The sequence below is a fragment of the Vairimorpha necatrix genome, chromosome 2 (genome assembly GCF_036630325.1).
Source record: "Vairimorpha necatrix chromosome 2, complete sequence".
NCBI classification, from domain to species: domain Eukaryota; kingdom Fungi; phylum Microsporidia; family Nosematidae; genus Vairimorpha; species Vairimorpha necatrix.
The window spans coordinates 512,579-656,757 of NC_088817.1; the positions used below are offsets into that span (position 1 = coordinate 512,579).

The 144,179-nt window shown below is 27.8% G+C and overlaps 35 protein-coding genes and 2 non-coding genes across 39 annotated transcripts; 20 read left to right on the forward strand and 17 right to left on the reverse strand.

Moving 5' to 3' along the window:
* Window positions 1-3,562: 3,562 nt before the first annotated feature.
* Window positions 3,563-4,018, forward strand: VNE69_02133 (uncharacterized protein; the record flags this gene model as incomplete). The annotated part of the gene is made up of 1 exon (XM_065472682.1): window positions 3,563-4,018. One exon carries the CDS (start codon window positions 3,563-3,565, stop codon window positions 4,016-4,018), a length of 456 nt encoding a protein of 151 aa, XP_065328754.1.
* Window positions 4,019-14,470: 10,452 nt separating this feature from the next.
* VNE69_02134 (ring finger membrane protein) lies at window positions 14,471-16,804 on the forward strand (the record flags this gene model as incomplete). Its single annotated transcript, XM_065472683.1, has 1 exon — window positions 14,471-16,804. One exon carries the CDS (start codon window positions 14,471-14,473, stop codon window positions 16,802-16,804), a length of 2,334 nt encoding a protein of 777 aa, XP_065328755.1.
* A 111-nt stretch (window positions 16,805-16,915) lies between these two features.
* VNE69_02135 (SNF2/RAD54 helicase family protein) lies at window positions 16,916-17,698 on the forward strand (the record flags this gene model as incomplete). Its single annotated transcript, XM_065472684.1, has 1 exon — window positions 16,916-17,698. One exon carries the CDS (start codon window positions 16,916-16,918, stop codon window positions 17,696-17,698), a length of 783 nt encoding a protein of 260 aa, XP_065328756.1.
* An 81-nt stretch (window positions 17,699-17,779) lies between these two features.
* Window positions 17,780-18,676, forward strand: VNE69_02136 (chromatin-remodeling complex ATPase-like protein; the record flags this gene model as incomplete). The annotated part of the gene is made up of 1 exon (XM_065472685.1): window positions 17,780-18,676. One exon carries the CDS (start codon window positions 17,780-17,782, stop codon window positions 18,674-18,676), a length of 897 nt encoding a protein of 298 aa, XP_065328757.1.
* A 787-nt stretch (window positions 18,677-19,463) lies between these two features.
* Window positions 19,464-20,285, reverse strand: VNE69_02137 (uncharacterized protein; the record flags this gene model as incomplete). The annotated part of the gene is made up of 1 exon (XM_065472686.1): window positions 19,464-20,285. The coding sequence occupies one exon, from the start codon at window positions 20,283-20,285 to the stop codon at window positions 19,464-19,466; it is 822 nt and encodes a 273-aa protein (XP_065328758.1).
* A 1,900-nt stretch (window positions 20,286-22,185) lies between these two features.
* On the reverse strand, window positions 22,186-23,817 carry VNE69_02138 (uncharacterized protein; the record flags this gene model as incomplete). The annotated part of the gene is made up of 2 exons (XM_065472687.1): window positions 22,186-22,497; window positions 23,374-23,817. The coding sequence occupies 2 exons, from the start codon at window positions 23,815-23,817 to the stop codon at window positions 22,186-22,188; spliced, it is 756 nt and encodes a 251-aa protein (XP_065328759.1).
* A 9,912-nt stretch (window positions 23,818-33,729) lies between these two features.
* On the forward strand, window positions 33,730-34,494 carry VNE69_02139 (putative SP-containing protein; the record flags this gene model as incomplete). The annotated part of the gene is made up of 1 exon (XM_065472688.1): window positions 33,730-34,494. The coding sequence occupies one exon, from the start codon at window positions 33,730-33,732 to the stop codon at window positions 34,492-34,494; it is 765 nt and encodes a 254-aa protein (XP_065328760.1).
* Window positions 34,495-39,634: 5,140 nt separating this feature from the next.
* On the forward strand, window positions 39,635-40,093 carry VNE69_02140 (putative SP-containing protein; the record flags this gene model as incomplete). Its single annotated transcript, XM_065472689.1, has 1 exon — window positions 39,635-40,093. The coding sequence occupies one exon, from the start codon at window positions 39,635-39,637 to the stop codon at window positions 40,091-40,093; it is 459 nt and encodes a 152-aa protein (XP_065328761.1).
* A 2,210-nt stretch (window positions 40,094-42,303) lies between these two features.
* VNE69_02141 (uncharacterized protein) lies at window positions 42,304-43,221 on the forward strand (the record flags this gene model as incomplete). Its single annotated transcript, XM_065472690.1, has 1 exon — window positions 42,304-43,221. The coding sequence occupies one exon, from the start codon at window positions 42,304-42,306 to the stop codon at window positions 43,219-43,221; it is 918 nt and encodes a 305-aa protein (XP_065328762.1).
* A 3,405-nt stretch (window positions 43,222-46,626) lies between these two features.
* VNE69_02142 (ubiquitin-like modifier-activating enzyme) lies at window positions 46,627-47,136 on the forward strand (the record flags this gene model as incomplete). Its single annotated transcript, XM_065472691.1, has 1 exon — window positions 46,627-47,136. The coding sequence occupies one exon, from the start codon at window positions 46,627-46,629 to the stop codon at window positions 47,134-47,136; it is 510 nt and encodes a 169-aa protein (XP_065328763.1).
* An 88-nt stretch (window positions 47,137-47,224) lies between these two features.
* Window positions 47,225-48,412, reverse strand: VNE69_02143 (multiple RNA-binding domain-containing protein; the record flags this gene model as incomplete). Its single annotated transcript, XM_065472692.1, has 1 exon — window positions 47,225-48,412. One exon carries the CDS (start codon window positions 48,410-48,412, stop codon window positions 47,225-47,227), a length of 1,188 nt encoding a protein of 395 aa, XP_065328764.1.
* Window positions 48,413-49,092: 680 nt separating this feature from the next.
* On the reverse strand, window positions 49,093-49,635 carry VNE69_02144 (uncharacterized protein; the record flags this gene model as incomplete). Its single annotated transcript, XM_065472693.1, has 1 exon — window positions 49,093-49,635. One exon carries the CDS (start codon window positions 49,633-49,635, stop codon window positions 49,093-49,095), a length of 543 nt encoding a protein of 180 aa, XP_065328765.1.
* A 511-nt stretch (window positions 49,636-50,146) lies between these two features.
* On the reverse strand, window positions 50,147-50,407 carry VNE69_02145 (small nuclear ribonucleoprotein Sm D2; the record flags this gene model as incomplete). The annotated part of the gene is made up of 1 exon (XM_065472694.1): window positions 50,147-50,407. The coding sequence occupies one exon, from the start codon at window positions 50,405-50,407 to the stop codon at window positions 50,147-50,149; it is 261 nt and encodes an 86-aa protein (XP_065328766.1).
* Window positions 50,408-50,424: 17 nt separating this feature from the next.
* Window positions 50,425-50,742, reverse strand: VNE69_02146 (DNA-directed RNA polymerase III subunit RPC10; the record flags this gene model as incomplete). The annotated part of the gene is made up of 1 exon (XM_065472695.1): window positions 50,425-50,742. The coding sequence occupies one exon, from the start codon at window positions 50,740-50,742 to the stop codon at window positions 50,425-50,427; it is 318 nt and encodes a 105-aa protein (XP_065328767.1).
* Window positions 50,743-50,809: 67 nt separating this feature from the next.
* On the forward strand, window positions 50,810-50,892 carry VNE69_02904. Its single transcript has one exon. It is a non-coding gene; the product is annotated as a tRNA-Tyr (tRNA).
* Window positions 50,893-51,303: 411 nt separating this feature from the next.
* Window positions 51,304-53,325, reverse strand: VNE69_02147 (AP complex subunit beta; the record flags this gene model as incomplete). Its single annotated transcript, XM_065472696.1, has 1 exon — window positions 51,304-53,325. The coding sequence occupies one exon, from the start codon at window positions 53,323-53,325 to the stop codon at window positions 51,304-51,306; it is 2,022 nt and encodes a 673-aa protein (XP_065328768.1).
* A 102-nt stretch (window positions 53,326-53,427) lies between these two features.
* Window positions 53,428-54,738, forward strand: VNE69_02148 (glutathione synthetase; the record flags this gene model as incomplete). Its single annotated transcript, XM_065472697.1, has 1 exon — window positions 53,428-54,738. One exon carries the CDS (start codon window positions 53,428-53,430, stop codon window positions 54,736-54,738), a length of 1,311 nt encoding a protein of 436 aa, XP_065328769.1.
* A 1,846-nt stretch (window positions 54,739-56,584) lies between these two features.
* On the forward strand, window positions 56,585-57,487 carry VNE69_02149 (uncharacterized protein; the record flags this gene model as incomplete). Its single annotated transcript, XM_065472698.1, has 1 exon — window positions 56,585-57,487. The coding sequence occupies one exon, from the start codon at window positions 56,585-56,587 to the stop codon at window positions 57,485-57,487; it is 903 nt and encodes a 300-aa protein (XP_065328770.1).
* A 1,549-nt stretch (window positions 57,488-59,036) lies between these two features.
* On the forward strand, window positions 59,037-59,805 carry VNE69_02150 (uncharacterized protein; the record flags this gene model as incomplete). Its single annotated transcript, XM_065472699.1, has 3 exons — window positions 59,037-59,085; window positions 59,272-59,723; window positions 59,797-59,805. The coding sequence occupies 3 exons, from the start codon at window positions 59,037-59,039 to the stop codon at window positions 59,803-59,805; spliced, it is 510 nt and encodes a 169-aa protein (XP_065328771.1).
* A 3,555-nt stretch (window positions 59,806-63,360) lies between these two features.
* On the forward strand, window positions 63,361-64,287 carry VNE69_02151 (uncharacterized protein; the record flags this gene model as incomplete). Its single annotated transcript, XM_065472700.1, has 1 exon — window positions 63,361-64,287. The coding sequence occupies one exon, from the start codon at window positions 63,361-63,363 to the stop codon at window positions 64,285-64,287; it is 927 nt and encodes a 308-aa protein (XP_065328772.1).
* Window positions 64,288-75,561: 11,274 nt separating this feature from the next.
* VNE69_02152 (putative SP-containing protein) lies at window positions 75,562-76,464 on the reverse strand (the record flags this gene model as incomplete). Its single annotated transcript, XM_065472701.1, has 1 exon — window positions 75,562-76,464. The coding sequence occupies one exon, from the start codon at window positions 76,462-76,464 to the stop codon at window positions 75,562-75,564; it is 903 nt and encodes a 300-aa protein (XP_065328773.1).
* A 9,680-nt stretch (window positions 76,465-86,144) lies between these two features.
* Window positions 86,145-86,867, forward strand: VNE69_02153 (uncharacterized protein; the record flags this gene model as incomplete). The annotated part of the gene is made up of 1 exon (XM_065472702.1): window positions 86,145-86,867. One exon carries the CDS (start codon window positions 86,145-86,147, stop codon window positions 86,865-86,867), a length of 723 nt encoding a protein of 240 aa, XP_065328774.1.
* A 3,538-nt stretch (window positions 86,868-90,405) lies between these two features.
* Window positions 90,406-91,359, reverse strand: VNE69_02154 (uncharacterized protein; the record flags this gene model as incomplete). The annotated part of the gene is made up of 1 exon (XM_065472703.1): window positions 90,406-91,359. One exon carries the CDS (start codon window positions 91,357-91,359, stop codon window positions 90,406-90,408), a length of 954 nt encoding a protein of 317 aa, XP_065328775.1.
* An 8,916-nt stretch (window positions 91,360-100,275) lies between these two features.
* On the reverse strand, window positions 100,276-101,463 carry VNE69_02155 (exopolyphosphatase (PRUNE); the record flags this gene model as incomplete). The annotated part of the gene is made up of 1 exon (XM_065472704.1): window positions 100,276-101,463. The coding sequence occupies one exon, from the start codon at window positions 101,461-101,463 to the stop codon at window positions 100,276-100,278; it is 1,188 nt and encodes a 395-aa protein (XP_065328776.1).
* A 4,333-nt stretch (window positions 101,464-105,796) lies between these two features.
* Window positions 105,797-106,942, reverse strand: VNE69_02156 (serpin-type proteinase inhibitor 1; the record flags this gene model as incomplete). The annotated part of the gene is made up of 1 exon (XM_065472705.1): window positions 105,797-106,942. One exon carries the CDS (start codon window positions 106,940-106,942, stop codon window positions 105,797-105,799), a length of 1,146 nt encoding a protein of 381 aa, XP_065328777.1.
* Window positions 106,943-113,585: 6,643 nt separating this feature from the next.
* Window positions 113,586-115,130, forward strand: VNE69_02157 (putative sulfate transporter; the record flags this gene model as incomplete). Its single annotated transcript, XM_065472706.1, has 1 exon — window positions 113,586-115,130. One exon carries the CDS (start codon window positions 113,586-113,588, stop codon window positions 115,128-115,130), a length of 1,545 nt encoding a protein of 514 aa, XP_065328778.1.
* A 179-nt stretch (window positions 115,131-115,309) lies between these two features.
* On the reverse strand, window positions 115,310-116,071 carry VNE69_02158 (alpha-soluble NSF attachment protein; the record flags this gene model as incomplete). Its single annotated transcript, XM_065472707.1, has 1 exon — window positions 115,310-116,071. The coding sequence occupies one exon, from the start codon at window positions 116,069-116,071 to the stop codon at window positions 115,310-115,312; it is 762 nt and encodes a 253-aa protein (XP_065328779.1).
* A 695-nt stretch (window positions 116,072-116,766) lies between these two features.
* On the reverse strand, window positions 116,767-118,323 carry VNE69_02159 (ATP-dependent RNA helicase; the record flags this gene model as incomplete). The annotated part of the gene is made up of 1 exon (XM_065472708.1): window positions 116,767-118,323. The coding sequence occupies one exon, from the start codon at window positions 118,321-118,323 to the stop codon at window positions 116,767-116,769; it is 1,557 nt and encodes a 518-aa protein (XP_065328780.1).
* Window positions 118,324-118,511: 188 nt separating this feature from the next.
* On the reverse strand, window positions 118,512-120,539 carry VNE69_02160 (uncharacterized protein; the record flags this gene model as incomplete). 3 transcript variants are annotated; one of them, XM_065472711.1, is made up of 2 exons in its annotated part: window positions 119,156-119,178; window positions 119,216-120,539. In XM_065472711.1, the coding sequence occupies 2 exons, from the start codon at window positions 120,537-120,539 to the stop codon at window positions 119,156-119,158; spliced, it is 1,347 nt and encodes a 448-aa protein (XP_065328783.1). The 3 variants fall into 3 exon arrangements, with proteins under 3 accessions (XP_065328781.1, XP_065328782.1, XP_065328783.1); XM_065472709.1 differs by having other exon boundaries at window positions 118,512-120,539; XM_065472710.1 differs by having other exon boundaries at window positions 118,512-119,996.
* Window positions 120,540-120,839: 300 nt separating this feature from the next.
* On the reverse strand, window positions 120,840-121,286 carry VNE69_02161 (uncharacterized protein; the record flags this gene model as incomplete). The annotated part of the gene is made up of 1 exon (XM_065472712.1): window positions 120,840-121,286. The coding sequence occupies one exon, from the start codon at window positions 121,284-121,286 to the stop codon at window positions 120,840-120,842; it is 447 nt and encodes a 148-aa protein (XP_065328784.1).
* Window positions 121,287-123,713: 2,427 nt separating this feature from the next.
* VNE69_02162 (ribosomal protein eL14) lies at window positions 123,714-124,031 on the forward strand (the record flags this gene model as incomplete). Its single annotated transcript, XM_065472713.1, has 1 exon — window positions 123,714-124,031. One exon carries the CDS (start codon window positions 123,714-123,716, stop codon window positions 124,029-124,031), a length of 318 nt encoding a protein of 105 aa, XP_065328785.1.
* Window positions 124,032-124,424: 393 nt separating this feature from the next.
* On the forward strand, window positions 124,425-124,829 carry VNE69_02163 (uncharacterized protein; the record flags this gene model as incomplete). The annotated part of the gene is made up of 1 exon (XM_065472714.1): window positions 124,425-124,829. The coding sequence occupies one exon, from the start codon at window positions 124,425-124,427 to the stop codon at window positions 124,827-124,829; it is 405 nt and encodes a 134-aa protein (XP_065328786.1).
* Window positions 124,830-124,929: 100 nt separating this feature from the next.
* Window positions 124,930-126,351, forward strand: VNE69_02164 (uncharacterized protein; the record flags this gene model as incomplete). Its single annotated transcript, XM_065472715.1, has 1 exon — window positions 124,930-126,351. The coding sequence occupies one exon, from the start codon at window positions 124,930-124,932 to the stop codon at window positions 126,349-126,351; it is 1,422 nt and encodes a 473-aa protein (XP_065328787.1).
* Window positions 126,352-126,517: 166 nt separating this feature from the next.
* On the forward strand, window positions 126,518-129,349 carry VNE69_02165 (DNA mismatch repair protein MSH6; the record flags this gene model as incomplete). Its single annotated transcript, XM_065472716.1, has 1 exon — window positions 126,518-129,349. One exon carries the CDS (start codon window positions 126,518-126,520, stop codon window positions 129,347-129,349), a length of 2,832 nt encoding a protein of 943 aa, XP_065328788.1.
* Window positions 129,350-129,531: 182 nt separating this feature from the next.
* Window positions 129,532-129,603, forward strand: VNE69_02905. The gene has a single exon. It is a non-coding gene; the product is annotated as a tRNA-Thr (tRNA).
* A 3,945-nt stretch (window positions 129,604-133,548) lies between these two features.
* Window positions 133,549-133,884, reverse strand: VNE69_02166 (homeobox domain-containing protein 5; the record flags this gene model as incomplete). Its single annotated transcript, XM_065472717.1, has 1 exon — window positions 133,549-133,884. The coding sequence occupies one exon, from the start codon at window positions 133,882-133,884 to the stop codon at window positions 133,549-133,551; it is 336 nt and encodes a 111-aa protein (XP_065328789.1).
* A 9,332-nt stretch (window positions 133,885-143,216) lies between these two features.
* On the reverse strand, window positions 143,217-143,569 carry VNE69_02167 (DDE-TNP-IS1595 domain-containing protein; the record flags this gene model as incomplete). The annotated part of the gene is made up of 2 exons (XM_065472718.1): window positions 143,217-143,351; window positions 143,402-143,569. The coding sequence occupies 2 exons, from the start codon at window positions 143,567-143,569 to the stop codon at window positions 143,217-143,219; spliced, it is 303 nt and encodes a 100-aa protein (XP_065328790.1).
* Window positions 143,570-144,179: the final 610 nt, after the last annotated feature.

The window sequence follows — 144,179 nt, forward strand, 5'->3', positions numbered from 1 at the left end:
TCAAATCCAATTCATACAATATACGCTCTAACTCCTGTAACATCTTTCTGACCACTTGGCCACAGTCCTCTCTTGTGAACTCTTCTTTAGGTATCGCCCCCATATAAGTGCTTAACATAATTGGGGTTTAATATTATTACTGATTATAACATATTATAAAAATAAGAAGGAGGGAAAATAATTAAAAATTGTAATTTCATCCTATAGGAAATTTAGATGTTGTGTGGTCATAATACCACAATACTCAAAATCGGTTTTTATTATACTTGGGTTGAGCTCTGGAAACCTTTTCTTTAACATTTGAAACAAAAAACAATAGGTTTTAAAACTTTTATCTTTCAAAATTGCAAATATTATCGGGAATACGTGCACATCACGGATAAAACTACCGTGTGAAGTTGATAATATGGAATTGGAACCACCGTAAGGTCCCATCCATCGCCCACACGTCATATAGAGCCAAATTTTCCATAGCCGAATCTGTATAAAAAATTATTATACTGTCATTGGGTTCGTCACTCCCGTAATTTTCAGGCTCATATCGATGCCATTGTTCGCCTGTATGACTGAAAAAAAATCAACACATAAACCCAATTTTTGGTTGGCGTATGGTTTTGGATTAAAGGAATTCATCCGAGCATTCCTTAATATCCTTGCAATAGGCTCAATAGGACCAACTGCGGCGATTGTTTCGTTTCCAGCTCCTCTTAAGGCAGAAAGTATTTTTCTAGGAGAATCTTTGGAGATGATTTCCCGTTTCATTTTATCTATTTTATTCTTCTTACAGACCAGTTCAGGATTTGGTTCATGATTATGAGCAGAAGAAATAATAAAGGATTCGAGATTATTGACGTAAACAATATTACTGGTGGCTTTGGCATTACAGCTTCGTACAATGCATCGCCACTTTATAGTAGTTTTGTTGATTCTTTTTTTCTCGTAAATATATAGATTTTCATCTATTATTTGATTCATATTCCTGTTGCTTTTAATGATACTTTTTGGCCAGGTCATAGGGGTAAAAAATAAAAAAATAAAAAAGTTCGTTTTTTTTATTTTTTTATTTTTTTAACCCCTAAAACCGGGACGAAAAAACCGGGTACCATTTGGATCCATAATAAGAATAATAGACTACAGTGTTAGAACATACTTTCTAATCTTTAAAAATATATATTGCTTCAGATATACAAGATTATAAATCTTATCGACCATAAAGAACACATTATGTTTCCATACTATTGGGCGGTTTGTTCATATAACTTTTCATTAAATTCACTTCATAATAGTTTTTGTTTGGAACTAGCAACTAACATTAAAGTTGTTCTATTAATTTGGTTTTGAATATTTGTAATTAATGAAAAATAAAATAAATCTGCATTTTAAACTCAAATTTTTTGCATGTTCGATGGAATAATAACATGCATTCTAATGATTGCTACTTTACAGTAACATTATCAGTCTTTGAATAAATACATAAAAGACATATCTAAATTTATTTCCTTGTAGTTTTTTTTAATGTTTGTAGATAATTAATGCTTTATCAGCATCTGAAAAAAATAAAAATCAAGAATGCAAAGTTTAACGTAATCTCGAATTAGTACAAGATATTATTTTGTTTGTATTAAATGGAAATATTTTGTCTTGTGCTCAAAAAAATTTTCTATTTTTCGTATTTGTCTTTTGGCATATACTTATTTACACTTAACGGCTAAAATCAGCTTTAGTGTAAAAAAAATGGGGGTCAAAATTTTTAAAAAATTGCCCCTTTTTTTAAAAAACGAAGGGAATGCTAAGTAAAGAAGAAATTGAAGATTTTTATGAACATCTGCTAAGAAAGAAATATAAACAGAAATGTTCAATTTGTGGCTGGGATACATCTAGAGTATCTAACGAAACATTTTATTTGAGATGTAAATTTCCCAAATGCGGCCAAAGATTTTCAATTTGGAATAATACTCTATTTTCAAATAGTAAGATAGATCATATTCTTATGCTGAAAATTGTAAATCTATGGACAATGGAACTTAAAATAGCGCATATTTCTAAATTTTTGGACTGTAATATGCAAAATGTAAGTGCTACACTTGAGAAATTATATAAATTAAAAATTTATGAAAAATCATATATATAAAAGAATTTTATTTAATTTTTTACCCCTCTTTTTTATGGTTTTGTAAAATCTAAACTTCTTATTATAGCTTATTGTGATATTAAAATATCAAATATAAACTCAATGAAGGATTTTGACTATCATATGTGCGTGTACTGTATGTTAATACATTTTGATTTTAATTCTTTGTTTTGTAAAACTCAGTTCCAAAATATCGTCAGAATCGTTTTTTAGAATTTATTTGACCCTTCCACGAAAAATTGCAAAAACAATTAACTAATAAAGATTTTGAATATAAGTGTCAAAACTTGAGCTTAGAATTTCCCAAACTTATCTTATTATAATTATTAAATGTTTTTAGATCAAATTTACTCCTTATATGTTACTAAAAAGTATTTTTCAAAATCATGTTTTCTCCTTTTCAAATTCCTTCTTCCCAAAATGGAAATTCACAAAAAGATAAAGGAGGTACATATTATAAAACAAAACTATAAATCCCGTTTTCAAAACGGGAAAGCATACGCTAGTATATAAATAAAACAAAACAAATAGGAGGCGAAAATATCATAGTGGAGATCGACGAAAGTAAAATAGGTAAGAATAAATACCACAGGGGAAAATTAGTTAAAGGATTTTGGTGTTTTGGGATGGTAGAAAGAACAACAGAAAAGAAGATAATATTTGTCATAATAAATAAAAGAAACAAGGATACATTGCTGCCGATCTTATTTAAGCATGTAAATTTGAAATCTATCATTCATTCCGATATGTGGAAGGCCTATATAACGTTAAAAAGCCATTACACGGACCATAGAACTGTAAATCACAGTCAAACATTTAGAGACAGAGAGACAGGTGTGCATACAAACACCATCGAAGGAAATTGGAGGTCTTTAAAAGCCTTTATACCCAATAGGTGTAGAACATATGAATCTGCTGAAATATATTTAGTTCTATATATGATTGAAAGAAATGAGAGCGAAGACATCTTCAAAGCATTATTAAAATTATGTTTTTGATATATTTTATTTATTTTAAAGTTAATTTTCATGCATTTTTATATCTTAATTATATTTTATTTTTTTTCTTTACTTAGCATTCCCTTCGTTTTTTAAAAAAAGGGGCAATTTTTTAAAAATTTTGACCCCCCCCCCCATTTTTTTTACACTAAAGCTGATTTTAGCCCACTTAGCATTAAGGCTCTTGGATCTGCCTTAGTATATAATTTTATGTCATGATTTTTTTTTGTCAAACATTTTTTCTCTTTTTCTTTCAGATTTGATGCAAATCTTTGATGTTTCTCCATACTCTGAATTTTAAATGATCTCTACAAGAAGCTTGGATTGATGTAACGTCATATAATTCTTTCAATAGCTTTTATACACGCAATTTAGTCAAATTATGTATTACCGTTTTTGATTTTTTTTTTATTTAAAAATTGATGCCCTTTATATGTTTTGCTTGATTTTTAACAATGTACTCACAAGTAGAGAAATAACAAAAGAAGGATTTGATAGTACTGTATTACTTACACAGGACTGGCAAACACATTCAATAGAAACGAAAAAATGTTTACAAGAAAATGCCAATGAATATTTTATGCCAAAGTACCATGATATGCACGATAAGTCTCAAGAAAATACTGAAATTACCTCATTATTAAATCATCAAAAAATATCAGAAACAAAAAAAAAGAAGGATGGATGGGCAAAAGTATTTGTAATATTATTTCTAGTATTTATTTATATTTTATCAATTATAAGTGTAGGTGTGATTATATATTATTGTAGAAATGATATTATTGAATTTAGTAGAAAAATTTTCACATATGTTTATCAGATGTTAACTACTAACTCTTATAATAGTTCAACTCCTTTCACAAACGAAACAACTATTAATGATTTTTAGCATTAAAATTAATTGTTTTTTTTAATGCGACAAAAAGTTTTTTGAGACGGTCTTTATTTTTTTTTATTATGCTATTGTTCATATTAAGCATAGATTATTATTTTTTTCATCATAAAATAGATGATTAATTAACACACTCGATAAATTTACAACTACTTCATATGTAACAATCGAGAAGTATAATGAATGGAAAAATAAACAAGATTTATACGACGGGTGTTCTTCAAATTTAATTTCAATAATATAACTCGTAAAAAAATTTCTACGCAGAAGTAGCAAATACCGAACTTATAAAATTCAAATGGGGAAACCTCAAACATTTAAGAAAGAACGGTAAAAGAAAGATGGTAAGTCATGTTTAAATACGACAGAGTTTTCTGGCACAAAATATAACCCATTGTTTCGAAAAAACCGAAGTCTTTCTTGTAACGCTTAGTGTTTATTAAGTAGTTAAATTTTAGAATTTTTATGTGTGAGCTGTGATACTCATGTTTGTACAGTTGACCAGTCATTGATGTATCTGTTGGTTTGTTTTTTATTTATGTTTTTTGATTTTACAAAATTTTTATGGTGGTTTTGTCATATTGTAAATCATTAACGATATAATTTACTTTTACAAGCAGAATAAATTGTTTTTTGTTTTGATTTGTTTTTATGATTGCAAAAATAGAAAATTTATCTTGCATTAAATCATGTTAATTATCTGAATTTACATAAAAAACTATTGATTATTCGATTGTCGACTAAAGAATGTAGTTTACTTTTAATTTCAGTTTTAAGAGTTATATATGTAAGTTTTTATATGTAATGTTAATCATTTATTTATTAAGGGTTCTAAACCCTACATCCCCCCTCCAGACGGGTAGTCTCTCCATCTTCTAAACAACTCTTCCTTATCTCTTTCAAATCATAATGCCTCTTTTTAACAATTTTACCATCCAGTAGTCTCACAATATATGAATCATTTTCACTTATAGCTACGATCCTTCCGCGACCCGTGAATCTTCCCTTGTCTGTTTTCGCACGTGTACCTAAATTTTCTCTCCTAGCGATTCTTACCTCTTGGCCTACTGTAAATGTCTCTCTGTGTCTTCTCTTGAACCGACCAGCATATTTTCCATTTTCATCATTTTCAATTATAACTTCAGCAGTTTGATCTCTCCACGCTTCCATCGGCGTACATTTTATTGCTGTATGTAGTGTATTATTATATCCTTTGATTGCTCTTTCTATCTTTTCAGAAATATTCCCATAATTTTGCTTTATCAATGTCTCTCTTATAGTTCTGATGCATCTCTCGATTCTACCATTACTCCTATGAGCTTCTAAGCCCACTTTCCTATGTTTAATATCATTAATACTACACCATTCTTTAAATCTATTACTTACAAACTCTTTTCCGTTGTCTGTCACATATTCCTCTGGAAATCCATCTTCCCTTATCCACTTTTGTAATACCTCTATAACTTCACTACTCTCTTTACATCTCAAATTCGAACCCCACAACCTTCTAGTAAAGTAATCAATACCCAGTAACACATACCTATTCTCTCCACCTATGTCCATTAAATCCAACGCCACTTTCTCCAATTTCTTTCTAGTTACTACGAAATCACATCCTCCTGTGTTTTTCCTATTGTTAATCCCACATATTTCACAATTCTTAATTACCTTATTAATATGATCTTTCATACCAGGCCAATACCATCTTTGTTTAATGTTATAATAAGTGCCTTTGACACCTCTATGGTTTAACTCCTCATGTACTCTTGTTATTTCATGTTCTCTACTATCTAGGCTCAATATCTCTTTCACCTCACCTGTGGAAAATTCCCAATACTGTTTACCGTCCTTTTCTTTAATATGTTTCTGCTTTTTTCCCAAAATTTGTTTTTCGATCACTTCTTTTCTCTTGTTGTCCTTTTCTTTTTGTTCATCCGAAACTTCTACCTGATCATACTGCCTGCTTAACGCATCTGCATCTGTCATCAACTCCCCTTTCACATACTCTATTGTAAAGTCAAACTCTTGTATCTGTTCTACCCATCTGTTTATTCTGTTATTATTGAAGTATGGCTTATTTCTGATCTCTGCTAATGCTTTATGATCCGTCATCAAATGAAATTTCCTTCCTCTCAAATCACTTTCAAACTTCTTTATTCCAAAAAACACCGCCAACATCTCCTTCTCACTTATCGTATATCTTCGCTCGGTAGGAGTCAACATTTTCGATGCCCATTGTATCGGAATCCACTCACCCTCTTTATTTTCTTGTAATAGAATTGCTCCGATCCCCGTATCACACGCATCAGTTCTTACTCTAAATAGCTTTTTTCCGTCCGGAATCTTCAACTTTTTCATATCTCTCAAGCCTTGCTTCATATCCTCAAAAGCTCTTTCCATATCCTCCGTCCAATTCCACTTAACATCTTTCTTTAAAGCCTTAGTAAGCCTTACTGTTCTATACGCATAGTTGGGAATAAAGTCTCTAAACCAACCAGTTAGTCCTAAAAATCTTCTTAACTCTCTAACATTCTCAGGTTTTCTATATTCCAATGTCTCCTGCTTTTTAATCTCATTCGGTCCCATGACCTCCCCATTAATTGTTACTCCCAGCAACATCACCTCATCTTTTTTGTATTGTATCTTTGTTTGGTTTATTCTCAACCCACACTCTTTAAACTTTTTAATTACCCTCTCTAGTAACTCGTCATGCACTCTTACGTCTTTACCATGAATAACTATATCATCCATATATACTTCCACGCCTTTACCTCTAAATTCATCTAAAACTCTGTTCATTACTCTCTGCATTATATGAGGCGAATTCTTAAACCCCATAACCATACTATTCCATTCGTATACTCGACCATTCACTTCAAATGCTGTTTTGTGCTTATGGTGCTCCTCAATCTCAATATGATAAAACCCTTCTTTTAAGTCGATAACCGTAAATACTTTTGACCCCTGTGTGGCTCTCATAATATCCTTAATTAACGGTAGTGAGTACGGGTCCTTGTCAACCAAATCGTTTAACGCCATCAAATTGCTTACCAATCTTACGTCCCCATTTGGTTTTTCAAGTGCTCTTATTGGACTCCTCCACTCACTTTTGGAACGTCTTATAACCCCTCTATTTTCCAACTTATTCAAGTACTCCTCAAATTTCACCCTAAGGTAGTATGGCACATTCTGCCCTCTTTTCACAACCTTTTCACCTTGCTTAGTATTTATTGGACACTTCTCTCCTGTGAGATATTTTATCTTTTCTTCTGATTCTTTAAAAACTTCCGGATACTTTTCAATTAAATTTTCTAACTTATTTACTGTTTTACATCTTTTCCCTTCATTGTTGATAATTGGTTCTTTCTGTAAAACTTGTTCCTTTTTAATTTTATATTTTTCCCTACCAGCTACACTTTCATGACATTCTCTAGCGTAATGCCCTTCTTTCTTACATATAAAACATTTTGTAGTTTCTCTGATTTCTCTTCTTTTCCTATACATCCTAAGATTTTCTTTTCTTTCTTCCCTAAACTCTTTCAACACTTTATCCATAATCTCTTTAATCATTTCTTGTCTTTCTTCTGACTCTCTCTCAAATTCTGCTCCTTTTTGTAAGCCTTTATAAATTTCCTCCCAACTGCTCCTTCCGTCACAAAAATTTTCAAAAATATAATCCTGCAAGTTCGCAGATGCCAAATCCATAACATCTTTCCACTCAACTTTCTCAACTTTCAATATTAACTTTAGTCTCTTATCTATCCTAATTGCCTCTTTCTCTAATGTTCTATCCTCTTGACTAAGGGACTCTCTTGTTTCCCTGTTCATCCTTGTGTTCGCCATGTTAATCATTTATTTATTAAGGGTTCTAAACCCTACATGTAATATAAATAAAGTTTTTTTAGATGAAAAAAGAAACTTACTAGCTGGTAAAAAAAAACATTGTTTGGCCTTGCACATAAGAAAATTTTAATGATAATTAGACCTCGTTGATTGTTGTACTCTGCGATATTGAGGTCATATTATAAACCAGATCGGCATGTTGTGATTGTTATAAATATTCAAAAGTATTTTATTGAAATTGATAGTGTTATATCTGCAATACTATATGTTTGCTGCTACAAAAACATTTATAACAATATAGAAAATAATTAATATTAGCTTCGTTATTATTGTTAGCCATTTAGACTTGTCTTTTTTAACTATTGTGGTTTTTTTTGATATAAAAACGGAGTTAGTTTGATATTTCATTAGAATCCTCATCTGTATCAGAAATATCAATTACAAGAAAATTGTACCTAACTTCTCGTAAATTGTTATTGTTTGTTATTTGAGAATTTTTTTTTGTATTAATGTTACTAGCTTATCAATTTCTTCGTGTATTCTGGTAGTAAAAACTTTTATAAAGTATATAACAAACATTTATGGGTAAAAAATTATCAAGTATTTTTATTATACCCTACATCAATATTCCAAGACATTATATTATTATAGTTCAGGTATGATACGGGACCCTTTATGCGGACAGAAATAGTTTTTGTGGCCTATACTTATATGCAAAGTTACATAGTTATCTTCTCTAAGAATATATCAGCAAATTAAGAGAACTTTATAAACTAGTAGTTACAGAAAAGTTTAAGTGTTTATTCTTTAGTTTTTGTAAGAACAAATTTTATACTTGAAACATATTTTGATAACGTTTTAAAAATTGGTTCTCGTAACATTTTTTTATATTATTGATGTTTTTGTGTTATGACTTCATTTTAGTACTAATTTGTCTCTCGTTGCACATACTTATGATTAAGCACTATGTATGCAACTCGCTTACATTTATTGACTATAAAGATCTCATATATATATAAATATATTTTACTTTAAGGAGTCGCATCTGAAACTTAGATTGAATGCATGCCTTTAAAAATAGGTATTACAATATTTGTACCGACATAACATGGTACTTAGTATTCACACTTTTTTTGCAAGCTACAAATTTTTTTGCAATACATGCCATAACTATATTTATAGCTAAGAATAGCAAACTTATAGTATTTTTACCTCAAAATTATATTTGCTGAGAAAAAGTTATAATTTATTAGTCGTAATTTAATTTTATGTAAAAGACCAACAAGATTCTACTTGATCTATATGTTCATTTCATGATATATATCAACGTAACACTATTATTAGTACGGCCGCTTCATAGAAAAGTAATTTTTGCAAACTTAAATTTCCATTCAATGCGATGTAAATGATATTATATTAACAATTCTTTGTGTATTCATTCTGTAATGCAGAAAATAATCATATTACATTTTCTAAAAGGTGGTATGTCCTCTTTATAGCCTTGCTACAGTACAAACCTTGTAACTTTAACTATAAAAAATGAGTATTCGTTTTACCATTTATATGTCTGTCTTATTGTTTTGTATTGATTTCTGTGCACCTAATCCAAATATTTATTCTATAATAGAAGATACTGCGATTTTAATCAACGTAAACCTCAAATGTAAATACTTGTTTTATTTCGTTTTGCATTAAATTTATTTTAAACAACTTATATTTTAAATTATATTGATCTATGGTTATATTATATCTGCATTATTAAACTCATAAAATATTTACAAACAATAAATACCATTTTTAAGTACTTAAATATGTTTACTGTTTTTCAATTATTATAAATTATTCTGTTTTAAATCCTCTTTTAAAGTCAAAAAACATCGATTTATTGGATTTATGTATAGCATCTGTACTCATAGAAGTAGCTGCGATTTTTTTCCTATAAGAATATAAGTGGTGACGTTTTTTTACTATTATCAATCTTTTTATTATATTTTTTCTGTAAATTTATAGCTCAAAGTTAGATTAATAATTATAAATTATGACAGTAAGTTGCATTAGGTATTTCATTATAAAAATCAATCTGTAAATTTTTTCCAATAAATCCTAAATTTATTACTACTTATTTTTTTCAAAGTATACTGTAACTATTTTCGGTCAATCTAAGATGCTTATCAATTTTTTTTAAAAAAATAACTATTTGTATTTTATTTAAGCCGTTTTCGGGAATTTTTACGTTTGATTATAATTTTCTTTTTTATGAATATAAAAATTACATTATGAATACTTTAAAGAAAATTTAGCGTTTGTCAAAAGTATTAAGTAATTGTTATGTATAGTCTATCTCATATATATATTCTGTTATTTTTGTTGTACATGGGCCATGATCAATCTAAAGAAGAGCAAACCTATTTTATTGCTAAAAAAAGTATTATTAAAATTTAAAATTGTTTTATTAAAGGCAAAACAGCAAAAAATTAGGATTTAATGTCCAACCAATATAATTAATGCGGTTTTAGGCTAGAAAATATTTTCCTCATTATTTATGGATAAAATGAAAATAATAACGTTCATAAGGCAACTCTAAACTATTTTTTATGAACAATATTTACTAGGTCCAAACTTTTATTGACTAGATAAAAACATAACAAACAATACAATTCTCTATAAACTTTTTAGTTCATTGCGATAAAAGGATTATTTGTAGAATTTTGAAGTTTTAAAGCAAAACAAAATTTAAATAAGCTATGAATTGCTAAAACATTTTAATAAATTCAATACTCATACAAACAAAGCTATTGTCATTTAAATGTAAATAGAAAAAAACAATCTTTCGTGTTTTTACGAAATCATCATATATATAAAAGAATTTTATTTAATTTTTTACCCCTATTTTTTGTGGTTTTGAAAAATCTACACTACAAATTTTAGACTTATTGTGTATTAAAAATATCAAATTTACATCTAATGTTTCGATGTGATTATTGTAAGTGTGTATATTATGTGTTAATGCATTTTTATTCTAATTATTATTTTTGTTAAACTCAGTTCCAAAATATTGTCAGAATCGTTTTTTAGAATTTATTTAACCCTTCTAGAAAAACTTTAAAAACAATTGACAAAAGAAGAAATTGAATGTAAGTATCAAAAACTGAGCTTAAGAACTTCCCAAAATTATCTCATTGAGATTATTAAATGTTTTAAAACAACATTTTTCCTTATATGTTACTAAAAAGTATTTTTGAAGATGATGTCCAAACTCTGTCAAATTCAATCATCCAAAATGGAAACTCAACAAAATTAAAAGAGGGAATACATATTAAAAAACTAAACATTTAGATCCCGTTTTCAAAACGGGAACGCATACGCTAGTCATATATATAAAAGAATTTTATTTAATTTTTTACCCCTCTTTTTTGTGGTTTTAAAAATTCTAAACGATACATTTTGAGCCTTTTACGTTAATATAATATCATATATAGATTTAATGTTTTAATTTGATAATCATCATATATATAAAAGAATTTTATTTAATTTTTTACCCCTCTTTTTTATGGTTTTGTAAAATCCAAACTTCTTATTACAGCTTATTATGTTATTGTATTGTCAAATTTAAACTCAATGCTTAAATTTGATAATTGTAAGTGCGTATACTATATATTAATGCATTTTTATTCTATTTATTATTTTTGTAAAACTCAGTTCCAAAATATCGTCAGAATCGTTTTTTAGAATTTATTTAACCCTTCTAGAAAAAATTCAAAAAAACATATACCAAAAATAAGTTGAATATAAGTGTTAACAATTTAGCTTATAAGTTCCCAAAATTATCTCATTATAATTATAAAATGTTTTTAGCTCAACTTTACTCCTTATATGTTACTAAAAAGTATTTTTCAAAATCATGTTTTCTCCTTTTTAAATTCAGTTATCCCAAAAATGGAAACTCAACAAAATTCAAGGATCAAAGACATATTATCAAACTAAACATTTAGATCCCGTTTTCAAAACGGGAAAGCATACGCTAGTCATATATGTAAAAGAATTTTATTTAATTTTTTACCCCTCTTTTTTGTGACTTTGAAATTTCTAAACGATATGTTTTGGGTCTTTTATGTTAATATAATATCAAATATAGATTTATTGCTTTAATTTGACTATTCTAAGTGTGTATGTTATCAGTTAATACTTTTTAATTCTATTTATTATTTTTGTAAAACTCAGTTCCAAAATATCGTCAGAATCGTTTTTTAGAATTTATTTAACCCTTCTAGAAAAATTCACAAAAATATTAACCAAAGAAAAAGTTGAATATAAGTGTCAAAAATTGAGCTTAGAAGTATTCAAAATTATCTAATTATGATTTATAAGTGATTTTAGCTCAACTTTACTCCTTATATGTTACTAAAAAGTATTTTCAAAAATCATGTCTAAACTATGTCAAATTCAATCATCCCAAAATGGAAACTTAACAAAATTTAAGGATGAAAGACATAATATAAAACTTAAAATGTAAATCCCGTTTTTTAAAACGGGAAAGCATACGCTAGTCATCATATATATAAAAGAATTTTATTTAATTTTTTACCCATCTTTTTTGTCAATTTTAAATTTCCACACTATATATTTTAAGCTTTCTATGTTATTTAAATATCATATATAGATTTATAGCGATAATTTGACTATTCCAAGTGTGTATGTTATTAGTTAATACTTTTTAATTTTGATTATTATTTTTGTTAAACTCAGTTCCAAAATATCGTCAGAATCGTTTTTTAGAATTTATTTAACCCTTCTAGAAAAAATTCACAAAAACATGTACCAAAAAAAAACAGCATAAAAGTGTTAAAATTGAGTTTAGAAGTTCCCGAAATTATTTCAATATGACTCAAAAGTGTTTTTAACTCAACTTTACTCCTAATATGTTACTAAAAAGTATTTTTGAAAAAGATGATTTCATCCTATCAAATTCAATCATCCCAAAATGTAAACTCAAAAAAATTCAAGGATCAAAGACATATTAAAAAACTAAACATTTCGATCCCGTTTTCAAAACGGGAAAGCATACGCTAGTTATTAATATAATATTATTTTTTTTTCAAATTCTCAAAATACTATTATCATTTTACTTTCAAAATAAAAAATTTAAAATAAACTCGGAGGGGAGGTACCACAGTACCCTCCTCTGAGGGTGTTTACTTTATTTTGTCGAACCCCAAAATCGAAGTTCAAAAAAAAGAGAAAGAAGAAGACAAAAATTACTAGAACTTACTGATAGTAAAAATACATAATAAAATGATAAAATGACTTAAAATTGAATTTCAAGATTTAAAAATGTTTCTAAATATATGATACAAAAAAAATTGAAATTTATACAAATTTATTTACTTTATTCTAGTTTTTATTTAATAGTCCTTAAAAATGATAGATCTCTATAAGAATGGCGAGAAAATAATGGAAAAAATGATTATAAGTACATTAGAAAGCAGATTTTGTCCTTTATACCTTGGAAATGTACATCGACGTTTGGAAATACTTAATCAAATGCGTTGTACCACAAAAAGCTGTCGAAAAGAATATACAATAACGAAAGAGAAGCCTATTTAATGCTAAATTATCTTGGTTAAAAATATGCCAGGTTCTATATCTATTGTTTGAAAACAACTTTCAGAATGATTTAAAACCCACTTAATATCCACAAAAAACAATCTATAGAATTATCAGAAAAAGTAGTAAACATATAACTGGTAATATCATTATTGGAGGACCAGGTATTGTTGTAGAAATCGACGAATCTAAATTCGGAAAGAGAAAAAACAACAAAGGCCACAAAGTTGACGGTGTGTAGGTAATTAGGATGGTTGAAAGAACAGCCGAAAGAGGTCTAGTGCTTCTAAAAGTAAAAAACAGAAAAGCCGAAACTCTTGAAAAATTAATAAAAAAATATGTAAGTCCCGGAAGTTTTATATTTATCGACTGTTAGGAAGGTTTTTTAAATTTAAATCAATTGGGGTTGTACGAACACTACACTGTTAACATTCTCTTGGTTTTATAAATCCAGAGAATGGTGTTCGTACTAACACGATCGAAGGGACATGGGTTGGTGTTAAAAGAGTGATTCCTGCCAGACATAGGACTGAGAAGGATATAAATCGTTATTCTAATTTATTTACTTTTGAAGAAATAATCCAACAAATACGATCGAAATATTAATAAAAAAGACATTTTACAAATAAATCTAATTTTAAAATCAATTTTTGTATTTAAATTTATATTTAATTATTTTTTTTTACTATCATAAAGTTCTAGTAATTTTTGTCCCCTTCCTGCTCCTCCTTTTTTTGCATTTCGATTTTGGAGATCGAAAAAATAAAGTAAACGGCCTCAGAGAGGGGGGGGGGTACAGTGGTATCTTTCACCCATCAATATAAATTTCTACATTGTATAATAAAATTTATTTTCATTTATGAATAATTTAAATCAATTTGTTTGTTTTTACCAACAAATTACAAAATAAAACTATTTAAGGAGAAATTTCAGCATAAATCAAAAAGTGAAATTACAGTGTCAAAATATTAAAATATAAAATTTTAATATTTTAACCCTTCAATGTCAAAGGAGGAGATCTCATGCAAGATATGCCATGCAGTAGAAACAGAAATGGAGAATTTTTGTTGTCCTTGTAAATGTACAGGAAGTATAAAATTTATTCATAGATTTTGTCTATTGAAATTTATAGAGAGTAGTGGTAAAGAGTTTTGTACGATCTGCAAGTACAAATATAAATTTAGAAGTATTTACAAAAAGAACACGCCTTCAAGATTGCCTATAAATTTGATAATTAGAGAAATATTTCAGAGAGTTTTAAAATGCATAAAATACATATTTAATACATTGATGATATTGTCAATAATATGTCTAGTGGTTTATATTAATGGAAGTTTGTTTCTTCGATTTATTTGCAATAATATTGCAGATACCCATTTAAATATATGCGGGGTGGGAATTCCTATTACTTGCATTTCATTTTCGTTTTATTGTTTGTATTATAATGTTACCAGAGTAACAAGAAGTTTAACTGTAAGAAGGAACATTAGAGTTGATTCGTTGAGTGTTATTAGTTCAATGGCCAGCGAGGCCATATCTTATGATGAAGCACCAAGGACAATATTGTCAAATATAGCGAATGAGAGAGATATTTCATTTTTGAGTACGACAGACGACACAATGCCGCCAAGGAACGACTCAAGTGATGAAAACTCAGAAGATACACAAAACCAAGTTGATGATTTTATTTTCCATGTTTCTATTGATTTTAAACTTATTCCAAAGTGTTGCAGTCTCGTACTTTTCTTGGGTTTGTTTTTAAAAATCGCTAATTATGTCCTTTATGATCTGCCGAATTGTCAATTTTCTGATTTTTTACGACAAGTTTGTTTGTACGATCTTACAAAAACAGTCTTTGTTGTTTACACTCTTTTTTTAAGTTTGCTTTTGATAACTTGGAATTTTAAAAAAATTTACGATTTTCTTAAACTTCTTAATTTAATATTTGTCTGTTTTGCGATCATTGTTTTCGTTGATGGGGTGTGTGTTCATTTTTTATTTGCTAAGATTTGCAATAATGGCGTATTGGTTGATTTGGCCACTACATATTCCAGTGTTTTTAGTAGTTTTATATTTCATATGATTATAGGATATGAATTTAATTCATTTTTTAAGAATTGTATTTTAAGCTACGCCGATAAATTTAGACCTGGCATGTTATGGAGTGTGGCCGAACCAACTGAAGGATCTTTTGATTTCTTGTACAAATTATCACAAAGGCCTTTACACGTCTTATTTTATAAAGCAATCAGGAATTCTCTCTTTCATCTTTTCACTTACTTGGTTATATTGACTACAGTAAAATCGGAAATCAATAGAACTTTCCAAATTTCTGATATTTACAAGTTCGTGATATTTTTTAGACTCAAAAATCTTATCAATTCGGCATTGAGGCCTTTCTTGGAAGGAATGTCTTTTCTTAATTCTAAGATTCTGAAATATCTGTCAAGATATTTTAAAATGGAAAATTTATTATTTGGTGAAAAAATTTTATATGGTAGAAATATGGAAGGAAATATCAAGTGGTGTCCCAACAAGCATAAATATTATGACAGTAATAAAGTAAACAGAAAGCGCAATAAAAAAGCGACACCTCTTCAAATAGAAAAATATTTTAAAATGAGTCACAACAATAACTTTGGTTTATTTTATATTCCGAAATTTAACAAATTATATCTTGGAATATTTTCCCTGTTGATTATTGTTTCCACTTCTCTGGGCTTTAAACTTGTTCTGCGTCTCACTAAGATATCTTATAATTTTGTCTTGTCTCGGTCTCCCATCTTTTCACACATAGCAGATTATCTTTACATTCTCTTAGCAGGCTTGGTTTTCTTTATTTTCACTATTCCTTTAAATATTAAGAAATTTAAAAATATTCACAAGAAGATTTTGCTTCTTCTTTATGTGAATGTCTTCTGGCCTCTTTGGATTTCTGGCCTTACTATTTTTTATTATGGGGATGAATCTTTTAATTTACTCCCGTCTAGATGTTTCATGATGTTCTTTGCTACATCTGACACTTTGAAATATTTATTTAACAATTTGATCTTTTCTGCTTCTATTCAGTATTATTCTTTATTTGAGATCTTTAAGAAGTTATATACTTTTACTTGGTCTACTACATTCTGTATTTCCACAGCAGTGCAGTTTAAATCGTGGATATCAATGATATTTAGATTTGGTTTGAATATTCCACTGTTTTATTTGATACCATTTGCCTTCATATTAATTTTCCATAATAATAGAATCGTAGAATTTTATAAAAGATTTTTAGAAAATATAAAACAAGAGAATTACCTTGTAGATCGAGAAATAGTAAATTATAATGAGTGACAAAAAAAGAAATAAATTTTTTAATGTCTAATTGAAACAAGAAATTCATATTTTTACATTTTAAAAAAATCAATTTGTTCATTTAGTTAAATACATTTTCTATTTACCCCTATGGATCAGAAAAACAAAGCCACTTGGCAGAAAATTATAGAAAAAAAATTAGTAAAAAATTTATCATCAGAAAAAACTAAAAAAAATGACACAGAAGTTAATAATCTACAAAGTCGTATGAAAAAAAGCGAAGAAATTATTGTCTCTGACTCTAAAAAAGAACCAGAAAAAGAACAAAGTTATAAACTCAAAGTCTATGTCAATGAGCAAGGAACAGTCACTTTGAAACCTTCTAATAAAAAATTGGCAAGTATTCTGTTTAATTTAGAAGATACAATTTACGATATAAAAAACAATGAATGGAAAATTACACATTTGAATTATAACAAAATAAAAAAAAATTTAAAACTGGGCAAATTCGTCTTTAAGGACATTCCTAAAGGAACTTTAAATCTTTTAAATAAAACAATACCAAATAAAAAATTTGAACTTCTTGGAGAAATTTATGAAAAAATGTTTAATTTTCAAAGAGAAGCTGTCATTTTTGCTCTGAATAGAGGCGGGAGAGTCATATTGGGAGATGATATGGGATTAGGTAAAACAATCCAAGCTTTAGGAATAGCCTTTTATTATAAATTAGAATGGCCTTTACTTGTCATAGCTCCTGCTTCTCTGCTTGATAATTGGGCAGCTGCTATCAAACAATTTTTAAGCCTCGATTCTAGAGTAATTAGATGCCGAACAGATTTCGGCGACAAAATTTCAATAATAAGTTTTGATATGTGCAGTAAATTTATAGAAATAGTAAAAACTTTTGATTATGGCGTGATAATTGTCGACTAATGCCATTATATTAAAACTGCTACAAGTAAACGCACTAAAAATATACTTCCTGTTTTACAAAATGCGGGTAGACTCGTTCTTATGTCCGGGACTCCTGCCGTCAGTCGACCTTTGGAATTGTACACAATTTTCTGCGCAATGGAAAAAACTCTTTTCCCAAATTTCTCTGAATACGGGATGAGATATTGCAACGGGCGTAAGATAAAACATTGGTACGATTATAAAGGATGTTCACACGCAGAAGAATTAAATTTCATACTTAATAAGTATTTTATGATAAGACGACTCAAAGATCAAGTCTTGTCGCAGCTACCTGATAAATTTAGAAGACAAATTATTATTAATTGTGGACGTACAACAGAATGTAAAAATATTTCTCTGGTTGGTGATGTAGTCGAACAAACTGTCATGGGAATGTACAGAGAAGCCGCCAGTCAGAAATTAGAGCCTGTAAAAATGTATATTGACACTATTTTAGAAAAAGATATAAAATTTATAATATTTGCTCATCATTCTGTAATGATGGAAGGATTGACAGAATATCTCAAAGGAAAAAATGTCAAATTTATCAAAATGGATGGATCTGTTCTAACAAGTCAAAGACAGAAACTTGTAGACGATTTTCAAAATAATGACACTATTAGAGTGGCTTTGTTGAGTGTAACTGCCTGTAATACGGGACTTACTCTGACCAGTGGTAAGCTTGTAGTTTTCGCCGAATTATATTGGAACCCGGGCACTTTATTGCAGGCTGAAGATCGTATACACAGAATAGGCCAAAGCAGCAATGTGGATATTCATTATTTAGTCTGTAAAGGAACAGTAGACGAATATGTTTGGCCTATTTTATTAAAGAAACTGAATGTGTTACAAAGTATAGGAATGGGAAAAAATAATCTAAAAAACGCAGAATTACAACAAATGGAAATTGATCAGATGGTACTCGACGACTTTATAGATAAACATACAGAAATATGAAGATATTTTATTTATAATTGAATGATTAAAATATCTTAATTAATTAAACTTATATTAATATAGTAAATAATTTTTACGAATAATATTTTACAGCTTTCGCAGAGTCCTTCTTCACTGTAGAATTTTATCTTTACTCAATTTTTTTTGAATAAAATTTTTTTCAGTAATCCGAAATCTAGCTCTCAAGAATCATCTTGCACTCTTTGTTTAATTTTATATTCTCATGAACTTTTTTCATGATGATAATTGATCTAAAATTTTATAAAAGTTTTCTAAACGCAAAAAAAAATCATTCTGTTCAATCTTTCATGTAATACATTCGATCTAGTGTTATTAGCTTTATGTAGATATTCTTTTTGGTATATATATGATTCTAAGCGTTAATCAATTAAAATAGTGTATAATATCTTAGCTACTGATTACTTTAACAAGATACACTTACAATCTCTTCTGGCAGTTCCAGGAATTCCTGTATTCATGTAAATTAACATTTTTTTATAAAAATTTTATTCAAAAACCATTTAAGTAAACAGTCAAAAAAAATTGACATTACTTTTTCTAATTGTAAGTTTCACTTTCAGATCCCAAAGGGTCATATTATTTAAATATAGATTTAATCGTTTTTTTACGCTTAAAATCTGATTAAATGATTTTTTAACAAGCATATAATGTAAATATGTATTTATATTTAAGAAAATTAATTGAGGTAAGTACATTAAAACATTATACTTATGTATCAAATATGTTATACAGATTGATTCTAAAGGTAGATTTTTTGTAAGGTATACTAATTTAATGAAATTGGAACTCCTGCGTATATGTTTTTTACATAATTATAATTTTCCTGATTTATTACATCATAATCTTCTATACCACTATTATTAAAGAAGTTTTTAATCTTATTATCACTCCTCAATTGTAAACGTAAATTTCTAGCTCTTACTTTGTCTAACTTCTCATTTATTTTATTAAACTTTTTGTAATTAAAAATTCTCATATCTTCACAATAACACCCAAACTTAAACGATATTGAAATCTTTCCATCTATCAATTCTTTTAGCTCTTCAAAATCCGACTTATTAAATTTATACAATCCAACTTCATAAATCAGATGTATTAAATTAGCTGAATTATAAGCTAGAACTTCTAGAAATAATGACGAGTTATCAACATTATAAATAAAAGTGTCGTCATTTGTAAAGTTATTTACGTATTCATAAAATTTAAAGAAATTGAATAACTTTTTTTGTTTTCGTTCATTTTCTGTTAGATATAGTTTTTTAATTATATTTTTTATTTTTTTATTATGTACGAGTATTTTATATACAAACCTTGATATAATTTCAAAATCGGAATATTGAAAAGGAAATTGAAAGTTAAACTTGGTTCGAGGCTTTTCTCTTGGTTCACAATAAAATAAATTTAAGAATAAAGGTTCTAAAAAATAAATTTTTTTGTCTTGTTTATTATAAATATATAATTTTCCACCTACTGATGACTGTAAAATTGTTTGACTATCATAGGTATTTGTTTCTGCAAGAATAGATTGTAAATTTGGAAAGGATTCATTCGTAAATATTGTGATTAAGAACATCAATATTATACTCATAAGGGCCTGCTGTGATTAAAATTAATATTATAAACATATTTGTTACTCTTTATTCGATAACTTTAAAGGTGATAATTTGTTATATGGTTGTTAAATATCATTAGTATTTATTTATGATATGTTATTAAAAATCCAATTGTTTAATCTATGTTGGGTAATAAGACTTTATTTTTTATATGTGGTTAAAAATAAATATTTTCCGCAGTTTATAAAATTCCCCAATATGTGTTCATGACGCAATCAATACTCAATGATTCTAATTAACATATGCCTCATAATTATTATAGTTACTTCTTGGCATATTTTCGTTTAAATAATATAAAATTGCAATTTATTAATTTTTACACAATTTTTTATATAAAATTTTAATTTTCTATACGCGTTGTACATAATATTTTTAATATAAACGAAACATTACATAAATAATGTAAATCACAAATGTAAACATCATAGTCCACATTATATATTGAATGAAGTTTTAGTCTAATGGCTTATATACATAATTTAATTCATATGATTGTTTCGAAATCGCCTTTGGTCTCAATAAATAAACCATTACAGACATTATAACAAAAGTAAGCAAGATTACTCAGCAATAAAAAAATTTAGATAAAGGATATTACATTAATATAAACACAATGGATGAATTTTTAAAGACAAGATATTCACTTAGTATTGCAGCAGGAATACGCCTTTTGGTTTTCAGACTTGAAAGTCTCAATCTAATACGAAAAAAAAGTTGCTGACAGAAGAGTCTACTTTTGTGATTTTGATAAGTCATCAAATTAAATACAGAAACGTAATTTATATAAATTTTTTATACCAACCTACAGTAAATGAAGCTCAAATCTAGTGTATTTAAAACGAAATCTTCTAAATAAATTAAAAATCGCAACTATGAAGTTTACATTTTACGATACGTATAGCTTAGGGCTAGGTCAATTTCAAACATCAACAATACGTGAAAAAAACATATAATACAACCTAATTGCATATTATCATATATAAAACGTGACGTAGATAATGTATATAAAAAATTATTTATTTTGGACTCAAACTTTTTGCACTACAAAACAGAAATATACACGTAAGACAGACTTTATTCCTGTACTTTATTGGAGCTGCATAGCTTGTAGATCATATTGAATTCGATGTGGTATTTGCATACAACATGATTATTTGGGACGACTTAAGATGCACTGCGCAGCATCCCACTACAGTTGTATAAAACGTTTAAACTTTCAATTTAAAATAATTTGATTCCTTTTAATCAAGAATTGTATTTCTAATGATTAATCTGAGATAAATTCTTAAGTAGGATGCAAATAAGTTAAAAAATGCAAAATAATTGCCCGACTAACCAATCCAAAAATTGGGGAAAAAATATTATAGAATGGCAATTATAAGATTGATATTTCTCTTTCGGTAAAAAATAGAAATAAATTAAAATACGTTTTGTTAGGTAAATTTTTTACTTATTTCTGACAGAATTTTACAAATATTTTCTTATGTGATGATTTGTAACCATTTTAAAATATGTAAACTGAGGAGTTTCCTTTACAACCCACGAGAAAGCAATTATACAGACAAAAATAGTTAAAAACAGGGATAAGCAATACGGGTCCGAGCAGGCTTGGGCTCGATACTGATTTTAAAAGAACTTTTAAGACATAATGAGAGGATATATGAAGAGACTTTAGAGAAGATCCGCAGAAAATGTTTCTTTTTATAAAAATTTTTAAAATGAAGAATTCATATTTAAATAAAATTAATTTTTATTATTAGATACTTTTAATATAATACAATTTTTTTATACAAAGATTGGGAGTTTACTGAAGTTTAAATATATTAGTCACATTACACTTTTCGTATAACTTTATCATATTGAAGAATTCGCTAGTCAAACAATCTTGTTTTCTTGAGTTATTAGTTCACGGGTACTTGTGATATTATTTTTTATACCATCTTTTATGATATTAGTTTGATTAATTCTGTTGATATTTTCGTAACTATATCTTGTTTGAACTTGTAAATCCTTTGTTTTTACTTTAACTAGTTCTTCGTTTATTTTAATTAATTTTCCACTATCAAAAATCATCAAATACTTCCATGGACAACTTTTTTTTAGTAATACTGATATACTTTCTCCTAGTGATTTTTCAAGTTTATTAAAATCACGTTTTGAAAATCTTGAGAAACCGGCTAAAGAGAACTTACAGCCCCCGCATTTGAGGCGCTACGATTTTTTTTTCCGAACCCCAAAAATGAAGTGTAAAAAAAGGAGGAGCAAAGAAGAGACGAAAATTACTAAGCACTTATGATTTTAAATTAACAAATAAATATATATTTATGTACACAATTATATTTTAATACAAGTTTTTACAATAATATAAACCAATAAGCATTTTTTGCCCTTCTGATTTTTTAGAATTGGAGACAAAACCGCTCTCTCTGAGGGTGTTCACTTTATTATTTTGAACCCCAAAAACGAAGTGCAAAATAAAGGAGAAGCAATCATTAGTACTCAAATTACTTGCATCTTTAAACAGTAAAAATACCAAATAAATATATATTTGTATACGAAATTTAATTTAAAAAAAGAATATATTTATAAAACTATATAATTCTAAATAACTTAACATATTTAAATTAAATTTTTTGATTTAACAATCTGTATAGATCGTTGAACATTTATCTAAATTTTCTTATATAAATAATATTTATAATTTTAATTGTTGATTTATTATTAAAGTAGATTTTCTTCAAAAATCAACTTTCATAATAAACCAACAATTAAAAAAAATTGAAAAAATAAGAAGGGCGAAAAAGACACAATACTTCAAATGATTATTATAACTAAATTTAAAATTAATTTTTGTATGAAATCAATAATTTATTTGCTATTTTTAATGTAATAAGTGCTTAGTAATTTTTGTCTCTTCTTTGCTCCTCCTTTTTTTACACTTCATTTTTGGGGTTCGAAAAAAAAATCGTAGCGCCTCAAATGCGGGGGCTGTAAGTATCCCAGCTCCGAGAAACCTAAGCTAAAAATCATATAAATTATATCATAGGAATTGTAGGCAAGAACTTCTATAAACAATAAAGATTTTTCAATATAGTGTAAAAAAGGTTCATTATTGGCAAATCTTACTACAAATTCGATATATTTATCAAATCTCAATATTTTCTTATGTTTACGTTCATCATCTGTTAAATGTATTTTACTCATTAAATATTTGATTTCTTTGTTTTGTTTGAGTATCCTAAACATAAAATGTGAGATATTTATGAGGTCTGTGTAATTGGGCAAACTATGAATGTCAATTTTATTATCTACCTTGTCTAGAAATTTGCATTCTATCTCATTGTCTTTAACCTCAATTTCTTGTAAAAACATATTGAAAGTATAAAATTTTCTTTCTTCATGTGTATTTTTCGACACATTGATGTTTCTATTGTTTATTGTTTGTGTATTAATACAATTGGAACAACTTCTACAAGATAATATTTTGACTATGAGTATTACCCACATTTTAATTAGGGTAATTTATAAAAAGATTCTTTTTTAAAATATTAAATTTATTTATATGACAAATTTTCTTATAAGTTAAGCATAACAATTATTTCTTTTGATAATATTTACAAAAATATGTCAATATGTAAAATGTCGGACTATATTTATTTAAAAATTTATATAAGTGCTTAACATAATTGGGGTTTAATATTATTACTGATTATAACATCCCCCCTCCAGACGGTTAGTCTCCTTCAACATACTTTAAATCCCCTACACCCTTAAGATCATAATGCCTTTTTTCACCAACCTTCCATTCTCTAATCTCACTATATATGAATCCCCTGGACATAGCTCAATCACTCTTCCCATGTCTAAAAATCGACCCTTACTATACTTACTACATCCCTTTAAATTCTCATTCTTGGCAACCCTAACTATCTGGTTCCTTTTGAACTTTTCTCTAAACCAACTTTTGAACTGTTGCGCATACTTTCCCTGTGGACTATTCTCCATACTAACATTTCCTGTATTATCGGTTAAAGCTTCTACTGGCGTGCACTTAATACCAGCATGAAAACTTAAATTATATTTCTCAATAGCTTCATAAACCTTGTTCTCGAATTTCTCTTTTTGGCTCTTTAAAATACTATCTCTTACAGTTCTAATAACTCTTTCTACTCTTCCATTACTTCTGTGCGACTCAACGCTGACCTTTCTATGACTAATATCCAAATTTCTACATAGCTCGGTAACTTTTTCGTTGCAAAACTCTTTACCATTATCCGTAATGATTTCCTCTGGTTTTCTACCCTGTTTACACAAATCCTTGATAAATTCGGCAATTCCAGATGCGTGCTTGCTCTTCAATACTCTGCCCCATAATCTCCTTGTAAAGTAATCAACTGCCAAAACAATAAACGCTTTCTCATCCCTAAATTCTATTAAATCTAAGCCAACCTTCTCTAAATATCTTGTCGTGTTCACTAAATCAGTACCGCCACTCGTTTTTCTATTAAAAATCTGACAAGTCTCGCAATTCTTAAGGACCTTTTCGATCTGATCCTTAATTCCTGGCCAATAATACTGTTTCCTCAACTCATAATATACCGTTGTTCTGCTTCTGTGGCTCAAATTTACATGACAATCCATTATTAATCTCTCTCTGTCTTGTTCCAAAGGCATCTCGCCTTCTCTACCACTATCAAATACCCAGTATTCTTTACCTTCTACAATTTTTACATGCTTATTTCTTTTCCCTTCTTTTTGTCTATCACGGCGTGTTTCATTTCTCTTTTTCTTTGCATCTTTTTCTTTTGTATATACCCTACTTAGCGCATCGGCTACGACCATATTTTCTGGAGTTCTATATTCTATCACGAAATCAAATTCCTGAATCTTCTCGACCCATCTATTAATTCTAGCATTCTTAAAGTCGGGCTTGTTTCTTATTTCGCCCAACGCTTTATGATCAGTTTCTATTCTAAATTTCCTACCTCTTAATTCATATTCAAACTTTTTAACGCCCCAAAAAACTGCGTACATTTCTTTTTCTGATATACCATAATTAACTTCCGTAACGGTAAACTTCTTAGACGCCCACTGTACTGGCACCCATTCTCCTTGATTATTTTTCTGTAACAGTACTGCGCCCATGCCTACATTACTAGCGTCAGTCCTCAACAAAAATTCTTTATCATAGTCTGCTATTTGCAGCTTTCCTAGGCCTTTCAATACTTCTTTTAAATTATTAAACTCGTTTTTCATATCATCCGTCCACTTCCAATTATCATTCTTCCCTTTTAAACTATCTGTCAACCTAACTGTCAATCCAGCGTAATTCTTAATAAAATCTCTGAACCAACCCGTCATTCCTAAAAATCTTCTTACATCTGACACGCATGTTGGTATCGGAAACTCTAGGGCTTCATTTTTCTTTATCTCTGACGGTATTATATCTTCTCCATTTAAAGTGACTCCCAATAATTTAACTTCCCGTTGACAAAACTGAACTTTATTTGCATTCAGCTTCAAATTGTTTTCCTTCAGTCTATTTAATACCCTTTTCACTAATTGCTCGTGTTCTCCTATCGTTCGGCTGTACAACACAATATCGTCCATATACACCTCTACTCCTTTGCCTTTCATATCTCTAAAAATCCTATCCATAATTCTCTGCAATATCTGCGGGCTATTCTTATATCCCATAACCATAGAGTTCCATTCATAAACCTTGCCATTAAAATCAAACGCCGTCTTATGTTTATCCTCCTCCTCTATCTCAATACTATAGAAGGCCTCTTTTAAGTCGAAAACCGTCATATATTTTGCACCTTGTGTAGCTCTTACAACATCTCTTATGTTAGACAATCTATACTCGTCCTTTTGTACAATATCGTTCAATGCCATCAAATTACTAACCAGTCTTATCTCACCATTTGGCTTTCTGATTGACCTTATAGGATTCCTCCAACTTGAATTTGACTCTCTTATCACTTTCCTTTTTAATAAATCTTCTAGATGTAGCTCTGTATCTTTTATCAACGCCTGCGGAACCATTTGTCCCTTTTTAAATACCTTCATACCCGCTTCAGTATTAATTTTACATTTTTCCAGTTTACAATATTTTATCTCCTCTTTTCCTAACTTAAAAACCTCTCCAAAACTCTTAGCATACTTATCTAAATTTAATCTGATTCTCTTACTCTCCTCTTTAACGGCATATTCTTTTTGATTTTTCTCAAATTTGACTCTAAGTCCTCTTTTTGATCTTCTAAAATCTCGCTCCTGACTTGACTCTGATTCACTACCTACTTCCATTTTGCAACTGTTATCCTTGTTATTCTTTTTATAATAATTATCTCTATTAATCTTCAGTCTGCATTCAAACACCCTATGCCCTTGTCTATCACAATAGAAGCATCTCGGTACTCTCGATTTTTGTCTTGGTTGTTCTCTACTAATTTCTTCATTTATAGTCCTAGAAATAATTTTTCTCATTTCCTCATATATCTTTTCTTTTTCCTCTACTTCCTTAATCCTTAACAATAGCTTCTTCCTTATTCCTTCAATATTTTCTTCCTTTTTGATATTTCTCACAATAAAATCTTTTAAATCCATCGAAGCCAACTTGAACAGCTCACTCTTCCATTTCACTCTATCTACATCTCTCAAATCCAATTCATACAATATACGCTCTAACTCCTGTAACATCTTTCTGACCACTTGGCCACAGTCCTCTCTTGTAAACTCTTCTTTAGGTATCGCCCCCATATAAGTGCTTAACATAATTGGGGTTTAATATTATTACTGATTATAACAATTTATGTTAAACACGAAAATTTTTATTTTTACTGAACTAAAATATTAAATTTTATTCAAGATTGACATTTTAATACTTTAGTGTCACTAATAACTTAACAAAAGAGAAATAATTTATTCGAATGTAACTCTACAATGCTACGCTCCGATATTCTCTACCTTCTTTCGTTAGTACTCTAGATATTCTCAAGAGTCTTCTCGGGTTGCCTATTTAAAAAACGCCTTCTTCGGCTATTAATTACAAGCTCCTTCTAGTTTTTCATTTTCTTGGTGAATATGCAGCCAGGTAAGAACATTTGGACTATTTGGGGTATTCACTTAAACTAAATCAAGTTCTTTTTGCGATATGTTGTAACGAATAATTATCTGACGGATTTTGCCTAAGTTTTAGCCGACGTTACGCCCATTTCTATTATCGAAATATTTATCGTGTTTGACTACTTTTACATATATAATTTCCTATATTTTATATTTATACCTGATTAAAAATAATTCAATTTCTCCCCTACGAATATATGTGCGGAAATTTACTGAATCGTGTGTGTTCAAAATTTTTATTTACATTTTCAGAAAGAATTCTTTGCATAAAAAGGGTATCGACTTTTTCTTATTTCTTTGTATTATACCATGAGGTTAGAGTTATTTTTTTGCACTTTGTCAAAGATTCAAAATCTTCATTAGTTGTGGGATTTATAACACCTAACAAATAAATGGTTTACAAGGCGAATACAAGCGAAAACAGGGCAACAAGCGAGGCCCTTGTTCAAGAGAACAGAAAATTATTCAAAGAAGCTAAGAGAGTAGAAGCGATTATCAGAATGCAAAAAGAAGTAAAAGGATTGACACTGAAGCAGGCGATAAAACAATTAAGTATTGAACTTCAGGATTTTAGGGTGAAGGATACTTTAGACCCCCCCTTTGAAGCGCTTCAATTTTTTTTTCGAACCCCAAAATTGAAGTGCAAAAAAAAAGAGGAGCAAGAAAGGGACAAAAATTTCTTATCACTTTAAACATTAAAAATAACAAATAAATATATGCTTTTATACAAAAATTAATTTTAGATTTAGTTATAATAATCATTTGAAGTATTGTGTCTTTTTTCGCCCTTCTTATTTTTTCAATTTTTTTTAATTGTTGGTTTATTATTAAAGTAGATTTTCTTCAAAAATCTACTTTAATAATAAACTAACAATTAAAATTATAAATATTATTTATAAAAGAAAATTTAAATAAATGTTCAACGATCTAAACATATTGTTAAATCAAAAAATTTAATTTAAATATGTTAAGTTATAAAGAATTATATAGTTTTATGGTTATAATCTTTTTTTAAATTAAATTTCGTATACAAATATATATTTATTTGGTATTTTTACTGTTTGAAGATGCAAGTAATTTGAGTACTAATGATTGCTTCTCCTTTATTTTGCACTTCGTTTTTGGGGTTCAAAATTATAAAGTGAACACTCTCAGAGGGGAGCGTTTTTGTCCCCAATTCTAAAAAATCAGAAGGGCAAAATTAGCTTATTGGTTTATATTATTGTAAAAACTTGTATTAAAATATAATTGTGTACATAAATATATATTTATTTTGTATTTTTAATGTTTAAAGTGATAAGAAATTTTTGTCCCTTTCTTGCTCCTCTTTTTTTTTGCACTTCAATTTTGGGGTTCGAAAAAAAAATTGAAGCGCTTCAAAGGGGGGGGGTCTAAAGTACCCCACCTCCAGGATTTTATCATTAAAAAAAATTTAATCAGTATGATAAATTTGACTGATATTATTGATAAAATTGGAAAATTAGTTGTTGAAGAGGAAGAGAATTAGAACAAGGAAAAGATAAGGAGGAGAGAACTGGAAGATATGGTAGAGGTTATGAAAGAAAAATTAAGAAGAGAGATTAAAGGGAATTGGCCAGGAAGACATTTTCAATATAAAGACGAGAAGAAAAACATTGTTTTGTATGTGGTAAAATTGGAAACAGAGCTAGGAAGTGTTCCCAACGTAAAGGAAATGAAAAAGATCAAGTTAATAAAGAAAATAAAAGTTTGGACTATTTGCATGCTAAAAGTGGAAATCAATGTAAAAAAGTAAAAGTAATTTGACCATAAAAGAATTGGAAAATAGATATCCCGAGGTATTTAAAATAAGACCAGATGAAAAGATAAAATACTTAACAGGAGAAAAATGTTTAATAAAGACAAAACAAGGGGAGAAAATAGTAGGAAAAGGGCAAGTTGTTCCCGGAGTATTAAATCAAAGTTTGTTATGTATTTAAAAGATTTGAGAACAAGAGGGATTATTAGGAAGTCGAAATCTATGTGGCGAAACCCTATTAGGGCCATTAAGAAACCTAATGGAGATGTAAGAATTGTTATTAATTTAATGGGATTGAATGATTTGGTTGAAAGAGACCCATGTGAGCTGCCAAGAATCAGGAATATTATAAGAGCAACACAAGGCTCTAGAAGTTTTATAGTGCTTGATATTAAAGAAGCATTTATTCAAGTAGAAATTGAAGAAACGCATAAATTTTAATCTGCGTCTAAATAAAAGGAATGTATACGAGCGGAATAGCATGGTCATGGGATATAAAAATGCACCTCAGATTATGCAGAGGACAATGAATAACTTTTTAAACAATTTGAGAGGAAAAGGAGTAGAAGTTTATATGGATGACATTGTTGACATTCGAAGACGTATAAAGAGCATGATGAGATATCAAAGGAAGTTCTGGGAAATTTAAAATCCATGGGTTAAAAGTAAATAGTAGTAAAGTAAAATATAGGCTGGATGAAGTTAAATTATTAGGAGTTAGTGTGAATGGTGATTGCAGAAAACCATCTGAAATTAAGCGTAATGAAGCATTAATATATAAAAGACCGACGAATGTTAGTGAGTTACGTAGATTTTTAGGATTGACAGAATGGTTTAGAGAATTTATAGGGAATTATGCTATGATGACAATGTACTTACGGACGCGTTAAAGAAAGATAAAGAATGGGATTGGACCGATGAAATGAAATGTGAATTTAACGCATTGAAAGATGAATTGAGGAATAAAAAAGAGTTTAAAATTTCAGATTATACAAAAAATATTTCGAATGAGAACTGATGCTTTAGACACAGGAATTTGAGCTATATTGTTACAATAAATTAATAAGGTTACTGGGTTCATATTCAGTGGGCTTCTAAAAAGCTGACACCTGCAAAAAAAAATATGGTATTTCAGAAAAAGAATTGTTAGCAGTGTTTTGGGGTATATAAAAGTTTGAATATGATTTAAGAGGTAGAAATTTGAATTACAGACAGACCATAAAGCTAAAGAGGTAATGAGATCTAAAGATTGCTTTAATAATATTAGAATAAATCGGTGGATCGAGAAAATTCAAGAGTTCGACCGCACAGTTAAATATAATAGAGGTGAAACAATGACAGATGTAGATGCTTTAAGCAGACCTTTCGGGATGACGCAAATAAAGAAAATAGAAAAGAGATTATAAGAAAACAAATTTTGGGAAAAGAAGTGAAACATAGTAAAGAAAAAAAAAAGAAAAGATATGGGATTTTCCATCTAGACAAACGGCGATAGTTCCAGATACGGAAATAAGAGATAAGCTAACTAAGGAAAAACATTTGAAGATAAATCACAGAGGATTAAAAGGTACTTATTATGAGTTGAAAAAGAAATGGTATTGGTTAGGTATGAATAAAACACAAGTAACATATTGAAAGAATGCGAAACGTTCAGAAGTTTTACAGAAAGAACAGAGGTGAGAAGGAATTAATGCCACCATGAGAACAGGAGAAAAGTTTGGTCTTGATATCGTGGAAATAGGAGATCCAAAATGCAATGTTCTTGTAGGAATTGACTTTTATACGAGATATGCGTATAGTGTAGTATTGGATAGAAGAACTAGTAGTAATGTTATAAAGACATTGGAAAACTGGTTGAAGGAAGAGCGTGTACCAGAAGAGATAATTAGTGACAATGCAAAAGAATTTGTTAAAAGAATTTGGACGATGGTGTTGTGATAATGAGATACTACCTCATAAGGTAAGTGTTTAAAGTTATGGTAGTAGTGGAAGGATAGAAAGATTAATTAAAACTTTGAGAGAAGCTGTACTTAATCAAAGTGAAGATAATTTAGAAGAAAGTGAAGAACGCAATCGATGTATATAACAGAAGGTATCACAGTGGAATAAAATGTAGCCCAATCGAAGCAAAAGGTGAAATGTCTAGTTGCGGGAAGTTAAGAACGCTAAATGAGAAAGATGGTGAGTATTCAAAGAAGTTTAATAAGAGATGAAGAGAACAATTTAAACTGGGAGATAAGGTTCTTGTAGCTAAGAGAGAAAATTTAGCAAGGCGGTTGAAAGATGATAAAGAAAAATACGTAAATGAGGCAGTAATAATCGAAGGTTGTGAGAATGATTGTACTAATAAACTCTAATGATGGTACGATAAGAAAGAAGAGACATTCGATTTAAAAGGCTGTTCTAAGGTGGAAAAGGTTCGTAAGGTTTATGTTAATGAGACTAACCGTCTTGAGGAGGGGATGTGGGATTTATAACCCTAATAAATAAATGGTTTACATTGGTTAAAAAATGCACTTCTTCCTATTGCTTAACACGGTCGTTCTCTTTTTTTGTTATAAATTACTTTTTTAGTCATATCATCGGTTCTTTGGAAAAAAGATCTTTCCAACCCTTAATTGATTTTTTTGTGTGATCTTGGGCTTATATTTACTGTCCGTTTATAGCGTCTAACTTATTAACTCGTCCGTTTTTAATTTATGAATTATTATTTAAAAGTAAGAACTGCTTTATAGTAGATTAATAGGAATTGACTAGAGTTGTATAACAAAATGATCTCTTTATATAGAATCGTAATTATAAAAAAAAAATTTTATTTTATTATATAACTTATAAAATCTATTTTAAGATCATTTCATATAATGCCTTAAGTTCAAGGTATATGAAAACTCATTTATTTAAATAAGAAAAAAAAAATATTATTTATCGAAAATTTTTACAATAGATAAATATGAAACACTAGAAATCGTTTACGAAACAAAGAAATTATGAATGCCAAACGACATACTGTGACTTTTTTTTCTTATCTCGCAATAAACATATTAATACAAAATTTAGAAATTACTATATTATATTCAGTTAATAAGCAGAAACTAAAACTATAAAGAAATACTTTATTATAGTATTTACATTGTGAATTTTTTGAAAAATTTGCAGCAATTAATATTTTGTGTATTATTTATAAATAATTTGCGCCCTACGCTTCGAATTTAAATTTCAAACATGTCAAAGATATAAATTAATATTTGTTTTTATATGTCATATATGTTTAGTTGGGTGTCTTAATACCAACTGATTGTAATTTATTTTTTATCTTGTCGATAATAAAATTTTTCGAAATTTTCTGATAACCTTTTGTGAAGTAAAAAAGAGGGTCAAGTATATTTGCAATAATAAATAAAATTTATATCGTAAAATTTTATTTTTATAAAAGCGTATTTGGAATTCGCCCAAGAATAACGTAATAAAAATATGACACTTTAAGATTGCGCACATTTTTCCTGGGGAAATATGAAAGTGGGTTGGTATTTTAATTACACATATCTCAAGATTGGGGAATCAAAATAAACATTGTCCTATAAATAAATATTTGAACGCATTAAATTTTTACGCAATAGGCCGCGACATAGTACGTGTCTTTATATAAGATATTTTATTTTGTGTAAGACAAATAAAATTATATCAAAATGTACAATTAAAAATTCCTAGATCTAATGTTTAGTAGACGAAAATTATATACTTTTTAATTTGGCTTGTTTGTTCGAAGACTTTTTTTAGAGTAGAGAATTTTTTAAGTCTGGATAAAATAGCACAAATTATTCGATAACATTTTTATTTTTGCATGACTTTAATGATAAAATTTAGTTTTATCAGCTTAAACATCAATACATTGACTTATAAAATAATTATTATGCTTTAATTTAGTTTGTTGATAAAAACCACATTTTTCTGTGAATAAAAATAGATTAAACGTACATCAGAATTTGCAAGATTCGCCTTTTTTATGCATTTACTGCGCAACAAGTTTTTGCTGTTATATCTTTATAGTATTTTTTGTGTTTTTAACATTGATGAAACCTCAGAGATTTATTAATAACTATGTTGAAGCAAATCAAATTTATTGCTTTTTTTTGTTATATTATCATTTTGTTGTATAGTTTAAGGAAATTAAATTTGGATATAAACACAATAAAGTATGATTAAGTATCATGATTTCTAAATAACTTATCTACATTTCCGGACGAGTTCTTAAACATTCGTGTTTTCGTATTGATTGGTCATATGATGTATACTGTTAGTATTGTTTCGTCATACTTGTTTTTTACATAGTTAAAAATATATCGTTGTTTATGCATTTACCTATTAAAAAATCATACTAAAAAAATTAAATTTATTAAAATTGTGTTTATAATCTTTATAAGTATAGTTTACGCTGTTTATAATATATAAATAATATTTTCTTATTGTGACGTCTTTCTAAAAATATATATTAAATGCGATTCCCTTGAGCCCATATGATTTTCATTTTTACTTTACCAGTATATTTTTGTCATGTTGAAAATATTGAAACACCCTCTTCAATTATCAATAATGACATTGAAACAAATGAAGCATATGAATCATTAAAAGAGAATACATCGGCTTATTCAAAATATGATTTTGATGATTTATTTCCTGGCAAAAATCAAGATATCAATTTGGATAATTTTAGTATAGTTACCAGAGATATGTTTTCGGTTATTAGTCAACATTCCGATATAAGTGAAAGGTTAAGAAAAATCGTTTCTAAGAATAAAAATCCTGATAAGTCTTTTATATTTACGCTTTATAATTTATATTTACAAGAATTACATTTAGGATTTCATTATAATTCAAAATGTTCGAATGATTATTCTTATATTAAATCTTTGTCTAACAATAGTTATAAGCTAATAAAAAAACTGGCCTGTTTAGGAAATTTTAATGATTATCTTGATCGAAAAGGAATTATTAAATACCATATATTCAAGAGCATTGATTTAAAATATGATGATATTTGTAAAAACAATATTACACAATTATTTAACACTAAGAAATATAAAATGATTGATTCAATGCTTAATCGTTTATATGTCAAAGAATTTTTTCGAGATAAAAGATATGTTTTGCCACGTATGAAAACAACAATTAAACCATTCGCACCAGATGACGTAAAAATAGTTTACATGCCACGTCCACAGGAACCGGAATGTAGAGGATATGGTAGGGTTTGTATTCCTGAAAGCTATTACAATAATTAAATTGGAATTATCGATTTATTTTTTTTTATGCCAAGACTCAACTAGAATTAATTACAAAATTTATTATTTACATTTATTTTACCTTTATTACGAATACCTACTGTTTTAGTTATACTTGTAAAAAATCAAATTTTTTTTTAATATAGTGTATTTATAACGAATAATAATTAATAATCATCTTTATAGGTATTATAAATACAATCATTTCTAATCTGTTATTTTAACTTTGATAATAAATCCTTATATCTTATAAATTTGTATAAACAAAAAATTTTAGTTTCTAAATTTTAATTTAACACATTTTTATTGTTTTTGCAAGTTTGTGTTTTACTATAATATTATTGTATATATAAAATTTTAATTTGCACGTTTTATAATTCTAATCAATATTTTCTAAAACAATAAAGAAACTCATTGTCTCTTATCAACAAAAATTATGCACAACAGGCTAGATTTGGTTTTAATAAATAGAAAAGAAAGTGTTTATAATATCAAATGGGAAACCCATTTTTCGAATATCAAAACAGAAAAGGAAGAAAAAATTAGTATTACATTTTCTCGTCCAAAAAGTGTCTTATTGATCAGGTTAATCACTAATAATACCTTAAGTTTTAAGCTAAACATCTGGATACAAAATGATAGAATACATAAAAATTAAAATGCCATACCTAATTTGATTTAAAACTTGATCTAGGGCTATATTAACTTTGCAGAGTATTTTGCGGATTATGAAAGGAGTACTCATGTACAGAGGGGGATATCAACGTAAACAAAGCATTAGTATTACTAAGAACCGAAAGATTTGGAATATGTATCAAATATGGAAAAATAGAACTATAAGAAACTTTGATATAGATTTAAGTATCAAAATAAAGTATACAAGCCTAATATACTAATTGTGGACAAGTTGAAAAAAGGCTGCTCGTTGTTGAAGTTGGAATCGCAAGCTTTAACAACCTAAATGCGGCAGAAACAGAAAAGAAGCGTAAATACGACTTGCTTGCAAATCATATGGCTTCTCTATATAAATATAACTCTAAGTTAAGCCTTATGTGATGACTTATGATGGAATAGTGACTAATTTTCACCGCTCGCATATCAAAGAGCTCCAATTAGAACCCAGAACGGAAGCATATAAACAGACAAGAGTCCTTGAAATGACTTTAGAAGGTCTAACTATGTCAATCAGACTTGAACTTGATACTGAACAGGAAGGGGTAACCATGGACCCAATAAGTGGATTTCGGGAGGAACTCCGGGAACTTTCAGAAGAAATTGTGAGTATAGATTGTGAAAAGTAATTAGTAAGTAAGATATTATATTATACCCAATTAAAGTTATTTTAATAAGAAACTTCGCAACAAAAACGTATTTTTTTAAAACATACATAAAGTTTTTTTGTAAATGTTATGCATGTTGTATATAAGAACGTGATACACCACCTTTACTGTTTTTAAATGTAAATTCTATAAAAAATTTCATGGATAACTATGTTGCAGAACAAATTATTATGTTTTCATTAAATTTTTCATTTTTGTATGCTACAGATAAATCAAAAAGTCTTTGATTGTAAAAATATCTATTGATGGATCAGAAAAAAGACAATAATGGAACGAAACATAGAAAAATGGTATAAGATAGTCATTATAGAACTTTAAATTAAATGATCTGTCGCAAAGTATAAAATTTAATTTTACATATTTGAAATTTGATTGGTATAATGGAAGTTTGTTGTTCTACAGTTTAAAAAACAAATACTTAAACCTTTTAAATATATTTTTGTACATGTGAGAATTTCATTTTTATAATATTAATTAATAGATCGACGTGTAATAGCACAATTACTAAATGATCTGCATAAAACCCCGATCTTTATTATAAAATTATAAGAATAGGAAAAAAAAGTTTATGATTATATCAAAAAAAAATTTAAAATGACAATAAACAGGTTAAACAAGTAGAAAGGGCCCTTTTAATTTAAAAACGAATTTATTAGTTTCAGTGGTTGAATATGTAGTGTGTTTCTTCACGATTTATACATTTTTATAATTGTTTAACTCGCCGTTTTTCATTGAACTTGCGTGCATAATTTTATAATTAATATTTAAAAAGTTTACGAAAGGATTGTCTTCATATTTTTGAGATGGAAAATATTTTTATATAATTTTATGCTTAATTATTATAATTTTTATAAATCATTTAGTACTTGCTAAAAGAGTTTTTGTTTAATATCTACTAATAATATCATTACATTCATATCGAATCACTTAATCATATGCAGACCATTGACAGTATAGTCGTTGAAAAGAAAGATCATATATAAAATATGAGGTAGTAAAAAATACGTCTTTCATTAACACAATTTAGTTTTAAAAAGGCCAGGAATACCCATACGAGACGTTTTTATATTTTTTTGTATGTTTTATATGCTTAAATATGATAAATATAATATTTTATTATTTGTCGCTAATGTTTTTTAACAGGAAAAGCTTTTATCTGTACAAATATATAATTTATTTGGGTATAATATTCAGCTTATTAATTACTTTTCACAAGATACGCTTACAGTCTCATCTGGCAGTTCCAGGACTTCCTTCTGAGATTCACTCATTGAGCTCTCGAAGACCCCTTCCTGATCTGTATCAAGCCCATGTCTGGCTGACATATTTAGGCTTTCTAAAGTCATTTTAAGGTCTCTTGACTATATATATGCTTCCGTTCTGGGTTCTAATCTGAGCACTTTGATATGCGTACGGTGAAAATTAGTTACTATTCCATCCCACGTCATCACATAAGGAATAATTTTCGGCTTGTATTTGTAGAGAGAAGCCACGTGATTTGCGAGCAAGTCGTATTTATGTTTCTTTTCTGTTTCTACTACATGGAGGTTGTTAAAACTTGTGATTACAACTTCTACAACGATCACTTCTTTCCTCAACTTGTCTATTATCTGTACATAATATATATTTATGCATAAAATCGCTATTTATTCTTTGGAATTAATCGAGAAAAACTCTTAAACTTAATTTAGTAACATCACAAACTTTATATAAGTTGAATTAAAACTTGCAGATTTCTGTACGTTAAAATTCTATAAAATATAATTAAAGAAAGCTTCAATAAATCAACTTTGTATTTATCCGATATGTTCGGTTGTCGATTTACAATTACATCCAAATGATTCACGACAAAAATATCAAAAGAAGGTTTTAGCACTGGGGAAATAATTATCTTCCAGAACTAATATTTCCCATGATAATTGACATTTAATTCTGGTTTATTCTTTTGTGTTGCGTGATCTAATACATCTTTTAGAAATTACAAGATGTAATAAAGTACATAATTTTTGAATAAAATGTTAAAAAACTAGTGATGTGCTATTTTAAAGATCTATTTAATGTGTTTATCATAATTAAAATAGTCATTTAATCATGACGTACGTTCCTGATCGTTTACGAATATAATGTATATCTCGAATTATGAAATATCTTTACTTAGTTGTTACTTATGTTTTAATAATATTGACGTATAAATAAAAATATAAACCTCTATATTATGATCAGAAGTAGAGGTAGTTCATTCTATTATAATGTACGTAAATTACTATATAGGTTGGAAATTTTGGCGGTCCTAAGAAAGGTCCTCCAATCAAAATTCGAGAAAAAAATGTGTAATAAGCCCTGAGAACTTATATTATTGGTTTATGCAGTAGCTGTCCGCAACTAAAGGAAAAAAAATTGTCAACGCAATCCATAAAATCTATTATAAGGGCTATGTGTTCAGCAAAATAAATGAAAGTCAAACATTTATATTCTTCCCATAATTTCTTCTGCGGGTTTTTTTATATTCTTAATAATTTTAACTGCGGCCTCTTTATAACTCTCATGTTTTAAAAAATGGCTCAAATTTTTTTTTGAAATGAACAGTAAACGTGGCGAATATTGCTTTATTATAACATTTGTATATGTATTGAGCAGGCAAAAACTGAATAATGTAAGCAAATGAGGTCAATGGTCCCGTGTTTTCTTCTGATATAAAATAAAAAAATATTCACTCATCGCATCAAAAAAATATAAAATATTAGTAGAGCATCAATAAAACCTATATTTTATCATAATAAAATTTTAATCGGTTATAAATGCTGTTTTCTCTTTTATATATATATCAAATATTCCTAAATAGTTTTTACATAGCTTTATTTTTAGTCAGAAAACCTTTAACATCAAAATTTAAATTAGTCTGTATTTTTTGATAAAAAACAAAATCTATCAGATGCGTATATAATCTTATTTATTTATTCGTCTATTAATATGTTTATAACGTCTTGATACACATACCTAAAATATTGTTATTTCCCTAACTTTCACATCTTACGATAAATCTTTATTGTTTCAAAGTATGAAAATAACCTACGATTTTGCCCAGATGTAATGTTGTATAAATCAAAAATTTTCAAATAAAATTACGTATAAATTAAATTTGAATTTTTAATATTGATATTATGCAAAATACGTAAATTGACGTGATTAGATAATTATATGTATATTACTGGTCAATAACGTAATATAAAAATAATTGTAGGCAGATGTCGATGTTTAATATATGTAGTTCGAAATTATCAGACTTATTATCTCGAGAAGAACCATAAATCGATTACATTAATTTTCTAATGTACATAGCATCTATTTACAAATAAAAATGTGCTAATCATTGTCGCAAAACTCAAAAAATACAAATAAAATGTTATATTGTTGATTTTTAGTTTTTAAATATATTGGTCTTAAACAAATCATCGAAAATTCATTTAATTGATTTTTTTAGCGTCATTTTGACGATGTGATATTTGATCACTTCACATCTTATAAAAAACACTATTCCTAAACCTTCAAAACGATATAAATTATAAAAATTTGTTTAGTGAAATTAAATGAACGATTTTGATTGGGGTGTTGTTTATAGTCTCGCCTTTAGTCATTTATACCATCAACTATGTGTTTAATTCAATAAATGATGTTATTATTTATATTTTATAAAACTTTGTGTTTAATATAAAGTTGTTTACATTTCTAAACAGTGTTCTTAACCATCATATATGGCAAAATTAATTAAAAAGTATAAAAACTCATTTATAATTACCCTCATGAATATTTTGTTTTTGCTGTTGTTAGGTGTAAGATCGAGTAAAGATAATGATGCTGCTAAGGAAAGGTTGAAAAAACATATGGAAAAATTAGAAAAGGATCTTGAAAGAGCTAAGCGTGAGTTTGAGCTTGAAGTCCAAAAGGAGGATCGCTTAGGAAAGCAACTTGACAGTATTTCTGTAACTGAAGGTCCTGAAAGATTTACCTTTGAAGCTCCAATTGAAATTCCTCCTAAGATTCAATTCTTAATGAAACATGCAAAAAATTTATTTATGGGAAGCTATCCAACAGATGAAGATTTTAATGAAATTGCTGATATGAAAAGTGAGTTTGTTAAAGTGAAAATAACCTCGCCCATTGAAGTTAAACAATTCATGAAAGATGTTATAGATATCTTTGAATCATTTCCCGATAACATCTTTGAAAAAAAGAAAGAAACCAAAACTAGTGGAAACTGACGATGAGTATCATTTAGAAGTTCTAGGGTAATACTCATTCTCTGAGGAAAACTATTAAGACCTTACTGCTTCTAACTAATATTTTATATTTATTTTTTTGAATTCGTATTCATATATCAATAAATTAAAATATTTATTTGAATTAATATTAAAAACTAATATTAAAATAGTTAAATATGTCTACATTATAGCTTTAAGAACAATTTAAATAGTTTTAATATGCTTTATCAACAAACACTCTTGCACTTAGACTTATAAAGGCAAGAATATAACAGAACAATTTGAGAATTCAGAGAAGAAAGGATCTCACAACCACACAATATAAAGTATTTTAATTAAAATACAATTAATATCTATAAAATATATAATTTAAAATCAAAAAAATGTCGCGAATGAAATTTTTTTTTATCATTTATGTAATTTTAATTCTTTAACTTTCAATGCAGTAATTTATTTTTTGGCCACTTACCTTCAGACATTAATTTAATAAATGTTTAAACATCATAAATAATTTTTTGCAGCTATATTTATATTATTTTTTGAAAAATATTAAGTGTAAAAACAAAAACACTATATATTTTTTTTTTTTGCTAATGCGTAATTTTTTTCAAATGTATTATTTTTATATATAGGTCAAACAAATGCATATGAAAAAACCAAATTTTGTAGTTGAACATTTGGTACATGACCGTTTGGAACCCGCTTTGGGAAAATGAACCCGTTTTGAAAAATTCAAAAAAAGGGAAAAATAAAAAAAATTATAAAAAAAAGGTACTTAATGATTTATTTTAAATAATGACAGAAGACAATTTATCCGGTGATTTTTGGGAATTTGAAAAGCCCAGTGGGACTGTAAAAGGTACTCATAGTGTTCATCTTTGTTTATATCTAGATCGAATATCTCTTATTAAATGAGCCAAAACCAACTTAATCAATGGTATTGTGACTCAGAATCGCTAGAGGTTACAGCATTTATGGAGTGATTCTTAGTACTGTGCTCCATGCCTTTGGTTAGCTAATGTGGCATCATATGCTGCCCATTGGTTAGAGATCATAATAGAAACAGGTTATACATTTTCTTGTATTACCTCAAGGAAAAAGCAGTATTTCTACTAGTTACAGAAACGAGCAAGGCGCACGCCAATTCAGCATCAAATGTTTCCAAAATAAACTTTTCTTTATATTCCATGTATAAATACATTTCATCACTAAAAACCTCATCTGCCTCAACAAACATTGTTTTTGCCAATTTTGCCATTTTTTAAAGGGGTCCTAAAAATTTTAAAGCGGGTTCATTTTTCCAAAGCGGGTTCCAAACGGTCATGTACCGAACATTTTTATAGGTCACCCCCCCCCCCCCCCGAAATTCTTAATCCATAAATGTCGATTTGTAGATCTTTTTTTGTAATAAACGCTTAACACATTCTCAAAGATAGTCACTATGCATTTATACCTATTTCGCTAGAAATATTTACGGCTGCTTTCCAATGTAGATTGTTTACTTTAATGTGAAAGACACCATGAACCGAAATGTAAGCTTTAATATTGTCTGTGTATCTTACAAGATTCATAATTCCTTAACAATAAAAACGATTTTATGAGCCCATTAACCACTTAATGAAACAAGTTTATTGCTGGAGTGTTACACCCTCTTATAAAATACGGTTCTCTTATAACTGTTATACTTCGTTTAATCTTTAAATTTAAAAAAAGATTCCTTTTCCAGAGTTCATTAGGCAAAGCTTTTTTAATAAAAACAAATGCTTCTAACTACATTGGTATAGCTCTACTTCTGATTTTAATTTGCATTTAATTACAGATAAATACTATATATTATGCGCAACAAAATTTAATTTAAAAAATATAACGGATGCTACAAAATACTACATCCTTAGATTTGATCAAACACATTTTAGAAATAGATACGCTTTTATTTTTAAACGAATCTTGTTCTTTGTTTTAATACAAGTCGCCGACCTCTTTTCTACGAAATAATTTTTTGTTTGTTCATTAATTTTTATACTTAAAATGTGCTTTATAATTTACAGTAATATTTTTTATTGACAATGTTGTTTTGAGTTGTTCGAATCTTGACCTATACGAAAACGTATTATTTTATGATATTTTAATAAATCACATGATCTTACGTGTATATTTCATTTTTCGAAAAAATGTGCAGATAATTTATTTAATAATTTGCATTTACCCCCATGTTTTTGTTTATTACAAGTTTAAATTGTTCTGGTCATGTTTTTGATACTATAGAAACAAACAAAGAATGCATATTTCATGTCGAAAATGAAAAGAGTTTCTGTAAAAATGTAAATATCGAGCCAAAAATAGATGTAATGACAATTTTATCAGAGAGTTATGATGAAATAACACAGGATTTAAATGAAGATTCAACAATGGAATGTTTATTTGAATATTTGATCAAAGGCGGTGATTTTGATCTCTTTAAAGGGCCTTCAATCAACGACCAAACTTTAGATAAAATTATTATCAATAATAATAATAATGACATTGGAAAGCAAACAAATTGTCCAGATCCTCTTGAATTACAGCTTAATGAAATAAAAGAAAAATTTCGATGTATTAAAAATGATTTTGGAATTTTGTTTTCTGACCACTCTAACTATAAGTCTAAAATAATTTTTGAAACTAAAGAAGTCAAAGAAATATATGAATTGAGGTCTTATTTGCGTCAATATTTTAGAAGATATCAAAAAGTTCTTTCAGCTTATGCAGAAAATATTATATCCAAACTTATTGCTCTTAATTCTGAGAACAATTTGTCTATTTTTAATACGTTAGTTTTTATCATAGAATTTTGCGATTTCATAATTCCAAAGAAAAATAATTTATCATTATTTTCTAAATCTAAGAAATTACTTTATAAAACTGAACAAGAAATTTGGAAATTAAAAATCGCATTGAATGTTATAGATATACCAAAGTTGATTGATTTGATGCAACGCCAGTTCAAGAAAGTAAATGTAAAAGATATTGAAATTTATAACGACTTGGGAAGATTAAAATATAATTTTAACAAATTTTGCAAAACCAAAGCGGACATTGTCTATTTCTTACGTATACTGTGTCAAAAAATTGCAAACATTATAAATTGAAAAAATAAATGATGTATGTATTTGGTTTTTTATTAAAAATTTGATTAGATTACTTGTGCAAGTTTTAAATTTCTAAAAGATTTTTGAGAAAGGTCGTACTGAGAAATCATTGCTGCATATGTTTAGAATTTTAGCTCTTTATTTTTTTTTATTTGAAACTACAAATAAATTCGAAAACACTGTAAACTATGAATAGTTGCAATATTCAGTATGGTTAATCATATATAAAATTATATGCGCTATGTCTTGGGTTTATATTCGATCTTTCTAATATTTTAATTTTGTTTATTATTACACGGAATTTGATACAAATATTTGACAATTAATGAGGTTATTTCTAATATTTAGTCTAAATTTTATGGAAAAATTTATTTTCAATAAGAAAATGTGTTATGGCCAATTTTTGTCTTAGATTTCTCAATTCATATTTCTGTTTATGGTGATCGGGCAATGTGTTACATCGGCTTCATATATAAAAATAGCCATAGTTGTTGCGTCCAACGCAAAAGCATCGATCTTGATACTCCTATTATCTTAAAAACTTGAATATATAGACACTTTTTTAGTGTTTCCCCCACAACTTTGTCGAATAAATCGTTTTTTGTTTATAAATTTTATACAGTAAATAAATTAGACTTCAAAAAACGCAATGTTTAATTTTCAATATGAAACCAGCATAATGCTACATAAAGTTGTGCGATCAGAAGTTTTTTTATTGGCCGAGAATATTTAAAAATCTTTGTCATTCAAAATAAATTCTTATCCACTTGTATAAGTAAAAGCAAAAAAAAAATATTTTGTTTCTTCGTATTTTAGATCTTTTAATCAGATAATTAATGCATACATTTGCAATGAATAAGTTTATACTGGGTTTCTTAAATTTTTGTTGATTTTGGCATAAATTTTTTTGTTTAAAGTTTAAATTTAGCATCTGGTTAGATATTTATATGTTTCCTTTATCCTTAACAGAAATTTTTGTACTTACTATTATAAAATTTTCTTTAATTGTATGTTTCGTATCAATTTCCATTGGTCTTTATTAATTATAACCTTAATTATCCAACGAAGCGTCTTAAAGTAAATTTTTGTGGTGTTGCACGGCTCTACGTTCCGCCCAGAATAAACATGTGGCAAAAGGTATATAAGAACATGTTTCATTTGAACATATTTTTCATATTCATATTTTATGGGTATCAAAACCAGAACTCCCGGCAATCTTTTTTTGGATCTTGTAACTAGTTGTAAGAATGTTCTTCATAACGTTACATTGAAAACACAATTATGCTTATAATTTCATCGAGTATTTCTTAATATTACATGCTTTACAAATTTCTATTCTTTTTTTTGTCGGATTTTTTCAATAATAAAGAGTTTCTGTATTATATAAAGTAAAATAAAATTGACTATTTGCAGCAAAACATAAATATGAATTTAAACTTAACATGTTTAGGTTTATGTCAAACAGCAAAAAAAATATAGCATTTTTTTATTCGCATAAATACACTTAAGACTTTTTGACATTTACAAATAAATATTAATATTGTTTACTTTGTACATTTTTTTTCATTCACTTGCCAATTTTTTACACTTTGATGATAAATTTTGTAATTAGCGATTTGATCCAAATTACATACAAATGATGCATATATTGACAATTTTTTAATTTATTTGCTTAAAAATTTATTAATATTAGATTTTTGTACAAAATACAGCCCGAGTATGGATTTTCTCAAATAAATTAGCAAAATTCGGGTTTAGAACGTAAGATGGGTAAGCGTTTTAGCGAATGCAAAAACAAAAGTCGAATTATACAGATTCGTTTGAAAACTATCTATACTTAATATTTTTTTTAGGTAAATTTTAAAAAAATTGCATCCTATAGTATTCTCTAACCCTCTGACAATAGATGAAAAATTTTTAAAAATACATATGATGCAATATGTAAGCTATTAAAAGTTTGTCTTTTTATAATATAATTAAAAATCGATAAAAAACAGAAATTTAAATATAATTTTATAATATTTATTAAGGTTTGCGGGTTTTTTTAACAGATATTTTTTAAATCATATTACAATTTTTAGATTTCCGAAACTTCTTTATAATAGACAGTTATAAATTCAAGCTCATCAGACAAATGGTTAGCTATTGAGGAGGTCTAATCTAAAACATACTAGAGTGGAAGATATGCTACAAAATAACTATATTTCTAACTTTTTGTATATTTTAGTTAAAGTGAAGTGTAACAATAGGGGAAAATGTTAAATTACAATTAAAATTTCGATAATATTTCATTTTATACACTATTTGCACCTATACAACTTATTTTGTACTTTATGTTCTTCCACAAAAAAATAACTACATGCCCATCATAAATCCCTTTGCGTCATTCTTTAGTGTCTTTAAACCTTATAAACATTTTATGAAACATTAAATAAATAGGTAATATATTTAAACAATAAGATTATTACAAGTATCAACATATACCGACGAAATGGCAATCTTATATTCAAGATTTGACAAATCATAAGCAGAAATGTCGATATATTGTAAAATTGTACTTGTTGGCAAGTATTATAGATAATGAAATTAACTCTTGGGTGTATATCACTACCAGGACTGGATTTTTAAATTAAGCTGCGTGTATAACTGCCAGACATAAATTTTATCAAAAAGCAGTCGAAACTATTGAAGCGTAACATCGCTTTCTATTCATTATTAAGATTCAAAAGTATATTATGAAGTTACTAATCAAATTAGGAAGTCAGGTCACTTCTTAAATCTATATTTTTTTAGAAAAAAAACATTGAAAACTGACTATCCGAATTTGCTGAAGTAAATGGCAAAGAAGGTGCGCAATTTATAAACAAATAAATTCTTGGGAATTTATTAGACGAAACTAATTTTATTGGCTTCCCCTAACCCTTGGACAAATAAAAAGGTCTGAGCCCAGATCGATGCAAAGTAAGAATATTAATAATAGAATCTAAAAATTTAAAAACCTGGCTTTCATTTAAAATTAAGGCTTTCAGTTCCAATCTTCTCGTGTCTAAGAAAAAATTAACATAAAAATATCGTATAATAACATATAAAATTACCTCCATTTAATTCCTCATTCAATACATCTTATCAAAGAAGAAATTGTCCTTATTTTTATGTATACAAAATGCTTAAAGGTGGAAATATTAAAAGATCTTTTTCTGTCAGCCTTAGAGTGACAATAAGATAAGAATGAATAGCAAGCAGTACAAGACATTATAATTAAATTATAATGACATTATAAAGAAGCTGCGAAGATTATTTAGATTATGTTTATAAAACAAAAATTTATAACAAGCTTAGTTATAAATATATCTTTTATTTCTAATTATTCTTAATATTCTTCATCTTATAAATTCCCCCTCCTAAATGAATGTAAGTTCTTATGATAAAAATAAATATGACAGGCAGATTCGTCTTTTTGGCAAGGAAGTCCAGGACAAATTGAACAATCTATCAGTTTCAGTTTTATCAGAGAAAGATGACACATTTGTATCAGGGGAAATTATGAAGAACTTGGTACTATTAGGAGTAAATAAAATATATGCTGATGATAATACGCTTAAGTCTTTTACTAGACTGGTTCCTAATACCATAGAAGGCATAAACCCTAAAATTAATATGCTTGATAAACCAGAAGGAATAATTTTCGTAGTTGACAAGTTACACAGTGTGCCAGAGGTTGTAAATTTTTACATTTCGAGCGAGAGCTTGGAATTTGACAATAAGGAAATTATAAAAAATGCAGCATTTTGTAAAGATGAAAGTCATTACATTAAAGAATGTTTGTTAGGTGGGATTGTAATCCAAGAATTTATAAAAATGTTACAAAATCAAACTTATCAAACTAAATTTTCCCTTAGTAAATTATTGAATTAAAGAATTGTTAACTTCTATGATAAAATTATTATATTATAATTTTGTTTGTTTTTTACATATAATTAATTATATTTAAAATTTTTTATTTTTATTCATTTGCTATTTCTAATACTAATCTTCTACCATAAAGATGAGTGCTCTTACCAAAATATTCAATAGCTTCATCCAATGACTTCCTCGTGTCAAATGTCACAAATGCAAATCCTCTCAATGTTCCATCTCTTTTTATTGGCAATCTAATTCCTTGAATTTTATATTTATTTTTAAATAAATTTCTAATATCTTTCTCTGTAGCTTGAAATGGAATATTTTTTATTAACATTTTAATTTTTTTATCATCTTTTTCTACTGCTTCTTCTTCTTCTTCTTGTTCTTCACAAAGTGGCGCGTATTCGCAATAAATTACTTCATTCTCACATCTCCTCAAATTTATATTTTTAAAACATTTTTGTGCTTCATCTTCATTTTTAAATTTTAATAATACTAAATTTCTACTAGGAGATGGTTCGATTTTACATTTACATTTTACAAAATTCAATATTTTATTTATTTCTACATTTCTAACTATCAATACTTTCTTATTTTTCTTATCGCTAATTTTGTCTAAAAAAATAGAATTTTTTTTTAAAAATTTATCAGTTTCATTTACTAAATTTGTTTCTAAAAGGGCGACTTTAGTCCCAAGTTCGTCGTCATCTAAATCTACTAATTCGTTTTTCTTTAGTCCCAAGTCGCATGTGTTTTTTATAACTGACTCGAAATTAAAAAATAAAGAATTGTAATACGAAGTATTAGGAGGCGTATTTTTATAAGGGGAAATTTTTACAAATTTCCCGTTTAAAATAGATACTTCTTTAAGTACTCGGAGTGTATTTTCTACATCTCTGTATTGTAAAATAATATTATTGTCATTTATTTCATATTTTAAAATATCTCCAAATTTTTTTAATTCGGGGATGTCTTCTAGTGTAGCCCCTTTTATTATTATTTTATTGTGGTATTTTACAATTCTTTCTTCTGATTCACTTATTTCTTTTTTTATTGGTGTTGCTTCTTCTACGGAGATTTTATGATTTGAAATATATGAATTATTCATCTTTTTTATTACTTTATTAGAAATCTCTGTTGATTGGTAAGAAATGTAACAGACTCGTCTAAAATTTCCTTTGGAGTCTTTAAGCATCAAGAAATCTACTATTTTCCCATGAGTACTAAATTCTTTTTTTATTTCATTTTCTGTTAAAAATTTTGGTAGATTTTTAACTATCAATCTCATGGGGTAGAGAAATAAAAAAACAATAAAGAAAGATCCGAAATACTTAAAAATTAGAATTGAGATATTTATTCTATGATTTATCATATTTAGAGGACAATATCAAAAATAAAATTTATTTTTATTTGAAAAAGTTAAATTTCACAGCTGAACTTGACCCAATATTTTTAACTTAATTTTTTATTTCATCTTTTTGTAAATCATTGTAGCACATTTTTGCACTTTCCAGAAGAGATCTAATTACTGTATAAACTTTTTTAATCTTCAAACATTTAGTTGATGGCAAGCTTATGTATTCCTTATTTTACAATTAAGAGAGGATGTTTTCTTTGTTGTTTTTTCTATACGCACTTAGCCCAGTGGCGTAAAACTTTGTTTGTCTTGTGTAAATTTAGAGACTCTTGTGACCGCCTTTGTATGATTTGATTATTTTCTATGTGTTGATGACATTATCTTGACTTTTTCTGCGTAATAATGCCTCATTTCCGCATAGTCCATTTACTTGAATAAATTATTTGTAATTGAAAGAGCATTCTCATATTATAAACATAGAAAAGACAACGAAAAGAAGTAATATTACCACATGATAGATATTTAAGTCTATGTAAAATATTTAAGTTTTATTTTAACAATGACATCACATACGATTAATTTTTTAAGCGTATTCCAGAATATTGTCACGATTAAGCACAAGAAACATAACCAAAAAGATTTTTGATTTTTGTTAATACTGAGTTCCTAATAAAATCATCAGCTATATTATATGTTTTTCTACACCAATTATACATTTTATAAATCCACTTTAGAAAGTTCCACCAAGGCACTGCCGACTCATAGGTTTCATTTAATTTTCTCGCTAATGTTTCTATTAAAGTTTTATATTCATTAGCCATAAACAACTTATGTTCTTCAGAAACTTTAGGAACATAAACTTTATTAGATCTTCCTCTGTGATATTCTACAAAAGGTCTAAAATCTGATGTATTGAGTCTAATTTGCGATCTGTCACACTTTTTAATCTCAAGTAAAGGACTATCATGCTTGGGCGTGGGATTCCAAGTCCAAGGAGTGCGATGATGATTTGTCGTGGGTGTCTCGACAAAACAATATGCAGGTTTAGACTCTTGTTTCTTTCTCCAATAGAAATGAAGAATAGCAGTTATTATTGGAGTAATAAAAATTATTTTTCGCCTTAAATATTTTCTGCTGAAAAATAAGTCCTGCATAAAAGGGGTGAAATTAATTCTATTTATAGTTTTTTTCAAAAAAACAAACAAACTATTTTAAAAAAAATAAGAAATTAAAACACCCATAAAAAAAAATTCTAATGATTTTTTATATTACACAATATGTAATTTAATATAAATAATATGTATTTTCATAAAATTAAGTTGTAAATTTTTTTCTATGATCAATTTTTTTGAACTTTACAAATTATAAACAAGACATCTAAAGAGGCTTAAAAATATGATCATTTAGATCGCCTGCCAAAAATCTCTTTCTTTGTTTTAATAAAACCGACATATGTATTACTTAAGAAATTGATGCGTCATCTTAATATACAGAGTAAATTAATACATAAAACCATATAAAAGTAAAAAGATTCTGTAAATATTTAAAATCAATTATATGTTTGAAAAAAGTTTCAAATTTGACATGTAGAAATTTATTCAAAGAACTAAACGAAATCCAATTGCCACGCCCCCATGCTAAATATTAAATGGCATTTATTCTGTTTTATAGCTCACTAATAGTAATAATAGTGTCTCCTCTTATATAAACTTCTTTATCTTCTAAATCTTCTTCACTTTTATATCCTTCTAATCTTTTTTTCACTCCTCTATTTTTACTGGTCATTTTCTTATAAACAGTCACATCGTAAACAATTAAGTTGAAATGCTTGTCATATTTCTTAAGTTTACAAACAAGCTTGTGATTATTCCGGAGAGAAACAAGAACAGTAGAATTAGTTTTATACAATTTGTCAAAAAATAACATAAAGGGCAAAAAAAGATTTAATTTTCTTTCCAATTTGTTTTACATGAAATGCACTCATAAAAGATCGTCATTGGCTCATCTGCACTTCTGGTTTGTAATTCCATAAATAAAGCTTTTTTTCCATCACATTTTATACATTTCTTTTCACATGTACTTGCGTATTTGTACTCATCTTCTCCTAAGACTTTTTCTACCTCCATGACTTTGTTTTTGACTGTTTTGTTGAGGACTATGTTGATTTTGTACTGGTAGGGACATGTGTTACATAATAAAACAGTCTGTGTGGTTGGTCTATCAATATTCAGAATGTTTGAACATAAAGGACAAAAAAACATTGGGCAGTGTAAAATTGTCATTTTCAAAAAATTTTAAAAATAAAAATTTTTAGATTGACATTTTCAACTCTCAGTAGCTCAGTGGCAGAGCGTTCGACTGTAGAAAATGTGGATATCGAATGGTCACAGGTTCGACTCCTGTCTGGGAGAATTTTTTCTTAAATCTTGTTATTAATAATATAGATAACGCTAAAAAAGATATTTGGTATAACTGATAAAGTATGCTGAAATAAGATATAATCAAGTGAATGATATCAATAATATCATATATTCTTTTGTAGTAAATTTTATATTGTATGAGTTTAAAATATAATATAAGAGGTTAAAACAAACATGAAAATTTTACAACGCCATTAAAAATATTACCATATGACATTAAAATAGTTAAGGCCAACAATTTAATTTTTAGTTTGATAACAAAATAAAGATCAAACATAAAATACCTCAAATATAATGGTCTTCGACACAAATTTTTATTTTTAATTAATACAATTAAACCAAAAAAAATAAATTTTGAACTACATGTATTTTTATAATCGCAAATAAGATTAATAAATTTTATTAAAAATCTTTAAGTATCTTTTCATTGCCCTTTAAAATTATCTGGTCATTATAAACTCTACCATACACTTTCTCATCATAAACTAAAAAGCTAAATCTTTCATCATCTATCTTAAAAACTTCATCCATATTAATATTTTCTACTAACTTATATTTTGTCAACCTATTAAACTCTTTCTCCCATACTTCTTTAGTTATAGAATGTTTGGAAATTTTATTTCGTATTGAAACTTCATATTGACTTTCATTAAATATTATTTTTACATTATCGACATTAGAAATATCACATAAAGGAACTTTGCTTTCTTTAGACAATGTAATTTTCTGTGTATTTCCTTCTGTAATACACTCAACAAAAGTATCTTTCTCTAATACATCAATACTTAAAATTAATATGTTGTTTCTAAGAAACATTTCACCTTTTATTGAATCATGATCCACTAAAATTTTATCTTTTTCGATGTCTCTAAAAATAATAAAGGTTTTCATTAAATTTTCTTTGACAATTTTGCTTTTAGTATTAATTTCTAGATCGAAAGATTCAGATTTTGTTTGTGTGGTGTTAATAACGCCTGTGGAATTTTCTTGATATGGTTTAGAATCAAGTAAATTATTAAACAAATCAACTTGTACTTTCTTTACAACTTTTTCTTTGATTTTATCCTGAAATTGTAACAAAGAAGATATATCGGTTTCAATTAAACTTGTTAACGCTTTAACCTTCTCATTATAAACGTGTTTATATTTTTGTAATGACTTAATTAATCCATTTTTGTCATAAATATCTCGTTTGTATAAGTTTAAATGATATGATAAAATAGTGTTAAAACTGGCTGTTATAACCGGAAGTAGATCATCATCAAAATACATTGAACAAAGATAGACATATTTTTTTAAAAGATCTTGTTTCATATCTTCATGTTTATCAATTAAAAATATTAGATATTTTTGAATAACATATTTCAATTTATCTTCTTTATGAACTTTATACAACGAATTAATGACTTTGTTGATTTCATTTTCATAGAAAACATCTTCAAATATCAAACAATCCTTTGCAATGCTGTATTCAATAATTTCTACGAAATTATGTCTTCCTATCTCTTTAACACTAAATTCATCCAAATTTTTAAAAAGAATACGGATTTTTTGTAATTTAATGTAATCGGGATCTTTACCGTATATAATATAAGTAAAATTTGAATATTTTACATATTCAAGCATTTCTTCGTGTAATAATAAAATATTATATAGATTTTCAGGTGTAGTGTCCATATGAATTAATGATTGATTATATGCATCTTGTAAATATTCTGGATATTTGAATAATATAATCTTACAAGTGTAATAAAATAATTGCAAGTTATCTTTTTTAAGTAAAATTTTTATAATATTACAATTTGAAAATTCTGCTTTCTCATAATACATCTTCCTAAGTATTGGTATTAAATTTGCATTATTATAAATGTTTGAAAGTATTATATTGTCAGGCATAGTATGATTTGTTAAACTTATAATATGTAGATAATCAGGATCCTTCCAATCTTCAGTTAACTGCTTGACAACCTCAGTTCCAAATTTTTTATCACAAGCATAAGCGACATAGTAAGCTTGTCTTTTGTTATTTGTGGTTTTCAAATATTTTATTATATGCGATAAGAAAGAATTAATAATAGACTTGTCAGACAACTCAACGATATAATTTATAATTATTTCTGACATGTCCGAGAAATCTTTTAGAAATGTATTGACCAATAAGAGTCTTCTCTCATCTTCATTATAAATTTTAAAAAAATATTTGAAATATTCATTTGTAAGTTTTTTCAATGTACGATTTGTAGTGTCAATAAGCTTTATAACATAATCAAATTCGAGAGTAAAATCATAACCTTCTTGTATTTTACATAAAATATATTTAAGAGCATCAATATTATCATTTGGAGATGTTGATTTTAACAGTAAAATAAGTTTATCATTGGAATATTTCTCTGTAATAAATTTGTTAGTTTTGAAAAAATTCATTTGTTTATTTTGTTAAATATGTTTTTGTGCAAATGTTTCAAAATGATTTCTAAACAAACATGTTTCATCCTAATAATAAAAATAAAAACTTCAAATTTTTATATGTCAAATATTAAAAAGTCGGGTATAGAAAAAGATACTCACGATGATAAAGACAATACACTACAAATCCAATCCGATAAAAAATTATTAAAACAACTTGCTAGAGTAGTAGGCTTATACGATACTAGAAATAACGATATTATGAATATTACATTAAAACCTTCTCCAATATTGAAATCGGATTATTTATCACTAAAAAAATTACAGCCAAAATTAAATTTAATGTATTATCGTCTTACAAAAGATTTAAAGTCTTATAAATTTGATGAACCAATGAATAAATTTCTATATGATATATTTTTTGAGAAGGAAAAAACTAAAAAAGAAGATGTAATTGCTTTATATTTTAGATCTGACTATTTATTGGATAATGATCAATATAAACAGGTAGAAATAAATACAATTTCACAATGTTTTAATTTTTTAGGACCACGGATAAATAGAATACATTCGCTTATGTATCCAAATGTAGAAGTTAGTAATTCTGATAAAAAATTTGTAAATTTTATAATCAGTATAAAAAAATATTATGAATTAAAAAATAATATAAAAAACACAGTGATTGTAATGGTCGACAACACTACAGGCGTAAATAATTCCAATTATATGGAAAAGATACAGCTTATAGAAGCTTTTCTTTGCAGTGGTATACATTTACGACATGTTACCATTGAAGAATTAGAAAACAAAAAAGATAAAGAAGAAGATAAGTTGGAAAATATTTATTATCAGAATGAAAGAGTATCTATTATATATTACAGATGGTTTTATAATTTTGAGCACTTTGATGATAAATCCAAGATCATTAGAAAGGATTTAGAATTAGCTAATGTTATAAATTTACCTTCTATTGAATTTCAAATTATAAATAGCAAGCTATTTCAAGTAATTTTATCAGACAAATTAAATTTATACACAGAAGAAACGAATGAGATTAGTAATTATTTTGGCGAGTTTATATTAAATAAAGAAAGATTTGAAAAAAGAAAATTAGAAGAAAAAATTAAAGCGGATGATTGGCTTGAAAAAAGTGTAGATGAAGGAGGGAACAGTATTAACAAGGGTAAAAGCAATAGTATATTTATGAAAAAATTTAACTCTGCTACAGTTAAAAATATGTTTATATATGACAAATCTGAACGTGAAATTATTAATGAGGTAAGTATCTTTGGATGTTTGTTAATCGTCGATGACAAAATTATAATAAATGATGAAGCAGGTTATATCGTACGTAGTAAAGACAAAAGGAATCTTGAGGGAGGGATATGTTCAGGAAATGGCGCATTAGATTCATTAACTCTTATAGAGTAAAAATTAAAAAAAATTCTTATGCATATCTTTTTTTTTCCTAAATTTTATAATATGAGATATCAAATTTGTGCCCTTCTTATCGAATTATATATATACCAATATTGTTATTAGATAATATAAAAATTTACAGGAAAAAAATCTTTGTAATTATTTATACTCTTAAATACATTTTTTATTTTTAAATCACTATAAATTTAGTTAAAATTTATCGATATAAAGCTTAAATTATATGGAAAATTTTACAAGCATACGTATGTGTAATTTTTTTTTTTGTTGTTCTGAAAGTCGAATAGCATATATAGCCCTAAGTCTTATCTTGTCTGAAATGTGTATTTTATATGTTTATATAAATTCTAAAATGGTTTTTATTTTTTTCGAAACTGTAAGATTCTAATAATAGTCCAATGAGACAAATATCATTTTTTATTTAAAATTATACAGTATGTTGATTTTTACTATTTAGACATACGATAACATTTAAATGTGATGAAAAAATAATAACAAAAAAACAGTATCTCATAGAATACTAATCAAATTTGAGTTATGATTCGATCTGGCAAATGGTAAATATTTGTAATATTCGATGCAAAGATTATGCTGTTGGGTTAACTATATACAATTATCAAAAAAAATATTTAGAATAATTTTAATAAGAAGCATTAAAACAACGAAAATGATCTATAAAAACCTAAACCGGATATTAGATAACGATATAACAATAGAAGATTTTTACATTTAATATTTTTGTATATAAAAAATGAAACCAAGATATTGGATAATACAACAATGAAACACAATACACATTCACTAGGTTTAATACTGTTATACATAGTGATCTTTTTTAAATCTTATTATTACTATAAATGTTAAAAAATTAATTTATATTTTATTTCGAATCAGATTATTGTGCAGACACATCATTTACAGTATAGTACATTGATAATCATGTTCAAACAATTATTCATAAGATACTCATCATAATTTATGCCATAAATAAGTCATTTTAAGAGACAACATATATATATCTATCTACTTCTACAATATTATTAAAGCAATTTTATACAATTCATTACCCCCCTCCTTTCCTCGATTTACGAAATCTCTTACATATTATTTTATACTTAATATGTTATATTAATATTAATATAAGTTTTTAGTTCCATTTTGAAAATTTTATTTATGTACAATTTATGTTCAATTCATTTTCTAGTATTATTTTTTATAGCTTAGCTCTAAAATGTCGTCAGATCGTTATTTAGAACTTATTAAACGTCTCTACAATTAAATTGTTTAAAGTTTAAACTTCAATATTAATATTAATAAGTGTAAAAAAATGATGTATGAGATTTTTTTTCAATGTCTCAGTATATTTTGTATATGTGTTATAATCATACTTTACTATTTATACGTTACTTAAGTGTGTTTTGATAACCATATTGATACCTTGTTAGATTTTTATTTTTTCGAAACAAGACTTAAAATGATAAAAAGATGCATAATATTAAACATGTACATTAAATTCGGGGATTGAAACAAAAAGTATAGCTAGTTTAATCATAAAAATAGACAATTTTTCTTGCAGAACATGGTAATCACTTCACTGATATACATGTTATCTATTAAACAGAATGATATAATTCTGTAGTCTCATTTTCTTTTAGAAAGAAAACAGTAATTTACAATTGATGCTCTTTTGTTTTGCAAACAAAATGTTATTAAATTTAGAAAATTTTATTCTTTAAAATTCATACATCAATATATAGTCGTTTCTGATTGACACATATTTGTTAGATTTAATTTATCTTTTATAGGTCAATTATAATTAATCGCAAATGGGCCCAAACCCATGTTTTCGTTTATTCTATTCATACATTGTTCTAGTTATATTTCTAATACTAATGAAATAAATAGAGAGGTTTTATTTGTTGAATGTATTGAACCTACAATAGATGTTATGGCCATTCTAGCAGAAGGTGTTAATATCGCGTCTCAGGAAGAAATCGAAGATCCAACAATAGAACTATTGTTTGAATTTTTGATTAAAGGGGGCAATTTAGAAGACTATGAAAAGTCTATATTAATGGCTCAAAGACACAATAAAACTGATAATGTTGACAATTATAAAATTATAAAACCGAAAAATATCTCTACAAATTTGATTTCTCAGCTTGATGAAATGAAGGAAAAATTCGATTGCATTAAAAATGAATTTCATGTTCGTTTTACGAATAATTACAATATCGAAGTCAAAATTGAGTCTAATAATGAAGAAATTAAAGAAATAAACGACAATAGACGATATTTAAGGAAATTGTTCAATAATTATCACAAAGAATTATCAGATAACACTGAAAATATCAAATATGATCTTATTGTTTTAGGATTTCCTGAAAATTTATTTCTTATTTCTGCCTTGGATTTTATAAAAGATGTTTGTGATTTTGTAATACCGAAGAAAAACAATTTGTCATTATATTATAATTCAGGAAATTTAATTAAGCAATTTGAGCTAGAAGTTTGGAAAATAAAGGAGCTTACAGAAAATATCAATATACCAAGTTTGATTGATTCTATGATTAATACTTTTAAAAATAAAACTAACGAATATAAAGAAATATTTAATGATTTGGGGTGGTTGAAATTAAGTTTTAACAGATTTTACACACATAAAGAAGAAATTTGTTCTCAGCTACTAAAAATTTGTCAAAAAATTCAGAAGCTTATAGTTATAAAAGAATATTTACCTTAAATAAAGAATAATGTTTATAAAAATTTGCTATGTTTTAATAATAACGCGAGATTTCTAAATGTAAAAATAATAATTTTCTTAGAGTTTGCTTTCAAAGAAATTGTTCATTTGCAAAAATACTTTTTAATTCTAGCCTACTAAACATTTTGAACAAGAAATAAATCGACAACAAGAAAATATAAGCCTTACATGCTACGAACAGAAACCTTAATAATGTAAGTGTCTACTTCTTATCAAAAAACATCAGCTTTCTATTATATTATAATCTAGATTTATGATTTATGCATTGGAAATTAGAAATTTGACGCTTTTAATCTTCAATATATTTATAATGTAATTAAAATTTTTTTTAAACACGACGTCTATTTTTATAGAAACTTTTGACTACACACATTTCATATACTAGGATAATTATTGATCAATATAGATTTTTTATTTAAAAATACTACATGAATTTTCTTTGTGTTTTATGCGATTATAAACAGACCATAAAATATTGGTATTTGACGCTTTTATATAGATAAAGGCTATATTATGTCTTTATGATTTTCTGTATCAGTACATTTATAGCATATGTTGGCAAACGGTAGATTCGAACATCTATTCATATAACATAAATATAATTACAATATATTAGTGGTTTATACGATTATTTGAAGCTTAAAATGTATTTTTAAATATATTTATATTATGAACCTGAAAGGCACAAAACAAAATTGTAGCCATAAGTTATAAAAAAAGTGTCAATTATGATTCAAAAGCGTTTAAAAATAAAGAAAATTAATGTACGTATATTATAATATTTATTAGTAATTTTTAAAAAGACTTTTATTAAAATATATGTATTGAGTGATAATAATCTCCATAGGACTATGGTGAAGACCAAATTCAACGTTTTAGTTTTAAAGGTTGTCTCTTTATTTATTCTATGAAATTTAATTTTAAACCATTTACAGAACTTTTTCCGTACATTTTGTGCATATTATGTAATATATATGTCAGTGTTTGATATGCTATAAACAAATATTGGGATATCATGAAAACATTAAAACGTTATTTTGAACGCCATAGAGTGCTAAAAAGATCATCTGACAATATCAAAAAATAATGCGTATCCAATATGTGCCGCTATTGGCGGATTCCATAAGAAGCAGTATAGTTATTCTTCGAAAACAGACAGTATCGATAATTTTCATAGACGAATAAAAGAATGTACAAATCTTTACATATAAAAAACAACAAACGATTTGTTTTTGCTCAACGATCATTAAAACTAATCTGATTTTTCAAGTTCGTGCGTAACAAATTCTGCCTTATTCTTAAGGCTATTTTTATGTTTATATTCGGTTATCGCACGACATTCAATAGATAACAACTATCTTAAAAATACCTTTTCAGCTTTAATCTCGCATAAAACACAACAAAGTATTCATTTATGATCGAACCATATTCCTTAGATTTATAACAGCCGTAAATCGAAAAGCAACATTGCTTCATTATTAATTACCTATGTTGATTATAAATAATAAAATAAATAAACCCCTATTCAATGATAAATCCTTATATAAACAACATGGTGGAGAATAATGATCAACCCAGTATAAATAGGAAAAATTTATCCCAAGAATTGATGAGATATGAAATATTTAGATGGTTTAAAAAAATGGAATCATTGGATAAAATTGAGTATGTTTTGAGTAAAGCCAGTTACGAAATAATTGAATGGCACTCAACATTTATGGAACATACAAGAAGTTCCTCTATAACATATGACAAGTGGAAAGAAGCACTGTATAAAGAATTTAAAGAAGATGAAATTGAACTAGTGGATGTTTACCGCCTTTTTCAGAAAAAGGACCAGAATGCAAAAGATTTCATTGACGAAGTTAAAAAGAAATCAAAAGTAGTAAAAATGGACTCAAAAGAATCTATGAAAATTGTAATGCTCGGGATAAGAAGAGAATTTCCAAATTTAAGAGCATACATAACGAGCTGTTGTTCTTTAAATGATATCGACCTTAAGCGAGTTCTAATGATGGAAAAAATTGATAAAGAATTGAACGATAAGATAAGGACTATTTTGGGAAGAGAAGAAAAAGGAAATATGAAATCTGGTCGTAATGGTTCTAAGAAAGTTAGAAATGATATAATAAAGCAGAAATACGATAACAAAAAGCAGCTTCAAATAAATGAAGTCTTAGAAGACTCAGAAGAGATTATCAATAAAGAGAATTTAGTTTATATCGAAGACAAAAAATTTTTAGTAGTCTTTGATACAGGATCTAACTACAATTTTATTTCTGACACAGTTAGATTAAAAGCTGGTTTAAAAAGAAGAAAAAACCATGTCAAACTGAAATTCAGAACCTGTCTTGAGGAAACCTTTGAAGTTAAGTATCATGTTTTATGTGACGTTACTTATAAAAATACGAAATATCAGTTAAAATTTTTTATTTTACCAAAAGTATCCAAAGAAAAAATTTTGATTGGAAAAGATGGAATTAAAGTAATGATAAACTCTAAGGATCAGTATGAATGTGAAATAAATACAAAAAAAGACACTATAGTTGTAGAGAAAGTATTTAGCTTTCCCAAGAAATTTGAATCTGGAATGGAAGATACGATAAAAAATTTGATAAAAATGAATTATATAGGCCCATCGAAGTCTACATGGCTAAATAACATTCGCCCAGTAGTAAAACCAGATAACAGTATAAGAATAACACTTAATTTAGTTGCACTAAACAAATTGGTAGAATTAGACAAATATAGCCTACCTAATATAGAACACTTGGTATTTAATTTGAGAGACAAAGAATTTTTTACAAAACTGGATTTGAAAGATGGTTTCTTTAACATTCCTCTAGCGAAAAAGGATCAACATAAAACTGCTTTTCGATTTAAGCATTTCTTGTATGAATGGAAAGTAATGCCAATGGGATTTAAGAATGCCCCGGCCATATTTCAGAGATATATGGATCATGTTCTAAAAGATGAAATAGGGAAGGCGTGTATCGTTTACGTAGATGACATCTTAATTTTCGGAGAAACAAGTGAGGAACACGATAGAAACTTATGCAGAGTAATAAAAATATTAAAGGACAACAATCTCAATATTAACGAAAAGAAAACAGTTTCAAAAGTTAATAAAATAAAATTTTTAGGATACAATATCGAAAGAAATAAAATATCGGCCGAAAAATCGAGAATAAAAGTTATAAACGAATTTCAAAAACCAGAGAATAAGAAAAAACTTCAAGAATTTTTAGGAATGATAAATTACAATAGAAAATTCATTCGCAATTGCGCAACGTTATGTGAGCCACTATACAATCTATTAAAGCAAGGAGTAGAATTCATATGGACAGAAAAACACCAAAACAGCTTCGAAAAATTAAAGGAGGTATTAAGTAAACAAATAGAGCTACATCAGCCGAATTACAATCTTGAATTTATCCTGGAAACAGATGCGTCAAACACAGGTCTAGGTGCTATATTGGCCCAGGTCGACAAGGGAGTCAAGGTCCCAATCGCATTTGCTTCAAGAAGTCTAAATCCTCCCGAAAGAAATTATTCAATAAGTGAAAAAGAATGTCTAGCTATGCTATGGGGAATGGAACATTTTAAATACTATCTATATGGAAAGGAATTTACTGCCATTACAGATCATAAGGCCCTGGAAGCACTTAACAAAGGAGAAATTAAATCTCTGAGAATCCACAGATGGCTAGATCGACTTAGCAACTTTATATTTAAAGTGATTTATAGAAAAGGTGAAGAAATGTCACACGTGGACGCTCTTAGTAGGAGCTTTGAAGGAAAAGAAAATATTGTTAACGAAGTGAAGGAAAGTGAACCTATATCAGAACAAGAAAAAATTAAATTAATATTCGAAAAGCATAAAGAAATGCTACATAGAGGTGCAAAAACAATTATTTATAATTTAGAAAACGAATATAAATGGCCTAATATCAAATCGCTAACCAAAAAGGCAATAGCTGACTGTACCATATGTAAGATGTATAATCCGAAGAAAAACAAAAAATTTATATTCGTAACAGCGTATTATCCAGGCGAAAAGGTGGGAATAGACATTATAGGTCCTATAGACAAAAATTATATAATAACAGGATTAGATTACTACACCAGAAAGGGATTTGCTAAGTGTATTAACGATAGGTCTGGACAAAAAATAGCCCAATTTATAATGGAAATTAATAAAGAGTTACAAATTAAAACTCTTGTTTTGGATTGCTCAAAAGAAAATTTAAGCAACTGTGTTAAAAATGTTGCAAATACAAATGATATCAAGTTACACTACACGACACCATTCCATCATCAATCGAACGGAAGAGTGGAAAGGTTTAATAGAACTCTACAAGAGATGGTATATAAAAACGAAAGTGACAAGTTTTTAAAAACAAAAGTAAAGAAAGCTATTCTAATTTATAATAATTCTTATCACGTAGGGTTGGGATGTACACCAAACGAAGCCTTAGATAAAGAATATGCAGAAACGGTTAAAAAAACACAATTTAACAATATATTAAATTATTCAAAAGCAACAGAGAAATTGCCGAAGGAAGAGGTCTTTACTGTTGGGAATACGGTTTTAATAAAGAACGAAAACGTGACAAAGGGAAAACCGAGATATTGGAAAAAGGGTTGTATCTTAAGTAAATTGGAAGAATTCATATTGCATAAAAATTGGCACCAAGTCTTACAAAAGACATGCTTCGCAACTAAAAAGACTTGTGGACGAGGAGCTAATTCTATAAGGGGAGGGATGTTGATTATAAATAATAAAATAAATAAATCCCTATTCAATGATAAATCCTTATATAAACAACAACCTAGAATAAAAATTTGATAAGTTTTAAGCAAAATTAATTTTATAATACTTCAAATGAAGAATTTATTGTGTTTTATCCGGATAAACCAAGGTATTTTTTAAGCCACCATGACGAATGGAAAAACGTATTAGTGGGGTTGAACAATGAAAATAAATGGTATGAGACATTCATTTGAGGCTGATGCGTTATTTACGTAATTGCAAAATAAATTAAAAAGACTACTATTTGTGGATACCAAATATTGATATTTTATAGAATTGTGAGGATTAAACTTTCCGATACAGTTGGCCAACGAAGTAATAAAACCAACACAGCAGTCAACTTAGAGAAACAAAATAAACATAAAGCTTGTTTAATATTGAGAATTTAAAGAACCAAACATAGACAGAGTCTTCAGTATATGTCAATAAATATGTACATATGTTAAATGCTTTTGTTCTTGTTTTTGATATCATCGAAACATTTTTAGAGATGTAAATTGGGAATTTGCATCCAAAATAGTCAAATGATATTTATCTAACATTTTTTTCATGATGCTTAAATCAAACAAATGTCTTTTAGCAAATAAAACAACAAATAAATACTCGTATAATCAAATTTATGAATTTCTATCAAGTTAACATTTTAATTTTGTGTTTTGCTATATTTATAAAAGTTTGTGTTGAGTCATATTTTTTGATAAATCAATCTGTCTAAAATTACATAATAAAAGATAAATAACGTACTTAAATATATATGACATGTTTGTAGAACATTATTAATGAAATCGTTGTAGAAAACCACAGCGAGATATGCTTATTATTATCAACACAAAAAAAAACTTGCAACTTATTTCAAATACTTTTTTGATAATATTTCGCTGCAACACAATTTTTAGGCTAAATTGAATTATAATAAATTTGCATACAAGAACGATTTATTTGATATTAATGACAAAATCCTAAACTATAATTTTGTGCATAGATAAAGGAATATACAATTTATTGTTTTTCTTTAAAATTATTTATCAATATCTATCCCATGTTTTTGTTTGCTGTTATATTAAAAGACACAATTTGCTCATTTTATTGTGATGAAGTATATTCGCAAAGTCAAAATAGGATTTATTTTCAAGATGAAACTTTTATTGGTGAAAATAATCTGGGTAACAACGATTATGTAAGAATTTCGAGTAATAGAGACAATGAAAAAATAGATGAAAATATCAAAACACCTCAAGATTTTTATGTTGACCGAATCAATGATACAAACAATTTCGAAGGATACAAAGAGGCGGTACGTTACAAAAAATGTCAAATATTGCCTGATTTAATTGATATGGAAATTACCAAGCTTAATAATAAGGCAATATTAACACGTCAACTTCAACAATTGAGTGGTATTTTATCTAGAATAAAAGAGGAATGCCAATTACATTTTAGAAAAAAACCAGATTATGCTGTAAATATTATTTTTAACAAAATTGATTCTCATGAAATTTCTAAACTAAGACATTATTTTGGAAATTTCTTTTTATATTATAGGCATATAGTATCTTATCATATATTTAATATCGAGAAAAATCTCACAAAAATAAAATTTCCCGATAAAGAACTTATCCTGTTGATTTTAAAATTTGTTGATAGTGTTTTTAGTTTTTTATTACTAAAAAAAGACAACATAAAGATTAAAACGTGTTCTTTGTTTTTGTTTTATAAGTATTCATTGGCCAATTGGAAAATTATCATGGTCATGAATACTATAAACTTACCAGATCTTATAGATTCAGCTTTTAAATATTATATTAGTCAAATTAACATAGCTAACAATCCTGAAAAAAAAATATTAGAAGATTTTATCTTTTTAAAAAAGAAATTTGATCATATCTATGAGCAAAAAGAAATCTTAAGTTCACGTTTATATGAATTATGTCAAATAATCTCGAAATACCACATGGAGTTATTTTAATACATTATTTAGATTTATTTTCGTCGTCTTAAACATTATATTATAGTTTTTCTAAAAAAAAAACTAAATTTGAAACAAACTTATTTTTGAGCGCATAAAGATATTTTGAAATATTATTTCGTTGTTCGTTTAATTCTATTTAGTTTTTATCCAACTTCATACGTCTAATTTACAGTATAGCTATTTGTTTTGAATGTTATATAATTATTTTTTATTTATTTTTACTATTACATAAATTTATATTAATAATAATTAAATAATATTTAAAAAAGACTATTGTTGAAAAAATCTTTACAATATTTAATATATGATCATTAAATCCCGTTATATAAATATTAATTATTTAAGTATTTAGTAAATGTACGCGGCAATAAAATATAAAATAAATATAACGGTATCCAGTAAAAGCTTAGCATAAATTTTTTTTTGTATTGTTGATTACAGAAATATCAAAATTGCAATTTATAATTACAGCTCGTCACGAATGTTAATTTATTTATATTTTGATACTTTTAATAATAATTTATTAAAATCTACTTAGCTTATTATTTTTTCATAAGTCTTAGTGTGCCAGTTTGCCACTTATTTCGAATACCTTCCTCTGATTTTTGCTTATGCCTCTTAATAGTGACTTATCAAATGTCAACTCAAGAGTTTAAAAGCATTCTTCTGTTTTATGTATCAATTCATTCGATAGATTAATTAAAAGAATCTAGACACAATAATTATCTTAATATACCGAAGATTTTTTGAATTTGTTAGAAAACCCACGAAGAGCATCAAAGCTATAGATCTAGCTCTTATAATTGGGCATTTTTATGTAAAATTGTTTTTTAAAAAATATTATAAATTTATATACTTTACATATGTAAAAAATACAACTATATTTTGTTTTTATACTGAAATTTTAACAAAAAAATTGAAGATAATAAATCTTACATACTTAATAATGTCTAATAATTGTAATAAACAATAATGATCGGACACTATGACAGAAATTTACAATATATTTTTACTTAAAAAAGTTTGGAGATTTTAAATAAGAAATATAATTTATTCGGGTATAATATCTTACTTACTAATTACTTGAAACAAGATGGACTTACAATCTCTTATGAACCCCCCGAGGTTCCCCTCCAAACTTCAAACATTCGCTCTCGAATACCCTTCCAGCCAGGTATTAAGCCCCGACTGATTGACATAGTTAGGTTTTAAAAGGGCATTTTAGGACCCTGTATGTATATATGCTTCCGTTCTGTATCTAATCGTAGCTCTTTGATAACCGCGGTTCTAAAATTAATTACTGTCACAGTTGGAAGCGGACGCAAGGTTAAAAAAATAAAAAAAAATTTCTTCGGTGAGGGACGAACCAGAGAAAAGAACAAATAAATGTTCGATTTTAATGACTGCCCTAAATTTGTCTAGAGTTTTAAGTAGAAATTTTTGTTTTGTTTTTATAATAATGGGAGGGAATAATTAAAGAAGGAGAAAAATAAGATAAACAAAATTTTAGTACTTTATTCATTAACAAGCAACCTTAGATCTCTAGTGCTTTTTTCTTCTATAAGAATCATTATTAACTTCTCTGCATAATTTTAATTTATTAAATTGTATTATGTCTGTTACAAGATAGTCTTCTGCATCTAAATGTTCATATAGAGAATGTCTTCTGGTATTGACGTTGTTGTCCAAATAAGGTCTTATAAGGACTCTATCTTTTAATTATAATTCTAAGAAATCATTTCTCGTACTTTTTTGCACCATTCTATCTGCAACAGTTTGTGTATGAATTCTAGCTGTATCATAATAAATTTAATTTAAAAAAGGTTTGTGTTATTCAGAGATATAGTTGTTGTATTGATTCATTAGTATTGAATCTAAAACACCTGATAAACTTTCTTCAGCGCGTTCTTCGTCCTCAATTCTTGTTCGTGATTTTCGCTATTAAACGAATCTAGAATACCAGTAATTTTAGACTCGTACATTATGTCCCTAATGAGTCTACCAAACATTAGAGAGAATGGTCTTTTTCTCGTAGTAGAGTGTCTTAAATTATGATATGACCATTTAACTTTTTCTTGTACCTTGATCCTTGACCCAAAATGTATTTTGTCCTGCGAGTAGATGCAATCATCCAATTTATTGTTTAATTGCATCGTTCTATCTTTCCTTTTATCCATGGTCATCTAGCTCTTCCCTTACGTGTCTTATTACATATTTCTGTCATAAATCGACGAGTACTCGATTAACAAACTCTCTGCCAACATCAGTATGAAGTATATAACAAGAAACCAAACGCTCTAAACAATGTTTTAAAAACATTCCCTACACTAATACTTGTTTTGTCAAGCAAAGGTACCATCCAACAAAATTTGGTATAAGAATCTACAATATTAATAACCATTTATATCCTTCATTGAGTTCGTGATATAGCCGGAGATCAATCAAATCTGCAACATATCTTTCCCTTGAATACTTTGCTACAATTGGTCTAATAATGGTCTAGTTACTAGTTTTGCTTTAATTGACATATATCACAGCTATTCAAAACTCCCTGGATACCTTTTGTAGGTTGCGTCATAGACTTTGTTTGCAATAATGGAAACAATCTGTTCCGTCTTGCATGTCCATTTAAGACAAGAATCAATTTTAAACGATGATCCTTAGTTATAAAGAATTTATGATCTATATAGACCTACTTTAAATCGCACCGTGAGCTCTGTGATGACATTTATCACATCTTCAAAAAGGATAATTTTTTTTGCTTCTTTCTTCAAAGCATCTCTTTCTTGTTTTTCTACATCCTTGTTGGAACAATACCAGTCTGTAAAAGAACAAAAATTTGTTGTTTTTTTTATTGTTATTTAATTTTATAATCAAATGTTTAAAATTAAAGAATTTTTATATACAAATTACAGATAAAAATATCGTTTTTTTTATTATTTTTTAATCTTCTCAGGTAAGCATTTTCCTGGCGTCCGCTCCAAAATTTTTTTTTTCTTTTGCAAGTAAGAGGCGGAAAGAACCCCTACATAGGGACCAGAGGGATTTGGGTGTGATCCTCATCCAAATGGTTCTGTGAGATTCTTACTCACTAAAACTATATCCATACAACTTGCCGATGCAGCAAGCTCCGCCGTATCCATTGGACTTTGGCTCCAGGAGAACACTTTCCATTTATACCTAAAATCGCGTCCGAGTGACCCCACAGCGGATATATTTAACGGGCATGGTTATCTATAAACCGAGGAGAGACATCATCGTACTGACTCAAAGGTCCCTACAATCATTCGTATTGCACACGGCTCCTTACTTGACCACATCCCCAGCCCAACGTTTTTATTGGGTTGCGTTGACCACCAGTCTCCTATTAGTTTCGGCCATCGTGTCACAGAATCTTGTAGGATAGGGTCCACGAGACTTTTTATTGCCCTACTTCGTCTAGTCTCTTAGTTAGCTCTAAGATCCCACTCTAGAGTGCACTAGCCATGGGCTCCAAAAAGGCCGTACCCATTAGATACTTTTATGTATCATTAAGTCTCCACAAGGGTGATACTGCTTTTTGGCTTTGAGGTGCATTTCTACACTATTTGCCAATCCCCTTGTGGCTGGACACACACAAGTTTCATTGAATCAATTTAATGATTATCGTGAATATTTTCATCATCTGAGTTGTTCCAACTACATCATAGAAAGTAGAAACAATTTTGGTGTCCTGGAAATTGAACCCAGCCCTCCTAACAGGTTTCTTTTCACTAAGTTTGTAACCTTTTCAAGTAAGCATTTCTCCTGGCGTCCGCTCCGAACTGTGAAAGTTACTATTCCATTTTAAGTCATTATTAAGAAATAATTTTCGGTTTGACTTTGCAGAGACAAGCCACGGGATTTAAGCAAGTTGTATTTATGTTCGTTTCTGTTTATAACGCATGAAGGTTGGCAAAGCTTGTGATCCCAACCTCAACATCGACCACTTTTTTCTCAATTTGTCCACGATTTATATATCGGTCTTGTTATCTTCATTTCTACATGACCGTTTGGAAATCGCTGTAGAAAAATGATCGCTTGGAGAAAATGAACCCGCATTGAAAATTTAAAAAGACCCCCTCATAAAGAAATGACAAAATTGGTAAGAACAAAATTTGCAAAAAGAGAGTGTTTGAGAATATGGAAATAATTAAAGTTCTTCTTTAAATTGAATAATGCAGAACCAGTGTGTGCTTTACTTTTCTTGTGTCTAGTAGAATTGCGGCTATTCTCCCGAAGAGATACAACACCATGTATTACCAGTTCCATTGTAATCATTATCAATGACAGCATATGATGCCACATTAGACAAATCACTGGTAAAAGCACAGGACTATGTGTTACGTCGTCACTTTCGTAAATTTTAACGAATCCGAGACTCAATACCATACAAATTGAGAGTTTTGGGCTTCTTTTCAATAAAATATGTGGTCTAGACATGAAACCAGCCAGGATGAACACTAAGAGCACCTTTTACTCCTCCTCTAGTCTTATCGAATGCCGAAAAATCGACCTATTAATCATGATCTTTTATTATCTAAAATAAATTGCCAATTCTTTTTTTACATTTATTTTTATTTTTCCCTTTTTTTAAATTTTGAAAGCGGGTTCCAAACGGTCATGTACCAAACTTTCATTTTAGAAAGATAATGATTGCTCATTAAATACTCTATCATATAACACTTCACATCTAAATTTCCATCAAATGCATCATAAGCATTTAAATTTTTCGGTGTTTTACTTTACATAAAAAAATATCAATCAATATCATAAATGTATCTTAATATATTTCTATAATAATCTTATGTCATGATTATTTTTAGTGACGAGGTTTCCTTATTTTGACGTAGATAATACGATAAAATAACCATCAGATGTACGAATATTTTAATAAATTTTTAATCTAGTGCAATAATATCATGTAATAAAGGTCGATTTTTGTGTAATTTTTTTTGATTTATAGTAAATTTTTTACAACAAGATAAATATATAGGAAAAATCGATATTTATAGAAATTTCCAATTATATATATACAATTACGATTATGTACATTCCAAAATAAAATTTATTTACATACATTGCCCATGTTTTTATTTATTTATTTGTTAAGATGTTCTAGTCACACTTTTTTTTACAATGAAGTCATCCAACATCTGGATATCAATAATCAAACAAACTTTTTTTTTACACAAAAAATCAAAGAAAATCTACAATTCGAATCAATTTCAGGAAATAGAGACCATATCAGCAATGAAAAGGAGGCATATACGCCGATTGGTGAAATATTTGAACGTCATATCAATAATTACAATTTACAAGAAATTGAAGAATCATTATGCGAAAATCACCCCCGCACAAATGTGGTCATCAACAACTATCAATCAACCCAAATATCTAATTGTCTATCACTAGACTCTCGACTTAAAGAAATGATGGATAAATTTAGACAAATTAAAAATGACTGTAAATTTTATTTTACAAAAAAACCGGGTTTTATCAAAAAAATTATTTTTAGTAAAATTGTAGTGCAAAAAATATCAAAACGTAGGCATTATCTGAGAAATTGTTTTTTGCGCTATTATGATAAAATAACATATTATACTACAACTATTAAAAAAAATATTATCAAATCAAATTTTCAAAACAAAGAAAAAGCAATTGAGGCTCTAGATTTTATTATAGATGTTACCAATTTTTTAATACCTTCAAAAAACAATTTACGTTTAGTCGATGATTCATTACTCTTATTATATAATTATTCCTTAGTTAATTGGAAAGTACTTATGATCTTAAATATTATTAATCTACCATCACTGATCAATTCGATAGAAAATTATTGTGAAAGTAGAATACATGAGGAACAACATAAGTATAATAATTTTTATAAGTTAAAATATAAGTTTATTTTTTTCTATGAACAAAAAGATGTGCTAAGCACCCAGTTGTTTGAGATATGCCAACTAATAGCGGAAACTTATAATAAATTGTGATATGATTTGGAAATATGATAATCATATTATTTTAAAGTTATTTGATGTACAAAAAATACAAAAGGATTTACTTTTCGAATGCCTAAATTATCATAACAAACAAAGAAACAGCTTTGTATTAAAATAAGCTCAAATTTTTAATAAAAGCCTTATTTAAAGAAGTATTTTTTTATTTTTGCAATTGTTTATAATCATATATATACAAAAAAAACATATATGTTGATTATAATAACTTCGTATTTTATGAATTCAAATCAACAGTAGAGTATTGATGCAATTAATCAATCACTTTTAAAATAAACCTATAAAGTATTCCATATGATGAAACACCGCATCGACTCAACGAAAGTAACGCTGAAGAAGAAAAATACCTTAAATATAGTTGTTCTCGCGGAGAATAATATTCAGGCAAAGAAAGAAAAAAAATATTTATCGCATAAATCAAATAATTTTTTGTATTATAAAAACTTTAATAGTCTTCGAATGTTTTATTTGTATTTTTTAACAAAATGATTTTTTTTGTAAAAAAGTAGAAGATAAATATATTTGCTCAACTACCAAAATATATTGATTGATCTACGTACGTAATATTTTAAATAAATTATAGCTCATTCTGTATATGTTTATACTTATGTAATAATACTTTATAATTTTATCATGAGAAAAAAATCAAAAAAGTAGCTTGCAATTTGAAAGTTCTTATTAAAAGTGTCTTTTTGAAAAAAAAACATTCATTATACATTTATAAAAGTCTAGAATCATTCCAATGTTTTCACGCGGGATGATGAGGTTACTAAATCAAAAGAAAAAACAAAAACAAGACAAAGTTTGATAGACGAATTATAGTAAAAATAATTATTTTGAGGTTATTGTAAATTGGTCTTTATTTGAAGGCAGAAACGAAATTGAGCGTAAGAAACCATTTTTTTAAGACAACATTAACAATAGATAAGAATAGCAGTAAGGGGTTTATAAACTTATTTACATAATATGTTATAATCAGTAATAATATTAAACCCTAATTATGTTAAGCACTTATATGGGGGCGATACCTAAAGAAGAGTTCACAAGAGAGGACTGTGGCCAAGTGGTCAGAAAGATGTTACAGGAGTTAGAGCGTATATTGTATGAATTGGATTTGAGAGATGTGGATAGAGAGAAATGGAAGAGTGAGCTGTTCAAGTTGGCTTCGATGGATTTAAAAGATTTTATTGTGAGAAATATCAAAAAGGAAGAAAATATTGAAGGAATAAGGAAGAAGCTATTGTTAAGGATTAAGGAAGTAGAGGAGGAAGAAAAGATATATGAGGAAATGAGAAAAACTATTTCTAGGACTATAAATGAAGAAATTAGTAGAGAACAACCAAGACAAAAATCGAGAGTACCGAGATGCTTCTATTGTGATAGACAAGGGCATAGGGTGTTTGAATGCAGACTGAAGATTAATAGAGATAATTATTATAAAAAGAATAACAAGGATAACAGTTGCAAAATGGAAGTAGGTAGTGAATCAGAGTCAAGTCAGGAGCGAGATTTTAGAAGATCAAAAAGAGGACTTAGAGTCAAATTTGAGAAAAATCAAAAAGAATATGCCGTTAAAGAGGAGTGTAAGAGAATCAGATTAAATTTAGATAAGTATGCTAAGAGTTTTGGAGAGGTTTTTAAGTTAGGAAAAGAGGAGATAAAATATTGTAAACTGGAAAAATGTAAAATTAATACTGAAGCGGGTATGAAGGTATTTAAAAAGGGACAAATGGTTCCGCAGGCGTTGATAAAAGATACAGAGCTACATCTAGAAGATTTATTAAAAAGGAAAGTGATAAGAGAGTCAAATTCAAGTTGGAGGAATCCTATAAGGTCAATCAGAAAGCCAAATGGTGAGATAAGACTGGTTAGTAATTTGATGGCATTGAACGATATTGTAGAAAAGGACGAGTATAGATTGTCTAACATAAGAGATGTTGTAAGAGCTACACAAGGTGCAAAATATATGACGGTTTTCGACTTAAAAGAGGCCTTCTATAGTATTGAGATAGAGGAGGAGGATAAACATAAGACGGCGTTTGATTTTAATGGCAAGGTTTATGAATGGAACTCTATGGTTATGGGATATAAGAATAGCCCGCAGATATTGCAGAGAATTATGGATAGGATTTTTAGAGATATGAAAGGCAAAGGAGTAGAGGTGTATATGGACGATATTGTGTTGTACAGCCGAACGATAGGAGAACACGAGCAATTAGTGAAAAGGGTATTAAATAGACTGAAGGAAAACAATATGAAGCTGAATGCAAATAAAGTTCAGTTTTGTCAACGGGAAGTTAAATTATTGGGAGTCACTTTAAATGGAGAAGATATAATACCGTCAGAGATAAAGAAAAATGAAGCCCTAGAGTTTCCGATACCAACATGCGTGTCAGATGTAAGAAGATTTTTAGGAATGACGGGTTGGTTCAGAGATTTTATTAAGAATTACGCTGGATTGACAGTTAGGTTGACAGATAGTTTAAAAGGGAAGAATGATAATTGGAAGTGGACGGATGATATGAAAAACGAGTTTAATAATTTAAAAGAAGTATTGAAAGGCCTAGGAAAGCTGCAAATAGCAGACTATGATAAAGAATTTTTGTTGAGGACTGACGCTAGTAATGTAGGCATGGGCGCAGTACTGTTACAGAAAAATAATCAAGGAGAATGGGTGCCAGTACAGTGGGCGTCTAAGAAGTTTACCGTTACGGAAGTTAATTATGGTATATCAGAAAAAGAAATGTACGCAGTTTTTTGGGGCGTTAAAAAGTTTGAATATGAATTAAGAGGCAGGAAATTTAGAATAGAAACTGATCATAAAGCGTTGGGCGAAATAAGAAACAAGCCCGACTTTAAGAATGCTAGAATTAATAGATGGGTCGAGAAGATTCAGGAATTTGATTTCGTGATAGAATATAGAACTCCAGAAAATATGGTCGTAGCCGATGCGCTAAGTAGGGTATATACAAAAGAAAAAGATGCAAAGAAAAAGAGAAATGAAACACGCCGTGATAGACAAAAAGAAGGGAAAAGAAATAAGCATGTAAAAATTGTAGAAGGTAAAGAATACTGGGTATTTGATAGTGGTAGAGAAGGCGAGATGCCTTTGGAACAAGACAGAGAGAGATTAATAATGGATTGTCATGTAAATTTGAGCCACAGAAGCAGAACAACGGTATATTATGAGTTGAGGAAACAGTATTATTGGCCAGGAATTAAGGATCAGATCGAAAAGGTCCTTAAGAATTGCGAGACTTGTCAGATTTTTAATAGAAAAACGAGTGGCGGTACTGATTTAGTGAACACGACAAGATATTTAGAGAAGGTTGGCTTAGATTTAATAGAATTTAGGGATGAGAAAGCGTTTATTGTTTTGGCAGTTGATTACTTTACAAGGAGATTATGGGGCAGAGTATTGAAGAGCAAGCACGCATCTGGAATTGCTGAATTTATCAAGGATTTGTGTAAACAGGGTAGAAAACCAGAGGAAATCATTACGGATAATGGTAAAGAGTTTTGCAACGAAAAAGTTACCGAGCTATGTAGAAATTTGGATATTAGTCATAGAAAGGTCAGCGTTGAGTCGCACAGAAGTAATGGAAGAGTAGAAAGAGTTATTAGAACTGTAAGAGATAGTATTTTAAAGAGCCAAAAAGAGAAATTCGAGAACAAGGTCTATGAAGCTATTGAGAAATATAATTTAAGTTTTCATGCTGGTATTAAGTGCACGCCAGTAGAAGCTTTAACCGATAATACAGGAAATGTTAGTATGGAGAATAGTCCAGAGGGAAAGTATGCGCAACAGTTCAAAAGTTGGTTTAGAGAAAAGTTCAAAAGGAACCAGATAGTTAGGGTTGCCAAGAATGAGAATTTAAAGGGATGTAGTAAGTATAGTAAGGGTCGATTTTTAGACATGGGAAGAGTGATTGAGCTATGTCCAGGGGATTCATATATAGTGAGATTAGAGAATGGAAGGTTGGTGAAAAAAAGGCATTATGATCTTAAGGGTGTAGGGGATTTAAAGTATGTTGAAGGAGACTAACCGTCTGGAGGGGGGATGTTATAATCAGTAATAATATTAAACCCCAATTATGTTAAGCACTTATATTATATTCGTTTTATAGAAAAAAAATAATAATCTAATCTCTTATGAAGGTTAAAAGTGTCTTATGATAAAGTATCTAAGAGAACAGGACAATCGGCAATTAATTTGAACAAAACGATTTTTATGCTTCTTTTACACGTCAAAACTAAAGCGTTTGAAAGTTTAGAATACCAGTGCCAGGGCCGCGTTTTAAAAGGAATATATATATAGTTGATAATTGGTACCATTATAAAAATTTGACTTTTCATCAAGAACGAAAATTTGAAAATCAGGAAACATTATATTTTACGATTGTAGATAATCAAATGTTAAAAAAAGTTAATATATAATATAGCATAAAAATAATTTAAGGTTAAATTTCTAAATTTTATTTTTATATCTTTCGATTTAATAGGATATACGTATTTTACAAGTCCATTTGAGAGCGGTTAAAATCTCTTATAACCGATTTCAAGTATATCTTATAGATAAATTTTTTAATAAAAATAATTTAAAAACTTATATTTATACTTAAAAAAGAAGAACTTTTATGTATCTGAGGTATTATGACCACATAACATCTTAATTCTTACAGTTTTTTTTTCATTTTTAAATATTTCCGTAATCTTTTTAAAAAATATTTTATTTTTGGGCCCTTTGAATTCCAAAGAGAGCAAAGCAAATGAAACTCTTTATTTTTAGACTTTTTAAAGCCTGCCAGAATAGACGGCAAAATAAATAGTCTTTTAAAATATTACATTAGAACAAGCCGCATCCCTGTGCAACACGCCAGTATGAATCTGTTCCATTAAGTTCATGATTACATTCATTAGTTAAGTGAAATTGTTTTAGAGGCTACAACCTAAGTAAAAGGGGGAAAACAAATCTGTTGGATACTTTATGGTAGAAACATTTTTTTTTACTTTCGTATTATTTTTTTGAATTTTAAAAATGTAAATGGGTTGTCTAGTTGGAATTTAGTGTACAATAGCTTTTTACTATGAAATAATCACATAACAATCCATAAATACAACAAAATATTAATTAAATGCATGTTTTAAATACCTTTTTAAAATCTAGATTTGGTGTAGTTTTTATATATGTAAATTTATATATACAAATTTCAGTTATAAGACTTCACGTAAAATATTATTTTCTCTTATTGTGACTTTCTGCTATTATTTGACATATTTTATATAAACGTGAGCTTAGAAAATCCTTTTGATTGTAGATGTAGCTCAATTTATTTTTTAAGAATACCAATTCGTCTAATATACAAGCTTCATTGCTAGTTTTGTTTGGCATTCTATTGTGGCAATAATTATAAGTATTTAATATCAAATCAGGTACGTTAATAATGTTCATCACCATAAGTATTTTCCAATTTACTAAAGAAAATTCATATAACAAGAGTAATGAATCATCATTTAACCGCAAACTGTTGATTTTTGGTTTTAAAAAATCGAAAACTGCTTTCACAAAGTGTAAGACAGACATTACATTACCACAATCAGAAAATTTTGTTTTTTCGATATTATCTGCGATATTTGCAATGTGATTTGATATTTTACGTTTGAAGTAAAGAAAAAATTTTGATATAAAATGTCTGTAATAAGAAATTTTCTTATTTTCTTGTCTGTTAAAGATAATCTTAATTTTGTTTTCTGGTACCTTACTGAAATATAACTGACATTCTTCAGTAATTCTATCTAATTTTTCTCTCATGTTGTAGAGTTGTTGCTCTAATGTTGTGTGGTTATCAACTTTATTCGATTTAAAGAGAACGTCGGGAGTAAAAAAATGTTTTATTGCACACGTTGATTTTTTATATTGCTCATAATCTCCACCATTAACTAAATATTCAAACAATTTTTCCATAGACGGATCTCTGTTTTCGTTAAGATCAATTTCATTATTTCCTTCAGATAATATTTTCATGATATTGATATTGTCGTTACTATTTTCTATATGATCTTGTCCACTTTTAAGATTAGTTTCATTTGTTTTGGCAGTGCAATGGAAACAATTTAACAAAGAAATAAACAAATACATGGGTTGTGTTTATGACTAAAATTATTTATTATAGTTTAATTTGTTTACGTGGGTTTTATTGTTTAATAATGTAAATTTTAAGGGTAAAAAATTCTTCTTTGTGTTTTTTTTTGTGTTTAAAACAAATATACTTTTTATAGGTCAATACATTTTTTACGAACATACTTTATATCTTTTCTATAATATTTAAATCATTAAAAACACAAAAATCTGAAATAGAAACATTATTTTATTGTTTTCATATAGAATTGTTCGATAAAAGTGTGTTTATTTTATTTGTCACTATTATATAAATTAAATATTATATATCTATCTCAGAATACGTAAGTTTAATTTTCGTTGTTATCGAAATGCATTGAGAGTGTAAAAAGTTTTGTTTGATTTAATGCTTTACACTATAAAAGCAATTCTTGACTCGACACTTGGTTAAGATTGAAAGACTTTATAATTTTTTTAAAATATGATGACATAGCCTTTGTATGATGTAAATAAATAAAGTACAATAATGTTTATACAACCAGCTTAGGTTTTTTTTAAATTGTTTCTTGAATTAATTTTGATGGTATTAATTGACTTTATAATATCTATATTTTAGATTCATAGGTTTTAAGAAGTTTTTTGTGAAAATACTGGTTTTTTATAAAATAAAATTGCTTAAAAACTTTTAAACACGTATATAAAATTTGAATATAATAATGAATAGAGTTATTAACTTTCTGTAAAACCTAGAAGTATATTTAATCTTTTTAGTAGCTTTTCGAAATTTTTTAGTACATATTGCGTTACAAACTAATCATAAGCATAAATGATATTTTTTACAAGTTTTTACGACTGCAAAAGACATTTTAAAAATTCATCATAAACCTTTTTTGACATTTCCCCGCCCAATGTTTTGATTATTATCGCATGATATCTTTAATTACATTGTACTAATCCATCGAGTTTTAATATATTCAGCATTATCTTAAGCATACTGAAAAAAGTAAAGAATATAATTTTTACATAATACAGGTTAGATAGGAAACTATATGATAGATTTTTACGTGAGAGAAATTTTTAAAATCTTAGATGTTTTTTTATATGCCCTGCATGTATGATGATATGCAGAAATAATTCTTCTTATAGCAAATATATTGAAAAAGAGTCCTTAAATTAATATATATCATAAAGTTTTTTTAATTATAGCACAAAACAAAATGTTCGTCATTTATTAAGTTTCATTTTGTTAAAAACAATAATATTGCAGTTTTAATCATCTTTAACGACTTCAGGTAGATTTTTTGTATAAAAAACCTTTATAGGTTTACCTCACCGTCACCTTACGACCAAAACATTTTAGGATGTCTATATATATATATATATATATATCAAAAGATGAAAATTTGGCGAGTAGTTTATGTTTATATTTTTTAATAACATAAAAAAGCATAATTAAGGCTTTATCTTTTTTACCTTAATATAGGGTTTGTGTTTTTTGCTCCTTTTCCATTATAGATACAATAAAATGATGAGATAAAATAATATTAGTAAAATAAATGATTTAATAAAGCTTGAAAGATTGAGGTCATGGAATTTATTTAGATTATATACATAAATAAGTAAAGATTAGCGCTATTAACATATCTGTTTATAATTGGTTAAATTTGTATAAAAATCGGCAATTTTCGTTGTGGTATTGGTTTGAACTTCTGAACCGAATCTTTTAATTATAATGAACGATTAACCATATGGTGTTGGTTAATAAGGGTAACTCGAATAACTATATACCTCTCACATATCGCTAAATATCATTCTTCTTTTACTTAATTTTTTTAAGAAAACTACAGTAAGTGTTTCTATCTCTTTTCTTAGTATAAGTAGTATTTTTACGTTGAATGGTACGTTCATCGATATAAAAATACAAGAATTCTTTTACTAGATTAGCTGATTTATACTTATTTTATACAGTCTTAGTCTCATCAATTTCTACTATCGTATTTCTCCGCCTAGATTTCATATATTATATGGATATTTCATATATGTCCATTTCTTTTAACTTTCATATTAAAGACAAGAAGTTTTAGAACAATATAAAATTTGAGAAAACACTTACACGGACAACCAATAATTCTCATAATAAGTAGTTGTAATGAAATTCTATAAAAAAGCCAAGGTATTTGGAAGAAAGTTCCTTTCAAAATAGATTTTGCCTTTTTATACTTATTCCATGAAAGATCAAAATCCTTCTTTTTTACTGATATATTTAATCAAGATTACATATTTACAATTTTGATTTTGTAATTTTATATTAAATCATAATATAGGACTTTATTTCTCCTCATGTTCGCATTTATTCCAATTTTGAAAGGGGTAAACAAAAAGCTCTATGTGAACCAACTATTTAATCTGACTTTAGCCATTAATCGCTATCTAGGCGTTGAAGATATTTGTAAGTTAAGACATAAATTTATTAAATTTCTATTCTCAACATCGCCGCGCGAAAAAAATACTTTGTGATGTTTAATCTTTACTACTACCTACGTTTACTATTTGGCTCTAAATAAAACAGAAATTTCATGTTGACTTATATGGGCTGCGTTTTACTCTTTCGCGTCTACTAACCCTTTTTGTATTGGTCTTTAACGTACTTTCTTTCCTTGTTATAATATGTAAAGCCTATAAGCATGGGGTTACTTTGCACATGTCTTACAATATGGAAACTAATTTTATATTTCTATCTCATTCTTTAACTACAAAACAGTTTTTTTTTGATTTTCATCTCTTTTTAATTCTCTTTAGTTTTTGAACGCTGGTAGTCAGAATTTTTGCCACGATAGCAATAATTCTAAATAGTAAGATGTACCGCTACAATCAATTTGGACATCTCTTATGCCAGATCTTATTAAAGTCAACACTTTTTCTTATTTGCTCTTTATGGCTCCTCTGCGTCTTCACCTATCCGGGTTCCTCAACTGATGCATGTCATCACCTTCTCTTTTGTTAGACAAACATTCCGATTCTAACCTTTACTGCATTTTTTTTTACGTCTCATGCCTCGGCGGAATTTACAACCTCTTCTTTTGTTTTTTTTTTATCTGGGTCAATAATTTTATTCTGCATATGTATATGATAATTGTAAGTTAAGGGTCAAATTTATTAAATATGTATTCTCAACAATGTTTTGATCGTTCTTTGAACATTAAATAAATTCGTGAAAACTTACTAAGGCGAACAGCTCTATTAAAAGATAGTCGAAGTAAATTACATATTGATCTATAAATAGTTATTTTAATATTTGGTATAAATTTGTAGAAGAGGCATCATATAAGAAGCTTGTAGAAGAACAAAAGCAGAGATTTACATAAAATAAAAACTAAACAAGCATACAACCTTTTTTATTATCAAAATAAATAAGTTAGTGAGCATTAGTGAATCCTATGCTCGAATGGTCAAAGGAAACAGCATTATAAACCCAAAGAAATTTATTGCATTTATAATGGCGAAATATATTTTATAAACAAAGCTACAATGTTTTATCGCAAGTCTCATATGAATGCTGTGAATCAATAGGTTCCAACTGGGATTTAATATAAGTTTGTTATTATGAAAAAACAAAGGAGTAAGTTAGATGTATTCTTTTTAATTATGCATCAAATGTGTTTGTAAGAGATCAAAAAAAAGATAATGAGGACTTTGCACTGGGGAACAAGAAATCTTTTGGGCGGAAATAACTGTAGACATGAACATATCTTTATACATCAAAACAAAGCATAATAATCTGTATTCTTTAAATAATAAAAATTCCAAAAAAACTTTATGGGAAGTTGCAATAAACAACAGAGATCTATTTACCATAGACGAGAATCAAAATTCGATTTGTCGTAGCCCATCAAAAACTAGCCAATCATCTTTCGACAAATGTAAGTATTTGATTGGCTACTAAAACTATTTAAAAACATTTCCAAAAGAGGGGATGGAAAATTATAATAAACAGTTTGACATGGCGACAACTACAAAAAATGCCAATTATTTTTCGGGGGAGCCAAGTGAAGACGTTAGCACTTGGATAAGAGATATCATGTTGTTGGGGGAAGTCTCTGAATGGACAGAGCAGGAAATAAAAAAAGCGTTAATTTTCAAAATGAAAGGGAATGCATTATCCTGGGCATCCCAAATTTTAGTAGGAAAGATAAACTCTATACCTCTCGAAGACTTTGTAAAAATGTTAAAAGTCAGATTTGGTGCAAGCAAGGACGATGATATTAATCTAAGCAGATTCCTCTCTCTCCCCATACCAGAAACAAGGGAAGATTTTTCCAAAATGCTAACACAAGCGACTATCATCTCGGGAAGAAATTTAATATACCTAAATGCATTGTGTAAAATGATCATCAATAAATCCCCATCTGTGATTAAGCCACTGTTATTCCAAGCTTCAAAATCCGCCGAAACATGGGAAAACTTCATTCAAATGGCAGAAGAAATATCTTGGATAGCTTATCCAGATAAAATGTTGTCAAGGGTGGAAGATTACGGAAATAATAAATTAAACGCGTATAGTTATGGCAAAGGGCCAACTTTAAAAGAAAACTATGGCAAGGGGCCATATAACAACAGAAAATACGGCAAGGGACCGTCTAACGGAGGGAGACAGACAGGAAACTCCTATAAAAACAAAAAGTATTGTATTGTACATGGAGAAGGATCCCATGTTACTAAAGAATGCAATAAATTGACGAAATTCATCGAGGACGAAAGAAGAAAACATCCTAGCAACCTTAATATAGTAGAAGAAGAAGCGGAACTAGACAAAAAAATAAATGATGATATTTTTTATTCATTATGCAGAGTTATCAACGACGACAATCCTTTTTTCATAGAGGGTTATATATTTAATAAAAAGAAGAGCGTTCTATTAGATACTGGTGCTGATGTGTCACTCATTGGTTATCCAGACATCCCGAAACATCTAAATAAACATATCAACACATATTCGGGGATTGTCAAAGGAGCGGGAAATAACACGTTAAAAATAGTTGGACAACTAAAAAATTGCACCATAACAATAAAGAATAAAACTATTACATTCTCTCCATTGATAATGCAAGATACGCGGTATATAATCCTAGGATCCGAGGTTATAAAAAGAAATTTGAAATTAGTCACCGAGATATTTACAGAAATATCTCCAAATGCTAAACAAAAGGTTAATTACTGTAACGATCTAACGAAATCAAAAATAGAGGAAGAATTTAAAGACTTATTCAAGACAGAAATAGGAGAATTTAATCTATGTACAGCTGGTAAACATAGCATAGAAGTTAATTGCAAAAAAACAATTTGCCAAAGAAATGGTAGGATACCGGTTGCACAAGAGGACATAATTGAAAAGGAAATTCAGAAATTACTCAAGCTGGGAATAATCAGAGATAGTAAAAGCCCCTGGTGTAGTAGGATAGTCATGGTTCCGAAACCCGATAAAACTTGGAGAATGTGCATAGATTATAGGGGATTAAATTCTATAACAGTCAAGGACTCATACATGTCCCCTAGAATTGACGAAATTTTAGATAGTTGTTGTAAAGCTTCATTTTTTACAATCTTAGACGCCACAAGTGGATTTCAACAACTCCCCATGGAAGAAAAGGACAAAGAAAAAACAGCCTTTTCATTTAGGGGTCGTTTATATGAATACAATAGGATGCCGTTTGGACTTTGCAACGCTCCGGCCACATTTCAGCGAGCGATGGACAATATTTTTAGATGTGAAAACAGAAAATTTATAATACCCTATCTAGATGATATCATTATTTATTCTAAAACCAAGGACGAAAACGATAAACATTTACAAATAGCGTTAGGAAAAATTAGGGCCGCTGGGTTATCACTCAATTTAAAAAAATGTAAGTTCTATAAAAATGAAATTAAAATTTTAGGAAACATCATAGGAAACGGATATATAAAAGTTGATCCTGAAAGAATTAGTCAAATAAACACCTACCCAATACCTACCACTATAAAGGAATTAAGAAGCTTCCTAGGTACTGTTAATTACTGTAGAGACTTTATTAAAAACATAGCATCCCTTACGGGACCACTATATGATATATTAAAAGGAGAAAAACTAAGTTCCAATAAAAAGATCCACTTAACCGAAGAACAAACAGATTCATTTAATAAAACGAAATTAGAAATGGGAAAAAGCACAATCAGGACGCAGCCCGATTTTCAGAAGCAATTCATACTTATGACGGATGCTTCGGATTCAGGAATAGGAGCTGTTTTATTGCAAGAGAACGAAAAAGGCGAAGAAAAAATGATCGCGGCATACAGCAAAAGACTTGATAAATGCCAAAAAAACTATTCAGTAACTGACAAGGAATTATTGGGCCTAATAAAAGGAATAGGCCACTTTCGCCATTACCTATTAGGGAAAAAATTTATCCTTAGAACTGACCACAAAGCTCTTATCTATCTCATGCAAACAAAAGACCCATCTAGCCGACTTTTAAGATGGTCATTGAAACTTGCCGAATACGATTTCAAAATAGAACACGTAAAGGGAGACGATAATATAGCAGACGGATTTAGTAGATTTTTTCAACAAAAAGAAATAAATAAAGTAAATACACAAGAACTAAGTGTAGAGGACAGAAAGCAAATTCTTATAGAATACCATAATATTTCGGGCCATGGTTCTACAAACACCATGAAATTCATGATTTCCCAAAATTACGCGTGGAAAAACATGCATAGAGATATAGAAAAATTTTGTTCACAATGCGCAATATGTCTTATGTCAAGGGGACCAAGAACTAAAACAAAAAATAAGGTAATCATATCAGAAAGACCCAACGAACTCTGGGAAATTGATTTACTAGGTAAAATGTACGAAAGTACGGGATCGAAATATGTTTTTGTAGCCATTGATCATTACACAAAATGGATAGAGACTAAGATACTAAATAACAAAAGTTCTAAAGAAATTTATTGCGCTGTGGAAGAGCTAATTATAAGAAAACACGGAATACCAGAAAGGATTTTGACGGATAACGGATTGGAATTTAGCAACCAAGAAGTATCTTCGTTACAGAAAAAATATAATATAAATTGGGAATTTGGCTCCCCATACCACCATCAGACAACAGGTGCAGTAGAAAGAGTAAACCAAACTCTTAGAAATGCGCTAAGAAGAATGTCGTTGTTCGGAGAACGAGATTGGAGCCCCTTCTTAAAAAAGGCAACATTAGCTATCAACCTCTCTTTTAATCGAGCCATTGGAACCTCCCCGTATATTATGAAACATGGACATCAGATGCAAACGGAAGTAGATAAGAAACTTGAAATTATTCCTAAAAGATATTCCAAGCAACACTTGCTTGAGAAAAGAAATAAAAACTTCATTAAGTACAAAAAAGATATAATCAAAGGGAAAATCGACATTAAAGAAAAACTTGAAGTTGGTGAACTCGTGATGATCTATAGGAATCTACCTGGGAAAGATAAATTAAGCTCAAAATGGCTCCCCGGATACAAAATATCAGAAATACTATCGGAAGACGCGTACATGGTGAAGCCATTTGACAACAAAGGCGAATTTAGAGTTAATAAAAGCCACATAAAAAGGGGATACATCAAAAACTGAGTGAGGGGGTGTCGTAGCCCATCAAAAACTAGCCAATCATCTTTCGACAAATGTAAGTATTTGATTGGCTACTAAAACTATTTAAAAACATTTCCAAAAGAGGGGATGGAAAATTATAATAAACAGTTTGACACGATTATTTGTTATTCTTGTAAATAAATTTTGATCTAATAAATAGCTGCAGAGGATATATAGATCTCTATGCAAGAAAATGTTTTTAAATTGTGATAATACACCAAATTATTAAATATTTAGCTATTTATTCAAATATACATTTGGTCTAATATGCTGAGAAGATTTAGAGTCTAGCCCTGCGATCAAAAACATAATACGACCAAGATTATGCAGAAATTGAAATAATTTAATTTGATGTAGCGCTCAAGATGGAAAGGTGGCTGCCAAAGAATTGGAATGCATAGACGACAATGAGGAAAATTGATAGAATTTTTTTGCAGAAAATATGCAAAGTATCTAAAATCCACGAGAATCAAATTTCCAACAGTTTCGGAATATTACAAATCATTAAAAACTAAACCCAAAAACATAATTTTTCAATTTACAAAATCAAATTTTTACTTTATATATGTTAACTTAACATAAATAAAACAAGTTTTTTTTTTTGGGGGGGGGTTTGTAATTTTCTTCTATTTTCAAAATATTTGCTAAAGTTATAATATCAGCAGGTGTTTACTGCTCTAGCTGTATAAATATTTATTTTTGCAGTCCATCAACCTGTTGATGTGCGACATGTTCATTATTAACTTTATTTATTTATTATAAAGCATTTTTTGTATGGTGTTTATAGATGCAAACTTATTGATATTGACATATAATTTCCAGCAATAGATGTTAATTTCATAAAACACATATTAATTTGAAGGCATGCTTAATGTAGCTTATACTTCTAATTGGCAAGGATAGGTTCTCCGTCAGCGTCTCCTGCTTGTAGGTAGCTTCCGGCTCCATAGTTCTTTCCCATCGGCTTCGCCCCCTCCTCTTCAGGAGTCCAGAGAAATGCTCTATAGCGTCTTCTTTGGCGTGATCATCTGGATGTACGTTTCTACCTTCTTAGGAATTTCGAGTCTTATAGTATAAGATTTGTGAAACTTGGTCACTATACCATCCCAAGTAATTACTTTTCGTAAACACAAAATTAAATTTTTTTTAATCAAGTTTTATAATGTATCTGTTTCATAACACTGTATTTATAAAAAAATTGGCTTTTGCTTTTACAAAAATAACAATAAGCCCAACCCCACTTGAAACATGACCTCATTGTGTTTTTAATTTTGCAAATTTAGATTCATGACTTCCACAACGTTTTGGCCCCCAATGATCACAACCCTTTTACCAAATAGCCAACATTATAATTTTCCGAACTTTATTTTTCTGGCGTTAAATAATACTTGTAAATCTTTTAGCGTCAGTGTCATTCCAAAATAAATCTCAACTTGTGCAATGTTATAGTGAACATTTTAGCTAGTAATATTATTCCTTTCCATTGCTCATATTATTTCTTAAATCGTCCTCGATTCGAGAGCTTTTTCCTATTTGGTGCTGTTTCCTACTTTATATGATGAAACGCGGGGATTTTACTTTTTTAGATGATCTATAATATTATTTGGGGGGTTGTTTTTTATTTAGAATTATTTATATTGATGTTAAATAATACTATAAGTCAGTTTCAGACATTTTGTTATATTAAAATTGAAAAAAATATTAAATTTTTTTTCATGTTTGTAACAAAAAAGTTGTAGCCATATTTTGTCATCTTTGGGATATATTAAGCTAAAGGCGAATTTAGAGGTTTATTGTATCATCACATCTAAGAAATTTTTGCTTTCCTCAAATTTTATATGGTCATATAAACAATTGTTTTATACCTACAACAAATAATGATATTTTTAAAGGATTTTGCACATTTTTTGAATTTTTAGCTTTTTTTGAACCTCAAGACTGGTATTTAAACTTTATTTAAATTTAATTATTATACATTAATGTCACTTTTTGATTGACTAATAATAATAAACATAACAATATAATTTTCCTTTTACCCATGGTGTTTGCATTTTACTTAAATATATACCTTTACGAAGGACATTGCATCGACAAATCTGAAGTATTTGTAGTTGATGGTATAAAGACTAATGAAGCAGGCAGCTTGATGCATGATAATTCAGTGCAGATTAATTTTGATGATATGCATATATCTGAAATTCCAAAAATGAATATTGAATATTATCATAAAGTAGTAAAAGATTATTTTTTCAGTATAATTGAATGTCCTGATATAAAAAATAAAATTGAAGACATATTACCAAAGAAGAATAATGACAGAAATAAGTTATTTTTGATATTTAAGCATTTTTTATGGCAATATCATATGGGAAAATTAGATAATTTAAAATATTCTGAAGATTGTTCTTTTATACAATCATTGGCTTATAACAGTTATAAGATCGTTAATAGATTGGCTATTAATCACATTAATGATTATAATTACATCAAAAAGCAAATATTTATGACTATCGAATTAAAATTCGATAAAAATTTAAAAAGTAAAGTTATACAACTATTTAATCCTAAAAAATATTCTACAATTAAAACAATGTTGGATGCACTGAACAATAAAGAAAATGTATCAAGACGTAAAAGATATGCTCTACCGCGAGTAACAACAACTGTTAACCCCTTCATACCTGATGATGTAAAAATTGTTTACATAGGCAAAGAACGTGGAGAATGGAGTGGACCCTCGTATAGTTATAGACAATTTTAATAAAATTAAATGATTAGTCTGAAGTACTTTCAATTATCTTTGACAAATTACAAAGCCCTTTATCATAAAACATAAAAAATTACACAAATAATTTTACAGTGCATTTTCAATCTACAATTTATATTTTTAATTATCTATGCAGTATTAAGTTATAATGGGTTTAGTACTTTATCAGTTCTTATTTTTCGATTTAAATATATTAAATAAAAAATGATATACATTATATAAAATATTTGAGAACAAAATTTTAGACAGAAAAATTGCAATAATAATATATACATTCTTGCCAAAAAGGTCATATAGCAAGACTATGAGATCTATAGTACTCGTAATTGTATCTCAAATAAGAAACCCTTTGTTGCATTCATGTATTTTAATATCTAAGAATAACTAATTTAGTGTTAACGCCCTGAACTTTTCATTGCTCTCTTCAATTATCTTATGCTATTTTAAATTTGTTTTGAGGATAAAAAATTTATGATTTTACAATTTAAATTGACGAACTAAATGCAAAATTTTAATATTAAACATGAAGTCTTCTATAAAATATGTGCTATCTCAAGCTTATGAGCTTTATAAGAAAAAAAAGGGTTTTGTGAAAGCATTATATTAATCAGTCTTTTTTATTTCTATTCAATTTTACAATTTTTTTTTATTTTACTATATATAAAGGAATGTATTTACTATGATAATAACTTATTTTACTATTTATAAATTTTAATAATAAATTATGTAATACCCATTATGGCCTTATACAATTAGGTTCCAAAACGTCGACAAAAAATCATCAATTTAATTAATCATTATTTATTCAAAATAATCAAATTTTCTTAAAAAATTATTGTTTTCTGAACTTGCCATTTGCGAATTAATAGCGCCTTTATATCACAATATTTGTTTTCAATGATTAAATTTTAACGCTATAAGAATAAAAACTTATAAATTAAAAATTCCAGTATTTGATGCACAAAAGCACTAAAAGCTTCGTTAGAATATAAAATACGACATAAATACTATGATTTTCATATTCAATTACGAATGTTTATATTTACATTTTTTAAGTAATAGAAGGGGTTCCTTAAATCTACAAAAGTAGTTTTTTGATGTGATTTAATTTACTACAATCAATACGTCGAACCCAAATACATTTATAATTTACAACTTTTGAACAATTTACACAATATTTAAAAACACCACATAAAAACTATAATGGTTTATAGCAGTTGTAGTGTCATGTGCTTGAACTAAATCGTTCTATTAACTTTTTTTATACTTAAAAAATCATATAAGGGCACTTAATACATGCTATACAGATTTTTTTTATTAGTATCATTATAATTTCTTGCTTCATTATTAATTTTACAATATAAGTTGAAATAAAAACAGATAATAAAAGAATCTTTGCTCAATAGAAATAAGGGGATTCTAACGAATTATTCTTTTTTACATGTATTATGTTGAAATAAACATGTCGCAAATCTTCAAATGTTTTACAGACTCGAAGCAAGCTCATTTTAATTTTTTGTTCTTGTACAATAAGATCTTTGCATAAGCTAAATTATCCTCATCTGGATTATTACGCTTTTACAGGCTGTTAATGTTTGCTATTTAATATTTTCATTAGTAATAAACATAATTACATTCAATACATTTAAATAACAATTTTTTACTTTTTCGATATAAACAAGGCACTTTTCGTTTGCGTTATAAAGGTTCTTTTAATTTTTATCATTTCCCATCGGTTAGTTTACTAATTAAATCGGCGTCATTTCCCGTTTAATGTTTTGAATGTGTAATATTTCAGAATTGACGATTAATATTGACATGTGCATATTAGTTCTTTGTCCATCTGTATTCCATTTGCATAGATTCCAATTATCTCTTAAGATAGACTTCTAATTTTTTGCTTAATAGTTAAAACATAAATCTTTGTTGCAAATTGAAATTCGAAGAAATATATTGCAAATGATGCAAAGTAATCATAAAAGTTTAATTGCGAAATTTAAAACAGAGGAAAAAACAAAAATTTCTTTCCTCATTACGAAAACATAACTTATAAATATCGATGTTGGTTCTAATACTTTTCTTTGAACTAATAATTTTTTTCAGATGTCGTTTAATAATCACATTTACTATGATTTTATCATAAATACATGATAATTAATTCTTCAATCCAATTTCTTATTATATATATTTTTTTTTGTTAAAAGGTTCGAAAAAAATAAAATGTTATGCTGCAACCTCCTTTTTACACGAAAATTGTCTTATGCATTTAAAATTGACGATTTCCTTAAAAATAGGTTATAAATTGACATTTTGTTCTCTATATTTTATTTAGTAATGTATTTTTTTAATTCCATATTTTAGTTTATAAATTAATACATAATTTCTAATAAGAAAACTCGTACGCTATATTTGATAATATTTGTTTGTCGTTTTGATATTTCGACATATATTAGGTGTACATGACAAATTGTATTTGGATTTAGCTCCTTTTATTAAAGCTATCAATTTCATGATTGTCTGCCTTATGTAACTTTCGCTATTTTAAGTAATTGTCTTCACGTATCCTTTTAAGATATACGTTCTTATTTTTATACCCCTTGGAATGTTTAAGAGTTTTTTCTAGCTATTGATGTGTATTTAAAAAAATTGCCCATTTTAATGTGTATTTGATACAGTAAGTTTCTAGTGCTTTATTAGACTTTGACTCTTTTTTCGGTATTCATTGCGAATTAAAAAAATATCTATAAACAAAAACATATAGCGACAAAGAAAGTATTTCACTCACTAGGACACGACTTTAATGATATAATATATTCGAATAGAATTAATTATCTCTAAAATTTCAATATAGGTAGATTTATTATTTATAATCAATGTTTTCAAATAACCTACAAATAATGATTGAAATATCATTTTTAAAAACGTCTTAAGAAATTTTGAAGCAGTATGATAAATATCGAACAATGAAATGTATATTTCTTTCACTAGTCTTAATATCTTAATGAAAATAAGGATGATCTAGAGTATGATTGAAACTCAAACATTAATATTTAGACTCAACCCCATTTTAGAAACGAAAAAAAAAGATATTTAAATAATATAATTATCAAAAGTTAAATATTACTTGGTTGGATTTTTTGTGCATCTAGATCCTAAAAAAATCATATGTAATATATATAAAACTGGGGAACTAAATAAAATATTTTAACATAATAAACATGATTATTTTGCAGTTTTATATAGTAAATTAACATTAACTTAAAATAATGTTGAATAGCTAATAAATTGAAATTTATAGATTTTATCTATTTTGGGAATAGATATTGATTTAAATAAAAGTCCATTTTCTAAACCCAAAACTAGTAAGATTAAGAGCATAAAAACAAATCGGAGTTCATAAAACAAAGATAGCACATGACATTTATATATTGTGCATTAAAGGATATGGTTTGGAATATAGACACATTTTTACGGGTTATCTGAAAAATCTTGAAATATGGATCAAATGTAAATCGTTAATTAAAATTTTTATTCATAAATACGTTTCATTTATATAATTAATTTCTCTATCATTTCCTTTAGCAATAATTTGACAAATGTGAGCACAATATGAGCTCAATTTTTCTTTTTTACTATAGATGTGGATCCATTTATTTTTTAATTTTATTAGATCATTTAAAATACTATTTCGTATATAACACTTGTTCGGCATCCTCCTTTCACAATATTCATGAGTTAATGCTAATAAAAGTGGCATACGAAAAACATCTGTTATTTTACGTATTTTCCAATTGACTTTTGAAAAATTATATAACAAGTGTAAAGAATCATCATTTAGATGTAAATTGTTATTTTTTGGTTTTATAAAATTAAAAACATCCCTAACAAATTCTAAAACTAAAATTGCCTGTTCATTATCGGGAAAATTTAATTTTAAAATATCATCTTCAATGTTTTTAGTATAATAAATTATTTTGTTTGTAAAATATAGAAAAAATTTTCCTATGTAGCTTCTATAAAATATAATATTTTTAGTTTCTTCTTTATTAAATTTAATCTTTGTTTGATAATCAGGGCGTTTCCCAAAATGTATTCGACATTCTTTTTTAATACTATCAAATTTATCCTTCATGTCGTTAAGTTGATCTTTTAATGTTTTATGACTATTTTTTTTCAACTTTTTCGTTATTTTAATGTTTTCACATAAAGAAGGATTATTTGCATAATATGATCTTTTATATTGTTCAAAATCTCCACCGTTTATTAAATATTCAAACAAAATTTCCGTGTTTGGATCGTAATATACATCTGGTGCCATTTCATTATTCCCTTCAGCTAAAATTGTCATAAAATCATGTTTTGATCCAGTTATTTTAAGATTGTTAATATTTTCTTCTTTTCCTATTTTAAATAAAAGTCGGGTATTGTTTTCAATAGTTTTATTATTATTAAAAGAACATTTTAGTACAGTTATAAACAAAAGCATGGGATCTAAGGCTGAAAAATTAAAACAAATAATTTTGAGTAATATTTTAATTAAATGTAGTAAGAGAATGTAAATTTTGTACTACAAAAAACATTATTAATTTTATAATTACTAAATATCTTTTTTCTACTACTTACAATATAGAAATGATGATTGTATATTTAGTTCCGACATTGATTTTAAGTGATTTGAAATTCAGAAAAATATAATAGAAAAATCGCCAAGAACTTTATTATATAAATTAAAAATTTTCATTAAATTACTAATTAAAAAATAAAAATTGAATTTATAAAAACCATATTATAAGCAAAAGGCGCCAGATGTTAAACTTTAGTTCACACTACGATTATATAATAATTGTAGCTTTTTGGCTTGTCTAGAATATGAATATATACGAAATGTCTTTTTACACTATAATAAATCTTCTTTGCCAAAGTATTATACGTAATAGTGCTTCAAAAAACACTTATAAATTGATAATTCACGAATACAAAAATGTTTATTTTTCGATAAAAATACATACTTGCATTGCATAGGTTGGGATTGAATAGATTTTGCTTCAATTTCAATAAAAAATGCAAATTTATATTAAGAATAAATTAAATTAATTAATGAAGACGTCATTATAATTAACTTCATTATTTATATACCATTCCCAATGTTAAACACATTTGATGTTATTGTTATCGATGCTTTTATTACAAGAGCGCTTAAACTCATATTTGGTCTTTTGAGTCGACTCCTTGCAATATTTATTGCTAAAAACTATAGAGTTTTCTCTTATATGTATGTTTTTTATTTGATTTTTTTAGTTATTCGTCCTCTATAAAAAAATAAACTTGATGTTTTAGAACATCAGTATTTCATAAAATCATGTTTTTACTTTATAATGTGAATTTATAGCAAGATGTGTCAATTATCATATTCAATAAAAACCCTCAACGTTTTTCTTCATCTATGCAAGTAATTATACGGACATTAGAACGGAAATAACTTTCAAAATAAAAAAGTTTCAACGAGGTTAAATATTTGATTGAAAATTTTTAGAAGCCAATAGCCAAATTTGATTACAAATTAATATTAATTTGACAAATGCATTGATTTTGAGTCTAACTAGTAGGAAAATAATTTTATTTTTACTCAAGTTTAGTGGGAAATTTCTTAAGGTAATTTTTGATTTAATTTAAAAATTTCATAGAAAAACAATTATGTCAAATGTGAAATGAAATTTGAGACCCATGTTGTTTTTAGAAGCTTGTAAAAAAAATTTACAAATTGGTTGATGCGTTGATAAATAAATAAAAATTCATAAAATACAATCGATATTTTAGATATTTTCATTCGATAATCTTTAAACTATATAAAAAAGTCTATTTTTCGCATTTCAATTTTAACTTTATTTTCTTCAAATCAAAATTTGCATATTTTGGATTGTACCTAGCATAAAAGATTGCTTAATCGTAATCAGCATATACATATATAGATTTAACAAAAATAATTATCTACGTAATCTCTAAGGACGGTATAGTGACCCATTTACACAAATCATATACCACAAGACTTGGAATCTCCATGAAGGAATAAACGTTAATCCAGATGATTACACCGAAGAAGGCGCTAAAGCATTTCTCTGGACTACCAAAGATGAGGAAATGATGCCGACGTGGAAAGAACTATGAAGTCTAAAAGCTACCTACAAGAAGGAGACGCTTAATGGAACCTGTTCTCGTTAAACTAGAAATATAAACTAGATTGAACATACACAAATTGTATTCGTTTGTTTTTGGAATTCCTTTGTAATTGGTAATAGATTATAATTTAACGCAATTAAATCATGTTTAGTGTGTTCTTGGTAATATTCATAACATATAAGGCATAAGTAAGATTCCACTTTTTTCTTTAATTTATATGACATGTTTGCGAAACTTACTAAGCTCATTTCCATTCTTTTTACATTCTGCACAAAGCTTGTACCACAAATACTATTTTATTCCTAATTATCAAAAAGTCATCCTGAAAGATTTGAATGTTATTTCCTTCTAATTATTGTTTTTGGTGCGATAATGGATTTGGCATTGAAAATTTTTTAGACAAGCCTTTATGATAGATCTGAATTTTCTTGATAATAGATCAAAAATCAGTATGACCCACAAAGACAAGTATGTAAAAATTGTAAAGTTTTATTAAACAAAGTATTGTCTGACTGTTGTGATAAATTAAATAATTATCGAGCTAAATTATACATCGATTGGTAAAGTTACAACTGTAACGAGGGCGAAATTATAAAATTTATATTTTTTTAGAAAAATAATATTATACACATACAATAGCTGGTACATGACCGTTTAATCCCCGTTTTAAAAAATTCAAAAAAAGGGAAAAATAAAAAAAAATTATAAAAAAGAGACTTAACGATTTATTTTAAATAATTACAGAAGACAATTTATCTGGTGATTTTTGAGAATTTGGAAAGCCCAGAGGAACTGTAAAAGGTACTCATAGTGTTCGTCTTTGTTTATGTCTAGATCGAATATCTCTTATAGAAATGAGCCAAAACCAACTAATTTATATGGTATTGTGACTCAGAATCGCTAGGGGTTACAGCATTGATGGAGTGATTCATTGTACTGTGCTCCATCCCTTTGCTTGTCTAATTTGGCCTCATTTGCTACACATTGATTAGAGATCATAATAGAAACAGGTTGTACATTATCTTGTATTACCTCAAGGAAAAGCAGTATTCTACTAGTTATAGAAACGAGCAAGGCACACGCCGATTCAGCATCAAATGTTTCCAAAATAAACCTTTCTTTGTTTTTCATGTATAAATACATTTCATTACTAAAAAGCTCATCTGCCTCAACAAACATTGTTTTTGCTAACTAAGCCATTTTTGAAAAGAGTCCTTTAAACTTTCAAAGCGGGTTCCAAACGGTCATGTACCCAATAGCTATATGAAACATTCGTTTTGACCTAAATGTTTATTATGTGATTTCACATACTTTGAAACAAGGTTTTGGGACAGTTTTTGTTGTACTTTGGGTTCAAATAATTATTTATAAGTCATTCCAAGCATCAGAACGATTAATACCACAGAAAAATAGGTCGAAAAAAATTTATTTTTTTAAAAACTTAGATTTTTTCTAAATTTAACACACATTTACAAAAAAATTTACTTGTCTTTTTGTGGTATCCACCGCAATTAATTTCTAAATATTTCCTCACTTTCAATTTTTAGAAAAGTAAACTTTTAAGAAAAAAATAATTTATTGAGTTAATTTATAATTAATTTTAAATAGTTTAAGCACACCTTTCCCCGGTACGGGCCATGGGATTCAGCTCTTCAAAGACTTTGGTTTATGTGAAATTATATATGTTTTCCAACTTCACTTTATTAGCTTCATTCCCCTTTGCCGACACCACTTTTTTAAAAGTCGCCATATTAGCTAGTGCACTTACAGCTTAGCCACTTCTTCTTCTCCTGCATATTCCTGTCCGTATCCTCGTCGTCGTTCCAAAGAGATGGACTCTAGAGTCTTCTTCAAACAATAGACTGGATGTATGCATCCAGGTATGGTTGGATTTCCAGCCCCTGCTGTACTTTCTGTAATATTTTGTCACCAAACATCCCATGTCATTACGTAAGGAACTAATTTTACCGGAATTTATGTATTAGTTCCAGTTTATTTGCAAGAAGAATATATTTTATTAATTTTTCATTCTCTACTAGAGTAAGTCGATTTTGGTTGGTTATACCAACTTCAACTATTAACATTTCTTTCTTCTTCTTGTCAAACACAAGAATATAAAGCTTATTATAGTTCCCCTTTATATTAGTGGATATTCGCGTATCTACTCTTATTTCGCACAATCATTTTCCATGATCTCTTGTACTGAGTGTCCATGTATTTTCTTTGTCTTATTAAACCCATTTTTAATACACAAATAAAATGAATGCATCTAAATACCTCGTTGTGTCTTTTCATATATCAAAACCCAACATTCGTTCACATTTGGTAGCTAAATGAACCACGGTCTTCCTTTAAGATCCACAATGTGGATATTGTCCCTCTTGTCCACAGAAAGTATGTACATTCTAAAGTAAGCATTTGATTATATAAAAATTATTTTTAATAATAATAAGGAAAATTTTGTTATTTTTGTTAAATTCTGTGCTACAATTTGTTTGCTCTTTAGATGCAAATTTAATTAAAATTTTCTTTCTTAGAGATGGATATTTCTACAGTGTATTTGGGATTTAAGAGATTTTATTTTGTAAGAATTTTTAATAATTTAAATAAAATTGTTCCTTGTAATAAGAGGTGAAAGAAAATTTGCACAAGGGTAAGAAAAAATTGTATATGTGACATTTATCCGTAAAATATCATTAGATGTTATATTCAGAAATAGTATAAACCCCCAATTATGTTAAGCACTTATATGGGGGCGATACCTAAAGAAGAGTTCTCAAGAGAGAACTGTGGCCAAGTGGTCAGAAAGATGTTACAGGAGTTAGAGCGTATTTTGTATTAATTGGATTTGAGAGAGGTAGATAGAGTGAAATGGAAGAGTGAGCTGTATAAGTTGGCTTCGATAGATATAAAAGATTTTATTGTGAGAAATATCAAAAAGGAAGAAAATATTGAAGGAATAAGGAAGAAGCTATTGTTGAAAGTTAAGGAAGTAGAGGAGGAAGAAAAGATATATGAGGAAATGAGAAAAATTATTTCTAGGACTATAAATGAAGAAATTAGTAGAGAACAACCAAGACAAAAATCGAGAGTACCGAGATGCTTCTATTGTGATAGACAGGGGCATAGGGTGTTTGAATGCAGACTGAAGATTAATAGAGATAATTATTATAAAAAGAATAACAAGGATAACAGTTGCAAAATGGAAGTAGGTAGTGAATCAGAGTCAAGTCAGGAGCGAGATTTTAGAAGATCAAAAAGAGGACTTAGAGTCAAATTTGAGAAAAATCAAAAAGAATATGCCGTTAAAGAGGAGAGTAAATGAATCAGAATAAATTTAGATAAGTATGCTAAGAGTTTTGGAGAGGTTTTTAAGTTAGGAAAAGAGGAGATAAAATATTGTAAACTGGAAAAATGTAAAATTAATACTGAAGCGGGTATGAAGGTATTTAAAAAGGGACAAATGGTTCCGCAGGCGTTGATAAAAGATACAGAGCTAAATCTAGAAGATTTATTAAAAAGGAAAGTGATAAGAGAGTCAAATTCAAGTTGGAGGAATCCTATAAGGTCAATCAGAAAGCCAAATGGTGAGATAAGACTGGTTAGTAATTTGATGGCATTGAACGATATTGTGGAAAAGGACGAGTATAGATTGTCTAACATAAGAGATGTTGTGAGAGCTACACAAGGTGCTAAATATATGACGGTTTTCGACTTAAAAGAGGCCTTCTATAGTATTGAGATAGAGGAGGAGGATAAACATAAGACGGCGTTTGATTTTAATGGCAAGATTTATGAATGGAACTCTATGGCTATGGGTTATAAGAATAGCCCGCAGATATTGCAGAGGATTTTGGATAGAATTTTTAGAGATATGAAAGGCAAAGGAGTAGAGGTGTATATGGACGATATTGTGTTGTACAGCCGAACGATAGGAGAACACGAGCAATTAGTCAAAATAGTTATAAATAGACTGAAAAAAAAAAAAATATGAAGCTGAATGCAAATAAAGTTCAGTTTTGATAACGGGAAGTTAAATTATTGGGAGTCACTTTAAATGGAAAAGATATAATACCGTCAGAGATAAAGAAAAATGAAGCCCTAAAGTTTCCGATAGTAACATGCGTGTCAGATGTAAGAAGATTTTTAGGAATGACGGGTTGGTTCAGAGATTTTATTAAGAATTTTGCCGGATTGACAGTTAGGTTGACAGACAGTTTAAAAGGGAAAAATGATAATTGGAAGTGGACAGATGATATGAACAACAACTTTGATAATTTAAAAGAAGTATGGAAAGGCCTAGGAAAGCTGCAAATAGCAGATTATGATAAAGAATTTTTGTTGAGGACTGAAGCTAGTAATGTAGGCATGGGTGCAGTATTGTTACATAAAAATAATCAAGGAGAATGGATGCCAGTACAAATGGCGTCTAAGAAGTTTACCGTTACGGAGGTTAATTATGGAATATCAGAAAAATAAATGTACGCAGTTTTTTGGGGCTTTAAAATGTTTGAATATGAATTAAGAGGTAGGAAATTTAGAATAGAAATTGACATAAAGCGTTGGGCGAAACAAAAAACAAGAAACTAGCCCGACTTTAATTATGCTAGAATTAATAGATGGCCGAGAAGATTCGGGAATTTGATTTCGAGATCGAATATAGAATTCAGAAAATATGGTCGTAGCCGATGCGCTAAGTAGGGTATATACAAAAGAAAAAGAGAAATGAAACACGCCGTGATAGACAAATAGAAGGGAAAAGGAATAAGCACGTAAAAAAAGTAGAAGATAAAGAATGTTGGGTATTTGATAGTGGTAGAGAGGGCGAGATGCCTTTGGAATAAGACAGAGAGGGATTAATAATGAATTGTCATGTCAATTTGAGCCACAGAAGCAGAACAACGGTATATTATGAGTTGAGGAAACAGTATTATTGGCCAGGAATTAAGGATCAGATCGAAAAGGTCCTTAAGAATTGCGAGACTTGTCAGATTTTTAATAGAAAACCGAGTGGCGGTACTGATTTAGTATGCACACAAGAAATTTAGAGAAGGTTGGCTTAGATTAAAGAAATCAGGGATGAGAAAGCGTTTATTGTTTTGGCAGTTGATTACTTTACAAGGAGATTAGGAGGAAGAGCATTGAAGAGCAAGCACGCATCTGGAATTGTCGAATTTATTAAGGATTTGTGTAAACAGGGTAGAAAACCAGAGGAAATCATTACGGATAATGGTAAAGAGTTTTGCAACGAAAAAGTTACTGAGCTATGTAGAAATTTGGATATTATTCAAAGAAAGGTCAACGTTGAGTCGAACAGAAGTAATGAAGAGTAGAAAGAGTTATTAAAACTGTAAGAGATAGTATTTTAAAGAGCCAAAAAGAGAAATTCGAGAACAAGGTTTATAAAGCTATTGAGAAATATAATTTAAGTTTTCATGCTGGTATTAAGTGCACGCCAGTAGAAGCTTTAACCGATAATACAGGAAATGTTAGTATGGAGAATAGTCCAGAGGGAAAGTATGCGCAACAGTTCAAAAGTTGGTTTAGAGAAAAGTTCAAAAGGAACCAGATAGTTAGGGTTGCCAAGAATGAGAATTTAAAGGGATGTAGTAAGTATAGTAAGGGTCGATTTTTAGACATAAGAAGAGTGATTGAGCTATGTCCAGGGGATTCATATATAGTGAGATTAGAGAATGGAAGGTTGGTGAAAAAAAGGCATTATGATCTTAAGGGTGTAGGGGATTTAAAGTATGTTGAAGGAGACTAACCGTCTGGAGGGGGATGTAATAATCAGTAATAATATTAAACCCCAATTATGTTAAGCACTTATGTTTATTATTCTTTGGAATATTTTTTTTTGCTTTCTTCTTTCAAAAAAATTGGTAAAAATGTTTATAATATTTTCTGGAATCGTATTAAGTAAGCCAATCATGCACCGAGATATTTGAATTACTACTGACGACATGATGTTTATTACGTTTTAATTGAAGTTTGCGCCCATTAAATATATTGATTACTGAGTTTATCACAATTATTTTTATATTTTTTAATAAATAAAATACATTTCCTGGGTTAAACAAAGAATTCATTTTACTGAGGTTTCCAGGTTAAGAGATCCACCCAAAAAGTCGAATTTTACGACTTTTAAAAGGAAATTTTTATTCTTGTAAGAGATCCATGTTCTTTTCTATGGGTGGATCTCTTAACCAAGAAACCCTGGTACTATGGAAGTGGAAGCCAGTTGTTATTAAGATGTACATATTTCATATAAACAAAAGGGGTTCGGTGTGTAATGACGTATGGGAGTGTCAAAGTTGCGAAATGCATACAAAACACGGAAGGAAATCAATTTATGATTAAAAAAAGAATACGCCTTAAAAATCTTATAATTAAACTCTAATAAGTTTTTTAAAGAGAGTTTAGACGAAGATCCGACTTAAGAATGAGAATTCTGATGATAAAACATTTAAATTAGAATCATTACAATAATTTAAAACAAAATTAAACATATATAACCACTTTAAAAAAATTGATTTTTATTTAAATAGTATATTTTTTAACTTTATATGCATAATCACATCATCTCGGGAATTCTATAAGTTTTTAGTATTTGCAAATATTTAGAATTAAAATGTTAGACATCTGCAGAATATCATTACAAACGTAAAACAATATTAAACAGTGAGCATGCCCTTTTGGCTTGTATATATCGTAGCTATGTCTTTCAAAAAACATCTTTAATGTCCCGCATTTCTCAGTCGGGGCATGACTTGATAAAACAACAAGGATCGTCAAACACTATTCAACATGCATTCTAAGTAAATTCGATATGTTATAATAAGTCTTTTTATGAGGAAAATTATACAGCATAAGTGCTTAATATTGTTTGCGTCATTAAAGAATAGATTAAAACATGAGAGAAGGGTTTTATTTGTATTAGATTGATATATGTTTGTAGTATTGCTTTGTACATCAATAAAAAAAATAATTAATCTAGTGTCAAGGCACTCACTCGCAATCTTATCTCTTTCACTTCGAATCTTGCCGGTTTTTTAAAAAGCTCTTCGGCCCCAATTGGCTATACTCCCAAATTCAACCAATTATATAAAGCTTAGTTCTGTATCTTGATAGTAGCTGATTACTGCCCTCTAGCTAATCATGTATTAATTTCATTATTGATCATATAATACCAATCAGATAACTTTCCAAAATATTAAAAGTCATTTTAATAATCATATTCATACTCATACAACCAAGGTTTATATTTTCTATTTATTTGGAGCATTTTTCGTATTAACATCTTTCTTGTTATACTTACATCTATTATATAGTACTCTATTTCTTTATGTACAATTTTTTTAAGCCCAAGCTCGTTCGATAAAGTTTCAATGTATGGATAATCAAATATAATAATTGTTCTTACATTTTTTTTTCTACAGGATACAATATAATAATCCACTTCTTGCCCCCGAGAAAAACTGATGAGTTTGTAATTACCGTGTCCTTTTTTATCTTGTTCATATTCATGTACATTTTTAGCTTCTCGATCTATCCAATTTTCAAATTGATATTTTATAACTGAGATGCCAAAACTATCGTATATTGAAACGTAACTTTTGTAGTTTTTTTGTAACATTATACTTGTACTCTGGTATTGGTCATTTCTTCTTGCTTTGTTTATGTTTTTAATTTCGTTTTTTAATTCACTCTTCGATTTACGTGATAATTTTTTCAATTTTTTATATTCTGCAATATCGTGAAAACTAACCCTTCTTTTTAAGAATTTTGTGTCCATTAAAATCGGAATAATAAGTAGTGAAGCAATCTGAGAGCAAAGTTGATTTTTATTTTGTAAAAAATTTTTTGTCCCACTTTTTGCTTTCTTTGATAGATCATTTGCAAGATATCTTGATACTAAAGTTGAGCATGATCCTACGCCGGTGTCAATGTAAATTTTCTTTATTTGTGAAATCGCATGAGTTGTTGTATGATGATCTATTATCATTTCTACTTTACAATGTTCTAATTCTTTAATAGGTTCATTATGATCAGTTAATATTAATTTAATGTGTTTAGATTTTATATAAATTTTCTTATTGCCTACTAATAGATATGGATCAAATTGCCCAATTTCAATAAAGGGCGGTGTAACGTTCCTTTCTAGGAATATTAAGTCCTCTGTGTTTATTTGATATTTTTCGCATACCCAGATCAAATCTCCTTTACTTTTAAATACCTCTTTCCTCATGTTTACTACAAATATTGCATTTATAGCGTGTGCTAATACTAATGAACTTATAAATGAGTCAATATCACATGTAATACTTCCCATACAAATCTTTAAGCGCTGTTTTTGAATTCTTTTTATATTTTTTTTAAAAAAATTCTCTAGACTTTCTTTTAATTCGATCATGGGGGCTATGGATTATTTTTTTAGTTCTTTCATAATATTTCTAAATCATTGGATATTAAATTAATTATTTCATATTGTAATGTTTTTTAGGCAATAATTAAGTTTCTTTGTTGACGGTATTAAAGTTATATTTGTAGGAAGAGATACACGTTTCAAATTTAACGTGACATTGTTTTGATATATTTGACGCTGTGATTCTTTAAATATTTTATAATAAAGAAACCCATGTTTTCATTCCAACAATATTTATTTATTTAAGTATTAATTTAAAAAAATTTCCAATTCATACTAGAGAAATTTCAGAAAGAAAAATGTTTTAAAGAATTTTCGATTCATTACCTCATGATCGAAAAATTGTTAGGACAGGTTCAAGTGTACACTTAGATATGCAGTTGAAAAGAATAAGTTTTATGTTGACAGCTCTAATGAAAGACTAAGAAAGCAATCTACTGTTTGCTAATAGTTATAGACCTACCAATGTAATGAAATCTTGAATAACCAAGTAACTTGACATTTGTTTATAAAGTTTTAAATATCTTTAATGTGTCACCAGCAATTATATAAACAAAATACTTTACTGGGGGAATGAAATGAGTAAGCAGATCAAACAAAAAGGGTCGAAAAGAGCATTGGACAATTTAACATCAAAAACAATATTACTTCGACAAGCGGAAACCTCACGGAAATAATTCCGAGTTACCTCTTCAAAACTTCAACAAGTTAAAGATATAAAAATCTTAGTAAAAAATATAAATGATTCAAAAATACCTATTATTTTTTTTAACGAACAGATGAAAAATACCAAAATTAAAAGTTTTCAAAATTTATTTCTACTATAAAATAATGTTTATGATATTTTCAAATTGTCTATAATTATATTTGTCTATTTCTGTTAACTGAGCTTTAAAAATATTGTGGTTTGTGTTGTTACTATTAAACATGTTAGTGTCAATTTTTGGGTGCAAACATTTACTGACTCTTTGTTTTATTTTAAAATACATGCAAATAATGTCTTTTTAAAATTTATTTTGTTTTGTAAGACGCAGTAAACTCGCAAAAATTTCGCTATTATTTCAAATATTAAAAAAACATCAATTCGATGGCTCAATAAAGTGTTGTCTCGAAATTGAAAAGTTTTATAACCTTCACAATAATATCTTCTATGATTATTCTATTTATAAATGAAAATTACAAAAACAATTGATCGTTTTTCGTCGTGATGTATTTGACGTGTCAATTTTAATTATCAATGGAACCATCCCATGTTTTTTTCAACGTAAAGCATTAGTGCATTTACAATATAATCAATTGGCAATTTCCATTTTACTCCTTCTACATTTATAAATATCATTTTTTAAATAACTAAGACGTTAAAAAAAGGAGAAAATAAATTATTTATAAAATTGAGAAAATAGGCATAGTAGTTCTAATTTGCCTATATTATATGTAAAACATAATAATAAAACACTTATAATATTTCTTTTTTTAAATTGTGTTTTAATAGATATCTAAATACAAAACAAATTTTTTTATGTCATTATAACTAAATTTAAATGCTGATTATAATGTTTTCTTGTCTTTTATGTTGTTTAAAACAGATCTAAGGTTTTTTATTGTTATTTTATAATAAATATATAAAAAATTAGCATGTTTTTTTAATTTTTTGGTTTCTATCGACAAATAGGAAGTAAAATTTCATATTTATGTTCTATAAAAATTCATTTGTATCATATAACATTGAAATTATAAACTATAAAATATGAAATGCTCAAAATTTATTTCATTTTTTAATATAGATATACGTTACTTACTTATTTTTATTTAAAACATCATAACATACCTTTTAATATTCATTGTGCATATATTCTCAACATATATCCATTTATTATACATATTTATATATAGTAAGTAGCAGATTTGATTAAGTAAGTAGTAAAATAATGAAATATTTAAAAACAAAAGAATATTTGTTTAATTTATTAATACGTGGACACATAGTACAAGAGATCATGGAAAATGATCGTGCGGAAATAAGAGTAGATACGCAAATATCACTAATATAAAGGTGACCTATAGTACACTTATATTCTTGTGTTTGAAAAGAAGAAGAAGAAATTTTAATGGTTGAAGTTGGTATGACCAACCATGATCGACTTACTCTAGTTGAGAATGAAAAACTAAGAAAATATGACCTTCTTTGTTATGTTTGGAACTAATACATAAAAAAGGTAAAATTAGTTCCTTATGTAATGACATGGGATGGATGGTGACAAAAAATCACAGAAAGTACATCAGGGAGCTGGAAATCCAACCCTCCATGAAGCATATATCCAGTCTATTGTGATGAAAAAGACTTTATAGTCCATCTCTTTAAACAACGACGACGAGGATACAACCAGGAAGATCCAGGAGAGAAAGAAGTGGCTAGAGCTGTAAGCGCACTATGCAATATGGCGACTGTTAAAGAAGTGTGGCCGGCAAAGGGGAATGAAGCTGAAAGTTCGAAGTTGAAAAGCATAAATAATTTCACATAAACTAAAGTCTGTAAAGAGCCGAATCCCATGAGCGATACCGGGGAAAGCTGTGCTATTAAGATTAAGCTTAATGATAAATTAACTCAATAAATCTTTAATTTTCTATTACATTTATTTATTTTTAGTCATTATGTTGTTTAATTAAAATTTTGTTCCTTTTCGTTCCGTTCACTTTAAATTGTAAAAAATCAGAATATTTTTTTTGTAAAAATTGGTGTTTATATATGTAAGGGGTGTAAAGTAGAAATGCTTTACATTGATCATGTATACTATATTCACGATAACAATCATAACACATACAGCTTATATTAAGTATATAATTTTGTTTTCTTTATTCATTATGTAATTTTTTTTGCAACTTCTCGAGGCTGGACTGTCCATATTTTTTTACATTCTGCCCAAATATCAGACTACGGATAACATTGTTCGACCCAAAAACATAGGCAGAATTCAAACCTTGATACTATACGTTATTCTCTTCTAATTATTGTTTTTGATGTAATAATGAATTTGGCATTAAAATTTTCATTGGACAAGCCCTTATATTAGATCTAAATTTTCTTGGTATTAGATTAAAAATGAGTAAAACCCACAAAAGCAAGCATGTATAGATTGGATAGTCTAAACATAGTAATTCGCGCGAATTATAATAAATATAATAATAATCGAAAAAAATTTACATACATTGATACATTACAAATGTAACGAGAACAAAATGATAAAATTTATATTTTCTTAGGGAAAATAGTATCATACAGACAAAATAGCTATATGAAACATTCGTTTTGGCCTAATTGTTTTTATGATATTTCACATACAACGAAACATGGTCACGGAACAGTTTTTGTTGTATCTTGGATTCAAATAATTATTTATGAATCATATTAAGAATCAGAACGATCAATACTACAGAAAAATAGGTTGAAAAAATTTTATTTTTTTAAAACATAGATTTATCAAAAATTCCTTACACATGTACTTTTAGTTTTTGTTCTTTTGGAATTTTAAACATATAAACAATTTTTTAACCAAAACGATGACCATTCGCTAACTTATTTAATTAAAAATTTATTAATTTTATCATTCAATTTCTTTTTCTATTTATGAATTTGCATTCTATCTCAACATTAATCTATAGCAGGAGAACAATGCGCTGTAATTCTAATGAATGTTTAAAAATAAAGAAATAGGATTCTAATCACAAATAAAGTTGTTTCGTGCTGCAAATATATACAATTTATTTATAAAATATACTAGAAAGAGCGTTTTTCGACGTTAATTAAATATATTAACGAAGAAAATTTTATATTTTGTAAATTACATAATTTAGTCATTTCATCGAAATTATCAGGGTTTTTATATATTTATCTTTTGTTATTTTGTCTTTTATAAAAAAGGATAAATGTCAAGTCACAAAACTGTGCGGCGTTATTCTTTACAACCCTTATACAAGGAAAATATAATTTTTTCCCTTCTCGGATTTTAAAACCTTTATATAATATTGAGATTTATTTCAAAACAATAAAAAATAATTATCTAAGATTATGTTCCCTTAATACTGCCATGTTTTCAACCTTTTAATGACTATCGATGAATCACAATTGAGGAGGTTAACTTGTCAGCTTAGTGATGAAATTCAAATATAAAATTTTGTAAGAATAATGACAAAATATAATCTCGTATTAAAAAATTCCTTTATTTCAAAAAAATATAATTAGATGTCTTTTTATACGATATGTATTGTTATTTACGTAATTATTTAATAAAACAGAAAAAGAAAAAAAAATTTAACGAAATCTTTAATCGGTTTCTAGTCCATTAAATTTTCCCATTACAATAGGTGTATTAATTCCATAATCCTTATCTTTCTTCATTATAACCCAAAAAAAGGTTTGATCAAATTTTAAAGTTAGCACGGGGCCGGGTGCCTCAACTCTGCCATCAGGAATATCAAACTCAGTTTTAACAAACACCTCCATTCCTAGTTCATTTACTTCAATTATTACCTTTTGTTTGCCAATGGCTTCATAATTATTTGGTTGCGGTGTTAAAATGTTTATAAGCAAGTGACCAAGGTCCTCTTCAAGTTTCAAACTTTCAGCAAAAGTATTAAAATAAATCTCATATTCAAATTTGAATTTGGGAAAGGTCAAAGCAACAAGTTGAGGCTCCATTGAATTTAATAAATCATCTAATTTTTTACTGGAGCAATAGTTTTTAGCTACTTTGTTAAAATCTGAAAGTTTTCGAGGCATAATCGCTATAAAACTCAAATCGGAGGAAAGAAATGGCATATCAATGGCAATTAACGTCTCATCAGCAAAACAGTTATACTCAACAGCCTTGTCTTGGTGCATCATGTCTAGTAATACTTCTTTTTGATTTAAGGCTATAAATTTTTCTTTTTGGGTATAGTCAAACTCATTACACCATTCTTGTTTCAAATATATAATATTCATTATTAATAAACAAGTGTCAGAAGAAAACGAGTCCATAGCATTGAGAATAGAATTGTTAGTATCTTCGGCGATTTTATCATTAATGAGGGCTATAGTATCTTTCTTTTTTTTGATATCATATGAAGTTATAAATGCATCAAAATACTTTTTAACAAAATTCTTAAATTTTCTTTCAATCTTATAATTATTTCTGTACAGTAAATAATTTTTAACGACTATAATATTGTTATCTTCTGTTTTAAATACCAAGTGTTTAAGATAATTCATTGAGTTTTCATTAAAATTGCCAATGCCAAGACCAAATCCTAATTTTTTTATTATTGAATCTCGTTGATCCTCTTGTATAGAATTTGCAAGAAGACCTAAGGCTTGAGTGAATGCAATCGGCGAGATGGCCTGGTTCTTTTCTAAATCATCTTTTATTGATATTAGTTCCTCAAACATTCGATAAGATAAATTTACAATAGCTTGTATGAATTTTTGCATGGGATAAATTTTTTTTTTATATTTATAGAAAATTAAATTTTTTTTAATATTTACAAAAAATTAAATTTTTTGTAAATATCAAAAAAAAATTAATTTGGCGTATGATGTTAGGTTTAACATCACAACTATAAACTTTATAAATGAAAAAATGTCATGTATCAGATCCATAATACTTCAAAGTATAACTGCTCATGTCAACTATCTAGTTCACGAGTGACTAATTCCTATGAACAAAGGAACAAAAGAATATTGTATAAATATGTTGCAAATTGTAAAGTTAAACACATTTTTTATTTGTTTGTTTTATAATTTAATTAAGAATTAAACTAACTATAAACATATGTAAAAAGGTATACAGATGATCGAAGAACTCCTTCTTAAAAGACTGTATAGCGGCTAACAATAAGTATAGAAATATTACAAAACATTAAACTATTTAAAAATAGTAAGGAATCAACTATACAAGGCAGTTCGAATTATTACTGTGGTATCTCACAGGTCAAACATATCAGTTTTACATTTCTTGATTTGTTTATTTTTTTTAACAAAAATTAAAATTTTATGTGAAAATTTTTATAATTATATGTATTTATAATAAACAAAAAAAATCTTAAAAGTATAATTTTATTTAAATGAGTTGTATTTCAATAAGATAATGACAAATATAAATGTTAAAATAGCGTGTACCGGATCTTACATTAAATTTATTTAAAATGTTAAAAATTCGAAAATTAAAAAATAAACATGTCACACGACATCCTTCCTGTGCCCCTTATAGTCAAGTAGCGCTCTTATACTTGATCCCTCGCTGTCATATCTCAATTTACGGCCGGGTCATGGACGCGATAAATGCGTCATCGCCGAAAAAAATGACAGTTCATATTAAGTCTATTCGGGAAAATACCGCTATAATATGAGAAAAACCATACAAGAGACCAGCTTTTTCTTCAAAAATGATTAGTTTGACCTTTGTTAAAAATTTACACAAAAAGATGAATTCTAGTCCAACACGTTGTTTTGGACAAGCATTAATAAACACTTTGTGAAAATAGACTATTTAAACAAGCCGTTCGCCCGGACACCAGCTCGCATCACAAAACAAATACTAAATCCAATGTTTCATATCAAAATTACATTTCAGAAATTTGAATATTTTTTGCGTTGTTGAATGTTTATGTTGCCGCCATCACTTGCATTAATCTTCGTTTGACTGAAACGTGATGTTTTAAACATTTCATCTCGACCTGAAACATGATTGTTTCAGGCCGAGAATAAAACTATATAAAGAAATTGTATAAATAAATATTATGTCTTTTAAAATTAATATTCCATCTAATACCAAGCCTCAGACTACTCCATCTTCGCCTTCAGGTAACATTTTATTTTTGTAATTTAAAATTAATATATTTAATTTTGATTTTTTCACATTATTTATAAACAAAAAAAATTATTATTATTATTATTTTTGATATTTTTACAATTTTTTTTATTTTTGATATTTTTACAATTTTTTTTTGAATATTTATTTTGTTCTATAGTAGACAAATTTTAACAAATAACATGATAAACTACAAAATATTTTTGCATTTTTTGTAAAATTTTTTATTGAATGTTTATTTTGCTTTAAAAGAAAAAAAAATATTTTAAATTTTTATTTGATTTTATAGATAGTTTTTTTTACAATAATGATATGCAAAAATTTGTATTGAATTTTTGTTTGTTTGTTTTAGAAACGAATTCAATGAATAATTTTTTTTCATAAAATAATTATTTCACAGTAAATTCTGGAATTTTAAAAAGCTTTTGTCGAGCAAATTTTTAATTTATTTAATATTTTTTTTCATTACAAGTAAAAAATAAAGGAAAACCTTACAAATAGAACAGAAAATTTGAATGTAAAAATTATCCAGCTAGTACTGTGAAATTCTTAGTCATAAAATTCCACCAATAAACCTGCCGATACAGAAAACTTCGCCTTATCCATTGGAATTTGATTCCTCTAAAATTTTTTAAATTATACCTCATATCGCGTCCAGGATACCTCACAGATGATATATTTGGCGGCTATGGTTTTCTATAATCCGAGAAAAGACATCATCGTACTAACTGCGCTCCACAATCATTTGTATTGTAAACACGGCCCCAAATCGGCCGTATCACCAGCAGGCCTAAATATTGGACTGCGTTGACCACTAGTCTCCTTCTAGTTTCAGCACAGATTTACAAAATCTTGTAGGGTGCCTCAAGACCTTCTATTGTTCTCTTCGACTAGTTTCTTAGTTTGCCCTCTGATTCTACACTCGTATCACAGTCAAAGAGCAAACTTACTATATCCGGCAGATACTTTACGCATCGATCAATAATCATATAACTGATAACGTTTCGACCTACAGATGAGTGTCTACCTCAAAATGCTACATCCTCTTATGTCTTTACGACTATATGATCAATCAACTATATGATTATCGACAGATATTTTTATCATCTGGTTTTTCATTTGCATCATAGGAAGTAGAAACAATTCAGGTGCGCGGGGTTTGTATCCCAACCACTGCCAAATAGAAGCATAGCCTTCGACCACTGGGCTAAGGGCACCTTAAAGAAAGAAGGAACAATTCAAGTGCGCGGTTTTCGTAGCCAGTCATCGCTCAATGGAAAATGGAAGCATGCCTTCGACCACTAAGCTAAGGGCTCCTGGTATTATTTCCATGGAATTTCTTCTTCCTCAAGCAATAAGCACAATAGACTACTGCCTACATCTAGATTTACTTTACATCAATATTATAAGATGTAACTTACAACACTAATATCTTTAATTTCTTCAGTGTCCATATAAACTTAAATTCTTACGTATGTGTATTGCATACTATAATATATTTAGTTTCTTACCATATCGTTAGACAATGAAGCCGTTTCTTTAAACCAGCATGTTAAAATGATACACTCCCACTTGGTAGACCCGATGTGCTTGATCACTCATCAATATAGTCTCTTAAACATAAAATTATTAAAAATAAACAGGTTTGTTTGTTGATTTTTCGTTTGGTTTAAATATTTGTATCACAGCTTGTCCCTGTATCGCTACGGGATTCAACTCTTCACAGACTTCTATGGTTTCTGAAAATTATTTTCGCTTTTCAACTACAAATTTCAGCTTCATTTCCATCTGAAGCACCACTAATTTGTCAGTTGACATATTTGCTAGTATGATATAGCTCATGCCACTTTTTTATCCTACATAAGATAAGTTATTATGATAAATAATTATAATTTTTTCTTCAATTCAATCATTTTTGCAAATTATGTTTTATTTTATTATTAATATTTTTTTTTATAATAATGAATGTTAACGTTCTTATAAAATTTTAAAATTGAGGAAGTCAGATATAAAGCATACTCATCAGATTTCAGTCTGGGGCGGCAATATTCATCACTCTTCGGGGGTGAAAGAAAAAAATTATATTTATAGGAAAAAAAAAATAAAATTGAAAATGAATAAACAGGCCATTTGACTAATTTTAGCATTTTGTTTTTTCTACTTTTTTATTAAAATATTTTATTGTCTTACAATGATACTTAAAACATTATGAGTTGTAGTATGATAAACTAAATATTTATTAAGTCTGGAAAGAAATTTAAACACAATTAGAAACTGATGCTTTATTAATGAACAAACTCCCCCAATAAATTTACAAACTGTAGAAATTACGAAAAATTTTACGGTTCTTAAAATCTTAGTTTTAAAAATTTGTCGTTTCTTAAAATCTTAGTTTTAAAAATTTGACGTTTTAAAACATAGAAGAGTTATTGTATGATTTTTTACACTTTCTATAAATTACCAAAGAATGTAAAGAAATACTATGGTTAGAAAAGTATGCTTATATTAGAATTTATAATTTTTCTAAAATATACACACCAATATAAAACATAGCTAAGAGCGATAGCCAAATTGATGATATGGTTTTCATATTCTTAAAATTTATAAGAAATTATGGCTCTGAAAATTTGAAACATTACACAGAGACATAAAAGATACTTAATTACATAATGAGTAATTTTGTAGATCAAATCTTCGCAGAAGATATTAATAAATTAATAAAATTTCCCAATGTAGTTAAAACAATTGGTCAATAGACTAGAGATTCTTAGCATTGAAATAATAAGAATCCTGTGGTATTATTCACCACATTACTTATTTTTATTTTATTTTCCCTCCAAGTGAATTTTCTAGAAAATATTTTGCTATAAATATTTTCTTTTATTTTGACCCATCGATTTTTAGATGAGAAGAGAACAGAGAGTCTACAACGATAACGGGAGGGTATCTTACACCCTACCCCCTCACATGAGGAACTATGAAAGCCCACAGGGGCAATTTAATAAACATAATTTAAATAAAAATATACTTTACAATATTGCAGGGAGAAGCATTCTTGAATGCTATTTACATTATGGCCATCTCCCTGGTGGAAACACCACAATGAATTCATTAAGTGTTAGAGATTCACTTACAATAAAGAAAAAAAACCAAGTACTATTGAGTGAAGTTAATGTTCCAAAGGAAAGTGTAACCTTTGAGAAAAAAGTAATTGGAACTCCAATTACCATCCAAGAAAAAATCTATAAAATTAAAGACATTAAAAGAGATTGTAATTTAAAACATATGGAGAAATTTGAAGCATTGGCTACTGCCAATGAATGGACGGATGAACAGATGGGTATAATTTACCATTCTTTAATTGACGATGATAGAATTGAAGATAGCTTAACAAGAAACAGCTATAGGAAACTGAGAGAAGAGATAATTGAAGAAATTTATCCTAAAAGCGATGCCAGGTTATTACTGATAAAGTTGGAAACCGTAAAACAGGTTCAATATAAGTATATAGTCGACTATTATAATGAAGTGGCGAGTATAATTGAAATTTATGGTATTATGAATGCCTTGAGCAAGAAAGAGTCTGAAAACAGATTATATGAAGCATTTAATAGAGGATTGAGCAGTTTTACTGCAATTGAAATTTATAAACAACGATTAGACAACTGCCCGACAGTTGAATTAGTTAGATATCTGCGAGGGTTGGAAGAAAATATTATCTTGCAGGGAACACTAGCTAACATGAATATAAGACCCGTTGATCTTACGAGAAATTATAATAATAATCGGGAAGTATCAAATACCCCCATGAATAATAATAAATGGTGCTCTATACATCGAGCGAGATCACATAATACACAAGATTGCCGTATGAAAGGACTAGATGTCAAAAATGGAGAAATTACAGATAATAGGAAAATTCTCAACAACTATAATAATAAGGGTGAAATATTAAACAAAAACGACAACGAGAGTAATTGCTTTATAATTCAGAAACCAATTAAAAACATTACTATCGACCAACTACCCCCAATAAAGAAAAATATCATTCGAACGGGGTATGGAATAGAAGGTGTCTCGAATAAAAAAATCGAAGCTGAACAAGCAAAAGTTGCTAATATTAAAATTAACTGTGTGAAAAAGACAGGGAATACACTACCATTAGAAGGTGTATATTCAAGAAAATGTCAATTATATAACAAAGAAAGAAGTAAGCCGCCTGAAAATGTTAAAGATAACCACCTAGAGCCGAAAGCTTTATCATTACCTAAAAATGGTAATTATAAGATTGGAAATAAATTAAATCGTGGCGCATTTAGAAAACATTGGCGAGGAAATAGGACACAGCAGATGCTATTTGATAGAAGTAGATATGGAGGAAATTGTGTACGTAAGAAGCTGAAGTATCATGAATTGAATTCTAACCTTGATTTGAGGTCACAAACGTCAAGCCCAACCAATACTAAAAAATTATGGAAAGAATCTTTTGGCGATTACGGAGGAACGCCTATTCTTTATTGTTGACTCTGTGGAGGAGGTAGTATGTGGTATTATTTACCACATTACTTATTTTTATTTTATTTTCCCTCCAAGTGAATTTTCTAGAAAATATTTTGCTATAAATATTTTCTTTTATTTTGACCCATCGATTTTTAGATGAGAAGAGAACAGAGAGTCTACAACGATAACGGGAGGGTATCTTACACCCTACCCCCTCACATGAGGAACTATGAAAGCCCACAGGGGCAATTTAATAAACATAATTTAAATAAAAATATACTTTACAATATTGCAGGGAGAAGCATTCTTGAATGCTATTTACATTATGGCCATCTCCCTGGTGGAAACACCACAAATCCCTAAATTAAATTTACTCTATTGATTCAATAAATAGAGTAAATTTTGATTATGGATTTGTTTTATATTTGCCATTTGTGTTAAATTATATAATTTATACTTATTTATCTTTATTACATTCCCCATATTTACAGCCTTGAAAATTTATAAAAATATTAAATTTTATAGTTAAAAAGTGATATTTTTATTCTGTCCCTGTAAAGGAAAATGACTTTTGATTAATTTTGCTAGAAAATGTCAAGTCCAAGGAGCTTATCATTAAAATAATAAACTCATGTCCAACCAGTGATTTACTTATAAATCTCTTTACAATTACTTATTATTGATTACTCATTGTCAAATTAATGAAAAAAAGGAGTTTTTAATTCTTCATTTTGATCAAATACATTTTTTTTTTTACCCCATTTTATGTCTTATAAGAATTTTATCATTACTCTTTTATCTTCTACATTTCTTTTATACACTCTTACAATCTTAGATTTCTTAAGTATTGGTTCAAATTTATATTTACAATCTTCTCATAATATAAAATTAGAAAATTTCAATATGATGGTTTTTACTGTAACAACCATCATTTCACAGATTATTTACGGCGGATTAAGCAATTTACAAGCTGGCGTCTGTGGTGGCGCAATATTCGAATCTGCTTCTATGGTCCGAAATATTCACGAGACATGTGAATTATACACGACAAATACTACTGAATCTTTATCTAATGCCTTTTTCGCAGTGATGATTAGTACACTAATATTCGGATTATTTTCATATTTCTTGGGATGTCTTAAAATGGGCTCATTTTTTAGTTATATTCCTAGATCTGCTTTGTTTGGTGTTATGACGTCAATAGGTTACAATCTTATGAAAGATGGCTTTTCACAGGTTTATGAAGAGAAAGCACTTTTTACTAGTTATATTAGTATGGCTGTTATAATATTTCTAGTTATATTGGCATATTTTTTAGAGAAGAAATTTGAAGGTTATGTCTTTTTTATTCCTTTGTACACTTGTACTGTCTTAATTTTATTTTATAGTATTTTTTTACCATTTGGTTTTAATCTTTCTTGGTTAAGATCAAATTTTTTAGTACCAGAAATTTCTACAGGGAATATTTCTGTATCAGAATTTACAAAATATTTATCTTTGTCAGTTATTAATAAGAAATTACTTTTTAAATTAATTCCTAAAATTTTAGGTCTTTCTTTAGTAAATATGATTCATATAACTGTAAATATTCCTAGTTTTTCTAGTTGTATGAAAATTAATTCTAATATTAACAGAGAATTCAAAGTTCAAGGAATAGCAAATATTTTTACAGGTCTTTTTGGGTACCCTACTTATTTTATAAATTGTACTTCTATTTATTTTAATAAATCTGGAGGTACGACGAAAATGCATTCTTTATTATCAGGCCTATTTCTAATAGGCCTGATTTTCATAGGCCCAATGAGTCGTCAAATACTCCCTCGTATTTTATTAGCTTTTATACCTGTTTATATGGGTGGTGCTTTTGTTATTAGTAATTTATTAGAGCATATATTTGTCGCCAGTTATATTGACATTTCTATCATTTTATTGTCTACTATTATAGGTATTTATAATCCTATATTAGGATTAATATGTGGATCTCTGTATCAATTATTAATTTTTTATATTTCTCTTAAAATTAGTAATAATGAATATGAAGAGTTAAATGAGTATTATAAAAAGATACAGAAGAATTATAAAATGGTTAAGATTGATTTTCCGGCTTGTTTTATTAATAAAGAGAAATTGAAAAAAAATTTGAAAATTGAAAGTAATAAAATTTTGATAGATATGAGAAATTGTCAATATATTGATTATGAAGGGAATGAAATGATATTAGAGATTATTAGGAATATGGAAGGAGAAGTATTGATGATTGGGGATCCCATTAATTTATACAAAGAGAAATTTAGAAGTGTATTAATTTAATAAAAAAAAAAATTAAATTTATAAATTTAATATAAAGCTATTATAATTTAAATTGTGTTTTTTTAATAATATTAATAGAATTGTTTTTACCAATATAATAATGTTATCTTAATAGAATTGTGCTTTTTTATAAAATTGTTTTTACCAATATAAATGATTATACTAAAATAAATGGTTTATTATAATATATCATTTTCTGGACTCATTTTATCTAATAATACTTGTAAAACTTTCTTTACATCTTTATCTACCCCATTATTTTCCACATACTCATCCACACTCTTCTTTATTTCTTCATTCCCTTTACTTAAACTTTCATAAATCTTTTTATGTTCATTCTCAACATCCAAATCACTTTCTACTCCCTCTAAATAATAACATATCCCTGCACACATATTATAAAGACTACTCTTTATTAATAAATAATTCCCTGCTGCTTTCTCATATTCCCCATTTTCAAATAATAAACTCGCCAATATCTTAAGACTGTTTTGTTTATGATGTTTCCAACTATTAGTGTTATAACATTGTACTATTTTATTCATAAGATTTATTTTCTCATTAATATTTGTACTAATTTCGAATGCCTTCTCGTACGACTTGGCGGCGAGATTTTCTTTATTACAAGATAAAGCCATGTCACCACTTAAAATGAAATATTTTATAGCTAGTGAATCTGATTCATAAATTTCTGCTATATTTTGGTAAATTAAAAAAGCATTATATCTGTTATATTCTATAGGATTAAGTAGATATGTATTGACAGATTCTAATAGGTATTTTAGTTTTTCTTCTTTAGTTTGACAAAGAGAAGAAAGTTCTCTAAATTTGTCGGCAGAAGATTCGTAGTCTGGATTAGAAATGGGAATAAAGAAAAGAAGGTATTTCTTTTTACGAAGAGATTCTGCTTCTCTGATGAGTTTGTCTTTTAGATTTTCCATGGCCCCTTAAAAAAAAGAAAAAAAAAAATAACAAGCATGAATAATAAAATATTGTCATTGATCATCCCAAAATGGAAACTTACCAAATTCACGAGGCGAGACATATTATAAAATAAAACATTCAAATTCCGTTTTTAAATCGGGAAAGCATACGCTAGTACTCCTTTATATTAAAATTATAAAGCGAGATTATAATAAGACACTCCCTAAAAAAAACTAAAAACTAAAAAACTTCAACGGCCAATAACTTGTGATACACACCAGCATACCATAAAGGCCTCGCTTGTAGGAGAAAAAGTATCCCTTAGGATTAGAATCACAAACATTCCTTCCTGTGACCCGCGTTCAGCAGGTTTTAAGAGAATATCACGCCTGACCCACTCGTCAGTTAAGAATCTAACTAGTTCAACGTAAATGCTACGGCATCAGCAGCTTGCCATATCTCCCCCAGGTAAGATTGTGTTTTTCCTTCTAGATCTGTTCTGGTTTACAGGCCTATCTTTTCTCGTATAACGATATATCTTTGTACAAGAAAACACTCTACAATTTAGAATCATATGAGATTACCATTATAAGTTTTAATAATTATATGTTTGATCAACAGTTTATAACTATATTTAATATAATAAATAGTAGATCAAACATATAAGTACTATAATTATAAATAGTAGAACAAATATCAAAATATAATTTTATTATAATTTACTTCTTGTTTTGGTCCTTGCCCTCTTATAATTATACTTCTCCCTTTTCTCTTTCACATAGTCATCTTTCATCACCCCAAACACACTACTATATATTTTACTATCTTTCCTATTATAAGGTATATAAAACTGATCTCTAAATTTATTATCTTCTTCTATTTTCTTTTCTTTAATTTTCTTCTTATTAAAATGTTTCTGTAATTTATTATTTAATAATTCTTTAGTCTTAAAATCACTATGTATTTCTATCTCATTTATCTTATTTTTATATTCTTCAGGTACACACACTTTATTTCTAAATTTCAGACATTTTTCATATCCTTTTGTTGTTTTATTTTTCAAGTATAAATATTTCTCTACATTATATTTATCTAGTATTTTTGAGGGTAAAGTGCCCAGTTCTACATTTTTAAGATATGTTTCTTGAATATTATAAAAGTGGAATATGTCTTGGTATGTGACGAATGAATAAGCAGTGCCTGTTCCTCTGATTCTTCCTACTCTGTGGATGAATGTTCTATCATCTGATAAGTCGTAATTTATTACTGTGTCTAGAAGTGGAATATCTAAGCCTCTTGCTGCTAAATCTGTGACTATTAGAATGTTAAATTTGTTATTTATAAAATCTTTGTAGTTTTTTAGTCTTGCTTGTGTGTCCATACTTGAGTAAATCCCTTTTGATTTATAATTGAAGTCTTTTAGTATTTCTAGTAAGTAATCCACAGTGTATTTTGTACCCACGAATATAACTATCTTATTATTACTAATTTGATCTAGTTTATCGTGATCTTTATTTGATTTATTTATATCTAAATTAGTTAGATCTGGTTTACTACTATATATAATATTACTATCTAAATCTTTAGTACTAGATACATCTTTACTATCTAATTTACTACTAGATACATCTTTACTATTAGATAAATCTAATTTAAATAAATCTGCTTTACTACTAAATAATATGTTCAGTAGGACACTCTCTTTACTTATACTTGGTATATAATAGAATTTATATTTTATATTCTCATTTATCTTATTATCTACTTCTACTATCTCCATATCTAAATGTATATCTGGTTTAGTAGCACTAAAGAATATCTTCTGACATTCTAATTTCTCATTTATATTTTCAAATTCTTTTCTTAAATCTTTTTCTTCTAAAATTCTATCTATTTCATCTACTACTAGTAGATCAAAAGATCTACTAGTAAATTGATAAGGAGTAATTACTTCTATAGTCCCTGGTATATTTATATTTCTACTTAGATATTTTATATTTCTTTTGACTTGTGTTATTAATTCCCTAGTTGGTACTATTATGAGTATATTTTCATTCTCTAGTGCCCTTTGTAGTGTCGGGATGAGGTAGCAGTAAGTCTTCCCGCTTCCTGTCCTGCCTATTCCCAGGACAGATTTGTGCTTAAGAATCAGAGGGATGATTTTCCTCTGGATTGGAGTTGGATTTGAGAAGGGGATGTTGTAGAGGAGATTTTTATTAAGATTCAAAGTTTTAAATGATCCTCCTTTTATTTTCTTAATTTCATCCATATTTAAAATGGGGTGGAACAAAATCTTATATAATTCTATAATTTATTGTATGGTATAGATTTTATTTAAAATATGATTTATTATAATAGATTTTATTTATTATAATAGATCTTATCTACTATAGATCTTATTTATAATAGATTTATTTTAAAATAGATTTTAGTTTAGATCTTATTGTAGTTTATTTATTAATTCCCTCGGGCTTGTTTATATCTCTTGAGTTCTTCTATTGCTCTCTCATTCTCTTTCTTGATCTTCTCTTCTTCTTCTTTTTTCTCCTCGTAGTATCTTCTTAATTCTTTATCTTCTACTTTATATTTCTCTGCTTCTTCTAGTCTATTCTCATCTATTAGTCTCTTAAATATGAACATTTTAATATCTTCAATAGATCTATCAAGTATCTCTTCATTAGATCTATCTTCATTAGATCTGTCTTTATAATTCTTATCTCCGTCTCTTTTATGGTTAGATATCTTAGAGTATATTCTTATTAGTAAATCTATATTCTTGATCTCTTTATATGTCTTATATATCTTCTCTCTTATATATTCCTTATACTCTGTCTTATCATACACTTTATTATATTCTATAAATCCTTTATCTATCTCTTTATTTATTAGATATACATTCCCTATATTTATATATACGTCACTGTAGTCTACTACTAGACTGTAGAAGATCTTAAGGGCTTCTTTATACTTCCTGGATTTAGTCAAGCATATTGCCACTCCATTCGCCCCGTAGAATGAGCCCAGGCACTCTGAATATTCCTTAATAGTAGACGCCTTTACAAGTGTGTCATAAATCTTGAGATATTCCAGAGTCCCGTGATTTAAGAAGTTGTAGATTTGTGTACTGAATTTATTAGATTTATCATAATAATTTAGATCACCCGTCAACCAGAATATATTATATTTTACATATACTGATGAATTAGTATTATAAATATCTTTAAGTAAATTAATATCATCTTGTTTAATCATAGTAGATCCATTATGATTAGAAATATCTTTAGATATATTTGATTTAAAATGATCTATATCTAAATTAGTTAAATCAATATTACTAGATTTACATATATCTTTATATTTGAAATATATTATGTTGTTCTGGATTATATTCTTATCTACTAATTTATTATCTAATAATGTCTTATATTTACTTATACATGACTCAGGATTATTCTTTATCCCTCTCATTATATTTATAAATCTCTTTATATCTGGATTTATATTATTCACTTCACATTTTATATCTTCATTCTTATACTTCTGGTATATCATAAAATACTTGAAATTATTAAACTCTAAACAGTCATATTCTTCATTTATGACGTCAGACCGGAGAATCCTCTGGAGATTGTATTTTGATAAGATATTGTCATTTAAACTTAGAGACAGTTTATAGAAATGAAGAGCTTTAGAGTAATCCCCTTCTAAGTGGTACTTCTTACCTTTTAAGTAGTAGAATGTGTCATTTTGGAGATCAAAATTAGATAATTTTGAGATTTCATTTATATTTCGTCTTAAGATGCTCAACAGAACATCTAAATTTCTCTTATCTAGATTTAGATTTAAATTTGACTTATCTAAATCTAAACTAGACTTATTCAAATCTAAACTAGACTTATCTAAATCTAAATTTGACTTATCTAAATTTTCATGAAATATCATGTTATAGAAATCTATAGAGACATTCCTTTTAAACATCTCCTTCCCTATCTTATAATTACTCATATCTTTATTATTAAATATACTCATACTCCTTAATATCTCATTAGTAAATTGACACTCTTTCTTCATATAATAATTACACAACTCTATTCCTAATTTATACTGACACTTATTAAAATAAACAAGAGCTCTACTATATTCCTTATCTTTTATATTTCTAAAACCTAATAAAATATAATAAGAATTATAAGAAATATCTGATTCTTCATAAATATCATTATTATGAATCATATCAAGACTCATTTGGAAAATAGTAGCTTTGGTCTTAATATCCCGTATGGGACTACTCTTGATATAATCAAGAATCTGCTTACAGTACTTGTACTCGGACTTGTAAGCATAGGCGATTTTGAATTGGGAAGAAGATGACAGAGACGAGTCTTTAATGATTTCGAAGAGAGAATCGAAATCTGAATCTTTGGGGAGATCAGTGGTATCAAAAGATAAAGACGAGTCTTCGTCTATCTTGATCTTTATAATCATGAGGGCCAAAAAAAATATAAACTAAAATATTATATGTAAATTATATTATGTTATTTTATGTTATTTGAATATTATGTGTATTTTAGATTTATAAATTTGTGAAATTATTTCAGCATAAATAAGAAAATCCAAAAAAGACGAAAAATAAAAAATAAGAAATACAGTTTGAGATAGGGAGAAACCTTACATATTTAGAAGAAAGAGAACACAATAATATTACTACTTGAAAGAGATATCATCTTACTAACTTCATTTTATAGATTTAAATTTATACTATGTTTTAAAAATTAACATTTATATTTAATTAAGCATCTGGTCTATAAATGCATACCCTTCATCTATATACTTCTCACTGTACTCAATTATGTCTTCATTAAGTGTCTCTTCCTTTAGTGTCTCTTCCTTTAGTGTCTCTTCCTTTAGTGTCTCATTATTAAGTGTCTCATCCTTTAGTGCCTCTTCCTTTAGTGCCTTTTTATTTAGTGTCTCATTATTTAGTGTCTCATTATTTAGTGCCTTTTTATTTAGTGCCTTTTTATTTAGTGCCTTTTTATTTAGTGTCTCTTCTTGATTGTCCTCCTTTAGGAAATTATTAATTCTCTCTATACACTTCTTTAATTCTACTTGTAGATCAGTCATAGTCTCCTTGATATTCTCAGACATACTGTCTCTCTGTAAGACACCGAGAGAAGTGAAATATAAAAAGACGAGGTGATTTATTTCTACTTGGAGACTTGTAACATCCATAAGAGGGGGGAGATATAAGATTTATATTAGATATATAAGATTTAACAGAATTGTAATATTTGGAGATAATCTTTGAAATTTAAGGAATCGGGGCTATAGTGCTTAAATATGGGACAAGTGATTTCTTATAGAAGATTTTAATAGAAAGAAGCGCTTTACAACAAAATTAACATAAAGACAAACAATAAAAAGTAGTTTAAGGCTTGGGTCAGTGATTTATTAAACAAGGGGACTCTTCACCTGGCTGGTTAAAGGAAACAATCAGGCTAGATCCGAATCAATTTACTGCTTCCTACAGGATAAAAATATTTTCTGTGGATCATTTAGCTACCAAGTGTGATCGAATGTTGGGTTTTGATTATAAGAAAGACACAACGAGCATAGATGCATTCATCTCTTACTATGTATTAAATATGAGTTTAAGGAGAACAAGAAAATACTTACGGCTCAGTACAAGATATCATAAGTAAATAAATGTAGACACTAGAATATCTACTAATATAATGGTGGCCTATAATAATTTTATATTCTTGTGTTTGATAAGAAGAAGAAAGAAATTTTAATAGTTGAAGTTGGTATGACAAACCAGGAGCAACTTTTTATAGTAGAGAATGAAAAACTGAGAAAATATGACCTTCTTGTAAAATACATAAATCTCGGACAAGAATAGTTCCTTAAGCAAGGACATGGGATGGAGTGGTGACCAAATATCACTTAAAATACAACGGGGAGCTGAAAATCCAGGTCTACTTTGAAGCATACATTCAGTCTATTATTTGCCAAACTCTAGAGTTCATCTCTTTATAACTATGACGAGGATACGATCAAGAAATAGGAATAAATGGCTAGAGCTTTATACGCACTAGCGAATATGGCGACTGTTAAAAAAGTGGTGTCGGCAAAGGGGAATTAAGCTAAAAAACATAAATGATTCCATAGAAACCAAAGTTGTGAAGAGGTGAATCCCATGAGCGATACCGGGGCAAGTTGTGCTAGAAGTATTTAAGATTAATGATAAATTAACTTAGTAAATCTTAAATAAGTATGCAATAGATCTATTCGCGGCATGTTAAATAAATCGATCTTTAAAATTCTAGGGATCTTAGTATAGTGCTTAAATATGGGGCGCTCCTTAAATTCAAAATCACAGGGGTTAAAAAAATTAAAAAATTTACGAACATGTATTGTAAACATTCTACAAAAAAATTACAAATGCCCTTATGATTTTGAATTTAAGGAAAGCGATTTTGTGAATTTTAATTTTTTACCCCTAATGCAAGTTAGAAATCTCTACAGCATAATATTTGTTGAAGAAGAAGCAGCTATAGAGTACTTAAAGGCTTTAAACTTTTACAGAAATACTATAAAGTGTGACTGTGGTTGTTTTATGAACCAAGTAAAATCTAAAAACTACTTGGGAGGAATCTGCTTTTATTGTACAAATAGCTTCAAAAAGCGAAAAAGCAATAAAAAGGGCACTTTTCTACAAAAGTCCAGGATGATTACGCACATACTTTGAGAATGTTGTATTGCTGGGTGACGAAAATGACCAACACAATGGTCTCAGTAACATGTGAGGTCTCCGAGTCCACCTACATTTCTTTTAAGGGCTTTATCCTAGAAAAAATAAAAAAATGAAATAAATACATTTTTTGTAAGAATAGGTGGGCCGAGAATTACTATTCAAGTCGACGAGACAGCAATATGTGGAGGTCGTATAATAACAAATCCCACGACAGAAGAAGAAGACATCCCTGGGACGACTTGGCTAGTCGGAGGTATAGAAAATGAAAGCAACAATTGCTTCTTAAAAATAGTTCCTAATAGGACTGACCCTATAATGTTAGATCTATTTAGGGAGTATGTAGTAGAAGGAACTACAATAAGAATTGATGGGGTTGCTTAGTATCATTCTGCTGTTCGCGATTTCAAATCTGTTCATGAAGTCGTTAATCATAGTGTTGGTTTTAATAACGACAATGGACAACATACTAACAAAATAGAGAATCTGTGGAGTCATTTGAAGACCGAATTGAGAACAAGAAGAGGAATAATGAAGGTAAACATGGAAGGTTTTATATACGAGTTTTAATTTAGATCTAAATATTTAAAAGAGAAGAATTCTGATACTTATGCAGAAACTGATAACAGAATACTCTTGTTAGAATAAATGTTTCTTGTTTTTACTTTTTTTGATTTTTTTAACCCCTGTGATTTTGAATTTAAGGAGCGCCAAATATGGGACAAGTGATTTTTTAAAGACCAATTTAATTCTGTCTATAAGTAGACATAACTATTTAAAAAAATGTTTCTTACTATTAAATCTTCTACTACAATATATTTTTAATGCTAAATCTTCTACTACAATATATTTTTTCTTACTAAATCTTTTCTTTTTATTTTTCTTTTTTTTTTCTTACCCTCACTATGAAATTTATAGAACTCGGTAGACTCGTCGCCCCCATAATAAAAAAAGAAAGAAATATCAAAGCTATTATCATTGGCATTATTGACAGTACATTCGTGGTCTTAAAGAAATCTAATGGCGAGAATGAAGTATGCCCCGTCTCGTCTCTTATACTACTAGATGAAGTATATGATATTAAGAATCTTAGTAGTGAAGAAATAGTCAAGTTGATTGAGAATAAGAAAGAAGAAGGAGGAGCTAGTAATGATTTTGAGAGGTTTAAAAATAAACTGAGAGAAGAAGTTAAGAAGAATATATTAAGAGAAAAAGGAATATAATAAAAAGAAATATATTTAAACTATATAATATTTATTACACCAGTAGAAATCTATTGTGTGTGTGCAAATTTTAAAAAAGCTTTTCTGTAGCTTTTTACTCTTGTTTGAGTTTAAAATTGACATAGTTTCCCTACGTCATGTGCGTATACTTTGCCTTGACTAAATTCTAGTCTTCAAGGCTTTTACTTATAATTGACCATGAGAAAATACAATCTCTACTCTTCTTTAAGAATGTTTTAAAATGTAACAAGATTTTTGTATCTTTTCTAATTTGATTCTTATCTTGAGTTTTATTCATTTATGCAAGAATATGTTTCAAGTTACTTAAAAATCAAATTTGAATCTTATTTAATTTGATTTTTATAAGATTTCATCTTTGTTTATTCCTCATTTATGAATATCAAGTTGTACATGATCTTGGAATTAGAGAAGATCCAGCTGAACCACATAGAAGGCATTTGGGTCAGACCATTCAGGCCTCTAGTCTTTCAAGTGTATGTTATTAAGAATATGAATGTGTATGAATTATACATAAGTAAGAATACAATCAGAGACAAGTGGTCTCTAAAAAGTTCTTCTTTTCTTTTTTCACATTATGAAGTTCTTGATATGCTCAGAGAGATCAATTTGATTTTTTTGGATTTACTAGAGATGTTTAAGATAAACTTCAGACCTGGGAATATAGAAATATCTATTAAATCAGAATATAATAATAAGATGAAGATTAATAATTCAATAAAATTACAAGAAGATTATAAAAAGATAAGTAGTAACTTATTAGACAATATAACTAAATAAATCTAATTATATTTGTAGTCTTGTCTATACATGTTTCATTATTTGTTATGAAACACTGTTTCTAATTCTCAATATTTAACATAGTTTCAATCAACACACTATGGAAGAGAAACAGAATGATAAACCTATAGAAATGCCTTCTAGAGGTAGACCAAGGAAAAAAGATCACTTACTAGACCCAGTATTCAATAATGAACCATATAATTATGAGACTACAGAAGAGACGAATGGGTACAGTATAGAAGATATGAGGCCTTATAGTAGTAGAGAAGATAATGAGATATTAGAACAATTTAACAGTATAGGAGAAGTAATAAGAAGAAGAGATGAAAGAAGAGATGATAAACATAATTTAGTTGATAATAGGTATGGAGATGAAAGATTTCATCATCAGAGAATGTTTGAGCCAAGATTCAATGACCTAAGACAATATGACCCGAGAATGAATGGACAGAGATTTAATGACCTAAGAGTAGGACCAAGAATAAATGACCCGCGACTAAATGCTCTGCGTGTAGGCCCGAGACTAAACGACCCGCGACTAAATAGTCATATACTAAGTGAACAAAGATATCATGAAGAAAGATATCACGAACAAAGACCAAATCAAATGCCATTTAATGAACAAAGACCAAATCAAATGCCATTTAATGAGCAAAGACCAAATCAAATGCCATTTAATGAGCAAAGACTAAACGAATCAATTCTAAATGAACAAAGACCAAAGGAATCAATTCTAAATGAACACAGATTTAATGATACAGGATCCTCCGATCAACAAATACCAAGTCGCCCAAGCCCGAATGATCCCAAATTAGATAGACTCCCTGATCAATATGATCCCAAACTAAATGACTCTAATTTGTACATCGACCACGATTTAAAGAATAATGACGACATATTCGCCGATGACTTCTCTCAGATTAATCCAGTCCATGTCCAGAGTAATAATCCCTTCAGTCATGACTCTACCCAGTCTTTCTTCACTAAATCCAGACCCGTCTTAAACATCTCAAATTTCTATAAGTCCCCTCATAGACCCTCTTATAAACTCCCTGATGACTTTGATTCATCCTGGATGTATAAAAAGAAGAGAAAGAGTAACCCTGTCCTCTGGCAGTATATAAACCAGTCTCAAGATGATTTTAAGTCTCTAATTCATCCTTCTAAATATTCCAGCCTTGATTATATCCAAGGCTCTGATGTATTAAATAGAGATTTTAATAATAGCATCTTACCATTATTTCTTAATAGTAGTAAAGAGATGAATGATGAATATAAAATGATTATAAGTAATTTTAAGAGGAGAGTCAGTGAATTAGACTTTAGTAATGTGACAGTGCATCAGTTGAAATTATTAATGAGGGAGTTTGGGCTTAATCATACGGGGAAGAAGAATGAGTTGATTGAGAGAGCGAAGCAGACTATAAAAAAGATAGAGAGCACTAGTAAAGAGATGAGTAAAAAGAAAAGTAAAGAAAAAGAAGAAGAAGATGAAGTATATAATAATGTATTCTTCTAACCCAAAATAAATGATATTTAAACAAATATAATGTAATATAGTTCACTATTTAATGTTTGTTTTATTTAAATAATGTTTGTTTTATTTAATAAAGTAGATTTTATTTAAATCTTATTTAATTATAGTTCATTTTATTTAAATATAAATATATGCCCAAATTTCAAGGATGCATAATTTGAAGGATTTTATAAAAAAACAATCTGAGAAAAAAAAGGAAGAATTTCTTCTCTCTACGAGTGAGGAGGAAATGTTCAGTTCACTTGACAGTCCCAAGAAGATACTCAAGTCATCAACAGAGGGCAACATAAATGACACCATAATAACTAATAATAGTACTATTATTAATGATACATATAATAGAAATAATAATGATACTAGTACTAATAATAGTAATAATAATAGTACAAATAATAGAAATATGGAATCTGGTGGAAGATATAACTTCCTAAAGGATATCAAAGATAAAAATGGTAATTCACCCACAAGTCCAAATTACGACAAATCTTCTTTATTCATCTCCCCCTCGGACTTACAAACCCTAAGTCCCTTTGAGAGACAATTCTGGTCTATCAAAAAGGACTACTTCGACACTGTCGTCTTTTTTAAAAAAGGAAAATTCTACGAATTATACGAAAATGACGCGGACATCGCTTCAAGGCTCTTTAATTTCAGGATCACTGACAGGGTGAACATGCGTATGGCAGGGTTCCCTGAGAGCAGCCTCGATGACTGGATTTGTAAATTTCTAGAAGCGGGGTATAAAATAGCCAGAGTCGACCAACTTGATAATATGGTGAGTAAAAAGATGAAAGATGATAAAGAGAAGATATTACAAAGAGAGTTGAAAGAAGTTATAACACAAGGGACAGTAGCAGATATGAATCATTTAAAAACAAATGACTCTGTGTGTACATTAGTAATACATGAAAATACAACAAATATTTCTGACGATACTTCTTTTAATTTTGATATTATGTTATTTGATGCTTCAACTAATAAAATATTTTGTAAAACTTTTACAGATGATGAAAATTTGAACACTCTGAAAACAATATCTACAAAATACACGATCAAGGAATATATTTCAAAAAGGAAATATAATTTCTTAAAAAACTTCATAAAAGCAGAAATATCTACTACTACTAGTGATACTAATTGTAATATTAGTAGTAGTAGTATGTGCTATGGATATTTATATAACTATATGAAATATCTAAAAAGAGAAAAATCTCTAAATTCTTGTCAATTTATAAACTTAGACTCTGACTCATCTGGTCTATCTCTAGACTCAAATACTATAAAAAACATGGACTTAATCAGTACAGAACACGATAAAACTTTATTTAAACTTATAAATTATTGTAGTACACCCTTCGGGCAGAGAAAACTAATGAACTGGATGATGACACCCTTTGGAAATTATAAAGAAATAAAAGAAAGACAAGAACTTATAAAAATTATAGGGGAAAAAGATATAGAAAATATAGAGAAAAATATGAAAGAACTTGGAGATTTAGAAAGAGGATTTAGTAAAATACGGAGCGGGAATGGGAAATTTAAAGATTTAAAAGAGATAATAAAAAAAACAGAGATAATAATAAAAATATATGAGATCATTATGGAGATATTTAGTGATAAAATAAATGACAAAGATAAAAATAATGATAATAGTATAAATATAAAGGATAGAGACGGAGATAGTGGGAAGAAACGAGCAAAAATTTACAATGAAACAAATTTGAAAGAAACAAAACACAACGAATTTATAAACAAAATTGTAGAAATCAAAACAGGTGAAAAATATCAATTTATAAATAGGACAAAATTGATAAATTTTATAAAAGATTACAATTTAAACTACAAAATAAAAGATGACGAAATTGTACCGGGAAAAAATAATTCAGAAGAAATCTCAAGACTACTGGAAGATAAAAAAAATATAATAAAAAAATTTGACGAAATTTTAGAAAAGGAAAAAATTAAACTGAAATGTAAAGAAATAAATTATAAAAATGTAGGAAAAGAAATATTCCAACTGGAGGTGCCTAAGAACATAAATAATAAAGTATGTGATCAAGATAGTGTAATAAGTAAAAATGATACTAATAATTACTTCCTGGTGAGTTCCACAAAATCTTGTAATAGATTTTATACTACAGAAATTAGAAGTCTAATTTCTGAATTCCAAATTCTAGAAGAAAAAATCTTCCAGGCAAATGGGAAATTATTCAATCACGCAGTTTCATACTTCTTAAAAAGTGAAGATTTATTCTTTAACATTATAAACGATCTATCAGATTTAGACTGCTTAATTTCAAGTGTAAAATTCAACCTAAAAATTCAAGGATGTGTACCAGTTGAATCAAACATATTAAATGTAGAAAATATGGGTAATCCAATATATAAAGAATATATAAGAAATAATTATAAAGAATCCAATAATATCTTAATACTAACAGGATCAAATATGGCAGGGAAATCTACATTCATGAGATCACTCTGTCTAAATATAATTCTATACCAAATGGGTCTAAACGTACTAGCCAGTAAATTTGAGTGTTCCGTATTTGACAAATTATATTCAAGAATGGGCGCCAGTGACAATTTGAGACGAGGCGAGTCGACTTTTATGGTAGAATTAAATGAGACATGTCATATACTAAAAAACGCGACAAACAGATCATTAGTCATAATGGATGAATTAGGACGAGGAACTAGTACAAAAGACGGGGAATGTATAGCGAGAGCAGTACTTAAAAAATTAGAAGAGATAAAATGTCGTGTACTGTTTAGTACACATTATCATAATTTAATATTGATGAAGTATAGTCATGGATTTATGAATACGATGATAAAAGGAGGAAGAGTGGTGTTTTTGTATAAACTTAAAGAAGGGAGATGTGAAGACTCGAATGGGGTTTATGTGGCGAAACTTGCAGGTGTGCCTGAGGAAATAATAAAAAGAGCAGAGGTTTATAAAAATAAGTATGAAATATGAATATAGTAAAAAAAAATAATAAAAAACAATTTAGTATTTATAAATTAGAGTAAAATAAAATATTTATACGATTTAAATTATTCATGTACATTTTAATCTAACAACCATAAACTTAAATATTATGCAAAATAGCTATTTTCATATCTTTTTAATGTGTTAGTATATATATTAAAAATTTTTAAGCCTCTATAGCTCAGTGGTAGAGCGCTAGTTTAGTAAACTAGAGGTCTCGAGTTCGATCCTCGGTGGAGGCAGTTCTTTTTATTCTCGAAGTGAAAATCAAAGGTAATTAAGAAATAAAATATAGAAACTAATACATTAAAAAATTTAGAAAGCGTATTTTATATTTAATCTTATTACAAATTATATTTTAAATTTATTAAAGATATTTAGTAACTACGAAGATAAATTGACTGCGGTTGAAATATTTGCATTTTTATTTCAGGATATGCTTCCCTGTGTTTTTTTAAACGTTTATTCCAATTTCATTTGTGTTAATCTCTTAGAAATTTCTAATATTTCATTGAGCAATCGTAATAACTAACGGGACACTAAATGGTCATTTTTTAATTCCAAAAGTTTTCGAATTCAAAATTTTTAGTTGCCGATTTCTGCAACCTACACTATTTCTATTGAATCTAAACAACAAAACTATTATTATTGTTTCCATGACAAATAACATTTTTGAAGATGAATAGCGGTTTAAGATAGCAACACCTAAAAATATATGTTATTATAATATAGTCAGTATTTTTTATTTCATTTTTCGACAGATATATTAATACCGTTATTAATAGGTATATGGCTTGATAAATTTACATGCCGAAAAATCTCATAAAATATATTCTTTTTTAACTTCTTCAGTATACTAGCCGTTGTGTTTCTTTCACGCTTATTTTCTCTGTTTAATCAATCATCTTTCAATGTTTTTAGCATCAAGTATTCAATGCTATAACACCTATTACTATTTTATAATACAATCAACCACTAATATCATAATACTAATGTAGATCGTTTTTTAAGTGAAAGAATTTTTACGACTGAAAATATTAAAGCTCTAATATCTATTAAGAAAATAGTTATGATGTAATAATCTAAATTAAAAAATTATATGTATAGTCAATAAATTATTATGTTGGCGGTATTATTAATTCTACAGTTTTATTACTTTTAACAAGTTATTAAATTTCTATTATAGTATATAAAGGCTTGTATTTAATTAGGGCATTTAAGAAAGTATTCGGACTAAACATCAAAAGTGGCTGTCTAAGGTGTTTCAGAAAAACAACTAAATATATGCTAGATGTTACAAGTTAAAGCTCTAAGAATATATAAATAACATGCAAATAAGATCGAACACGGATTTTTTATTGCAAATTTTTATACCTTATTTATAATTATTAAAAAAATGATTTTTATTTTTTTAAATTATTCCCTAAAAATGACCAAACATACTTAAGATTATTATAATTCATCATTATAAAAAATTATGAACATATTTAAATTAGCTATGATAAGGTATCTACTGAAATTAATTTATACATTTATTATGAACTGTGAAATATTTGACATTTAGTATTAAAAATATAAATAAGAAATTCATATTTTTAGAGATAAGAATGTAGATGAATTTGGAGCCAAGGCAATAAGCAGCAGAGAGTTTTTGAGGATGAGTTGACAATTATTGAATATTTCAACGAATTTATTAAATTCTAAATATGCCCCAATTTGGTATTCAGTATAAAAAGCAATCAAAATAATGAATAACAAGAAAGATTACTATACAATAAGAGAAATTTATTTAGGTTCAAATTTAAATCATCATTTGTCAAAGATAAATTATAATTAGATATAGATATTGTATGCATATAATTAAACTAGAAATGTTTCTTAGAAATCATCATATCATACGTATAAAAAAATTTAAGTTTTTTAGTATGAACTGTTATAGAAACCTGGTACTTAAACTACTAATAAGACCATTATGACCTATAATAATTAGTAAATTTAAACCTTTAATGAAAATATGTCTGACCTTATGATTAACAATGCTTGGATTAAAGTATTAAGAATAACATAAATAGCAACATAATTCTTGCATTTAATTATGATAATTTAATGGCAAAGGATGAGATATTCAATCAAACAAACTTAAAAGATAAGATGAAAATATTACGAATATTCTGTACTTTTAAGTATATGATAACAATGTTATTATTTTATTTCTGTTATTAATTTATTTTAGAAAAGAATCAGAATAATTTGGTAAAGGCTCTGACAAGCGTTTAAGCTTCTGAATTTCCTTAGCAGAGACATAAATTTCAGTGTACAGTCACTGCCTACGAAAAAAACAAAAAACATACATTAATGCAATTATTAATTCTTCTTAAAAACAAATTGGAACAAGAGATAATGTTTTCTTAGATAACCCGGTCTAAACAATGTCATTTATGGTCTTGACAAATTGTATTCTTGACATTGCTTAGCTTCTAATTAGATATTTTTATAAAATACTATATTTTAATCTTGTCGTGCATCAGAAGAACTTGTAAATCATACATAGTAAATAAGTTAAAGCTTATAATATCATAACTAGTACTGCAGATACCACATATGGCCGTATCTAGTTGTAAACTATAATAATGCACCATTGCCGCCTGTAAGACTTTAATACTGATTGATACCATCATATGTCTTATTATACAGTTGTCTATGTTAATTTACTGCGGAATTTATACAAAATTAATCTAAAATCAATTATCATCCATCATATATAGGAAACAATTTTAATTCTAAAGATCAAGGAAAACGCACAAATAGCTATTAAATAGAGATAATTCTTTTCATAATTCTTAAATTGTTATTAATATCAGAGAACTTGCCTTTTTAAAAAAAAATGATTTAATAAATTGATATTTTGAACTTATATTGTTTTTGAAATTATTATCAAAACAACAGCAACATATAATGAGACGAATGTCTTATGAACAATAATATGAGCTTTTATTTTCAAATAAATATATTATAATCTGATATAATCTTTTTAAAATACGGAAAGCTATATTGTGTTATTTCGTTTTTTATTTTATTATTATGATCAATCACAGAAATATTAATGCATATTGACATTCGACATATTATTCTTCTAACCTTTATTCATATTTTGTCATCTTACCTACACAAACAAAAGCTATTCACATCTACTTACAGAAAACAGCGTCTAACAGAAAAATAAATGTCTTCTTTAATTCTAAATAAAATTCTAATAAATTTTTACTGATCAATATATAACACATTATTCTTCAAGAATGTAATCTTAATGTAATTGTAAAAAGATGTAAGTAAATAACATTTTATTAGTTTTTACTACAAAAACGTGTTTTTCATATTATTCAGTAAATTTGTTTTGAATTCATTTCTAATTTAACAAAATAACATCACTGTAAACAAACATTTGACAATATTCATATTTAAAATTACTACATGAATTTCATTCAAATCACATACAACATTAAATTGACACATTTTTGATTCTTTTATAATATTTATATTAATTAATAAAAATGTCAAAAATCAAAATATGAGTATTAAATATGTTCCAAAATTAAAATTTTCTACAAAAGTTTGTTATTGTAAAATAACATGTTTTCTTGTTTTTACACTATTGTGTAAGTTTACATATTTTGAATTATATGTATTGTTTATTAAATTGACGCTATAAAATTTCAAAATTAAAAACATAAAAGTTAAAAGAAATAGAAGATATTTGTATGCAGAATTAACACTTTAGTGATCATTTTTATTTGTTGATATTTTTAATTTAGAAAAATATAAATAGAAAAAAATTATATATCCCTGCCCTTAATTCCGTATTTCGGTGGAATTATTGGCTGTTCACATTCGGGGTTGCAGTTGGCTTGTCGAATGATGGATAAGTACCAATGTTTAAGTTTTGTTTCAATTGAGTTTTTTCTACTTCTTCATTTATTTTTTCTTGTATCTATTGGCATATAACTTTATAAGATTCTATATGAGAATGTATACACTGGTTTCGTTTTCTCCGTCTTTCTTCTTTTCTTCGATATCATTTATACACTATATATAAAAGATATATATAGTATATTAATGATATTGATAAGAAAAATAAGAAAGAAATTAGGAATAAAAAAAATATTTTTATTAAAATATATTTATTTCTATTAGCTATATATTTCTATGGCCCTGTAGTATAGTTCTAGTATGGTCTGAGAACTTATATCGGCACTTCTGTTTCTGTCGCTCTTATCACATTTGACCGTTTGTCTCTCATTTTGAAACCAAACATTAATCGACTTTAGGCTTAAATTCAATAGTACGCCTATATCACTCTTCACATCCGTAGTTGGGTATTTAACCCTATTAAAAATTGCTCTGAGTACATAATTTTGTACACGAGTCTTCTTGTTCCTGTTTGGAGGTCTTTTATCCTCTTTCTTCAATTTCAATAAACCTATTATAGCTTCACTGTATAATTGCTTTCTCATTATTATGGCCATATCCCTAAAGGAGATAAAATATTTATCATATAAATCATTTACCATAAATGGAAAAAAATAAAAAATGATATAAAAACGTAGAGTAGTAAAAATTATGTTTTTTAAATTTCTAACTGTTTGAATTACATTTATATTTTTAATATGATATTTATAAATTAATAATATATAAATATTTTTGATATTTAAATGTTTTACATAAACAAAATACCAACATATATGTTAATATTGAGTAGTATTTAATGAATTAATGATGACTATGAATTATTTTGCATATGTCGTACTAAATTGCTATTTTATTTTATGACAGTATAGAGGCTTATATGTCATTTTTCAATATCATCGAGACAAATCATGTGTCATTGTACATTGATATTTATGGATAAAACGATCATAAGTATTTAGTACATTAATTAGTTATTTTCAATGATTTTTCTCCTTTATAAACGTTGAGAAATTAATTTATCATTTTCATAAATTAGTATTATAACACTAATTAGTGTGTCATATTAAATATTATACCAGTATAATTTAATCTTAATTCAAAAGAAGAAGTGTGTGTTGTATGTCACATTATTGTAAAATTTGAATTATACATGTTACAAAATTTATAAACATATATGATGAGGTATAAAACATGTTTATTTATTTACTTACAAAGTGATTCTAAAATGTAGAAATGTCAAATGTTTCAGAATGTGACGTATCATTGTTACAAAAAAAAAGGAGATTGGTTTTGTGTGATGATAATTTAAATATAATAGGATAGGAAAAAGAATAACAGTTATCACTATAATGACATATTAACTTCTTTGATGATTTAAAAAAATGTTGTTTACATTAAAATAACAACTAAATTTGTAAAATAAGACCTCTTGTTTAGTATAATACCGAAATATCTTATAAATAAATATTAAATCCTTTGAGACAAGTTTTAAACATTTTTATGTCGATTGAAATTGTTATAAATTTAATTTTTTTTACGGGGATCAAATACACAAGATCTTTTTTATGCAAATAATACATTTGATATAATAATACTTATGTTTGTTTAGTATCTGGCATTGCGAATTTTAACAGATAAAGCAGTTAACTTCTTCTTATTTGTATATGATGTTAAATGTTACACTAAAGATAGCGCCACATAAAGAACTCCAAACAATTATTTATGATCCTAGACAAAAAAATTAAAACTCAAATATGGTTCTAATAAATAGATTTTTTGTAATAAATACCATTAAGTGATTTATTATAAGTAAAAAATAGACTATCAATATTTCCATATTCCACATATAATTAAAAACCAACTGTCAAAAATCGAAGAAATACCAAAAATAGTGATATATTTTTTCAATAAGGTTTTTTATCTAAAAATATAGTTTTATACTTAGACATTTTTTTCTATTACAGTGTTAAGACTTAACGTTGACATAGTTTAGTTATAAAAATCAATAATAATGATGACTAAATATATTTATTCTAAAAATTAAGGGTATAAAATATAATTTTTTAAATCTCAACAATTACAATCTGTGTTTCTCTTCTCTATGTTACATTTCCATTAGCTTCCCTTAAGTTGAACATCTTCTGTATATTTTAATTAAGTTTTAATCCTGTTTTTTATTCTACAACGTCCTTTATATGCCAAGAAAAAAAAATATACTGTTTTTTTTATTGATTTGATTTTCGCACATGGTGCAGATGTAAATTCTACGAGACGGAAATTAAATCGGTAAAATATGCGTTTGCTTTTGTGGTTGATGCTAAAATAAGCTGTTATGCTAACTTATAGAGCTAGTATTTCATTGTCTAAATATTTTGTAAATTAAAACACAACTAGCAAGTTCTATATGGCGCGCATGTATTTAACGAAGCAATATATTACTAAGCTTTAATTGCTGAGACTCTTTTTTCGCAAGAATTTCAAAGAAAAATTTCCTTAAACGTATGCGACTACGTGGTTCCGACTTGGTATATTATTTTTTTAAGCTAGATACTAAGAGACAAACTTATGGTAGTTCTAAGAACTCTCTGGGGACCAAGAGAAAGCTATTCTATGAGTATTCTCTTACTTTTTTTGGTGTTTTTTGGAGGGAAAATCTCAATATTTTTAAAGGTAAAAATCAATATTTTTGGAGGGAAAATCAAAATATTTTCCCGCCCATAAATATAAAAAGAAATCATGCCTCGAGGGGTGTGAGAACGAGAAAGATAAATAAACATTTTTCATACAAAAATTCTTCTCAGACTGTTAGATAACAAACAGTCCACAAAGAATACATTGCCTGTGATTCCTTGTATAATTCTTCTAAATATAGATGTAGGATAAACATGTATATGATGTCCTAGGTTTACATTTCACATTTTGTTCAGTACAACTTACCTCTTTTATCTAGTGGGTAAGAAAGGGGAGCGATTTTACAGACGTATGTTTATAAAAAGGTCTGTGTAAACACTTTTTTGTTGGACGATATAAGATGTATGGATTCAAAAGTCGATTTTGAGGGTTTAAAGTATATATCGTGAAATGATCCCACAAGAGTCCGCGGTGATCCTCACAGAATTAATTTCAATATGATTCAATAATGTTCAAACGATGAACATTAACGACTATATTTCCGTGAATTTATAGAGGAGTTGACGGCATAGCAACTCTTCACTATTTCGAAAAACTTTCGTATAAGTAAAAGCATTTGTAGATCCTATTTGCAGACTCTACTTAGTTAAAAAATTATTTCTCAAAATCCAAAAATTGCATCATAGCATGCAATTAAAAAATAGCATAACAAGTAATGTTGAACTTTGAATTGGCCATTAGTCTCAATCGTCAATTTAAAGGGTTGTTTCAAAGGAACAGTGCTACTAGATACGACAGTAATATTTTTATGTGTAAACGTCCATAGATAGTTTTTAAAATACCTCTAACATAAGAAAATTTGTTTGTAAGTGTGTGTTAATAGCTGTCTATGTGGTAAAAAAAAGTCTATAAACTCGCTTTTTACGATTATTATCATTATAGGTCGATAAAACACTGTTAGAAATAATGGCCATGAGTACATCACTGATGTTCAGAAAGTAAAAATTTTTGTGATCCCACAAGAGTCCGCGGTGATCCTCACAGAATTAATTTCAATATGATTCAATAATGTTCAAACGATGAACATTAACGACTATTTTCCCGTGAATTTATAGAGGAGTTGACGGCATAGCAACTCTTCACTATCTCGAAAAACTTTCGTATATGTAAAAGCATTTGTAGATCCTATTTGCAGACTCTACTTAATTAAAAAATTATTTCTCAAAATCCAAAAATTGCATCATAGCATGCAATCAAAAAATAGCATAACAAGTAATGTTGAACTTTGAATTGGCCATTAGTCTCAATCGTCAATTTAAAGGGTTGTTCCTAAACATATTGATATTAAAATTAAAGGTATAAAATATAATTTTTTAAATCTCAACATCCCCCTCTTAAAAACATTCGTCTATTATCAATTTCAGCTGAGAAGAATGTCGCTTAATAGTTTTGTTTCCTGTCCTCACCAGATATGTGTTGTTTTCTAAAACTTTATAAATTAAACCTCTAACCTTAAATTTGGGTTCTCCCTTTTTGACACCTGTTTCCGTTTTTATAATAACGCTATCTCCCTCTGAAAATTGTGGTTCGGTTTCTCGGTTTTTATTTCTTTCATTAAATTTTAGTATCTCCTCATATTGTTTTTCCTTCACCTTTTGAAAATTGGTAGGGTTAAAGCTTCATTCGGAGACATACCTAATTTGCTATGATATATATTGTTATATACATCTAAAACCTTTAAAAGTTTAATTTTAAGATTTTCTTTTCCCTCTTGTTTGTATATTCCTTCTTGTATTGTCCTATTAAATCTTTCCACTCTTCCATTGGACTGGTGGTGAAATGGTGAGGTATAATGTAATTCGACATTATTACTTGCTGCCCAACATCTTACTTCTTTACTTAGGTTTTTTTCGATTGATCTAAAATTAGTTTATGTATCTTAATTTTTTGATTTATCATATCTAAAAATTTTATAATTTTCTTACTCTCCCTGGAACTTAGTACCTTTCCAAATCCGAATCGACTAAAGTAATCAATCCCAGACACGATATATTGGTTGTTAATTGGACCAATAATATCTATTGCTACTTTCTTTCCAATTGCATGTGACTTTACAAATAAAATTCTTTTCCCTCTTTTAGGATCATACATTTTACACCGAATACACCTCTTTAACTCGTTTTTAGTCAATTTTTCCATATCTTTCCAATCGTATTTCTTTTTAAGTTCATTTTGAACTGCTTTATGACCTCTATGGACAAGTTCTAGGTGTTTATCACGGATAATTTTTCTTTTGTCTTCCTCAGTCATTTCTAATTCTAGATTTTTAATCTCTAATATTTCTTGTCTTGGTGATCTGGATAAGCAATCCACATGTGGAATGTTTGTTACTTTTCTATATACAACACAATAATTATATTCACTAAGTTTGTCTAACCATCGTTGGATCCGCAAAGATTTTATCTCTCCCCTATTTAGTGCTTCTAGGGCCTTATGATCAGTGACTGCAGTAAATTCATTTCCATAGAGGAAATATCTGAAATGTTCCATCCCCCATAACATCGCTAAACATTCCTTTTCGCTGATTCCATAGTTTATCTCAGCAGGTAACAATCTTCTTGAAGCATAAGCAATTGGTACTGGACCACTTCCATGATCCTGTAAGAGGATAGCTCCTATTCCTGACTGGCATGCATCTGTTTCCAAAATATAAGGTTTTTTGTAATCGGGTTGGGATAGAACCACGCGTGATCTCAATATACTTTTTAATTTCTTAAAAGCTTTTTCTTCTTCATCTTCCCACTTAAATACAACATCCTTTTTAAGTAAATCATACAATGGCCCGGCAATGATTAAACATTGTGGAATAAATTTACGATAGTAATTAATCAATCCTAAAAATTCCTCACAAGATTTTCTATTATTTGGTCTTTCTATATTTTCAATTCCTTGTTCAGCAGAAAATTTCGGCTTTATCTTGTTATATTCAATAACATGGCCTAAAAATTCTATGTTCTCTTTTTTATGTATAGTCTTTGACTCGTTAATTCGTAGCTCATATTTTTGTAGCTTGTTAATAACCTTTGTATAGCTTGTATCATGTTCTTCTTCATTTCTACCAAAAATAAGGATGTCATCAACATAGACAAAGCAATTTTTCCCTATTTCTTCTTCAAGGACGTTGTCCATAAACCTTTGAAAAACGGCTGGTGCATTTTATACCCCCATGGGCATTACGTTCCATTCGTATAATAAATGATTAAATCTGAAAGCAGTTTTGTGTTTGTCTTTTTCAGCCAATTTAATTTGAAAAAATCCATCTTTTAAATCAATTTTTGAAAAATATTTCATGTCTCTAAGACTGAATATAAGTCTTTCAATATTGGGGAGGGAATAATTATCTAGATCTACCAATCTGTTGAGCGCTATTAAATTTGTAGTAACTCTTATGGATCCATCCGGTCTGATCACTGGCCTAAGGTTATTTAGCCATGTTGAATTAGATTTCCTTATATGCCCGTTTTTTAATAACTCATTTATAGAGTTTTGTATTCCTTCCTCCAATTTCTTTGGTAAACTATAAACGTGTTCTATTACCTTCTCTCCTGGTTTAGTATTGATCTCACAAATTCTATTGCTCGGTTGTCGAAAAACTTTACAAATATCATCTTTTCCTATTAACATTTTAAAATTTTTAACTTTAGGTAAAACATACATTCTGCTTTTAAATATTCTATTACCATATTTGTATTCCACAATAACATGGTTTTCAACTAGAAATTCTTCTTCAAGACATGTGAAAAATTTCAAAACATTCATATTCTTATTGAGTTTCAATTTTAAATCATAGACAGCTTGAAGAGAGATAAAGTTGTAGGCCGCACCCGAATCAAAAACCACGGGGACTTTTTTAGTCCCAACATAAATAAAATTATTTTTATTCGTAATAAAGCTTTGATCTACTTCCTGACTATCCTTTTCAATCTCATTAATATTCCTTCGATCATCATTAGCCTGTTTATTATTTCGATTCACCCTACAATCCTTAGCTAAATGTCCTGGCCTTCTGCATCTAAAGCATGTATTTGGTTGGTTCTGTTTAATAAGTCTTAAACCAGCCAACTTGATATTCAATAATGCTTCGTTCTCCATCTCATTTAATATTTCGTAAAATTCTTTGTTGATCTCATATTGGGTCGTAAGAAAAATTTTAATCATTTTTAACTTTTTATCTACTCCTGATCTAATAATTTTTCTTCTGTCAAAATTGGAAATTTCATTTTCATTACATTTAGAAACTACATCTTTGATAAAATCAACAACTTTTTGTTCTTCCTTTTGCTTCATATTGTAAATGTCAAAAAGCAATGTTTTATTCTCAAATTCTTGTTCCACTTCCTTTTTCCAGATTTCAAACGTTAAAGCAGCTTTCCTTTTATCTTTAAATGTCCTACAATGCCAATCTAAAATATGAGAGTTAAGTCTGCTTATAAAAAAAATCTAACTTCTCCTCATTGGTCATTTTTGCCCAACTACTCAGAGCCTCTGCTCTTCTAATTTCTACTATTATATTGTCTTTGTTTATTTCGTTTTTTATATTCTCCACCATAAACATATTTATTCTAAATTTAAGGGTATAAAATATAATTTTTTAAATCTCAACAGTTCCAAAGGAACAGTGCTACTAGATACGACAGTAATATTTTTATGTGTAAACGTCCATAGATAGTTTATTTTAATACCTCTAACATAAGAAAATTTGTTTGTAAGTGTGTGTTAATAGCTGTCTATGAAAAATATATAGTCGAAACTTTTTTTTGTTAAAGTTAAATATTATCATAAGGAAATGTAACTGCTGGAAAATCGTATGGGAAAAGGCGCCAACGTATAAAAGAAAATTTGAAAAAAAATAGCCCTAAAAAGAAGAAAGCAAAATGCAAAAATTTATTGTAAAATATCATCAATATAGTTATATAAAGACGTAATTTTTTTTAGAACTTCCAAACAGTCATTGTATTTGAAGTCTTATGTTTTAGGTATTGTTTTGTTATTTTTTTGTCTTTGCTGGAAGCTTGATTTGTCAAGTTGTTAATTTGGTAAAGAAGTTAAGCAAAAGACATAAAAGTATATCATACATAAAAAATACATGAATCTTGAAAAGGACTAAAGAAAATAGCAAAATTTCAATAAATTGCAAAGCTTACCTTATTCAGGCTTGTTTATATTTTTATCAGACCAGTATGCTGTTATTCTTTCTTCGGTAATAAAATAATTATCATAGTTATAAATTAAAGTCCTGATCTTGAAATTTAAACTCATTTTAAATGTCACGATTATTAGAATAGCTAGAATTTTTAACCTACATCGTGTGTATTTCTAGTTCTTCTCTTTGAGTTGTTTTGCTTGGAATAAATTGTCTTTTGAATCATCAAGCATCGGCGTTGTTGCCAATATAATTTTATTTTGTATTTTTGCTTTTAGGTTTTTTCTTTTTATATATTTATTCACAAATAGTACTTAGTTCGGGAAAGTATTCAATTTTTCATGAATATGTTCTTGATAAGTAAATATTTCTTTTTATAAAAATAATGCTTGCACTAATTCTGCAATTCTTAAGTAACAAAGGCAGTTTATAATACATCGGGGTTTTTATAAGTAATTTGACCCTTTGTATAGCTTTCTGTAATAAAAATTTTTTATGTCTTTTATTTCAACATGTCTTTCTTTCCGATCTTGTAATCTTCTTTCATTTTCCATTTTAAAGAGGGACCTTAACATTAAGGAAAATTCAAATTTTGATAAAAAATTTATACAGTCTTTTAATGACATAAATTTGAATAAGAAGAAATAAATAAATTTGTTATATTGTATTTGTGAGATTTATTTGTATCATACTATTATTAAATTTAGTTTTTAGTTTATGGAGTTTCTTCCCGATTTTTTTTCTTCAATTCATAATTCATTTTTTGGGGCAATTTTTTTTCAAATTTTCTTTTAAACGTCGGTTGTCTTTTCCGCCAACCGTCTATGTAGGATATATAGTCGAAACTCTTTTTATTTAAGTTAATATTATCATATGAAAATGTAACTGTCGGGGTATATTATAAGTGATATACGCTGGTGATTGAATGGTAACTAAGTTTTTGGATATCAGATAAGTGGGTGTTCAATATTTTTCCCATTTATTAAGAAAAGATGTCAAAAAGTCTACACAGCAAATATATCAAAGTTGCCGATTAAGTTGTAAGTGGTTCATATGATGTTGATAATTTTTTTATATTTATCCTTGGTTATTATATAGCGTATAAATTAGATTAAAAGATTTAATTCGTATTCTTAAAGCATTTACAGATTCTATTTGAAGCCTCTGACTAAAAAAACCTTGATCCATATAAATGCAACTTAGTATGTTCTTAAGAATGTAGCGTTGCGAAATAACTTTGAAGAGTCGTCGGTTATTGGGCTCATCGGATAATAAACCTTTTTTCAATAGAACTCTGCTACAAAATACTACAATTATATTTTTGTATGTATATGAAGAAGGAAAATATATAATACATTCAACAAGCTGCTCTATTTGTAATGCTGGTATAACAACGTGATGTTTTAATTGTTAAATAATATTTTTAATATTGAGATTAGATAGAGTAGTGTTTTAAAATAAAACATCTGATGTGAATACGGTTTATGGTTTAGTATTTTATTGTCTTTTGTATTTAAACATAAACACTAACAACTTATAAAATTCCAATTGTTTTATATTTATGGGAAGCGAATTCAGCTGCCACACTTTTTTTAAAATTTTCTCTTACAATGACCAAATTTTCGATTAACTTTTTTATTGAAAAATTTCGTCTTACAGCAAAGATCGTGACTTTTATGGATTTTATAATTTAAAATAAAAAATTTAAACGCATAAAATTACTAAATCTAGTAAAAATAAAAGCCTTTTTAAAATAAGTTTCGACTAAATTTACTATGTATTATGAACATAGTGTAAAATACTGTTATTTATAAATAGGAAAATACATGATATAACAGTTTATTCTTAATTTAAATTATAAATAATTACTTCATTAAAATCGAGGGGAAAGGGTGTTTACTTCTTTTCGGTGGACTTATGACATTTAAATTTATATATAGTAATTTTAATTGTGATATACAAGATTTGCATTCGGTTAAAGGGGCCACTTTGGTCAAAAAAGGGTATAAATATTTTTTTATAAAAAAATACCCTTTTTTGGAAAAGTCAAAACGGCTAAAAAAAGAAATTTAATTTAATACTATTCGTAAATAAATCATCTTCAAAGTTCCTTCTTAACATATATCTTATCAACGAACCAGTAATCAATGTTCTGGTTCTGTTTCTTGTTGAAGTCTCATTTTTTATCCACTCTGATTTATTTCAATTGTGTTAGTATGACATCTATTGGAATTATTTACGAACTCTAATGAATGATTTACAATTTTGTGTTCCGAAAAATATTCTTTTAACTTTAAATGAGACTCAGAGCAGTCACTGTGTATAATTGATTCGGAGTAAACATAATTTTTAATTATTTCTTTTAGAGTTTTGGATTTACTATCGTCGACTAGAATCATAATTATCATTCTTTAGATGGTTCTTTCAACCATCCCTAACCCAGACACCTTCAACCCGATGTCCTCTATGGTTTTTAACTTTCCTAAATTTGCTTTCATCTATTTCTACTATTATTCCTGGTCCACTGATTTTACCAGTTCGTTTGTATACTTTATTAATTGTAAAAATTGTTTTTTATGTTATGTAGAATACATCTTTTGCCAATATCAAGAAATTTCCCTATGGCCGTCTGTTTAACTTTACAAGATAAAATTTTATTATCAATAAAACATCTAAAACATTTGTTTTTTGTAATAAAATGGAGTGTATTTTTAATAACCACACTTTCCTCCGACATACTTTCTAAACACATTTAGCCATAAAATTATTTTTATCACTTACTTTACAGTTAGCATCATATTTTGGACACTTCATAGTCTTATTTTCAATTACTGCTTTAAAGATGTTTAAGAGCTCTTCCTCTCGACTTTTTATTGTTGGGGTAAAAAAAAGACAAATTCGCTTAAATATTTTTTTTAAACCAAAGTGCCCCTGCTCCTTTGCATTCATATAAATGATCTTGAAAATAAGAGGTTGAACACTTTGAAAATGCTGTTTGAGTATTTTACATCATACAAT